We start from the raw sequence: 144,179 nt of genomic DNA, 5'->3' as shown, positions 1-144,179 counted from the left end.
AGGAGGCATATAGATGACATGATAATATATTAGATTCAAGAAGGACCCAGATATCAAATACCACTAAATAGTAACATACAATAAAATATGCATTCATACTCTTACTTAACAAATAGGTTTTGATTGTATACTATGCACCAGGCATTGCACTCAGTTATGGGAACAGATAGGGGGAAAGCAGACACTGCTCTTATCCTGTGGAATTTATAATCCACAAAGGAAGACAAATAAGGCAACTAAATTCAGAATATGAAGGAAATATTCAGATACTGGGATTGATATTAATTAGTTGTGAAGTAAGAGAGAGGGAAACTCAAGGATGGCTCTCAGTTTCCTAAATTTCTGAGCATGTGGTACTGTCATTACTGAGACAGGAACACAGAACAAGGGCAGGTTGGAAGAGAGGCAGAGGGAGATTGTGAGTTTATTTTAGAACATGCTAACTGAGGGTAAAACAAATTATTTGCAGAAAGAAAATAAAAATTTAAATATTTTGGAAAATTACTTGTAAACCTTTTTAAGAAGGCATTTAAAACCTATTTTGAAGAACAAACCAGCTCCAAAACCAATAGAAGGAAGAATAGAATTAAAATTAGAGTCAAAATCATTGAAGTTGAGAATAAAACAAAAATACAGAGGATCAATGAAAGGGAGTGTTGGGTCTTTGAAAAGATAAGCAAGATTAATAAACCCTTAGCCAAACTAACCAAATAAGAAGAGCCAAATTAATAAAATTCGAGATGAAAAAGGAGAAATCATCACGTTACAAAAATCCAGAGAATTATTAGGAAGTATTTTGAAAACTTATGCTCCAATAAATTGGAAAAACTATAAGAAATGGATACTTTTCTAGAGGCATATGATCTGCTAAAATTGAATCAAAAATATTATGTTGCCAGGCACAATGGGACTCACCTGTAACTCCAGCAGCTCAGGAGGCTGAGGCAGGAGGATCACGTGAAATCCTGTCTCTAAATAAAGTCTAAAAAAAAAGGCCTGGGGATATGGCTTAGTGGTTGAGAGCTCCTGGTTTTAATCCCCAGTACCAATGGGAAAAATAAAAGAAAAAAAGGAAGGAAGGAAGGAAGAAAGGAAGGAAGGAAGGAAGGAAGGAAGGAAGGAAGGAAGGAAGAAAACATATGTTAAGCTAAATAACTCAAACTCAAAGTTAAGAGTCATATGTTTTCTCTCATATGTGGAAGCTAGAGAGGAAAAAGGAAAAGAAATGTGGTGGTGGGGATCTCATGAAAATCAGTACAGTAGAGGAAAGGGATCAGGGCAAGGGAGAAGGGGAAGGAAAGGGGAAATACTGGAGAATGATATTGGCCAAATTATATTGTTGTCTCGTGTGAATGTGTAAATATGCCATGACAAATCCCACCATTATGTACAACTATAATGTACCAAAAATAGACAGAAACCTTTATTTTGAAATAATTTTAGATCTTCAAAATGTTCCAAATAGAGACACACACCTGTTCTCCCTGTCTCGATATGTGATACCCTGTCTTGCTTCAGGATTCTGCCAGCAAGAAAGCCTTTACCAGAAGGTGCTCTTTGACCTTGTACCAGAACTGCATGCCAAAATAAACCTCCTTTCTTTGTAAGTACCCAATCTCTGTATTGTGTGATTAGCAATTGAAAATGAACTGAGGCAAGTACTAATTTGAGAACTTTGTAAGTCATAAGAAAAAAAAACAAATTGTAAGGAGGGAAAGTTGCAAATATAGAGTTCCTGTTTAGCCTTTACCTAACTTCCTCTAATGGAAACATCCTCTATAACCATTGTATAATTATAAAAAAAAATAAGTTAATATTACATTATAATTTATCAATTAGCCTACAGACTGTTTTGTAATTTCCCTAGTTTACAAATAATGTCTTTTTTTCTGTTCAAGAATCTAATTCAGGATACCATATTGTATTAGTGCCTAGTTTCCTAAAATTTCCATAATCTAAGATAGATTAGTTCTTTATTAGTCTTTACTTGACTTTTAAAAAAAATTTTAAATTTTTTGTACTTAGGATAGAACCCACAGGTGCTTAACCACTGAGCCATGTCCCTAGCTGCCCTTCCTTCCTTCCTTCCTTCCTCCCTACCTTTCTTCTTTCTCCTTCTTCTCCTCCTTCTTCTTCTTCCTCCTCTTCTTCTTCTTCTTCTTCTTCTTCTTCTTCTTCTTCTTCTTCTTCTTCTTCTTCTTCTTCTTCTTCTTCTTCTTCTTCTTCTCTTCTTCTCTCTCTCTCTCTCTCTCTCACTGGAGACTGTACCTAGGGCACTTTACCACTGAGTGATATCCTCAGTCCTTTTTATTTTTTATTTCGAGACAGTCTCACTAAGTTGCTGTAGCTGGACTTGAACTCGAGATCCTCCTGCCACAGCCTCCCAAGTCACTGGGATTACAGGTGTGTACCACTATGCCTGACCTTGACAGTTTTGAATGTCTCTCACTTGGGTTTGTTTGATGTCCTCTCATGATTAAAATTGTGGATTTGGGGGTGAGAATGCCACAAAGTGCTCTGCCTTTCTCACAACAGCCTGTCGATAGCTACACATGATAGAAATATATTAGATTCCTGGGGTTGTTAACCTTATCACCTGGCTAAGATGGTGTCTGCCAGGTATCCTCGAAGCAAAGTAACTATTTTTCCTCCTCCCATGTTCTGTTTGTTTGAAGAGAGTTACTAAGTCTAGTCCACTTTCAAGAGGGGAATTCAGCTCTATCTCCTTGGAGGAGTATCGAAGAACTTAACAGTAGGTTCTCCAACAGTGAGAATCCTAGTTCATTGGCTACAACATATTTACTCATTTGTTCTACCCTAGTGTACGTGTAGTTTTGAAATTGATAACCCACACCCTGTACTTAACTAATTTACCACAGTCAGACATTGTGTGCAATTATTTTTGTCTCTAGCCTTACGTTATCTAATCAAATTATTTTTACAGCTATTTAGAACAGCTCCTTACTTCCCTATCCCCTTTAGTAAGGTTATGTCATACATTTGGATTTCCTTGTCATTGCCTACATTCCATCATGAGTTCCCCCCCTGCTTAGTCGTAGTCGAACTTTTTATATTTAATATAGTACAATTAACACTTTGTGGTGTAGGTATGCATTCTATGGGTTTTGACAAATTCATAGTCATGGATCCACTACCACTGTACCATAAAGAACAGTTCCAAGTCTTTTTAAATTTAACTTTCAAACTAAAAATTTATTTTATCTGAATTATGTGAAGAATTCTTAACTTGGCTGATTTTCTTCATGAGACTTATTGATCCTTTAGCAGAATAGAAAAATACTGAAAATATAAGAGAATTGAAAGCAAAATCAATATATATTTGCTTCTTTTAATCTTTGCAAGATAAAACTCCAATAAAGGTTACCTTTGAGTCTTTCTGCCAGTTCAAAGTTGAGATGTTCAAAGTTGACATATCTTTTGAAGCTTTTTGACATTAGTCAGGAATCAAATTAATCATATTAGTCTGACAGTAAGCATACAAGAGAAATGCAACACATTAATTAAAATACATTTGCTTTTAAAAATGTTATTTTTACAAAAGGAATTTCCATAAGCCACTCTGGATTATAGGCATGCACCACTATGCCTACCCTTAACACTTTTTTTTTTAATGACATCTGTTCAATTGGCTCTTTTTTTTATATATACCTTTGTTTATTTAATTTTATGTGGTGCTGAGGATCAAATTCAGTGCCTCACATGTGCTAGGCAAGCACTCTACCACTGAACCACAACCCCAACCAGCCCTTGATGCTTTTGAACATGTGAAGCCCAGCCACTTCATCTACTCTTACATAACAGTTCTCCAACTAGGCTTGGCTCCTGATGAAGTGGTAGACAGTGGCAGTGCGGAGGCAAAAGAGCAGTAAGATGACAGTGAGAAAGGGAGGAAGGACAGAAGCTTCCATAGCCTCAAGAGAAAAAGAGCTAAGTGAAGTGAGTGGTAGTATAACCTTCTCTGGGATATGAATACCAGTCTCCCCAAGGGAGCATAGGGACTAGAGATGGAGTGGATTCAGGAGATGGAGCCTTTATTCAGGCACACAAAATTATTCCTGTCCTAAACCTATATCTACAGGATGACAATGACTCACCACACACAAGGCTACTATTAATTTAATTTAAAAAAATAACAACAAAATGCACATTCTGACCTCAAGAATAAGCCTGATACCATTCTAATTGATCAAACTCTTGATTAACAATGTTGTACTGACGATAAAAACAAGAAGACATTTGAGAAGCTACTTTACAAAACTTTGACAATGAATAAAAAAGGATTACTGCACTGAATCTACTAAAATTATACTACTAAATACACTCACCCTGTAAGTCTCAGCATTAATGGTGACTGGAGCTCACACTGCTTTCATAGAAGGCTTTCACATGACAAATGCCTCAAGTATTTTTTATTACTATTACCTTAGGGATTTATTTTACACTTCCTTAAAGACTCAATATTTTCAAACACTGTTTATCATTTATGATGTATGCGAGTCTACATTTTTCATTATGAGGTTTCATTGAGCAACCTTCTTAAGCATGTATTTCCTCCTCTAAGTAATACTATAGAGTAAATCAGCAGGATCCTGGGCAATTTTATTGACTAATAAAACCCAAGGGCAAGATGGAGATCTGAGCAACATATGGAATGATATCATCCTGATCAGTCAGTTGAAAAGTTGACTATGTGTCACTTGTGATTTCTTCCTTATTCCTATGGAATTATGTTTTTGTTTCTTTCTTTTATTTACTATAATATGATACAAATATACATTTGGAATTCATCTTTAGAACCCTGAATATTGTGATTATTGTGGTTGGATGAGGAATGACAAATTCCTTATAGCTAGGCATTGATGGCACATGCCTGTAATCCCAGGAGCTCGGGAGGCTGAGGCTCCAGGAGAATCACAATTTCAAAATCAACCTCAGCAATTTAGTGAGGCCCTAAGCAACTTAGCAAGATCTGGTCTCAAAGTAAAAAAATTGAAAGGGCTGGGAATGTGGCTCAGTGGTTATGCGCCCCTGGGTATAATCCACACTACCAAAAAATATCATAAGTTGCTTTCATACCTATAAATTATAAAATCATATTATGTCCCATTCACTTCACATTGATATTCACTTCGATATCTCTGAAGGAGGCTCCAAAGGTCACCTCAATCATACCAGTTTTACTACTCCCAATAACTTTTTCATTCTACATTAGTTTCCCTCTGGACTAAGCAGTCTTCTCTAACCAGAGGAACATATAATATTAACTTCTAATTTACAATGAGAATAATTGAACAATTGATATTTACATTTGGATCCTGGGAAAATAGTTCTCATTGATTTGTTAGTAACATTTTTCTCAAACATAGTAAAAGGAATTTTATTTCTCTGCACACATGAATTGATGGCAAGAACTAGCTGAAGATATTCTTGTTGGCAGGGCAAATACGCTGGAATTTAAATTTTTCTACAAATAACCACAGTAGTCAAAATTCATGTTACAGCTATTAGGTACTATGCCTAAACTTGACTCTATTATAACTTCTAATATTTTTTCAAGATCGTATACCTATGCCATCTCAAATATCTCATTCCTAGAGACTATGGTACAGAAATCTTGTACTTTTCAGCATTAATGGCCCTTGTGATTCATTCTCTTACACTTTTAAGCATGTGCATTATTAGAAACAGCACAACTAAAGGTCATGATATTGTCTCTAATGTATAGCTATGAGGTATATTCTGTGACTCAGCTCAGCGAGACAAAGTACAGAAATATTCCTCTGAAGTCTTGGGAGAGTCATGAATTACTCTACTGATGTATTGTTTGATTACCACTCTTCATGACCTTTATTCCTCCATATATCCCCTCTCTACCTTCCCCTTCAAAAAAGTATAACTTTGGCTTTGTAAAGCATCAGTGGCCTTGACACAAATCTAAGATTCTGAACCAAATGTTGTTTCTTACTATAGTTTGGGATAAAATATAGAAGTGGGTTTTACTCATGTTTATAATGGAATTTTTAGAAAATATTCTCAACAACTTGTATAAATACTATCTGTGTGTGTGTACACACACACACACACACACACACACACATACTTTAAAAGTTTCATAGGAGAGTTAGCTTTGATCTGTAATTAAAATTTTTACTAATTATAAGATAGATATGTGAAACAATGAAGATAATAAAAGAAGTAGAGGTGCTTTCTGTTTATTCTTCAAACATGCAAAATATTTGGAAATACTTATTTAATAATATACCTACCTTGAAATATCTGAAAGCACACATAAATATAGTCAAAAGTTATTTGAAGAAGATCTTTATATTTGGGGAAATAGTAAGACCCTGTAATTACAAAGAGAAACAAAAGAAAAGCCACTGGTTCTATTATTATTTAATTGTTTAGTATTTGTTAGTATTCAGTTTCCAATAGATTACTAAACTGTGACTTTACAGAGTTGTAACAAAATTGATCGTGTCCTTCTGATATGAATTTATGAATCATCATGTCAATACCCAAGGGCACATAGACTATTTCTTTGTTTTTGCATTGTATAATATTTAAAGAAGTGTTTGGCTGATGGATGATTGTCAGGGTCCTCTCTGCCCATAGAGGAGGAAAGGGTTGACTGCTGGAGGAGGATGTTGGTGGTTTTTCTATTACCCAAAAAACCTATCTACTCAATAAACACATGAGAGCCAATATTCTTTTTATGAGAGAGGGTGTGATGGGTCTGGCCATATAAGCTCTGGCCTCTTTACAACAACCAAGTCACCCAACTCTCCTTTATTTATAATATGCAGTTAAAAGGGGGCAAGGACCAGAGCTGCTTTGTGATGGACAGGATAGTGTGGAGTTAGGGGAGCCATCCTCTTAGGGGGAAAGTTCCAGAAGGAGACAGGGAACCACTCCCATGCAACGCAACATACTTCCCGGCAGTTCCTAGAAGCCAGGCCTCTGCCACATGGCTCAACCTAGTCTGACTCTGCTAAATAAGGACAGCTTCCCACAGATGATGGGCATATATACTTTGCAAATTATAACACTTACGTGGAATTGGAGATAAACTTGCCCATGTGGCTTCTAGAATTAACTCCTAAAAAGTCATTATTAAATAAAAATATATTAGTTAGTGTAAGCTAAAATATGGACTGGCAATAAACCCACAGAATCTCAGTGACTTAAAACAACAATGGCTTATTTCTCACTCACATAGTTGGTCTTGCAGCTTTCCTTTTGACTTTCTTCCAGGTGGTAACTCAGAGATTCAAAATCCTACTTTGTGACTTTGCCATCTAGAACTTGTGGCCTTAGAGGTCATCACAAAAGCAAGAGGAAAAAACACAGACAGTCATGCATGAACTTTTATGGTCAGACCTGGAAGTCCATCCTTTTTGCCCACTACCTCTGGACAGAATCCAATCCCATGGCTACAGCCTAACTTCAAGGAAGGCCAAGGACTGTTCTACCCAGGAAGAAGAAATACTTGGTGTCAATCTAGCTAGCTTCTACCACAAAACCTCTGTGACATGATTTTGTGCAAATATCTATTGCTAGTTTTGAAGTAGCCCTACAGAAGATGTGTAGCACTTGTTTGCCTCTGAATTTCAGCAATAATCATGACTTCTTTAAATGAACTGTAAAATATAATTTTTTTCAAACAGATAAGTACTAATAACTGTGAGTCTGAGATCATATTCCCAGACAATATGTAAAATGTACTATGTTACATTGCATGCTAAATGCTGAATTGTATGTTTTATTTATTTATTTATTTATTTATTTATTCATTCATTCATTTATTAGGTATGGGGGCTACAACCCAGGGGTGCTTTACAACAGAGCTACATCCCCAACCCTTTTTATTTATTTCTTGCTAAGTTGCTTAGGGTCTCACTGAGTTGCTAAGATGGGCCTTGAACTTGTGATTCTCCTGCCCTAGACTCCCGAATTGCTGGGATTACAGATGTGCACCACCACCACACCCAGATCCCTTTCCACTTTTAAGGATATTACTGGGCTGGGGAGACAGCTCAGGTGGTAGAGTGCTTGCCTTGCAAACCCAAGGCCCTGGGTTCAATTCCCAGCACTGCAAGAAACAAAAAAACAGAGTATTAGACTAAACGTTATTAAAAAAAAAAAAAAAAGATATTACTGAGCCCACTGTGATGCTGGACACCTATAGTCCCAGTAACTGAGGAGGTGGAGACAGGAGGATCACAAGTTTGAGGCCAGCCTGGGCAATTTAAGAACTTGTCTCAAAATAAAAAAGTAAAAAAGGGCTGGGGATGTAGCTCAGTGGTAAAGTGACTCTGGGTGCATTTCCCAGTACCAAAAAATAAAAATAAAAAAGACCCCTGTGATTACCTTGAACCCACTCAGACAAAGCAGGATATTTCCCATTTTAAGGTCCATTGACTTTACTACCAAATTCCATCTACTACCTTAATTTTCCCTTTGCCATATAACAAATGTAATATATTTGCAAGTTCTTAGAATTGAGATATGAAGATATTTTTAATCTATTATTCCACCTGCTACAATGATCAGTATCAATGTATTAAAAAGATATTTTATATATTTTTTTCATGTTGTCTCTATATTTTACATATAGCACATGTTAACTCAGAAGAGCCACATTTCAAGTGTTCAGTAGTTACATGTAGCCAGTAGCTACATATTTTACAGCATATTGCCAAAAAATAAAACTAATAATTATAAGCAGTTTATGAACAGTGCTGCCCAGTACAACTTTTTTAAATTGTGAAGTGTTCTATAGTTGTGCTGCCCATGTCGTTGTTTAAAAGTGTTATTTGAAATCAAATAAAATTTAAAATTGTGTTCTTCAAACTAGCCACAATTCAGTCTCATTAGCCCCATGTTAATATTTAAGTCTAAAGATATGTTAACCAAATGCTCATATCCATCTTCCTTGTTATTTCATTTCATTTTATATGAATATTAAAGTATCTAACTTGAGCAAAACAACTTTGTAGCACAATTGCCAGGATGAGAAGAAATGTACAATACACCTAAGTAACTTGACTCTACATGTTTAAGCCTATGAAAAGTGGAAGCTAGTGTTTATAATGAGCTTTACAGTTTACAAAACGTTTCACATAGATTAGAGATAAAAAGTCTGAATTTCCTGTTTGCTCAAGGAGAACAAATAGGAAACAGTGTGAGGAGATACAAATTGACAAAGGCCCATTTTTGCCAGTTTATGGGATGCCTGCTCATGCTGGGCTATCCCACTCTGAAGAGGACAGCAATCCAAGAACAACCAACACTAAAACAAGTCACAATTTTTTTTTGCATATTTCAAATTGCCAATCCCTCTTCTAAAACTTCATTTGCTACTGTAGGGGAGCATAGTAACAGTAGAGGGAGTGGCACTGGGACTACCTTTGAAGTTTGAAGGTAAAAGCAACATGTTCTCTTGGATTGCCAATTTAACTGTGTGACTTGGGGATCTTTTTTTGATCACACTATTCATCAGCAAAATAAGCATAATCTCAACATCCCTTGTGGTGCTGAGGCTCACATCTGTAATCCCAGCAATTTGGGAGTCCGAGACAGGAAGAACGTGAGTTCAAAGCTACCCTCAGCAACTTAGCAACTTCGTGAAACCCTGTCTCAAAATATAAACAAACAGGCTAGGTATGTGACTCAGTGGTTGAAAGCCTCTGGGTTCAATCCCCCTACCAAAACAAATCCTATATCTGTATAATCTTAAAATATCAAAGAGCAGAAAAATTGTATCTACAGGGATGATTAGAAAAAGTTGATCCTTTTATGGTATTAGGGACCCCAATGGTGATGATGCCCCACTCACATAAAAATGAGGACAGTGCACTTCAGTGGAGGGTGATTATACTAATGTTTCATTGCTGCAGTAGGTGAATTGGAATATTCCAGTTATTCTTCTGAAAAGAGAATTTGCCACCTTATGAACCAAGGTTTCTTCACATCTGGGGTGGGGTTACTGGAGATTGAACCTAGGGGTGCTTTACCATTGAGCTGTATCCCCAGTCCTTTTATTTTTTATTTTAAGACCAGATCTTGCCAAGGTGTTGAGGCTGGCCTCAAACTTATGACCCTCCTGCTTCAGACTCCTGAATTGCTAGGATTACAGGTGTGCACCACGGCACCTGGCAAGTTTCTTTACTTTTGATTACAAGAGAAACCATTGTTTACTATAAATCTGATGAACTACCAATAGTAATCATGTGCATTATACATTTTGTTAACTAAATGGCTAACACTGAGGGGTGTCATCTATGGAAATCCACCATCAGTTGCAGGGTACAAAATTTCCTTTACAGCAAAGAATTACCTGTATTCTTAGAGAAGTTTCACAATGCAGGAGTTAATACAGCATTATCCCTACAGTGTATGTTTATTGGGGTGATTCATTAGCTAAGTGTGTAGGAAACTGACAATTTCAATGACTTAACACAGTAAAAGCGTATTCCTTGTTCACACTGCAGCTTGGTGTGAAATGAGCTGGAAGCAGCTAACTTGTGGCTAAAAACATCTGGAGTATGACCCAAGGTTACACCTCAGTGCTATTAAAGACCAGGATTGGAAGTGGTTTAGATTCTTTTTGTCAGAAATAAGTACACGGCTCCACCTAATTGTAGGTAGGAGAAGAGGGGGGACATTCCCTTTCTCGTCTGTCAAGGAATAATGATGACACAACTTTGCCTCTGACACAGAGGTAGACATTCTCAGACTGCAAAGTTCCCCAACACAGACGAGGACCTGTGGGTGCTATCCAGAGTGTAAAGTTCTGGGACTTTCTTTACCATTTTCAGTGGAGCTTTATATTGATTTTTTTAAAAAACAATCTGGCCCCCACTGTCACCTGACTATAGTTCTAATGTGTACTAATTTTTCATTCTTATTTTCAATAGAAGATATAAATCAGGTGATAAAATACATTTAAACCTATGAAAACAAGGAACATACTTAGGGAAATAAACTGAAATCATAAAGTTTTGTGGACAGATACAGTGATATTCCCTTAGTTGCTCATCTAATAAAGGGCTATCAAACAAAAAAGTTAATCTGTATTAGTCAGGGTTCCCAGAGAAACAAAACCAATAGAAACACACACACACACACAGAGTTATTATAAACAATTGGCTCATGCAATTATGAATGCTGAGAAGTCTCAAGATTTACAGTTGGCAAGCTAGAGATTCAGGAAAGCTGGTGTGTGTTTCCAGCTGGAGTCAGAAGGCCTAAGAAGCAGCCAATGGTATAACTCTAGTCCAAAAGCCAACAGGTTGGAGAACCAAGAAGGGCTGATATTTCAATTCTAGTCCGAAGACCAGAAATATCTAAGGTCCCAGTTCAAAGCAGTCAGACAGGAGTTCCTTCAGTCCTTTGGTTCTAGTCAGACCTTCAACTGACTAAATGAGGGGCAACCACATTAAAGAGACATCTACTTTATTCAGTCTACTGATTCAGATGTTTATCTCATTGAAAAAACATTTTTACACTAGGGCTGGGTGGCTGGGCACAGTGGCACACATCTGTAATTCCAGCAATTCAGGTGGCTGAGGCAGGAGGGTTACAGGTTCAAAAACAGCCTTGACAACTTAGTAGCAAGTTAGTGAGACCTTGTCTCTAAATAAAATATAAAAAGGGTTCGGGTTTGTATTTCAGTGTAGAATGCCCCTGGATTCGATCATTAGCACTGCAAAAACAATAAATAAATAAAAATTAAAAACAGCATTCTCACAGACATTCCCAGAATAGTATTTGAGCAACTATCTAGGCAACCCATGGCCCAGTTAGGTTGGCACATAAAAAGTGAACCATTATAATCCAAAGAGCAGAGACGGACTAGGATACTTATTTAAAATTCAGATTTTTATTACCATGCAAATGCAAATGAACACCTTAAACTCTTTTGTGATTAAAATTTTAAAAGTGGCATGCCTTCAATCCCAGAGACTTAGAGGTCAAGGTGAGAGGATCACAAGTTCAAGGTCAGCCTCCACAACCTAACAAGATCCTGTATCCAAATTTAGAAATAAATAAATAAATAAACAAATAATAAATTTCAGAAAAAACATAAGAGAACTCTTGTACTTTTCTTTCCTGACACATATCCAAATGAATAGAAGAAAATGCCATCGTTTTTAACATTAAAAAATAAATAAATAAAGCCCACATGTCAAATCTAAAAGAGTATTAGACCCATACATGGTGGTTTGCACCTAATTTTTCAAAGGATGTCAGGAGTTAACAATAAAACCAATTTAATGATTGAGGTTAAACTATTTCAAGAAATAACTGGAAGAAACTTAGAAGGACCCTATTAATATCACCAGATTGGAAGGGATGTGTGCTGAAGACATAAGCAGAACACAAGAAGGTCAAGAAATCTTTTCAGAACTTGACAATGGCAGCTCTAGAAATTTTATAGAAAAGGCTGGGCACCACAGTCTGTTTGGAAGGAGATGGGGAATGTCTTGAAATTATGTTTTATAGGAATTATGTTTTTATATAGTTCAAATGTTTATTTGATTGGCAGATAGAGTTTACAAGGAGGATAAAGTCTCCTGAGACACCTCTTGGCACCCTGCTGGCATCTCTTCACCTTTAAATCCACAAATGAGGCAGTTCTAAAAGATAACACATTTTACCAGCCACAGTGTTGCACTCCTATAAGCCCAGTGGCTCAAAAGGCTGAGGCAGCAGGATCGCAAGTTCAAAGTTAGCCTCAGCAACTTAGCGAGGCCCTAAGCAACTTAATGACCCTGTCTCAAAATTAAAAATTAAAAAGAAGTGGGGCTGGAGATGTGGCTCAGTGGTTAAGCACCCCTGGGTTCAATTCTGATACCAAAAGACAAAACAAAACAAAACAAACAAAATAAAACAGAGATATACCATTTGGCTAAGCAAGAACTTTTAAATGTTTTACTTGTTATTACAAAAATTTTGAAACATACACAAAAATATATAAATACTATGGATAGAATGGCATTATGAGCTTCATGTAGCCATCATTTTAGCTTTACCAGTGACTAGTATTGTGTCATTGTTTCACCTATTTCCTCCAAACTGTTTTTTGAGATGGCTAAATTTTAAAGCAAATCTCAAATGTCATGTAATTTTGCCCATATACCTTTAGATCACAACACTATCAAATAACAAATTTTAAAAAACATAATAGCATTAATACATCTAAAATTTTTCATAATTCCTTAATATCTTCTAATACTGACACCATTTATAATTTTTCACAAATGTCTCAAAAATATCCAAATATTTTGGACTGGGGTTGTGGCTCAGTGGTAGTGTGCTTGTTTGGCATGTATGAGGCCCTAGGTTCCATCCTCAGCACCACATATGAATAAATTAATTAAATAAAGGTCCATTGACAACTAAAAAAATATTTAAAAAGTATTGAAATATTTAATGTTGGTTTGTTTGACCAGTATTAAAACAAGTTCCACATATTAAATTTGGTTGATATATCTCTTCAGTCTTTTTCAGTACATAATAGTTCCCTCCTCCCCTCTTTTTTTTTTTTTTTTCCTCAATGTCATTTATTTGTTGAAGAAACCAGGCCATTTGTCTTACTGAATTTGCCACATTTTGGTTTTGACTGATTTCATCCGTGTTTTGTCATTTAATATTTTCTACCCTTCAACCTTATTCTCTATAAACTGAGAGTTAACTCTATTAGATTCAGATTTCAAAGGCTTTTTTTTTTTTTTGTACTGGGAATTGAACTCAGGTATGCTTTACCACTGAGCTACAATCCCAGTGCTTTTTATTTTTTGAGACAGGGTTTTGCTAAGTTAATGAGACTGGCCTCAAACTGTGATCCTCCTGTTTGTCTAGATTCAACTTTGGGGACAATATATGATGCTGGCTACTTCCTGTTGCATCACATTTGAAAGCACATGGTATTTGGTTCTAAACATTCCCCCACCCCAATTTGTACACACACACAATACACTTTGGCCAGTATTACTCCCCAGCACTTCCCCCCACACATACCTCCTTCCCTTGGATCCCTTTCCTCTACTGATCTCCCTTTGATTTTTATGAGATTCACTCCCACCTTTCTTTTCCTTTTTCCTCTCTAGTTTGGCATGAGAGAAACCAAATGATCCTTAATCTTCTGAGTTTGGCTTATTTCACTTAATATAATGGTCTCTAGTTCCATTCATTTTCCTGCAAATGACATAATTTTATTTTTATTTGTGGCTGAGTAAAACTTCATTGTGTATTCATTGTGTCTTCTTTATCCATTCCTTTCAGGTGTTGATGGACACCTAGGCTGGTGATTGAAATGTGCTGCCATAAACATGCATATGCGTGTGTCACTGTAGTAAGATGACTTTAATCCTTCAGAATAAATACCAAGGAGTGGTTCCGCTGGGTCATGTGGTGGTTTTGCGCCTAGTCTTTTGAGGAACTTCCATACTGGTTTCCATAGTGGTTGTATTAATTTACAATTGCTGTTGGTGAGGATGTGGGGAAAAAGGTACACTCATACATTGCTGGTGGGGTTGCAAATTAGTGCAGCCACTCTGGAAAGCAGTGTGGAGATTCCTCAGAAAGCTTGGAATGGAAACACCATTTGACCCAGCTATCCCACTCCTTGGTCTATACTCAAAGGACTTAAAATCAGCATACTACAGAGATACAGCCCCATCAAAGTTCATTGCTGCTCAATTCACCATAGCCAGATTGTGGAACCAACCTAGATGCCCTTCAGTTGATGAATAGATAAAGAAACTGTGGCATATATATACAATGGAATATTACTCCGCCATGAAGAATGATAAAATTATGGCATTTGCAGGCAAATGGATGAAATTGGAGAATATCATGCTAAGTGAGATAAGCCAATCTCAAAAAACTAAAAGACAAATGACCTTGCTGATAAGCGGATGAGGACATATAATGGGGGGTGGAAGGGATTAGCGTTAGGGTTAGGGTTAGGTTTAGGGTTAGGGATAAGGATGGTTGTAAGAATGGAGGAAGGAAGGACTGTATAGAGGGAAAAGAGGGGTGGGAGGGGTGGGGGGAAGGGAAAAAAATAACAGAATGAATCAAACAACATTGCCCTATGTAAATTTATGATTACACAAATGGTATGCCTTTACTCCATGTACAAATAGAGAAACAACATGTATCCCATTTGTTTACAATAATAAAAAAAACAGAAAAAAATAAATAAAATAAAATAAAATAAAATAAAAAGAAAAGAAACTGTGGTATATATATACAATGGAATATTACTCTGCCATGAAGAATGATAAAATTATGGCATTTGCAGGCAAATGGATGAAATTGGAGAATATCATGCTTTAAGTGAGATAAGCCAATCTCAAAAAACCAAAGGACGACTGATCTCGCTGATGAACAGATGATGACACATAATGGAGGGTGGGAGGGGGCAAGAATGGAGGAAGGAGGGACTGTATAGAGGGAAAAGAGGGGTAGGAGGGGTGGGGGGGGAATAACAGAATGAATCAAACACTATTACCCTATGTAAATGTATGATTACATAAATGGTATGCCTTTACTTCATGTACAACAGAGAAACAGCATGTATCCCATTTGTTTACAATAAAAATAGATTTAAAAAAACCAAAAAAAAAAAATTTACAATTGCACCAAGAGTGTAAAAGTGTTTCTTTTTCTCTATATCCGCTCTAGAATATTACTTGTATTCTTCATAACTGCCAGTCTCACTGGTGCAAGATGAAATCTCAATGTAGCTTTGATTTTCATTTCCCTAAATTGCTAAAGATGTTGAACATTTTGTCATGTATTTGTTGGTCATCTTATATTTTTTCTTTTGAGAAGTGTTTGTTTAATTAATTTCTCCATTTATTAATTGGGTCATTTGATTTTTTTGGTGTAAAGTTTTTTGAATTCTTTACATTTTCTAGATATTAAGCCTGTGTCAGAAGAGTAGCTAGCAAAGATTTTTCTCCCAATCTGTAGGTTCTCTCTTCACATTCCTAATTGTTTCCTTTGCTGTGCAGACGCTTTCTAATTTGATGCTGTCCCATTTATTAACTCTTGGCATTATTTCTTGAGCTTTAAGTGTGACTGAGAAAGTCATTGCCTGCGTGCATCTAAAAGCTGGAGTGTTGACCCCAAGTTTTTTTCTAGGAGTTGCATAGTTTCTTGTCTAATTCCTAGGTCTTTGATCCATTTGGAGTTGATTTTTGTACAGGGTTAGAGATAAGGGTCTAGTTTCATTCTACACATGAATAATCAGTTTTCCCAGCACTCTTTGTTTAAAAGGCTGTCTTTCCTCTAATGTTGTTTTTGGCGTCTTTGTCAAGGTTCAGATGACTGTAGCTGTGCAGGTTTGCCTCTGTGTCTTCTATTCCATACCATTGGTCTATGTGTCTGTTTTTTTGACAGGGTCATGCAGTTTTGTTACTATAGCTCTAGTATAATTTGAAGTCAGGTACTTTAAATCCTACAGCTTTTGACTTAAAATTGCTTTGGTTTTTCTGGGTCTTATATTTTCCAAATGAATTTTAGGACTATTTTTTCTGGTTATGTGAAGAATGTCATAAGTATTTGATGGGGTGGTTCCAAACTTTTTTTTTTTTCCTTTTTTTTTTATTATTGTACACAAATGGGATACATGTTGTTTCTCTATTTGTACATGGCGTAAAGGCATACCATTTGTGTAATCATAAATTTACATAGGGTAATGTTTGATTCATTCTGTTATTTTTTCCCTTCCCCCCCACCCCTCCCACCCCTCCGGTTCCAAACTTTAAAAAAAATTTTTTTAGTTGAGGTGGACATACTATCTTTATTTTTATGTGGTGCTGAGGATCGAACCCAGTGCTTTAGACATGCTAAGCAAGCATTCTACCACTGACACATGACTCCAGCCCAGTTCTAAACTTTTAGTGGTGTTAAGATTGATCATTGAGTTTATGTGTTGTCAAACTAATCAGTTCATTATGAAGTTCTTCATCAAACTACTACCGAAGGTTTAAACAATCAATATATGGTTTCTACCTAAATTTATTCATTTGGAGTTCCAGAATAGTGTATTTTTCATATCATCATTCCTTGCACTTTAACCACATCTATTTCTTCTGCTAATAAGAATTTTTTCCTCATGTATTATTTGGTTACTCTGAAGCATAGCTCTCATGGGAATAGTAGGGTATGTAATTATTTTATTTTTCAATTTTTAGAATGAGTTACATTCCAGAAGCCCCTAAAGGTGACTTTTGGACTAGGGATAAAGCTCAGTGGTAGAACACTTGCATGTGCAAGACCTTGGATTTGATCCCCAACACAGTAAAAGAAAAAAGAGTGACCTTTTTAAAGAACACCTTAATATGTGTGTGTGTACATGTATATATACATACATACATATGTAATACCGACTGAGCTATCTCCCCAGCCCTGAAGGTGATTTTTAAGTTATGGAACTGGACTGAATTGTTAAGAGAGCATGATAACAAAGATTTAACATATTTTTGGTAACAGTTTCAAGAGGAAAAATTGTATATTATTGAAATTAGACTTTGCTATAGTCTGAATATTGTATCCCTCTAAAACTTGAGTTAGAATCCTAATCCAAAGGTGATGGTATTTGAAGGTGGGGTCATTAGGAGGATTAGTTCCCTTATAAAAGTGACCCAGGGGAGACTCCTTACCTCATCTACCATGTGGGGACACAAAGAGAAAGAAATATGTATGAGGAAGCAGGCCCTCAGCAAACACTAAATCTTATTTACTTCTTGAACTTCCTAGCCTCCAGAACTCAGAAAAAAATTTCTGTTGTTTATAGGTTACTCTGTTTATTGTATTTTATAATAGCAGCCTGAATGGATAGACTTACTATTTGAATCAGTCAAACATGTTATGGGGCCAGGTGGGGGTGGTACATACTTCTTATCCCAGTGGGTCAGGAGGTGGAGGCCAGTCTTGGCGATTTAGCAGCAAGTTAGCAAGACCCTGTCCTCAAAAAAAAAAAAGTTTGAGGATGTAGCTCAGTGGTAGAACATCCCTGAATTTAATCCCCTACAAAACAAAAAACGAAAAGAAAACATGTTTAAGCCAGGTGTGTGGCACATGCCTATAAACCCAGAGACTCAGGAGGCTGAGTAAGGAGAATTGCAAGTTCAAAGCCAGCATCAGCAACTTGGAGAGACCTTGTCTCAAACAAGAACAAAAAAAAAAACAAAAACAAAACAAACAACAAAATGGGCTGGGGATATAGTTCAGTGGTTAAGTGCTCCTGGATTCAATTCCTGGTATTAAAAGGAAAAAAAAGGAGAATAAAAGAAAACATGTTAAAGGCCCAAACATAAAAAGGAAATTCTCTAATCTTCTGGTAAATAGACTTATAAGGTTTCTTTAACTATGATCCAATCAACCATGTCTGAGAAAAACAGTGTCACAGGGTCTAAACTACAGATGAAAGGAAAACAGGAGCTTCCTGCAAACTGGAAAGACATTTAAAATTTTTCTATATATGACAGCCTTTGAGGGACAGCAATATAAGATGGCAGCCACCACAGGCTCAATTTATGAAAACTGAATATACAGCCTTAAAATAAAGTGGATCTAAATACTCCAAAGCACCTCCCTGTAGAGAATTTGTAACAAAAATTAATATGATGACGTTAATAGTTCTAATGGAGTGGTGGACCCAAGAACCATATCAGTGCTAGCAAAATGGCAGAATTCATATATCAACAAATTGTTCTGCAAGAGCTGCAGTACTTAATGATGTCTAAAAAAAATATGAAACTCCCTCAAATTGCCAGAAGGATGTATTACAGCAATTAAAAAGAAGTTGGGTATAGTGGTGCACGGCTATAATTCCAGCAACTTGGAAGGATGAGACAGGAGTTTGTAAGTTCAAGGTAGCCTCAGCACTTAATGAGGCCTAAGCAAACTTTGCAAGATGGTCTCAAAATAGAAAATAAAAAGGGCTGGGGATGTAGCTCATGACAAAGTGCCCCTCGGTTCATCCCCAGTACCAAGAAAGAAAAAAAAACACAGTCCCTCCCTCATTCGATTTAAGCAGTCATTTTTCACAGTACTAAATTTTCTAGATACATCTTGTAGACCTCAAAGTACTGGAAAGGAAACTCCCAAAGGCAATTTATTCTCTTTTTTTTTTTGATACCGGGGTTGAACCATTAGGCCATATCCCCAGCCCTTTTTTGTATTTTATTTACAGACAGCATCTTACTAAGTTGCTTAGGGGCCTTGCTAAATTGCTAAGGGGTTCAATTTCTGGTACGAAAAGAGAAAAAAAGGGCTGGGGTTGTGGCTTAGTGGTAGAACATTTGCCTAGTATGCATGAGGCACTGGGTTCAAGACTCAACACCACATAAAAAAACTAAATAAACAAAATAAAGGTATTGTGTCCATCTATGTCTAAAAATATATTAAAAATATATTAAAAAAAGTCCATACAATCACAGCCAAAATTATAACTTTTTTTTTAGATGCGGCAAAATTATAACTTTTTTTTTAGATAATAGTTCAAAGACTATTATCACTCATACAGCACAAAATTCCGCAGGTTTTTTTCCCCCCTTTTGGGATCAAACCCAGCAGCACTTAACCACTCAGCCATATCCCTAATCCTTATTTATTTTGGTACTAGGGATCTAAGGGGCACTTTGCCACATCCCCAGCCCTTTTTATTTTTTGAGACAGGGTCTCACTAAGTTGCTTAGGTCCTTACTAAGTTGCTGAGACTGGCTTTGAATTTGTGACCCTTCTGCCTCAGTCTCCTGAGCCACTAGGATTGCATGTGTGCACTATCCTGCCTGGCTGCAGCTCTTAAAATAGTAGGGATATGTGGATGAGGATTGAGCTCTGTAGAAAGCTTGCCTACTGTGTATGAGGTCCTGGGTTTGATTCCAAACATTATCAAAAGGGGGAAAAAAAATAAAAGAGTGAGTGCAAGAAATAGTTGTTATGCAAAGATGTATTTAGCATACTGAATACGGCAAAGGTAGTATAATTCTATGTTTGTTAAAATTTTGTTGTGAATATATATGTATGCAAGTGTGATACATTGTGTGTTGAAGTATACAAATATATAACGTTGGGGAACATGAATGACATGAATAAACTAGAAATTTATCAGAAGAAATTATTCAGAATTCAGGATGAAGAAGGAGAGATGTGATAGATTCAAAGATACTGAAGAAGCTGGGTGCATGGCAAACACCTGTAGTCCCAAGGGAGACATCAAACAACTCAAATATCACATCTCAAAAAGGAATAAAAATGAGATCCAGAAAAAATCCCTTTGGAGAAATAAGCTTTTCACACATGGTGATGGTAGAAGTAATAGTGTGGATTACTGGATCAAGGCAAGAAGCAGCCATGGCCACAGCACTTTCCAGTCTAACTTAAAAAATCAGGCAATTCATATACGCCATGAGAAATGTAGCACACGTGTTTATCAAAAGACATGAATAAGTGGCTGGGGAGATAGCTCAGTCGGTAAAGTGCTTGCCTTGCAAGCACAAGGCTGTGGGTTCGATTCCCAGCACCACCAAAAAAAAAAAAAAAAAAAAAAAAAAAAAAAAGACATGAATAAGAAAGAAGTACTATTCATACTGAACTCAAAATTGTATAGAACAAAAACAATTTGCCATCAACTGTAGGATGGATGCATAAATTATATTCAGAATGAATAACAATAAAACAATAAAAATGTAAACGATTAAAAAACAATCAGTTCTAGGCCACAGAACTAATGAGTTTCATAAAACCCCATGTTGAACATATATGTCTACTTTAATAAAACAGGCAATAGCCATTATTATTTCTAATATACTATGATAATGAATTATAAAACTCAGTATTTTAGAGGTCAACTCCCAAATTCGCCTACAGATTCAAAGTAATTCCAAACAAGTCCAACAATTTTTTTATTTTTATTTTTGTGGTTAGTCGAAGACCATTTTTATGTGAAAATATAGACAGGTAAGAACCACCAGGATAATAAAGGAAAACAAGGTGAAAGACTGTTCCACCTGATATTAAGACTTAATAAGTTAAAAAAAAAAAGACTTAAGAAGATATGGTATAAGGAGAGTGGTTTTGACTCAAGGATGGATCAGTGGAATAGAACAGAGCCTACAAAAAGAACCATGCAGATAGAGGTTTAATTTAGGAGAAAGGTAGTATGGCAGAGCAGTGCAGAAGGGACACTTTTCAATGACTGATGCTGAGTAATTTGACATTCATATGGAAAAAAGAAATGAGACTTAAACTACCAACGCACACCATAGCAAAAATCAATTCCAGGAAAATCAAGTTACATGTGAAAAGCAGGTAATAAAACTTCTAAAGATAAATAGAAGACTACCTTCTTAAACCTGAAATAGAGACATTTTAATATTTACAGTAGTGGGAGACATACAGGACAGATAAAGCATAACCATAAAGGCACGAAGAGTGATAACATTTAAATAGAAACACTAATCTTAAATACCATTTAAAGGTGAAGAGGCCAAACTACAGAGTGGGAAGGGATAACTGCAATACAAATACTCACAAAGGACTAAGTTCCAGAATATAAAGGACTCTTATAATGAGTAAAGCAAAAAAAAAAAAAAAAAAAAAAAAAAAAAATCAGCAAGACAAAAATTCTCCAACACGATTCCAAAGAAAAAATATATTTGGAGGATCTGGGGGTGTAGTTTATTGGTAGAACACATGCCCAGCACGTGCAAGGTCCTGGGTTCAGTCCCAGAACTAAAAAAAAAAAAAGGAAATATAATTTGGGATTTGTATTTGGTTTTCAAGTTTTATTAAAAGGGACCCAAGTGTGATTTTGTTTTTGTTTATCTTATAGCCTTTTAGGGTATTTCTTCATTTGTAGAAAATCCTCAGTCATTACTCATTGACTATCACCTCTCTGAATTATTGTTCTCCCTTGTTCATACTGCTACAGTCACAATGATTCCTAGTGGTAAAACCTCAAGACTCAGGGCTTCTGCCTTTATTTCTTGACTTGTAATCTTCTAGATAACCAAATGGCCTACTCTTTTACCTACTTCAGACCTCTAAAGGTCACCTCAGTGAGGTGATCCCTGATCATCCTGTTTAAAACTGCAAACCTTCCTACTTTCTCTCTACAGCATTTAACACTCAATTGCCTCCTACATAGGAAGGTAAAGCCTCTGAGGGCAACTTTTCTTGTTCACTGTTGTAAATCAATAAATAGAGCCAGGCACCGTGACATAAGCCTGTAATCCCAGCGGCCTGGATAGCAGGAGGATAGTGAGTTCAAAGCCAGCCTCAGCAAAAGCGAGATGCTAAGCAACTCAGGGAGCCCATCTCTAAATAAAATACATAACAGGGCTGGGGATGTGGCTCAGTAGTCAAGTGCTCCCGAGTTCAATCCCCGGTACCAAAATAAACAAACAAACAGTGCCTGGCATAGTGTATGCTCAAAAACTATTGAATAAATAGTTCAAATTAACTTCTTCCAGGTTAATTTATCTACAAACTTTTGCTGATAATTATCACGTAATTTGCGTAAGAACAGCATGTTTTATTCTAACACAAAGGTAGGCAGGCTTGAACAGTGTTCTGTGAATGTGTACCCATAAGAGAGGCACACACAAAAGGCTGTAAGAACATACAGGCCCAAAAAACACTGAACAGAAGCAAACTTGCATGTTCTGGCCCACAACTATTTCACTTTGGAGGACCTTAGAATGTTGAAATTCCACAATGAAAGGTCATTCTTTCTATTCAAGGTATAGGCTGCTGGTCAAAATGCAAACTTTTGGAATGATGAGGATGTTCTGATCTAGAGTACAAGACACAATAAATGGCATGTCTTAATACAAAAAACTGGAGGGGAAGGGTGTAGATTTGAAGGAGTACCTGGATAAAAAGGGGGTCTGATGGTACCAATCAAGTCTCATAACTTAAATCAGTAAGAAACAAGAACTTTTTTTTTTTTCTTTCACTTTAATTTGACAGAGCTCCTGGTTTTGATCTGTATCCACCCACATTCATTCCTTCTCACAAATATTTACTAGGTGTGTGTGTGTGTGTGTTGTTTTTTGGCATGGTGCTGGGGATCAAATCCAGGGCATATTGCATGTCAGGTAAGGGCTATACAATTAAGCTTGTTTAAGACTCTGGTTACCCTTTAGTTACACAGCATTAAAAGAAGTCAAAATGTTGTCTCCATAATTTGGAATAAAAATGAGAACTTATGGACTTAGCTAATTGTTTCGAACACATTTGGATGTGCTGGAGACAGGCAAGAACTAAAAAGTAGGAAATAGAGAACAAATAATACAATCCATGTCAAGGACCTGTCATAAATTAAGTCTTGGTAACTTTGAATGCCTGTTACATACAAAGTCCTATTTTAGGTATTTGAAAGAAAGCTCCATAGTGGCAAGCATCCCTGCTAACTTGGGGCTTGCATTCTACAGACAATAAAGTATAATTGGACAACATAGTGTTAAACTTAAAATAAAAAAATTCAATAGGGAAATCATTGAGGGGAAGCAGATGTAACCATTTCTGCATCATCCTTTAAAGGTTCATTTAGGGGCTGGGGAGATAGCTCAGTCGGTAGAGTGCTTTCCTTGCAAGCACAAGGCCCTGGGTTCGATCCCCAGCACCCAAAAAAAAAAAAAAAAAGTTCATTTAAAAATTCTGATACCTAAGGTATATTTTTACCAACTTGCAGACTCTGTCACTGACATTTTAAGTGTGAGGGGGAGGCCAACCACGAAGATGGCTAACATGTTTTCTGCATTAAGTGTTTTGATGGCAACTTAAAAAGGAGAAACAGCTAAGACTTCATCAGTCTGAATTCACAAATAAAAAACAACTTCATGCTTAAGTACTTTAGCGTCAAAATATCATACTATGTTATTCTAACAGCACCGGCCCATGTCACTACTTCCAAATATATGTTGACATTGCTTCAGTGTGTTTTACTTAAACTAAATTGATTAGTTATCAGAGTAGAATACTGTATAAGGACCCTAGATTGGAAATATAGCTATATTAATTTTGATGGTTGTCCAAACCTTGGAATCTGAGTGTTTCCCTAAACAGTCCCTCAGATGTCTTTGCTAATTAACAGCTCCAAACTCATTCAGTCCTTTGTAGCCCTATCCTCCTTTTGGTTCCTAAACTTACATAAACACTAACTTGTGATATACAACAGGAGGACCCCTCTGTCTTTTCCCAAGAAAATTGTGATTACTTTTATAGAAATCTTAGTGAGTAAATAATTCCTGGTTCTCTGAATGTAAACTCCACAAATTAACTGCTATGGATGATGCATTAATTGGGAACATCAAAACATCTTCTAATTTAAAAAGCTAAACCTTTCAATTTAAAAATGCTTACCAGTTAAATGTTAATAAAACGGCAGCTAAAATTCTATATACAATTAGAACTTGAATAATAACTGGAAATAACTCCCTCTTTCCCCACAAGTATTCAACTACCATTACTACCAACCCCCAACAATTTAAAGCCAAAATTAGCACAAGAAAACTGCTCACATTTTCCAGGTAAGTGGCAGCCTTAGCAACTTACTGAGACCCTGTCTATAAATTTAAAATATATATATTAAAAGAGCTGGGGCCGGGTACAGTGGTTCCCACCTGTTACCCCAGTGGCCCAGGAGGCCAAGGGTGGAGGATCCAGAGTTCAAATCCAGCCTCAGCAAAAGTAAGGCACCCGTCTCTAAATAAAATACAAAATAGGGCTGGGGGATGTGGCTCTGGTTAAGTGTTCCTGGCTTCAATCCCTGGTACTGAAAATCAACATAACAACAACACAAAAAAAAAAAAAAAAAAAAAAAAAAAAGGAAGAAAGGAAGCCTGGAGTGGTAGCTCAGTGGTAGTGTTTATGTTTAGCAATGTGCTGGGTTCCTAGCACCACACACAAAAAGAGTGAGTGAACAAAGCTTACTTTGCACTTTTTTCTTGGTGGCATGGAGGACTGAATCCAGGGACTCATGCTAGACAAGCACTCTACTACTGGACTTACACCCTGAATCCTATACAAAGGATCTTTACACATACAAAGAGTCAAATAAGGTTTTTCCCCTCTCAAACCAAGTTAAATTTATAGCCATCCCATTCATTTTTCACCACCCTGTTCCCTGTTGTGGCACACAGAAAAAAACATTTAGCTGCAGAGTACTACAAACTGTGGAAGAAGCTACTCTTGGTGGAAACGGTTCAGGGATATAGGTTCTGCAGTTTGAGTTTTGTTCATGTACTATTTTAATAATTATTCCAAGAAAAGAACATTTGAAGAATTCTTTTAACGTGTTTGCTTATACTTATGAGTTTTATAGATACAAAAGCTAACTGGAAATGCTTGTTCACATTTTCACTATAACCATTCCTTCTCAAGAGAAGGCATATTGAATAATCGAAGTCGAGCCTAAAGCTATGTTAACAACTCAAAAAAAGTCATTTGCAATTTACTTTCTCTTATAAAGCATCAAGAAGTTAATACAAGTACTAGTCTTAAGCAGTCACACAAGTCTAAGCCACATTTATTTGCACATGTATAGTAATGGGCAACAGATACTCAAGTTCATACAAATTTATAAAACAACAAAGTTAATAATCACTTGGTACACTTGTGTGCTATTTTGCTTACATATTCAAGTCTAGATGAACTTCCTTCATTTTGTAAACTTTCATACAACATGTCCTTAAACAAAAATTCTTGAAAACACACATCGGCATGTTTCAGTTAGAGCCAACACAAAAGTTAAGACAAGACCACAAACTCAAAAACCAAGTTTAGAAGATACTTCTATCTCCCTCCCCTAGAAAGAAGTCATTGTTTTAACAGATTGTATATGCTGTTATCACACAAATAACCATGAAGACAAAAGAATGATGCTCCCATAATCAGGAAGAAAATGACAACCAAATCATACTGTTTTAAGTTATCTACCAACTATATGGTTTAAAATGAGAAACACGACAATGCTTAGATTAAAACAAGGGAGATTAGAAAATAGTAAATGATTTTAGAGAGAACTATTCCCCCTCAAAGTTGCAAAGATCTGACTCTTGAGAACTCAAATAATTGTCTAAGCAAATAAAAGTGATGAGACCTTCAAAACATTCTAACCATGTCATATCTAGTTATAAAGCTGAAAATGACACCAAGAGGATATTTATTATACAAGTGTCAACAAGGACATCCCAAAAATAATGAAAGAAATGCACATTTATTTCTACAAAAGCAATGTATGATACAGATTAGAAGGGAACAGACTTAAGATTTACCTATTAAAATATACAGATTCTTACTGAAGAGTATAGGATATTTAAAAAAGATGACAAGGGATGTTAATCTTTTTTATTATTATTATTTTACATATTTTGGAACCTCACATAATTTTGATAAATAACTCTTACAAATTATGCAAAAGTACAAGAATGTCTGGTAAACAAACAGTCTGTATTTTCCAAAAAGATTTTTTACAACATGCAATTTTTAAGGCAGCATCCTCCTTACAAGGAAAGGTAATCCTTTACTCATCAAGAAATCTTCTGCTGCAAAGAATAGGCTAAGAAAGCCTGGCTTCTTCCATTAACGCCTTTTGTCTTTCCTGTCTGATTTTCGGTCTCTTTCACTTCTTGAAGATCTTTTGCCTGATCGACTACTCTCTGATATAGACCTCTTTCTGTCGGACCGGGAATTCTTATCCTTTGATCCTTTTGCATCTCTACTACTACCACCTTTGAAGATTGTGACTTCTCTCTAGTCCTGAAGTATCCCTTCGCTTCCGATCCACGCTCCTTCTGTGCTTTCTATCTCTATTATGCCCCCGGCCCCTACTTCGACTTCTACTCTCACTACTACTAGTAGTGCTGCTGCTGCTATCTCTGCTGCTGCTACCACTTGTACTGGAGCTACTACTGGAACTGCTTCGACTACTGCTACTGCCACTGCTGGAACTGCTTCCACTGCTGCTACTGGTTGAAACTGCTACTAGTACTACTACTGCTGCTGCTTCGACTTCTACTCTTGCTTGTTTTATTTCTAGCTCGACCTCTACTTCTGCTTCTAGTTTTGGTTTTGCTTTGCTTTCTGAATGTGCTGTCAAGATTGGCTCTACTGGAACCTCAGTGAGTTTGACAGTCTCTAAAGAAAACTCCTTCCGCTCAGGTAGTAAATTCCCTTGCTCCTGAATAACCTGAGGTGGTGGCTGTAAACAGCTAATGGCAAAGTCCTCAGGCTGAGAGAGAGGCTGGGGTTGAAGTACTGGTTGGGACTGAGGTTGAGGTTGAGGTTGAGGTTGAGGTTGGGGTTGGGGTTGGGGTGGGGGTGGGTTGGGACTGGGGCTGGAGCTGGGCTGGGGTTGAGGCTGGGGCTGGGGCTGAGGCTGAGGTTGAGACTGGGATTGGGGCTGGGGTTGGAGTTGGGACTGGGGCTGGGGCTGAGATTGAGGTTGAGCCACAGGCTCAGGTTGGGGCTCAGATTCTTTTTCTTCTTTTTCCTCAGATTCCTTTTCCATTTCTAGAGCACTAACATTCTCTTTTCCAGGAGACAGAGATTACATTCTTTATCTGGCTCAACGTCAAATTCCATCTCTGGCTCCAATTCTTTGCTAGTTTCATTTTCTGAAGGCTCTATACTTTCAACTTGATTAGTTTCCATTACTTCCTGCTCAGCAATTACATTTTTGACATTCTCAACCATCTCTAGCACATCCATAACTTCTTCAGGCTGACTATCTTGCTGCTTCTCGCTTTCCCTTACCTCAGTTTCCTCCTCCATTTTAACCTCCATTTCCTGTTTTTGTTCCTCTTCCTCCTGCTCTTTCTCTGCATCGCTATGAACTATACCTACTTCCTTTTCCTCTTCCTCTCCTGCTTCCTCTATTTCTACATCATTGTGCTGATTACCTGTCTCCTCCAACTCTTCCTCTCGCTGAGCCACCTTACCCTCTTCTTGTTCCGCCTTCTGTTCTTCATTACGCACCACCTGATGCTCTTTTTCCTTCATTGATTGTCTTCTAGGCCTAGCCTCCATTTTATTTATTTGTTCTGCAAATTCGATGCGTCTACCTTCAAATAAAGCTAAAAATACAAATTTACACATGTAAAATTTATTATAATCAAGAAAATTCAGTCACAATTTTATACCTGGTCATAAACTGTCAGCTTCTTCTAAATGTCTTTTTGTAAAGAGATAATGACAAAATATTGACTATGGAAATAAGCACAAACTGACATAATTCAAAGACCCACTGGAACCTATATACTAAGAATTAGTAGCAGGCAAAACTGAACCACACCTGATGAGAAAGGTCACTCTTGCAACTTAACTTAATGCTAGATGAATATTAACAAAACTTCCTTAAAGCAGAACCAGTTTTATAGTATATCATGCATTAATTTTCCTGATCTGAAGGAAAAGTAAATCATCATCTTCATAGTATCTGTACCTCCATATGTACACCCTCTATGAACTTAGCCTCAGCATTTTTATATGGTTACTAAGACTATCAAGCAAAAAAGTTGTCTTCAGAAATACACATGCATAAGCATTGCCTACAAAATGAGTTTCAAGTTAAATCCATCATGAAATACTCCTTTAGTTCAACTTCATCTGCATCTCAGGAAATCTTAAGAAACAAAACTGCTCCCAAAACTGACTATTAAAGCATGATCATTTTAGGAAACAAATATTTTTGTGTGAATATCTTATCTTACCCGCTGAGAAAATTTCAAAGGGCTTTTTCATGTACTTACCATTCATTTTTCTCTGTGATTCTTCTACTTAGTTTTTGGGTAGCTGGACACATTCTTCCAGGTATATAGAATAAATGGGGCTTTGTCTTAGTTCTTATGTATTTAATTATCTTGGCATTATGCTCATTCCACTCTTCTTGCTAAAGAAAGGGTCAAAGGTCAGTGCTTTTGTAAACACAAAGGATTACCAATCTAAGGATTCTGAAACATTACTCACCAGCTGCGCAAGCTCAACCTTCTGTTCCAAAAGTCGCAATTCTGTCTGTTTAGCACGTCTCTCTTCAAATAGTTCTCTTCTCTCATTTTCAACTTGCTTTCTCTCTTCTTTCTTCGGCTTGAACTTCAAGTTTTTGTTCAATTTCCTGACGTCTTTTTTGCTAAAAATAAGTAAACTGCTTTAATATTTATGTACAGATAAAATCAAATCAAGGAGCATCTGGATTTAGTTCAATTATAGAAAAACTTATACAACCTGATGACATGAAATGTTAAAATTTTATTATAGAAACTGTATATTTCATAATTTCAATTTAGGATACCAGAACTGATCATTTAGAATTTGAGACTAATTGCAATTTTGTCTATCAGGAAATAGAAACTGAGGCTTTGTCACATAAATATCTACATTTCAAAGCCACCAGTCATAAAATGATCAATGTTCCACTCCATCCTAAAGTTTAAGTAAGGTTCTTCCTTAAAAGTTAACCTAAAAGAATGGTGCTGTCCTCACAGGTTAGCTTCATTTGTTATTTTCTCCGAACAATGTGACAGGAGTCCTAACTAACAAAGTAACCACACCTCTGCGGTTTCTTCTCTGCCTACTTCAAAACACTACCAACTTTATTCTTCAAACATTAACATGCTTTTGAGCTTTTTACAGTCTCAAAAATAAATGTAAAAGCTGAAATAATTCATTAATCTCCCATAATTGAATTGTTATCTCTCTTTCAACTGTAGTTCTTTTAGACGCAATAACCTAAGATTAAATTCCATAGATACAATTTTGTAGTTTTAGAAAAGAAAAATTTTAGAAAGGTGGCAGTTGGAAGGCAGATTATGATTTTCCTCCCAGAGGGCTAAATACTGCCTTTGAGAATGTGTGTATGTTTTTAAATATTAAAATCACTTGGTGGTATGAGGCAAACACTATTACCCCCATGTACATGTATGATTACACGAATTGTATGGTGTGGACTCTACATCGTGTGCAACCAGAGAAATGAAAAGTTTCACCCCATTTGTGTACAATGAATCAAATGATTCTGCTGTCATGTATAACTAGAACAAATAATAAAAAAAATTGTGATCCACTGGACTAGTTGCAAGATCAAACTTCTTTGTTTGAAAGAAAGCACTGAGATCTAGAGAAATGAAGGGGCTTGTCTAAGACTACACAATGAGGTTGTTAAAGAGCTTAGACTAGAATCTAGGTTCTCAACCACAAACAGAAGTTCATTCAATCGACAGCACCCCAACCCTGCCAGCTGAAAATACAACAATCTTAGAAAGTTTAATAAATTTTAGTTTATTTGAGGCTTGCATTAAGTCTTAAAGAGTTTTTAAGTTTTGTTTTGTTTTAAAAACATGAATCCTCTACTCTGGTAATTTAAATAAATAAACCAAACAAAATATTGCATAAATACCCTTTCAGTAGCAACAGTGGACTCTTGTTTAAATTTTTGAAGGGTGCCCATCAACAAGCCAAATATTCGTCGGTTCCTAAAAAACAGAAGAAACCAATTCAATAGGCTTCATTTCATTAAAATTGTCATTTACCAAGAGAAAAATATAAGCATTTGATAAATCCCAAAATTTTTTCTTAAAACTGCATTATTTAACAGATTTTCCACTAGAAGCATTCTACAGATACCTTTGCTTCCCTTTTCATCCATATTTTGATCCTGGATAAGGTCTCGACGCGTGCGCTCTTTGGAGGTAGCTACAACCGAAGACTGCAGCGCTGGCTACAAAAAAATAAATAAATAAATAAATAAAATCTCAGAATTTAGCTAGCATAGGGGTGGTATACTTTAAACGTAGTACAGTCAAAGTACTATATTAATTCTCTATATGTTCTTTAATCTCAGTACCTTTTTAACATCATCATCCTCTGGGTCACTTTCTTGGCGTGATTCTCTTCTTGTCCGTCGCTCCCGCCCAGCCTGTACAGGAAAAATCATTTAAATGATCACTATAGAATCTGAGATAGGTGCACACCAAAGGCAAATGCCTACTTTTTTCTAGGACTCATCTCCAGATGCCTCATTCTGTCAATATCTGTTCCATTTACTCTTTAGAGATAGCAGTAAAAGAATAAAGTATGGCAACTAATGTCCCAACCAATCTTGGCTATCTTATAAACATCATCCTTTGTTTTGAATAAGATTTGAGTTATCACTGGAGTGAATAATTGAGTTATTCACTTATTTATTGGTACTAGGGATTGAACCACTGAGCCATATCCCCAGCTCCTTTTAGTATTTTACTTAGAGACAGGTCCCACCAAGTTGCCCAGGGCCTTGTCAAGGCTGGCCCTGAACTCAAGATCCTACTGCCTCAGCCTCCCAAGCTGCTGGAATTATAGACATGTGCCACTGTGCCCTGAATAACTGAGTTTTGAAAGTTGCTGGTTGTCTTGGTTTGGTCCCAAAGGACATCAGTGGAAGTGGTATGCTACTAATTCTAATATAATTCAATTTAATAATGTCTATTAAATGTTATATTTGTGTACCACTTCAGAAAGTAGAGCACGCATACTAGGATGTTTTCAGGAATTTTTTTTTTTTTGTGGTACTAAGGATTAAACCTGGGGTGCTCTAGCACTGAGCTACATTCTAGCCCTGTTTAAATTTTTAAAAAAATATTTTAGTTGTAACCTTTAATTTTATTTATTTTCTCAGTACTGGGGACTGAACCTAAGGACATGTAAAAGCTGCAATAATTCATTAATCTCCCCATAATTGAATTGTATCTCTCTTTCACTGTAGTTCTTTAGAAGTAATAACCTAAGATTAAATTCCATAGATACAATTTTGTAGTTTTAGAAAAATTCTAGAAAGGTGGCAGTTGGAAGTCAGATTATGATTTTCCTCCCAGAGGGCTAAATACTGCCTTTGAGAATGTGTGTATGTTTTAAATATTAACATCACTGAGATACATCACCATCCTTCTTATTTTGATACATGGTCTCACTAGTTGCCCAGACTAGCCTTGAACTTTACATCCTCCTGTGTTAGCCTTCCTAGCTTCTAAGATTTTAGGCATGTCCCCTCCTCCCTCCAGAGTAACCTTTTTTTAAACATACCTACTGACTGCCCCTTCAAGGTCTCTCTGTTTGGCTGGGGGTCCTCCTCCACTATCTGAGAATCCACGCCTGCAATTGAAAGTGTCCAACATAAAACACTTGAGATACAAAGACAGAATGGGTATTTCCACTTGGCAAGAGAATTTGTGGAATTAAAGAAAAGACAAAGTCTTCCCACCAACGGAGCCTTAAATGTGCATTCATTCCACAAAGCTCCCCACCTTCCTTTAGTGCTGGGGTATTTGAATCCTGTGCTTAGTGCATGCTAGGTAAGACTTTATCACCATGCAATACCCACCCCTCCAAATCTTACAGTATTTTTTTTTTTTTTTTTTTTTTTGGGTGCTGGGGGTCAAACCCCGGGCCTTGTGCTTACAAGGCAAGCACTCTACCAACTGAGCTATCTCCCCAGCCCCATCTTTACAGTATTTTAAAAAATTAATTAAGTTTATATAGAACGGATAACTATATTCTTTAATCTCTAGCTGTACACACAAATGAAGTTGCAGGATAACTACACAATAAAACTAGCAGATCACAGAATTAACAAATAAAGATAACACAAACGTTGTTATTCTAATATCAGCATGAATTAGGTTCAAATACGTTAATACAGGAAGTACCAACAGTTATAGCACGAATTTAAATACTTAAGGAAATCTTACCTCAGCAATAAACTACCACGTCCTCTACCTCCACCAGGACCAGAAAGGGCCAGCAATCTGGCTTGGATGGGCCTATAAAAGATTACAAACAACACGAAAATCATATGCAGACACATCTAGGGAACAAAATACTTTCATAGATGTGGTACACCACAGGGAAAAAACAATAGTTCTAAAATGACGGTTTAATACCCACCTGCTAAAACAGATCAGAAAATGTCACCTTCATTAAATTTCCTTATTTTTCCAAGACCGCTAGCTCAAAAATGTCATTTACTCGATGCCACTACACATTAATAAACCTAAATCTGGCCCTACTCCGCCATCCCCAGGGAAGAGGCACCTAGGCCACAGCCTGTGGACGAGGCAGCCGAGCGTGGCCCGGGAGGGTGTCCGAGTCAGCCCTGGTCGGGTGGCCGCAAAAGCACGAAAAGGCTTTGTGCTGCAGTTCCGGGCCTGCAGCGCCGAGGGCGGGAATCGGCAATCGGGGCCTCCTCATGGGTCGGGAAGCCATCCCGGCGCGACCAGGACTCTCTCTCCTTCCTTAAGTACCGGAGCCCCGCGCCCTAAAGTGGGAGTCGGCTGGGGGCTCCCACCCCGCCAAATACAGGGTTCTACCGCCGCCCCGGGAACAGGCCTGGATGTTCCAGCTCTCTCACAGCCGGCCGCCCTCCCCGTCCTCAATTCACCTCGACCTGAGGGCAGCCTCTCCGAGATCGCAGCTCCCCTCCGGCCCTTACCTCACGTCATTCGGATCTCTCCCGGTGAGCTTGCGAATATTCTCATCCACATTCTTTAGGCTCTCTTTGGCCTTTTCTAGCTGTTCCTGCAAAGTTCTCACTGCGACCGCCATCTTCTCCCTGCAGCAGGCTTCGACGCTACTCTATAGGCCGCGCCGAGCTGTGCCGCGCCGCGAGACGCGAAACGACTGACAGCCGGGCTCAGCCAATGATGATAGACGTTGTTTTTCGGCCTCAACCACTCAGCGACCGGAAGGGGGAGAAGCTTCCAGCCTTTGTGGTTCTGGGCCAATGAAAGGTCAGCTAGGCAGTCAGCTCCCACCCCTGTTAGCTGCGGGTGGCTAGGCTCGGCTTCTAGCGCAGAGCCTGGGCGGGCTTGGGAGGCCCTGATTTTCCGAAACGTGAGCACGCGGTGCCGCAGTTCTGGCAAAGAGAGCGCGGAGCTTTTTACCCCTTTTAACTTGTTGTGTGACGTGCATTATATTGTTTTAACCACATAATTATACAGAGTGGAGCGGAAGTGAGTCTATTTTCCCTCCTTCCCCTCACCTCAATGATTTAATTAGGAAAGGGCGCGGCCATTATGTTGGTGCGCATGCCCAGAGAGGAGTTGAGCGCACGCTTCCCTTGATTAAAGTGAGCGGTGAGAAGCACAGAAGGAATAGGAAGTCATTAATGGTAATAGCTAACATTTGGTGTAGGCTAGTTTTGTTTTGTGCGCTCAGTGAAAGACTTTACGTACCTTCTTCCGCACAAATTAAAACCCTGGATACAATGCTTGTCATTATTAATTAGGAAATTGAGATTGGAGTATGTAAATTCCCCTACATTATGCCAGTTGAGAATCACTGTCGGATCAGAACTTATGCAAGGCTGTACTAGAGGGAAAAAGCGTTGGTGAGACCAGTCATGGATGGTTGACTGGCCTTTACCTAGCCTAGAGCTGGTTGGTTTAATACCTGATCTGGGGGAGCAGTCCTATTTGTAAAATAACCGTCTTCCAGCTTCTGGTTCTGCTCTACCTGCACTGCCAGTGTGGGAACTCGTTTGTTCCAGATATATACGTACAAATTGTTGCTGAGAAAATGTTTTCCTGGACTCTGGTGTAGCTGAGTGGTAGAACCCGTGCATAGATGCGCTATACCTCAGTTCCATTGCCAGCGCCCCAGGAAGAAAAAAATGAAGTAGCTTTGTGGGGTGGAAAAGTGTGAAGTCAGACAATAAACAAATTACATAACATGTTAGCAAGAAGGGTTACAGAAAAAAGTAGAGCTGGCTCTGGTTTAGGGGTATGATGTTGACAATTATTTAATTGTAAACATGGCCATGTCATTATTAGCATCCTGTTTACAACCTCGGGCAGTACCCAAGGCTAAGAGTGTAGTAATAGATCCTAACAACCAACTGTAACAATTTCGCCACAGGAAAATGCTCGTAGACTTAACCAAAAACATATGGTTCATATTCCTGCTTCCGCAGGATCTATTTCTAGGATCCTGGGCGATTTATCAGTCTGTTTTATAGAGATGATCAGTACTATGCTGTGTTCAATATTTAGTAAGTCCTCAGTACATATTAACTTACTTTATTTTCCAACAGATTTTTTCTTTTCTTTTGGTACTGGGAATTGAACCCAGGGTGCTTTATCACTGAGCTACATCCCCTGCACTTTTAATTTTTATTTTGAGACAGGGTCTTGCTAAATTTCTTAAGGCCTCACTGTGTTGCTGAGTTGGTCTTGAACTTGGGATCCTCCTGCCTTAGTCTCCCAAATCACTGGGATTACAGGTGTGTGCCACCACTTCTCCAAAAGATTCTAAAATATCATGTTATTGTTGTATGGAAAAATCAACCTTAATAAATTGGTCAGTTTCTTACTTTTAGATCTCTGTGGTGGGCTTGGTTCCTTGATGGTGATGAAAATTATCTGAACATAAAGGATCTGATTTCACAAATGGAAAATTTTAATGCGGAAAACATTTGAGATTATGGTGGCAAAATATTCTTCAAATTACACGGTTTTTCTTAGTTTAATGAAAAAAGCTTAGGTGGAAATTTTATGCTTGATTTATGTGATGAGTGTATAACGAATGCAATATAAGAAGAGACGGGTAAAAAGACAATTACAATTAAGGAACATCATCTTAATTCCTATGAAAGAGTTTGAAGAGGTAGGAGGTCACCTGGTAACACTTAGAAAAAAAATTGTATGTTATTTGGGGGAAGCAGTGAATATGCTTCAAAGAAAATTCATTTATGATTAGGAAGAAAAGAACTAATCACAGGCCAAACAATATGTTAAGCCACAGTTTGCCAAATTTTAAAATGTAGATATTGGGGCTGTGTTGCAGTTCAGTAGTAGACACTGGCCTATATGTGTAAGGCTCTGAGTTCAATCCCTAGCACTACAAAGTGAATAAAAAGGATATTATGTAGTATGTTATTTGGAGTTAAGTCTCACATCTGTCCATAGATTCTTAGGAGCTCCATCTCAGTGACACTTTTCCAAATATTTAGCACTTTCTCATTTACCTAAATTCTCTATTAGTTAATATTTTCTTGTTCAAGTATATCTTGTCTTTTGCTTATATCCTCACCTCTTCTTGTCCTCTTCCTTTGCACCTACAACCAGTAAAGTTTCTGGTGACCAACAATGGCTTTTAAATCTTGCATCCCTGGGCTTATTCTAATGTGAATTGGGGTAACTTTTCAATGAATCAACATTTGCAGCCTGAAAACTGATTTATTCACTCTTTATAACCTTTCATATTAAGAACATATGGCAGGAAATGGAAGAGTTGATGAAGTCAATAAAAATTCTTGTCAAATTGTATTTTATAGCAAATTACTACTTTTTCTTTCTTTTTTTTCTTTGTTTTTTTTTTTTTTTTTTTTTTTTTTTTTTTTTTTGCTTTTCGCGGTACTGGGGTCTTAACCCAGGTTTAGCTCACGGAGCTCCTTAAATCTTACTTTACCTCCACCCTTACCGGCCCAACACCGCTCTGTAACGGGGAGGAACCTTCTCCCATTTGGGCGCCGCAGTTTCACCCGGGGCCTGGGAAAGGAACTCCGTGATCATAGAGTTGGCGGAATGCCGGGGTAGAGGTGACCGGAAGTGGGTTCTTTGCCCCCTGTCCTGGACGGGATCGGGTCTCCGCGGTTTTGGTTTGGTTCGCGCTGTGGTCTGATTCTCTCGCTCGACCCTAGTGCTTGGGCTTCGGGGTGGGCTCTCCTAGGTACTCAGCTTCCTCCAGTATCAACCTTGGGAAGCTAGTGCACTCCCCGGTCTCCTAGCAACGCGGACCGAGCCTGACGGAGCGCGGCGCAGACCAACTTGTTCAGGCGCTAGCTGGAACCCCTGGTACCGGCCAAATCGGAGCAGAAACCCGGCGCTCGGAAGAATAAGCAGGAATGGCGGACGAGGCATTGTTTTTGCTTCTCCATAACGAGATGGTGTCAGGAGTGTACAAGTCCGCGGAGCAGGGGGGAGGTGGTGAGTGCTGCCTCACGCCCTTGAGGTCCTTGCAGTGACACTTCCTTGTTTCCCCTCAGTGCTTTTCTTAACCCCCGTCCCATCTCCACCCACGCCTCCCGAGTGTAGACAAAACGAGCCCCCACCTCCACGTGTCCCAAACCCTAGAACCCGTAGGGCTGTCTCCTTTGGTACTTGATCGTTTCTCTCCCTTTTTCTTTTGTATCTTCTATTGATTTTTGTGTCTCCGAACTATTCATGTGGGCCACAAATTTTCTTTCATTGTCGTTCCTATTAGGATTTACAGTAGGATACCGTAGAGCTGATTTTGGCATCCTGCTTAATTTTGCTGGCGTTTACAGCACGTAACAAGCCATCCACCGAACAGCCCAGTCCCTTGGTTGAGAATCCTCTACCTCTTTCCCCATCGGTAATCTTCAGTACCACTCTATGCAGCTTGAGGACGGAAGGCTAATAAGGTTTGAAGTCAAAACAAAGTTTGCAGATGTGAACAGTAATTAGGAAACCATTTTAATAAATTCAAAAAATATTTATTTTTTCCCCATTATTTTGGAGTTGGTTTTAGGGCCTGGGGATGTAATAGTGAATGAAATAATGCTCCCGTCCTTGTGGCGGTTACTTATAATGTGTGAGAATTCTCATTTGCTCATTGATAATTTCGGAAACATTTAGTGTCTGGCTTTGTGGGCCAGATACTGCTAGATAAATAAGATAGAAACCTCTGCCTCACAGTCCTTGAGGAATAGGGAATTTAATGTATAATTAATTAATCATTGGATGGTAATTAGGTGTAGAATCGCGAAGTTGTAACGTATTTTAGAAATGAGATTCCAAAGTCATGTTCAAGTTGGTAGTCCCTCCTTTCTTCTCTCTCTCTCTCTTTTTTTTTTTTGATGCTGAGTCCCGGAACCCCAGGGCTCATCCATGGTAGACAAGTGCTCTACCACTACACCCCTAGCACGGGAACCCTTTGTTTAATGCTTTTGATAAGGGGTGGCGTAGGAAAAGCATTCTAGGCATGGCTAGATTAAATTGGGTGGCAAGTGAAGGAGAGCTTAAGTTAGAGCCTTGTGTGATTTAAGAATTTTGATTTCACTGTAAGATTTTGGGTAGGGAATGATGTTGTCCATTTACATTTTAGGAGGATAATCTGGTATTTGGGCCAGAGAAGGAAAATCCTTGTAGTGAGAAAATAGATGATTGCAGGAGGTTAAGATCTGAATTAAGACAGGAATGGGAGAGAAGAGGTTTGCAAGACAGGAGATAAGAGTCTGTAGGCCTTGGTTAAGTATGAGAATGGAAATTGAAAATTTTGCCTTGTTTTTTAGCCTGAGAAGCTGGATGGTTATTCTGTTAACTAGGAAAGGGAAGACAGGGGAAGTGATAAGCAGGTGAAAATAATAAATTATACCCCCTCCCCCCATGATATTGGAGATTGAACCCAGGACTTTTATATATGCTGGGCAAGTCACTCTACTGCTGAGCTACTGTTTAAATTTGAGACAGTGTCCTAATTGCCCAGGCTGGCCTGGAACTTGAAATCCTCCTTCCTTGAAGCCTTCTGAGTTGCTGGAATTACAGGTGTGCCACCACCTCGTTAGGCTAGGTTTTAATTTTTGAGGTACTTGTAGAACTTTTTTTTTTTTAATACTTGTAGAACTTCTAAGAAAAGGTGCTGCCAGTTTGTAAAATTACAAGAATGGGCAAGATAGATTTAAAAGTATCATTAGGAAGACATATTAAGGAGGAGTATTGAAAATGAAGCAAATTCTATTCTTATTCAGACCTATCTTTCATTTTTCCAAGTTACAGATTTTTCTCTTGATCATCAATGCATCACTGTTTGCTGTTTTACCCTTTCCCTTAAAGAACAAGTAGAAATACATTCCTTTTCTCTCTCTCTTATTTATTTTATTTTTTTGGTACGGGGATTGAACTCAGGGGCACTCAACCACTGAGCCACATCCCCAGCCCTATTTTGTATTTTATTTAGAGACAGGGTCTCACTGAGTTGTTTAGTGCCTTGCTTTTGCTGAGGCTTGCTTTGAACTCACTATCATCCTGCCTCAGCCTTGCAAGCCGCTGGGATTACAGGTGTGTGCCACCATGCCTGGCGACTCCTTTTCTTTTATCATAAAAATTTCCCTCCTTTCTTCTCCTCTCCTTATCTTCCCTCTTCCAAGTCTTGCTCAAGCAAATCTTTTTTAGTCCTCTTTTTTTTTCTATTCAGTTAGGCCAAAATAAAGTGAACAAGGTGTTCTGTTCCTGAGTGGTCATTGTAAGAGATATGCTTATAGGAATGGGATATAGCCGAGTGGTAGAGTGCCTGCCCAGCATGCATGAGACCCTGGGTTCAGTCCTCAGTACTGCAAAAACAACAAAACAAAAAACAACAACAACAACAACGGTGTGTTTATCTTTAAAGAGAAAGGAAATCTATAAGTTTTGAGTCATTAAAAATAATTTTTCTTTTCCTATTGTAATATGTTTATGGTAGGGGAACATGAACGAACAAATAGCAAAAATGATTTAAAAACAGGTATACAGGGGCTGCCAGGGCCTGGGGCTCAGTGGCAGAGTGCTTGCCTAGCATGTGTGAGGCACTGGGTTCCATCCTTAGCATCGCATACAAATATAAACAAATAAAATAAAGGCATGCTTTCCATCTACAACTACAAAACAATCTTTTAAAAAACAGGCATATGACAATCTCGATAATTAGATTCCATATTGGAATCTGGGTATATGAAGGTTCATTGTATCAATGTCTCTACTTTGAGTATGCTGAAATTTTTTTGTTAAAAAAAATGTAAAATAAAAGTATCCAGAAATGATATTTTATAATTTTTTAGAATAAACCATTTCTGAATAACAGAATTATGTTTTTTATATTTTTTATTATAAAAAAGTTAAGTGACATGAAGTTTCATCTTTCAGGAAAGTGAAGTAAGCTTTCATTAAGTTCAGAACCAGTGTTCTTAACTCTCCAAAGTCAAGATTTTTAAACAATGTTTAATGAGGAATTAAATCTCTAAAAGTTGAATAATTGGTTATGTCCAAATTTATGTAGAATGAATTAAGAAGGTTGCTAAAATATTCTGAGGTTTAATTTTCTTACATATTGGGTGCCTACTGGTGAACCTTCTTGGGGCTGTAATTGTAGCAGAGGGGGATAAGGTGACTTGGGCAGTGGAGGCCAGCGTCAGCAATGCCCTGTCTCAAATTAAAAAGGACTAAGATGTAACTCAGTGGTAGTGTCCCTTGTCTCAATCCCCAGCACATAAAATTGAAAATAAAATAAAGTATGTAAACGGTGGAAGAAGTTCTGTGGAGACAAATTAAGTACTTAGTTTAATTTGTTCTTGGTAGGTACTGTCACTGAGCTGTATCTACCCAGTTGCTGAGTATCTGAGGCCCTGAGTTCAATCCCAGTGCCACAAACCAAAACAAAACCACAAATTACTGTCAGCACACTAGATTTCCATTGAGGGTGTGACTAATGAATTCACATTTTAAGTTTCTATATGGGTGATGATGTTGGTTAGGGAACACATTGAAAATCACTGATGGAAAGTTGCTGAAAGGGGATGAGTTTAATTTTAAAGAAGATGTTAAAATGGGACCATATTGTCCGAGCAAGACCTGTAGAATGAGAGTTGCTCATGTGATATATGGAGGGAAGAGTCGCCCATGCAAAAGCCCCAGCATGTAACTAGACTTAGTTTGAAGAAGAGTAGTAAAACCAAAGAGGTAGATGACACCTGCTTTGTATAAAAGACTTGTGGGGTCTCTGGAAGTGTTCAGCATAGAGGTAGTATTTAAAACCTGAAGTTCAGACAAGACTGTCAAAGGAAAAACAAAGGGCAATTGCATGTTTCAAGTCATAGGATGTCATCTACTGAAACACACTGAGAAATAGAAACCTGGAAAACTGAAGGAAATATTTTGAAGCAAGGCACAATAGATAGCACAAGGGAATGACTGATGAGAAAAAAGTCAAAGGTGATACCATGTTTTATAACTTTCGCAAGCAGAAAAAAACAAAAAACTTCTAGGGAAGGGTTTTTGGCATGTCTGAAAAGTATTATCATAGTTCCCTGTTTATCTTATGCCTATTAAAAAACAGTGCTACAAAAATGTAAGGATTTTACCTGGTGTAGTGGTGAGCCACTTTACTCCCAGTGATTTGGGAGACTGAGAGGAGGAATCAAAAGTATGAGTCACCTCAGCAATTTAGTAAGATCGTCTCAAAAAATAAAAAGTGGTGCTGGAGTTGTAACTTAGTGAAAAGCACCCTGGGATCAATTCCTAGTACTAAAAAAAGAAAAGTAAAGTATTAACATTTAGTCAATATTTTATTTTTTTACTTGAAAGGGGATTTTTTTCTTTTTCTTTCTTTTTTGTTTGTTTGTTTGAGATGGGGTCTTACTTTGTTGCCCAGATTGCCTCGCACCTTCTGGGCTCAAGTAATTCTCCTACTCAGACTTCTGAGAGTAACTGAGATTACAGGCACACACTACCATGCCCTGCATGAAAGCACATTTTAATAGATCTTGGCAATACACAAAAAAGACAGTAACATTTGATAGTATATAACTGTTGAAACCATAATATATTTGTAAGAAATATATTGACCTTTGTTTTTAGAAAAATGCTTATTGCTTTTAATCACATAATCAACATACTGAAAATAAAAACAGTGGGATTACATTTAGCTATAGCAGGAAACACCCTAAATCTTCCTGATATGAGGTAGTTGCCTGATTTGAAAGAACTGAGTAAGAGCAGTCACTGCAAAATGTAGTAGAGGAAACAAGTTCTTTGTAGTTTACTACTTCATTGTAGCTTATCATTGCGGAGTTAGGAGCATAGTCATTACCAGAATGAACAAAAAATGCTTACTATACAAGTGAGATCTTATAAGAATATGTTCTAGAGTAGAGGGGAGTCGGAGTATCAGCTAATATTCCACCATAACAATCTGAACTAGTTCTTAAATTAGCTTTGCAAGAAGATACAAACTGGTATTTCTTTCTTAGAAGGGTGCAATAGATAAAATCAGTAAATGATAACTGGTACCTGCTATGTAAGACTAGTAGGAAAGTCACAACAAATACCAAAGGCCCCTTATACAATTACAAAACTATATAAAAATAAAACTTCCTTGCCTACTGAGAAATACGTTTATATAGTCTGTTCCTGTTGCTAATAACACATTACCACAGAATGGGTAAGTTTATTTATTTTTTTAAGAAAGGGTAATTTTAACTCATGGTTCTGGCCCAGGACCATAGGGTTGCATCTGATGATGGTGTTTTACTTTTAAGAGTTCCATGGTAGCACAGGGTGTCATACAATGAGAGAAGAACACCTGTGTATCTTCGGTGTCATCCTCTCTTCCTTTTGTTATAGGGCTGGGGCTTTCTGGGAAACTGAGGCAGTATGAAGACAATACCCCCTGCCCCTTTAAAATCCCAATTCTTGTGATCAAGTCAGAAAGATTTTAGACATGTCACTCAGAGTGACAGGCTTGAGTTTATTAGAACAGATAGAAAAGGGGGAAAAAGAACATTCTGGTAGTCCCAGAGAAGTTTCCAGAGTCCCACCCAGGTCCACCTCTCAACTTTGATAGCAAAATGATATCAGACTTTCAAGCCCCATTGCCATGACAACTCTAGGTCACTTTGTCCCATGCTGACTGGTTCTAATTGGAACCTGTTCTTACAGATTTTATGGTGAGGGGGAATTATCCTTATCTTCCTGAGTTCTGGGAGCTGGTCTGTGGAAGCGTCACAGAAGTCCCCACCTTCAGGGTAATTTGTGTTCTTCTTACCAGCTTTTTGGGCCTGCATTTCTCCTGCAGATAACAGGTAGTTTGCTGAGGAATGTAACATTCTGTCAATCTGAACCAGGCAGACTTGCAGGTTAATTGCTTCTTAGAAAAGAAAGCATGTATGGGTCAGCACAGTGGGCCCATTTTGTAGAATTATTCCCTTTACCTCCTGTTCCCACTACTCATCTCTCTGTGTCCCTTACTATATGAAGCTACTAGTATTCAGTCATGGGAACTCTAACCTTATGACTTTAATCCTAATTGTTAACCTCTGTACACCATAGTTGCATTAAGTTTCTGCCCTGGGGGTAGAGGGTCTCACTGTGTTGCATAGCCTGACCTTGAATTCTTGAAACACCTGCCTTAGCCTCTGGAAATACCTGGGATAACATTTTGTTTTTTTTTCAGTGATAAGGATTGATCCCAAGGCCTTGCACATGCTAAGCAAGTACCTTGTCACGGAACCATACTGCCAGCCATTACTTTGTTAATATCTCAAAATGGGAATTAAATTTCAACACAGGAACCTTCAGGGGACACATTTAAGCCATATCCAAACAATAACACACTTCAGTTCACACGTGATCCAATAGACTTCAAAATGGAAAGAGAAAATTTTTCAATATAGCAAAAAAAAAATACTATTGTGAACTAGAGCTTAAAAATTACTTATAGAGTTATTGCACCTCAGTTTTGCCTCCCAGTACTGGGGATTGAACCCAGGGATGCTAAGTTGTTGGGGGAGGGGTTGAACTTGTGATCCTCCTGCTTCAGCCTTCTGAGTCAGTGGAATTACAGGTGTGCACCACTGCACCTGGCTAAATTTACTACTTTTGTAACATTCTTTCCATGCTGTGAATTTTCTGGGGCATACACATGAATTACTTTGCATCAAACTTTTCCATATTACTTACATTTTTATAGTATTCAGTGGGAATTTTCAAATAGTTAAATGTTGAAATTAAAAAACTCCTGCATTTTTGTATTTGTAGGATTTCTATGAATCTACATTATCATGTTTTAGTAATTTTTAAAATTTTGAATACAAACATCTTGGTATTCTAAAAGTATTCGTAGCTGGGCGTGGTGGCGCTTTCATGTAATCTCAGCTGTTTGGGAGACCAAGGCAAGAGGATCAAAAATTTAAAACCAGCCTCAGCAAGTTACCAAGGCCCCTGTCTCATAATTAAAAAGAACTGGGAATGTGACTCTGGTTAAGTGCCCCTGGGTTAAATCCCTGGTACCAAACAAGCAAACAAACAAAAAAAACTAAAAGTGTTCATAACTGTTGTTTTCAAAACAGGAAAATGGACGTTGTATTACTAGCTGGAAAACATGGGGTTTCGAGTGGGACAAGGATTGATAGAAAGGTGAGCAGTATGGATTTGAAATTTTCTTTCAGGAAGGTTATGAATATGAATAGTCCATTTCAAAAGATTGCATAAAACTTGAGATATTTACTTTTTCTCTGTTCTTTAATTCAAAGATTATTTTCCTTTTTAAGGAGCTGAGGTAGTAGTAGAGAACGTGCTAAGCATGTACAAGTCGTTGATTCAATCCCCAGCACCAAAGCAAAATTCTTACAAGGTCCAGTGCTAGATTAACTTGGTTATTCAAATTTTAAGTCTTAATAATTCAAGAAACATTTTAACTGTTTTTAGCTGTCAGTGGACCTTTACTTTATTTGTTTATATGTGGTGCTGAGAATTGAATCCCAGTGCCTCACACACGCGAGGCAGCACTGTCCCCACTGAGTTACATCCCCAGCCTCTCAAGAAACATTTCACATTAAATATTTTCCTGAAATACTGGTAGTTTGAAAATAACTGCTTAAAATCTCATTACATTTTTTACCTAACGTCTAGTAGGGCTTTTTTTTTTTTTTTTGAATCTGAATGGAATTTTGTTTAAATGTTAGGCATGGAAATGCCTTGAGGTCTTTGTTTATACCTGTAATATCTTCCAATTTATAGATTTTTTTTTTAAGTCTCGTATCAGCATAGTTGAATTTTTTCTTTTCTTTTAAAATAGTATTGGAGGTTAAACCCAGTGGAGTTCTACCACTGAGTTACACATCAAACCCTTTTTATTTTTTTATTTTGAGACAGGATCTTGCTAAGTTTCCACATTGGCCTCAAACTTGTTATCCTTCTGCCTCCACCTGGGATTATAGGCATGTGTCACCATTCATTCCCTGCAGATAGTTTGAACTCTGATTATATCTTATATAACAATGCTATTATTATGCCCAGTCCTTTTTTGTTGTATTGTTGTTTAATGCTAGGCCGATTGTACTTATTTTGGCTGTACTATTAGACTAATAACTAATACTACTGTCAGGCCCCATAATTATATACAGATGTGAATCCTTTATGATTGATCTATTTACTTGGTGTTTAACACTTTATGGACTTCAATAAATGTTCATTGCTGTTGTTGCATTTGGAATTTAGGTTCATAGTTTGCCCCTTTGGGAAAAAGTGAGAAAAAATATGTTTTGGTCCCCTTCACTTTGTTTGGAAGAAAAAATATGTATTACGTCTAGTTGATCTTTTTAGGTTTACGAAAGATACTGCAAGGTTCAAGGATGAGTTAGACATCATGAAGTTCATTTGTAAAGATTTTTGGACCACCGTGTTCAGAAACAGATCGACAATCTAAGGACAAATCATCAGGTATTTAGATAACTAAGGGCTATTTTAAGTTTTTTAATATAAATGCCCTTGTGTATCAATTCTGCTTATTTAAAAAATAATTTCTTATCAATTTTGGAATGTTCTCTGATGTTATTGTAATAAGTCATTAATAAGATATGTGCAGTTATCAGTAACTGTAGGTATCCCCCACCATTACATAAGTTATGTTAATTTAAAATGTAGCATATGTCAGAATGATACTGGTTTTAGAATTTGTTTCCTTAGTTTATTACCAAGTGATAATATGCAAAACCAAGAATTAATGTCACATTTATTCTTTAATTTCTATTGATTTTTAGAGCACATTTAACTCTTCAATACTCTTGCATTGTTCATTGCTGCTGTCCTTTTTTTTCCTGTTTTGAAAGATTTTGTTACTACACAAGTATTAGAGTAAATGCAAAACCATGCATTTAAATGCATTGATTTTGGAGGCTAGGGATGTAGCTCCATGGTAGAGTACTTGTATAGCATGCATGAGGCCCTGTTGAGCCCCAGTACTACAAAACAAAAACAAACAAAAAATCTCAGACAACAAGACAGTTTTATTTTAAAAAACTTCACAGGCATATTTAGGGTGGATTTAGCATTTTGACTAAGTGTAAAAAATGGAAAACAGTTTATTTAATACTACTAGATAATTCTTGTTTTCATACAGTCTCAAGCTTAGTTTGGAATTGAAGTGCCAACAAGAAGTGACTCCATTATTGGACTTTCTAGATGTGCTTTGCCAACATATAATAATTTTGTATGGATGAGTACTAGTGACTATGTAAGACTCTTAAGTTCTTTTTTCTTCGTGTATTGGGGGACCAGAACCAGGACTTCACATGTGATATGCAAGTGCTTTACCACTTAGTCACATTCCCAGCCCAACTCTGAATTATTAGGGACTATGTCTCTCACATCTTTGTATTTTCAGCATATTGATATATTTAGTAAGTAGTAGTGCTGTAACTACTGAACTCAATCTCTTAAGCTTGAACATTATGAAATTTCTTTATTTGAAGAAAATATGACCATGAAAAGGGGAATTTAATAACTCAAATTATTAGTATTATTATTTTAACTAATACTTTATTTTTTATTTAGTTTGTATGTGATGCTAAGGATCAAACCCAGTGCCTCACATGTGCTAGGCAAGTGCTCTACCACTGAACCACAAGTCCCAGCCTTAAAATATTCTTAAAGTTGTTTTATAGGGATAAGATTAGGTTTTAAGGACTCTGAAACTAAACTGACTTGAATCTTTTTTGTATTTTTGAAATAGGGCATCTATGTACTTCAGGACAACAAATTTCGTCTGCTTACCGATGATTCTGCAGGAAAACAGTACTTAGAGCATGCGTCTAAGGTATTTAATGCAATAGAATAGTTGGACTTTCTACTAAAAAAAAAAAAGTAGATTTACTGGAAAAATTACAGTGCAAATCACAACAACTCTTTAATTTAAAATGGTAATTTGAAAATTGTACTTGGTTTTTTTGGCACTGAGGATTGAACCCAGGGCCGGCGGGTGGCGGGGGAGAGAGTTTCTGCCACTGATCTACATCCCCAACCCGTTTTTATTTGAGATAGGTCTTGCTAAGTTGCTTAGGGCTCCACTAGGTTGCCGAGGCTGGCTTCAAAACTTGCTTCAGCCTCCTGAATTGCTGGGAATAAAGGGTGTGCCACTGTACCTGGCAAGTTGTCCTTTTTTCCTAAAGCCACTTTTATGAAATAGAAGACATATTTTCATCATGAATACCTTACATGTACTAGTAGCTGTAGCTAAATAGATCTATAGTGACCAATTAAAGAAACACTACCACTAAATGCCAGTGAATATAGATTTATGATACTTTGAAAAAGCATAGGCACATCAATACAGAGATTTCAGACTTACAAAACAGACATTACTGTGCAAAATTATTCACCTGAGAGTATATTTATGATCTCCTCTAGTAGATTAAAACATGTAATAGACCTGGGGTTGGGGTTGTGGCTCAGTGGTAGAGTGCTTGTCTAGCAAGTGTGAGGCACTGGTTTGATCCTCAGCACCACATTTTAAAAAAGAAAAAAAAAAAAAAAAAAGAAAAAGAAAAAAAAGAAAGTTATAAAAAAAACATATAATAAACATTTGTTTCTAGGACTGCATGTTTTATGTTAAGTATATCTGTATTCTGGGTTTTGTGTAGATTTTGTTTTTTAATCTTATGTAGGAATCAGTGAATAAGTAAATGTGTTAAAGAAAGCCAATGAATTTTAGTATAGGGTTCCTTTGAAGTGATTAAAATATCTAGACAAGTATAGGCTGCTGTTTATTTGCAAAAATTTGTCTGGACCTACATTATTGAACAGAAAGGCAGTATAGTTATAGTGGAAAGATCATGGTCTTGGGATCAAACAATTTAGATTTTAAACTAAGCAACATAACTTATAGATTGTGATATTGACTAAGTTATATAACTCCCCAGGATCTTAGTTTCCTCATTAATAAAATGAGTATAAGCATAACTATGATTGTCTTGAATAGTTAGATGTATTTAAGTACTTAACGTGAGACTGAGTGTAGCCACACACAACTGTTGACACACAACTGCAACAATTTGGGAGACTGAGGCAGGAGGATTACTTTTGCTCAGGAATTCAGTGCCAGCCTGTGCAACATAGCAAGACTTTATCTCAGAAAAAAAAATGGTATTTATTATGGTGCTTGCACATGATATACTTAGTAAATCATAATTATTATTATAGCTGTGCAATGTCAACAGAGTAGGCGAAGATACAGATGTGATTCTTGTTTTTCATAATTTTATTTCATTGATTTAAGTTGTTCATTGTCTATATTTTTGAGGTCACTTAGGCTCTCATGACATTTTTTGTGGTAAATGTTTTCATTTTTTTTATTATTATTATCTCTGGTTCTCACTTAATTTTGGGGGATCTTTTAAAAAAAAATTTTTTAGATGTTGATAGACCTTTATTTTATTCATTTATTATATATGGTGCTGAAAGGTAATCTTAGTACCTCACACATTCTAGGCAAGCGCTCTACCACCACTCTACCACTGAGCTACAATCCCAGCCCCAACTTTCGGGGATCTTAATTTCTTTAATTGTAAAAGAGTAAACTGGCTCAGCGACTTTTTTTTTTTTTCCTGTGGTGGTAGGGATTGAACCCCAGGACTTACACATATTAGGTTAGTATTCTACTACTGAGTACATCCACCAACCTCTTTATTTTTATTTTAAGACAGGGTCTCACTAAGTTCCAGGCTGGCCTCAAACTTATGATTCTCCTGCCTTAGCCTCCTGAATAGCTGTATAGTTCAGTGATTTTTAAATATTTTGATTCTATGGCCTTTTTTTTCTTTTTTTTTTTAATGGTACTGGGGATTCCACCCAGAGGTTTGTACATGCCAAGCAAGTGCTCTGCCAATGAACTACATCTCCATTCCTTTTTTAAAAAAAATTTTGAGACAGGGTCCCTTTAAGTTGCCCAGTCCTGCTTTGAACTAGCAATCTTCTTGTTTTAGCCTCATATTAACTGGGATTAATAAGCATGTATCCCCACCACACTAGACCTGTGCTTTCTTTTTTCTTTTTTTTTGGGGGGGGGGGGGGGTGGTGCTGGTATCTGAATTCAGACCTGGCACATAGTAGGCAAGCACTGGTTATTGGGACCACTTTTCCCAGTAAATATATATGTATGAATGATTTTAATTTTTCTGATCCTCATAGATTTCTGGTTAAGAACTCTAGGGATAAATAATCTCTCTCTCTCTCTCTCTCTCTCTCTCTCTCTCTCGTGCGTGTATGTGGATATGTGTGTGTGTGCACATGTGCATGTGGTATTGGAAATTGAACCAGACATCCTGCACCACTGAACTGTATCTCCAGCCCTTTTTATTTTTAATTTGGGACAGAGTTTTGCTAAGTTGCTGAGGGCTGGCCTCAATTTGAAATTTTCCTGCATCAACCTCCTGAGTTGCTGGGATTAGAGGCATGTGCCACCACTACCAATGAGAAGCAATATAAGGTCTTTTCCAGTTCAGAATTTGTTGACTCACATTTAATTACTTAGTAATACCTATTTGTGTGCATTAATTATAACATTTATTATTATTAGTAGATACATAGTATTGAATATCACGTAGTACAAAAAATGGAGATAATAAAAAACTCCTTAGATTATTAATTTTTCAGTCTCCATTCCTGTCATGACTTTCCCTTCTGTAGACCAGCTCCATTCCTTTTTTGTTTCTTTATAACAGGGTTTTTTGACATCTGCATTATTGATATTTTGAAGATGATCATTTTTGTCTTGACAGGCTATAATGTATTCTTTTTTCCTCTCTCTCTCTCTTTTTGGTACTAGGAATTGAACTAAGGGGTATGTAACCACTGAATCACATCCCCAGTCCATTTATTTTTATTTTATTTTATTTTATTTTATTTATTTTATTTTTTATTTTATTTTTTATTTTATTTTATTTTTTTATTTTATTTATTTTATTTTATTTTATGTTATTTATTTTATTTTATTTATTTTATTATTTTATTTTTTATTTTATTATTTTATTTATTTATTTTATTTTATTTTATTATTTTATTTTTTTAATTTATTTTATTTTATTTATTTATATATTTTATTTTATAGAATATAAATATTCTTCATTTATACATTCTCCATAGTCTCATATTACTTGAAAAACTAGTTACCAACCAAAATCTAAATTTGAAGCTCATTGACACATTCTAGATACCAAGTCAAAACTGGAGACAATTTAGAAAACTGAATATTTTGTAATATTCATTTTATTTGTGTATGAAAAACAATTTGGTTAAAATACAAATGGTATAAACTAATTATTCAAACTTAATCAAAATATATTATGAAATTTGCCTCAGTTAAGGTCTGCCTTAGTATAAAAAAACTGTGAGGTCTAAAAGCTCAATGTGTAAAACAAGCAACAATTCATTAGAAGAGGGATGCAGAGGAGGCAGATTCCTAGAGAGCCTACCACTGTATTTGATATCCTTATTTCTAAAATTGTCCTTAAGACAAATTAGTTTGGCACTTTAAACCCTTTAAAATCACTGTTGAAAACAAAATAAGTGGCTGAAGTGTTTCTAATATTGGCACATGAATTTCATGGATATTAATCCAAAGGTCTATTGGAGAAAAAAGAAGTACATGAGTATTTTTGTTAGGTGTGTGTTTCAAAGGTGTTGAAACAAAACCAGAATAAAACGTTTCAGAAATTATAGTAACAAAATTTGATTGAACCTTTCCTTTTTTTTCATAGACCATTATTACAGTGATGAAGTCAAGCAAATAGAGGAAAAGTAGCACTTCATACCTAGAAGTGGCCATGTACTTGACTGTGGGCCGGTCCAAGACAAAAATGTTACAGAATTGATGTTGCCGTTCTCCCATTTCATCACCAGGGCTTGCTGTTCACATATCCATTAGTTTTATTCTCTGGTTCACATTTAAGTTATTATTTCAGAGGTGCAAGGCCCAGAGAGGGGTCCTGTCATTCTTTGAATCCTGGATGACTTGAGACTGAAAGCCAAAATACTGGCTGCTTTTTCCTTGCCCTTTCATTTTTTTTGCATTGTTCACCATATTTTTGAGTTTAAAACACCAGGGCAAGACAGTTCATGGAACAGCTCCTCTGGTTCCGTCTGAGGCAAACTCACACCACCACCAAATTTCTTCAGCAGTCTGCTCTCAATAAACTCACCATTCATCTTTTATTCTCATCATGGAAGTGGGAGTCACTTGAAGGCCAAGCCTGATCAAGAAAGCTGGAGCAAGGGCTGTTCTCAGGTCCCATCTAGAGTGCCAAATTTATTGCCAAAAGCTCAGTCCTTATTCCAGATGCCATTCTAATATTGAGGATACAGTTTTGAGCAAAAGGAAAAAAGATGATTTATTGCTTTGCTAGCAGGGAGAAACAGAGGACTCCTGTTCTAAAGTCTGTGATTCCCCATTTTATTTTTTGTTTTGAGGTAGGGTCTTGCTAAGTTGTTGAGGCTAGCTTTGAACTTATGATCCTCTTGTCTCAGTTTCCTGAGCAACCGGGATTACAGGCATGCACCACTCTGCCTGGTCCCAGCCCTTTTTATATTATTCTGAGACAAAGTCTTGCTAAGTTGCAGATGTTGGCCTTAACTTTTCAATCTTTCTGCTTTAGCCCCCTGAGTTGCTGGGATAACAGGCATGTGCCATGGTGCCCAGCAGGCAATAGTCTTGAACAAGTTCAGATTCTTATTTGTAGATTATAGAAAACAATTCTGATTAATTGAAATATTGTTTTTATGGAGTAATTAGGAGGGCTCAGAAAACAGGCAAGAAACAAGTTAAAGCAGTCAGAAAAGGACCCAAATCACTATGACTGGGAGTGCCTACTTAGAATCCTGTGGGCAGCTAGACAGTAGACAGAAATCACCTTCTCTGTCCCCAGAAGGAAATATAACATGTTTCATATCATTTTTACCTTATTGTAGATTGGGGTCCTGAACTGGAGCACCTAATTGGCCAAACTTAAGTCATATGTTCATACACTTTAATTGCCAGGGAGCTAGGGCATCTTATAACAATAAGATTTTTTAGTAACTTAAACAGTTTTTCTACAACCTTGGGTGTTTGTGTGTGTGTTTTGTTTTGTTTTCTTAGACAGGATCTTACTGTGTTGCTGAGGATGGCTTAAATTCCTGTGCTCAAGTGATCTTTCCACCTTAGTCTCCTGAGTAGCTTAGACTACAGGCATGCACCAAGCTGCCTGGCTGTTGACAACCTTCTTATTTTAAATATCAATGATTTATTGGTAGCATGACTTAACTAATGTCATATTTTAGTAACTTTAGTGTTGCAGTAAATTCTTACTTTTTTTTTTTTTTTTCCAATTTTTCCTTTTAGTATCTAGCATTTACTTGTGGCTTAATCAGAGGTGGCTTATCAAACTTGGGGATAAAAAGTATTGTAACAGCTGAAGTGTCTTCAATGCCTGCGTGTAAGTTGAATTTACATTTCTTATAAATGTTTTCAGATCTTTTTTTTTTTTTCAGGGATTTTTTTTTAATTTTTGAAAATGTACAGGATATTAAAACTGCTGACACATTTTCATTTTAGTGTTATCCACTTATGTTTAATATGGTAGTATGTAGTATACTATATTCATGTTCAGTGATTTTTGAATTATAATAGTGATTTAAGAAAATTTGCTTAAAACTTCTAAATTTTAAGACAATTTAAGGAACATTTCTTAACTTTTAAAGGATTTTTCTGCAGTGTTTTTCGTTTGGTCTTTTAGAAGGGCTGGGCATCTAATCCAGGGCCTTACTAAACATGCTAAGCAAGTGCTGTATCACTGAGGGCCCCCTGCGTAGGCCTCTGTGGTGTTTTTATTTTTTAATTTTTTGATACTGAGGCACTTTACCATTGAACTACATCCCCAGCCCTTTTAATTTTTATTTCAAGACAGGGCCTTCCTAAGTTGCTGAAGCTGATCTCAAATCCTCCTGCCTCAGGCTTCCCAAGTTTCGGGGATACAGCCATGTGCCACTATGCCTGACTGTAGTGTTCTTTTAAAGAGCAGTTTTCCCTATAGCATTGAAAATATCATTTAAATAGTTGTTTAGAATATTATATAAAGTAAAATCAACTAGTCTTCTTGTTTAAACTCCTCCTAAAGATTTTATAATCAAAGCTACCAGCCAAGAATAAAATTCACTTGAACTTCATTGTATTACCTTTATTCACAGTGGTAATTAGCAATGAAATTACAAAAAGAACAAAAATACCCATTCCTGAACCAGATAATCATCTAATAAAAATGGAATTTTGAATATTATGAGAAATGTGAGAGACGTTTGACACAGCAAGTTTCTTGATTAAAACTACTTCCTAAATAAAAAAAAATTTATGTATATATAGGCTTGTTTTCCTTGTACTTAAAATCAAAGAATTATTTCTATGTTTTTCTTTTTTAGGCAAATTTCAGGTGATGATACAGAAGCTGTAGAACATACTGAAATGCAAAGCTTCCACAGTGTAAAGAGATAAATTATCATGTATAAAGTATTTGAGTAATATGATTTAAATACATTGTTGGATATTTGTATAGGAGGATCTGTTTCATCTGTTCACAGACTAAGACAAGTGGTCATTCTATTATGATACAAACTTTTTATTGAAACGATTCAAAATGAAAACCTGACTTCAGATAACTAGACATGAACCTATAGGACTCTTCAAACATTTTTGTTTACTTAGAGATATGTTTTTAACCACAGGTGGAAAAGCAAAACTCAGGGTTTGTTGAACTAGCATGAAGAAAAGTGTGCATCAATCAGAATCATTTGTGTAAGAATGACAAACTTTGATAAAGTGTGAATTTTAGTTATTTTTAAACAACAAACACTAAAGCTTAATTTTTATTTTATTGCTTATAATTTATTTCTATTGAGAATTTTATGCATGATTTCATATATACATTGTGTATATGGGTGTGTGTGTGTGTGTGTGTGTGTATATATATATATATAGATATATAAATACATATGACTGTCTAAATAGCTTGAAAGCTTAATTTCACTTAAATGAATTTTAGTCCTTGCTAGCTCTATTAATGTAGTCAAAGTGAATAAGATTAGTTTAAATGTGAATTTGGTGACTCTGAAACCAAAGAATATTAGGTATGTTGGGAGAAAATTTTTATACATATTCCTATTAAAGTCTGACTTTCTATAGGAGCAGAGGGGAGGATAATTAGTTATACCAACATTCATTGATCACATCTTCTCTGTGGGTGAGGTCAGTGCTCATCTAACCTATCTCTTTGCACCCCTGCTGATTACTTTATTGTACTTAAATTACCTATCTTAAGCAGATATCTCTTAAGCTTTTGTTAGAACTCTGAATATTGGGTTATCTGCACTTGATTTTTAAAACTGTATTTTGTTTACTGTTTCATTATTACTGTGTGTGTGTGTGAGAGAGAGAGAGAGTGTGTGGGTGCGCGCGTGCATGGCGCGCATTGCTGGGGATTGAACCAAGGACCTTGTGCATGTGAGGCAAGCACTCTAACCAACTGAGCTATATCCCCAGCCCTTGTGCATATATTTGAGGGAACTCTGCAGGAGAGTGAGTGACTCGCCAAACAGAATGTTCACTGTGTAAAATTGGCAGATTAAAGAAGTGTGACTCCTATAATAAAATGAACCAAATATTTATATTAGAAGAATGAAATAGAAAATTCAGTTAAGTTAGAGGTATACCATTTTCCTTTCATAGAAGGGTACAATATTATAAAGAAAAATGTTTAACTCTTCCCCTGCCTGCCCACACCACCCCCCCACCGCCATTGGTACTAGGGATTGAATCCAGAGGTGCTTTACCATTGAGCTACATTCTCAGCCCTTTTTATTTTAATTTTGAGATAGGTTCTTGATAGTTGCTGAAGCTGCCTCAAACGTTAAATCCTCTGCTTCAGGCTCCTGAGTGACCGGGATTATAGGTGTGTGCCATTGCACCTGACTAATTCAGTTTATTAAAGTAATTCTCAGTGCTTCCCTTGCAAGCACAAGGCCCTGGGTTCGATCCCCAGCACCCCCAAAAAAAAAAAAAAAGTACTTCTCAGTCTCAGATAATTTAGAAAGAACAGAATATTTTTCAGATTTTTAAAAAATACATAAATTCAGGAAACCACTGCCAAATATAAAAATGTGAAGCTTAGCAGTAATAAAGGAGTAGCAAGTGGCAAAGATCTTTTAAAACATGACTATAGCAAGTGACATCGAAGTAGATCAAAATGGAACAAAAGAGAGAACTTTAAAATAGAACATGTGGAGTATGTGTATGAGAATGGTGAAAATCATTGGGCTTATTAGACATTCTCATTAGCTTATCCATTAATTATTTCCTTTTCTAGAGCTCCCTTGCTGACAATCCCCGTTTTTTGTTTGATGTTAATTCTAGATGGTTGCTTTGTGCTGTAGAAGATACTGCTTGCTTCCCTAGTCCCAGAGAGGTGTGTTGATTAGATTTTAACCAAATATAGTGATTGGCTTATCTTGATTATTTATCAAAGTCCTGGCTAATGAAACAAAGAGGGAAGTATTAAGGACTTTTGAGAAATGTTACTTTTAAAAGTAGTTATAAGGTACTGCTTGCCTAGCACGTAGGAGGCCTTGGGTTCCATCCCCAGCACTGGAGCCTGAGGGTTTGAGGATATAGAATAAGGATTTTCCCCCACCCCCACCCTGTATCCTTTTCTGCTTCTCAGTGAAGGTATGTGTTGAAGGCTTTTGGAGTTAAGCAAACAGCCTTTTGCTGACCATGAAATGACAAGTATGAGGATGAAAGCCATCACACTGAAGATAGCAGGATGCAGATATTTTATTGAATTTCAGTGCTTCTTAATTCTGAAACTGTTCTACCTATTAACTTTTTGTTAGGTGAGATGTCAGATTCCTTATGATGTTCAATCCACTTTTGGTTGTGTATCTTATTATTTATAGCCCAAAAGAACCTCTCAGTAGAAACAAGGAAGAGTTAGGTTATTCAAGAAATAGTATAGGACAATTAAATGTGCTTTTTTTGGGGGGGGGTGGGGGGCTTAAGATTGACATGAAAAAACAGTAAAATCCTAAAGTGCTAAAGAAAATATGCGATCACTTTTATGATCTTGTGAAGACTTTTCCAAAACACAAATGTAGAAAATCATAAAGGAAAATGTCAAATTAAAACTAACATCTCTTCAACAAACATTGGAAAAAATTGAATGTCCACAAGTAAAAGAATGAAATTGGATCATTGCCTTAACACTATACATAGAAATCAGTTTAAAGTGGATTGAGGACATAAACATAAAATCTGAAATTTTCTGAAAGAAAACATAGGGGGGAAAGCTCTATAACATTTGTTTTGGCAATAATTTATTGCATATCACACCCTCAGCAAGATAACAAAAGCAGGATGACAAATGGAACTATATCAAACTGAAAAGATGCACAGCAAAGAAAGCAACAGCAAAAAAGCAACTTATGAAAGAACATATTTGGAAATCAAATCTAATAAGGGGTAATATACAGAGTGCATTAGAAATTCATGCACCTCAGTGCATGATTCCTTGATTGAGAAGTAGGCAAAGAAGTGAATAAACATTTGTCCAAAGAAGGCATATAAATGGCTAACAGGTATATGCATAGATGTTCAACATAACTAGTTAGGAAAATGACAATCAAAACCAAGAGATACCACCTCATAGCTCTTAGAATGGCCATTATTGAAAAAGAAAAAGAAAAAAAAGTAACAGTGAGTCAAAGTGGGGTGCACTTGTAATTCCAGATACTTGGAAGGCTGAGGCAGAAGGATTTTGAGTTTGAGCCCAGTCTGGGTGACGTAGAGTCCTATCTTAAAAAAAAAAAAAAAAAAAAAAAAAAAAAAAGTGTAGAAAAATAAATTGGTACAGCTGCTATGGAAAACAGCACAGGGGCTCCTAAAATTTTTAAAATACAACTACCCATATAACCCCAAAATCACACTTGTATGCAGGGTCTCCCAGTTTCTCCCTACATACTGATAAAAGGTATTAGATATTGATCAAAACATGGAAACTATTCCTGCCCTGAGTCAACTCCGATATAATCTTCCCCCTTTTTGAGACATACTAGGTAGAACATCTCAACTGTCCCCTCAGTGATACAATGCAGCCTCTCTGTACAGTTTCCTTAATAAATGCAGTTGGACTGATCACCCTGATGTTTAGTGCTGCTTTTTTGGAATCCCATCCAGCCCCACCTTTGGATGGATGGATTGGTGCCATCTGTTGGAGGAACTTCCTAACTGCTAGGATGAAACAGGGTATTTATCCAAGAATTGAAATCAGGGTCTGAAGAGATCACTTCCATGTCACTGCAACATTGTTTGTTTGTTTAATATCAGGTATTGAATCTGGGGGTGCTTAACTACTGAGTCATGTCCCCAGCCCTTTTTTTTTTAATTAAATATTTAGAGATGGGGGTCGTGCTAAGTTGCTCAGAGCCTTGCTATAATTGCTTGAGGCTGGTTTTGAACTCATGATCTTGTATCAGCCTCCCCAGCTGCCACCTTGCCCACTGCAACATTATTGTTAATAGCCAAGAGGTGACAACAATCTAAGCATCTAGGGATAGATGATAAAGAATATATGTTGTGTGTGTGTATATATATATATATATATATAGTATATCCATATATGTGTATATATTATTATTATATACATATATGTGTATATATATATACACATACACACACACACAGTGGAATATTAGTGTTTAAAAAGGAAGGAAATCTTGTCATGCTTCAACGTGGATGAACCTTGGGTACATCATGTTAAATAGAATAAACCAATCATAGAAGGACAAATACTACATGATTTCACTTATATGAGATGTCTAAAGTAGTCAATTCATAGAGCAGAAAGTAGAATGATGGTTGCCAGGACTGGGATGCGAAATAAATGGGAGTTTTAAACAGGGTTAAGAACAGAGGTTTTTGTCATGTGGTTGAAGAAGTTCAGAGATTGGCTATACATAATGTATTAGGAAAGTAGACTTCTTAGCTTTTTTACCACATAGAAAAATATGAAGTCTGCATGGCATAAGCTACATGAGAATGTTAAAAGAAAATATAGTGTATACCATAGATAAAAGTGAATATTTGCATTTAAAGAGCATTTATAAATTTAAAACACATCCTTTAACTCAGCAATTCCATTACTACTGCATTTCTTTTTTTAAAATTGAACCCCACTTTGGGAAAATTCTGGTGCAAATGAAAAGAAGGTTGAAAGGAAAAAAAATTATATGTGAAAATACCACTGTCAGCTTTTTCATACTAGATTAATACTGAAACATTTTTATATCAGGTAATGAGAGAACACTTAAGTACTATGGTAAATAAGTACTTGGACTATTAGGTTGCCATGTAAAAATGAGCTTTATAGCTGGATGTGGTGGCTCATCCTGTAATTCCACATACTTAGGAGGCTGAGGCAGAAGGATCAACAATCCTGGGCAATTTAGCAAGAACTTGTCTCAAAACATACTTTAAAAAAGGAGGAGCTGGGGATGTAGCTCAATAATAAGAGTGCTTGCTTTGGGGCTGGGGTTTGTGGCTCAGTGGTAGAGTGCTTGCTTAGCATTGTGAAGCCCTGGGTCTGATACTCAGCACCACATAAAATAAAGGTATTGTGTCTACCTACAACTAAAAAATTTTTTTAAAAAGAGTGCTTGCCTAGCATGTGCCAGGCCCTGTGTTCAATTCCCAGTACTCTTCCCACCCACCACGCTCCCTTCACCCCAATAACTGAGGACTACAGTAGAAAATATCCAGACAAAATATCATCAGCTTTAGGGCTGGGATTGTGGCTTAGTGGTAGAGTACTTTCCTTGCACATCTGAGGTACTGGGTTCGAACCTCAGCATCACAAAATAAATAAAAGTATTGTGTCCATCTATAACTAAAAAATTTTTTTAAAAATCAGCTTTAATTAAACTAGAGGCAAGCTGTCAGTTGCCTGAATAATGTTTATTCCCAATATTTATTACCTTTTCCACTTACCTCTGGGTGTCATGTAGTCACTTATGACCAATAGGGAACACAAATCTGATGGAAATTTCTGGGAAAGGTTTTCTATTTTCTTTTGGTATTGGGAATTGAACCCAGAGGTGCTTTACCATGGAGCTACATCCCAGCCCTTTTATCTTTATGTTGTGACAGGTTCTTCCTAAATTACTAAGACTGGCTGCCTCAAACTTGGGATCCTCCTGCCTCAGCCTCCTGAGTGCTAGACCCAGGCTTTTTTTTTTTTTTTTTTTTTGGAGAAAGGGAGGATCTCACCAAGTTGCTGAGGCTGGTCTCAGACTTGTGACATTCCAGCATCAGTTTCCCAAATTGCTACAATTACAGGTATGTACCATTGGTCTGGTGAGATTTTTCTTATTAGAAAAGTATCAGACATGGAAGGCTGTGCCTCCTCCTCTTTTTCTGTCCTTGAATAGAGACACATTGCTTTAAATTGCAACAGCAATCTTGTTGCCATTAAGGGAAGGCTAAAGGAATCTGAGACCTTGATATTGTTGAGTCACTGAACCAAGGCCAGTGGCCAGTTCCTCTATATTTCTTGTTCTGTGAGGAAAACAAACTCCTATTTGAACAACCATTGCCACTTAAACCTTCTGTTACTCAAAGTAGAAAGCATTCCTACTTGATACAAAAATAGATAAATTAAGTGATACAAACAAGACTTGTCTGAAAAATTAAACACTCAATCTCTTAGGGTATCATTGAAAATTATGTGTTAGAAAAAGTTGTTTATGCCATAAAGCATTTAAAATAAACTTATTGAGCTTAAAGGGAAAACATTTGATTCTGTTGGTGACTCACATTTGCTATTTAATCTAGATTATTTTCTAATTCTAACATACTGTCTTTTTTCAAGAGTAAAACAAATTTTGGTAAAACACATTTTCAACAAACTTTATATGAAGACATGTAAACAAACAATGAAGTAGCACCAGGACCTTTATAAAATTTCATCACACAGTTTCTATACAGGCTTCTTCACCAATAATTGGCATTCAATTTATTTTAAATCATGTGACCGCAGAAAACTATTCAAATTGTTCATCAAATACCAAGTGGGATTTTCCAAAGATATTTCAGACAAATCAATCAGTCTATATTCTGTATATCAACTTGAGTTGCACAGGTTAGGATGAAGACCTTTCACATAGTGTTGGGAGAAGTGATGCAGTCTGTACTTGAATTGGCTTTATACTTCGTCAGATTTAGGGCTGCCTTCAGCAGAAATAGCTTCTGTCTCTGAGAAATCAGCTACATCAAGATGGCTCATCAGCTAAATCACGTTGGTCAAAATACCTAAAAAGGAATATAATGTATGCACAAGTATATTATAGCACTGCCTGTAGTAGCAAAAGACCATAAATAACCAAATGTTAACTGATAAGGGAAATAATACTACAGTACATATACATAACTGAAAACTATGTAACTATACAAAAGAATACCTATACAGCTACAGAGTGATTTCCAGGAGTAAGTGAGAAAACAAAAAAACAAGGTGCAGAACAGATTGTTCAGTATGCTTCAATCTGTGTAGGCATGTAAGTTTATTTATACATATTTGCTTATACTTTTGAGAAAACGAAGGATAGATGAAAAATTAATATAATGATAATTTATATGAGAAAGAAAATTTAGGATAAAAGTAGATGCTTAAATATTCCAAATATATCTTGATTTCTGGAATGTTGTAAATATTTTATGTAATTAAAAACAAGTGAGGTGCAGTGATGCATGCCTGTAATCCCAGTGGCTCAGGAGGATAAGGTAGTATTGAAACTTCAAAAGCCTCAGCAACTTAGTGAGACCCTCGTCAAAGTTTAAAAAAAGAAAAAGAAAAAAGAAATGAGACTTCTTATCTGTGAAATTGTGAAGAACAAAAAAATTCATGGTAATTCTGGTGTGGCACCTCAAGCTGCAAATGTTACAGCCACAGAGCGTAAGTGTTTAGTTAAGATGGTAAAGGTCTTAAATTACAGTGTTTGGGTAGAGTGCTTGTCTGGCATGTGTGAGGTCCTGGGTTCAATACTCAGCACCGCATATAAAAAATAAAATAAAAGATCCATTGACAACTAAAAAAAATATTTAAAAAAATTACAGGGTTTGGTACTATTTATGGTTTCAGGAATTTACTGTGGGTCTTAGAATAGGATCGACTACTATATAACATTAAAGGAAAATCAAGTACTCTTAAATTAGGGCCGAAATATCCATTTGAACTCAGGATTCTTTTTCTAAGAAAGTGCATATTTCCTAGCTCAGTTGACTGACAAGGCCTAAAGGCAATGACCAACTTAATAACCAGTCTCTAGCTTCCAAACTGTGGTTTCTAAGTACCATTTCCTATTTTTTAATAAAGGAACCAGAACTCCATTATAAAACACTGATTTTCATTCTGGAGCCAGAGATATTCAAGATATTCAAATCATCTTGGCATACCAGAAAGGAAGGGCTGTGTCAAAAGGAATTGGGGGCCCAGGGCAGTGATATACAACTGTAATCCCAGGAGCTCAGGAGTCTGAGGCAGGACAATTGGAAATTTGAGGGTAGCTTCAGCAATTTAGGCCCTAAGCAACTTAGTGAGACCCTGTCTTAAAAAATAAAAAGGGCTGGGGATGTTGCTCAGCGGTTAAGTGCCTCTGGGTTTCAATCCCTGACATTCTTGCCAAAAAACAAAAAAGGAAGTCAGGGCTGGGAATGTAAATCAGTGGTAGAATGCTTGCCTAACATGGTAAGGCCCTGGATTCAATCCCTAGCACTTGTGTGGGGGGGAGTGGAAAATAGGAACTGACTTCATGGACTTCAAGTGCTCTCATTGGTCAAAGATGGAACAGTTTGAGCATAAAAATATTACTACAATGAATTAGCAAATGTTAAAGTTCCTCAATTCAAAATGATAATCCAAAACCAGAAACAACCTTATTGGTTGTATTTGGAAAATGCTAGGCTACCTCTCTTTATTTAAAAATTATCATAGAAGGAAAGAATCTAGTAATATATTCTGTTTTTTGTTATTGTTAGAAATTATACTTCAGAATAACCAAATTGTGAAGTGTTTTATTTTTAATTTTAACAGAAAAAAAAGTTCTAGCTACTACATGAATAGGCTAATACATGAATAGGCTAATACTTGGTCCTGGGAATTGAACACAGCGGCGTTCTACTATTGGCCAATATCTCCAGCCTTTTAATTTTATATTTTGAAACGAGTCTTTCTAACTTTCCCAAACTGGTCTCGAACTTGCTATCTCCCCAACCCCACAGTCCAGCCTCCCAAGTGGCTAGGATTACAAGCATGCAATACCATACCTGGGAGAAACTAGATGTTGAATATATTTTCTAAAAAAGTGTCTTATTTGGAGAGGGATGAATGGATATGGATTATTCATCCCAATACTTAAATGTATATACAGCTTTATAAAAGTACTGACATTGGAATAAAAACAAAGATCAATGAAATAAAAATACATATAGGAAAAGACCTAAATAAAATGTGTGTTTATTTAGAATGTAGAATTTTAAAAATTTTACAAATAAATTCCAGGTGGAACTTCAATACAGAAATTAAATTATAGCAAGTAAAAAATGCCTCACCTGAAAGTGAATAGGATCTAGGTAGTAAAAATACAAATGTAACAAAATTAAACATGTTCTGCCTTATTAATGAACAAATAAACCAAAGTCAAGGATTATTTCACTATACCTGCTAACCAAGCAGATTAATAAATTCAAAGCAGGAACTCTTTCATCATCTTACTGTCCTAAAAGAAAGACAATATTAAATATAGTCTATTTCCCTAATATTTTTGAAATTTCTATTTAACATGAAAGCATGAAAATTTTATTAAAATTTTTTTTAGATAGTAATTATCACATGGAAATAGGAACCCTCCAACAAAAAGGATAAAACTGAGGAGTTAATGATTCCTTGAGAATATTTAAAGTCATATTTTAAATAAAGATTCTTGTTCAGAAGGATTAATGCTGTCTTGTAGGAGTTTCCAGCTGTCATGAGGACTAGATTAAATACTATGACAGGGTGCTGTGATAGTGAGCTTGGCACTTCCCCTCTTAAACATGTGACTTGCTGCACTCACACATGCTCCTATGTAATGACATCTGCCACAGTGTGATGTAGCCAAATGCTGAATAGATGAAAAACACCGATATTAGACTTTCAACCTCTAAATCTCTCAGCTAAATAGCTTCCTTACTTTATTAAAGAATCCAGCCAGGCTAGGGTTGTGGCTCAGTAGTAGAGCACTCACCTAGTATTTCTGAGGCACTGGGTTCAATTCTCAGCACGCATATAATTAATAAAATAAAGGTCCATTCACCACTAAAAAAAATTTTAAATAAAAAAAATAATAAAGTGCCCAGCCTCAGGTATTTTGTTACAGCAATGCAATATAGACTAAGACAAAGATGAAAGCCACAAATGGCAGAACCCGAAGACCTAGTCATCTTGGATATTATTTGTCTACCTTCAGATTTCCTTTATCTGAGAAAAACATCTTTATTTAATTAGAACTAATATTATTTGGGGGCCTCTTTGTTCTGTGGGATAATCTAATTCTAACTAATAAAATATTCCACATTTTTCCTATTTTATTGAAAACCTCCTTATTGCCATATAAATTGACAGATACTTTCAATAATAAATAACAAGTTATAACTTACCACTAGGAGTCTTACTTCAGAGCACCTTCTTGCAAGCTGCCGAATAAGTGAATGAGCCTCAGGTAATAAAGGTTTTTCAAGGCAAGCCAACAAGGCATAAAGCCATCTTCCCTAAAGAGAATTTAAAAAAATACTAAATTGACAAAATTTTTGTTTTTTTGTACCAGGGATTTAATCCAGGGGTGCTTAATCACTGAGCTACATCCCCAGCCCTTTTATTTTTTATTTTGAGACAGGGTCTGGCTAAGTTGCTGAGGTTGGCTTTGAATTTGCAATCTTCCTCAGCCTCCCGAGCTGCTGGGATTACAGGAGTGCTCCACCATGCCTGGCTAGACAAATATTGACCCATAAATATACTTATTTTCTAAATGTCCAATGTTGTGCCTGGCTATCTGCTATGAGTAATTCATAGAACATTTGACTGTATTATATTTGGCTATGGATGAAGGATCATCTGGAGAGTTGACACATGACACTTCAAAATATTCTGATGCCCAGAGTCTTCATTTCATTGATTCTTACCACAGAAGAAAACTAAATGTATATGAATCCTTGAAAAAATTAAGATCCACTCTTCTCTGTCTACTATAAACATATATACAAATCATTGTATACTTTGTGCCTGGGTCTATATAAAGAACTATACTGAAAATAGTATACTGGGACTTCTACAAATAGAAGCTAAATTTAGTCCCACTCCCCTTTAAAATGGGCTTTTCCCCCCAATTACAAAAGTTATAATACTCAATTAGAAACAAAATAAAACAAAAAAACAGTATTCTTGCTATCCAGATAAAACTTCTAGTTTTTAAAATGTCTCTTTTCCTATGTGTATGTACAACTTTTTTCAATAAATTCCATCATTATCATTTTGTAGCTGTCTTTATAATACATAACAAACATACCCCATGTTGTTAAACAGTATTAATGAAGGAACGTCATTGGATAGTCTCAACATGGCATGAAACAATCCCATTTAATAACTAATAACATGGAAATGTTTATTATTATACATACAAATAAAATGATGGTGTCAAAGGGTATGTAGTTCATTAAACTTTTTGAGATATAATCATCATACCTAAGAATGGTTATACCAATTATAGTTTCACTAGTAAATTATGTATTCCAACAGTATGCATAATTTAATTCTGAGCAATTATCACTTTGGGGGACCCTAAAAAATATTAGAACAAAGTTTCTTTTTGTTGTTTAGAACAAAGCTTAAATGGTGATTTATACAACAACTAATAAGTTAGTTCCTCAAGTAGCCCTAAATCAACAATAAGACTTTTTCTTTCAACAAAAATATTCACATCCTGGTTTGTATTACAAGCAGTGGAATTTTCTTCTGTTAAAAAAAATAAATTAAAATGACTAATTTTCAGGGATAGATTTACTATATAAAGCTAGTATCCAGTATTCAAATATCCTCTACATTGGGAAGTTGCTCCAAACCTATACTGATTGCCTGAAACATTTATGCTGAGAGGTTCCTTTTTTTAATGTCACTGTGATAATACTAGAAAACAAAAACCCCCAAATGAAAACAAAACCCCAAACCAAAAAGCTGAAAACTTTTCTTAATAGCTTCACATTTGGATGATAAAATAAGACTATATTTCTCAAAAACATTAGACAAGTAATTCTAAAAAAAGAAAAATTAGAAGATCCCTTTTTTCTTTCTATCGGTTATAATAAGCAAATTTCTTATGATATATTTTTAATTTAAACACTGATATCCTCAGTATTATCATTCTGACAGTATAGTTACTTGGATAAATGAATTAGATATCTTTGATTTCTAAGATATAATACTCAAAATTATATTTAAAGGGTTAATGTTAAAATTCAGAGTCAGCTGTCAGTGGTATGAAAACACTTCAACGATTCCTCTGGTAAATACAGCTATACTTTTTAGTAATATGCTTTCATTAAGTATTAGGAAAGTCTGAATTTACCATCTTTTTGAGTAGATAATATTTATTTATTTTGTACTACTGAGGACTGAACCCAGGAACTCAAGCACACTAAGGCAAGCACTCTACCACTGATCTACAACCCCAATCCTTTTTATTTCACTTTGTGATATGGTCTTGCCAAGTTGCCCAAGCTTGGCCTTGATCTTGCAAATCTTCCTGCTTCAGCCTTTCAAGTAGCTGGGATGATAGGCATGTATGTGCTCACATGCCTGCCTTGAGTGGATAATCTTTAGAAGTTAAAAAAAAAAAAAAATAGGGCTGGGGTTATGGCTCAGTGGTAGAATGCTTGCCTAGCATGCATGAGGCACTGGGTTCGATACTCAGAACCACATTAAAAAACCAAATAAACAAAATAAAGGTATTGTGTCCATCTACAAATAAAAATATATAAAAAAACCAAAATATCTTAAAGCAAAGAGTTAAACAAACAAAGAGTTTAGGCCAAATAATGTAAGAGGTTACTATCAAACATAAAGAAATGATATAAAATTTTAAATTCAGTATCGAGATTCCAGTAAACAAACAGCCTAAGAACACAAAATTATCTATGAAAGTACAGTTAGGGGCTGGGGAGATAGCTCAGTTGGTAGAGTGCTTGCCTTGTAAGCACAAGACCCTGGGTTCGATCCCCAGCACCCAAAAAAAAAAAAAAAAGAAAGTACAGTTAATTATACCAACCTATGGGATAAATACGTTTCACTGATATTGAAAGAAATGAAAACTACATTTAATTTGAAGTAAATCTGCCTAGTTTGAAACAAACTTCAAAAAAATTTGGATTCAATTATTCAGAATTGCTGATAATCAAATATTCTTAAGTTATAAAAAGAAAATTCATATGGTTCAACTTGAATGGGATTGCAGAGAATAATAAATTTGAGGATGCACTGCTGCTGATATTATAAACTAGTTCATTTCTTCAGGAGAGCAATCTGGTAAAATGTAACAAAGGCTTATAGAAATTTGATCCAATAATTCTAAATTAGAAATATCCAGAGAAATTAGTGTGAATGTTTATAATTTAGTCATGACTGCAAAACATAAGAAAGAACACAAATGGTCAATAATTTAAGAATCAAAAATAAAAGACATTAAGGCAGTGGTGATTATGTGAATTATAATATCATATGGAAATATGTATATGATGAAATATGAGCTAAACATATGACAGCTATGTAACACGTGTGACCACTGTAAAAAAATCAATTGTTGATTTTAAACATATGAATGTTTTACATATAAAAAAATACATGATAGGGTCTGGAGATATAGCTCAGTTGGTAGAGTGCTTGCCTTGCATGCACAAGGCCCTGGGTTCAATCCCCAGCACCAAACCAAACAAAACAAAACAAAAAAAAACATGATAAAGGGGTGAGTATGGCAGTGAATGCACATCTGTAACCCAAAATTTGGGAGGCTGAAGCAGAAGGATTTCAAGATTGAAGGCAATGTGAGCAACTTCGTGAGACCCTTTGTCATAGTAAAAAATAAAAAGGGCTGGGGATGTAGCTCAATGGTAGAGTACCACTGGGTTCAGTTCCCATAGTGGGAGGAGAAAACCAAACACCCGCAAGTACATGGTATAGTAAAGATTTTAAAGAATGAAAAAAATGTAAAATAAAAACATGATATTAATGGTCACTGGGGTTGGGGGTACAGCTCTGTGGTAGAGAGCTTACCTAGTATATCTGAGGTCCTGGTTTAATACCCAGTACAACAATAACATATATACTTTTTTTTTTCATTATATTTATGGAAGTGACTTTTCTAAGCCACTTTGCTGAGGTAGTCTGGGAAGCTTAATATTGTAATGCAATGTTGCTTTATTTGTCTTTCCCAAGAGACTTATAAACTTCCAGAGGGCAAAGACTGTATCTTATGCTTTGATAAGGAGCTTTGAACCCTTGGATATACTCTAGTGAATATCCTCAAATGTGAAAAATCTTTGTAAAAATTAAATCTAGGGCTGGGATTGTAGCTCAGTGGTAGAGCACTTGCCTCTCCTGGGTTCGATTCTCAGCAATGCATATAAATCAATAAAATAAAGGCCCATTGACAACCAAATATATATAAAAAATTAAATCTACTTCAAAGGATGATGATAACTTTTTTTTTTGGTTCTGGAATTGAACTCAGGGGCACTTAACCACTGAGCCATATCCCTAGCCCTTTTAAAAATATTTTGGGGCTGGGGAGATAGGTCAGTCAGTAGAGTGCTTGCCTTGTAAGCACAAGGCCCTGGGTTCGATCCCCAGCACCCCAAAAAAAAAAAAAATATATATATATTTTTATTTAGAGACAGGGTCTCTATTTTATACAAAGTTCTTAGAACAATGCCTGGCATGTAATGCCTGCTATTATTATTATTATTATTATTATTTTATTAAAAGGAATATTTTCCTTTTTTCAAAATATATTTTTAGTTGTAGATGGACACAATACCTTCATTTTGCTTATTTAGTTTTATGTGGTGCTGGGGATCGAACTCAGTGCCTCACAACATGCTAGGCAAGTGTTCTACCACTAAGCTACAACCCCAGCCCCCAATACCTTTGTTTTATTTATTCATTTATTTTTATGTGGTGCTGAGGATCAAATCCAGTGCCTTACATATGCTAGGCAAGCACTCTACCACTGAGCTACAACCCCAGCCCCTATTATTTTTTATATGCTTTTGTGGTCTGGATTTCAAGGCCATTTTAGAAAATGCATTTCAAACTTCTTCAAGCCAGTGCTACTCCAAGTATAGCCTGCAAATTGATTAAGTCTGTAATCTAATTGTTACTGATCTGCAATGAGATAAACAGCTTGCATAAGTATATAAATCATTTCTTTAGTTGATTTGTTTCCCCCAAAGCAAAGCTTTCTCAATGAAGGAAACAGCATATTGATTTATAATCTAGTGTAAGCTCTGAATTTCACTATAGTCACATTTTGTAGTATGTATATGATATACATATATGTAAATTTACACATTTAATATAAACACTATAGAGCGACATCTTACATATAAGTATATATACCTTGCCTGCATTATGAAATAAAAGATGCAATACTACCAATTCTGGAGTAAAATCTCTTTCTCCAAACCAATTACTCAGATATTCCAAGACACTAGTTACTGTTGCCTAAAAAAAAAAAAAAGAGATGGAATAGGGAAGAGTTGTATTAATAATAAAATATTTACAGTTCAATGGGAATTCCATTAAGTTTAGTTAGAAAGCAACTCTGATGTTTAGACCTTCAAAGAAAACTGACTCTAGTATAATTTGCTTAGATGTCTCATCTGGTGAGGAAAGGCTTTTAAGACAAATGTTTTCATTCTGTTTATTTTTTTTTTGTATGGCTGAGACTGAACCAAGGACTTCTCACATGCTAGGCAAGCACCCTACCACTTAGCTATGATCCCAGCCCAAGACAAATATTCCTACATTCTCAAGTATCAACTAAGGTTTTAGTTTCAATCTTAGGATTTAGTTTGTAACTATTTGAAAAAAAATTCATCTGCTCTTAAAAACAATTCTTTGCATAAATATCTTCCATTTATTTCCCAACTCAAATTAAATCAAAAGGTCAAAACTAAAAATTAACTAGAGAAAGATCTGTTTTAAAAGTATACAGATTAGGACTGGGGATGTAGCTCAGTTGGTAGAGTGCTTGCCTTGCAAGCATAAAGCCCTGGGTTCAATCCCAGTACTGCAAAAAAAAAAAAAAAAAAGAAGTATACAGATTAAATCATTAAACTAATTGAAAATTGTTTCTGCAAACAAGTTCATGTTATATATATATATATATATAGTGTACATATACATGGGCACTTACAAAAAAAATCATGCTGATGAAACAGTGTGACCACTACAGAATCTAAATGTGAATGATCAACTTAGTGAAACTACCATCTACTATATGATTTCCAATTAAAAAAAAATTTTTTTTTTTTTACCTTCCAAGGGTATTTAATGCTATGTAAAAGCAAAATGAAGTGTCTGCCTTTTAAATGGATAACTGAGTTCCTGCTCCTAAAAGACTGAAGAACCAAATTCTGTATTTCTCCCCTTTTAATCCCAATCTTATGTAATGTGTCAAGATCTAGACCTAGAAATGTTAACTTAACCTTAATATTTCATTCAAACTTCAATCTAAGACTTATAGCTGAAATGTACATAATGAATACTGTGGCACCATATTAAGAGCATGAGCTCTGGAGTTAGTGCTATCTTTTACTTGCTGAAAAACCACCAGCAAGTAATGTTTTTTTTTAGTACTGGGTAATGAAACCAGGGATGCTTTACCACTGAACTACATCCTTAGCCCTTTTTATTGTTAATTTTGAGACAAGGTTTTGCTAAATTGCCAAGGCTGGTCTTGAACTTATACTCTTCCTGCCTCAGCCTCCAGAGTTGCTGGGATTACAGGCTTGCACAGCCACACCTGGCTACCTGCAAGTTACTTACCCTCAAATTTTGTTTCCTCATTTATAAAAAAATTATATTAATAATAACTTCCCACAAAGGGATGTAATATGGATTAAAAAGAACCACTGAAGAGCATATGACAAGGTCTTGCATACTATAAATATTAAGTAAATGTATTTGAATACTTCTATGTATATTGCAAACAAAAGAATGTATATAATATCATTATTAGATGAATTTTTACCTGATTCATTCTGCTAACAATACTAAGCAATGGAGGAAAACCAATCTGAAAGAAAAAATGAAACTGGAATTACTAATGATATAAGAAAGATCTTCATTTTTTTCAAACAAGTTAATTTCTTGCCACACAGTTGTTTAGAAAAACAGATAAAAGAAAATTTCTTTGCTGCCAATTATAATGAGATGTTCTAAAAACTACTGTTTATAAGGCCCAACAAAATAATGTTTCAAAATGTGAATATATAAATTTAAAAATGATTTTCATAACCAAAATGTCATTAAGTATGAAATTTTAAAAATGACACTACTTGAAAAAGTTAACTTCTTATGGTCAATAAAATTATAACATACTGATATATTAATATACTACATACAGCATTTAAAAATCTTCAGTGAAAGCTAATTTTCAGCAATTAAGGGCACTTGAATTAAAATGATATTTTTTAAACCTAATCTGACTCAAGTTTTACAAAGTATACTGCTAGGTACAGTGGGATTACAGAATCCCAGGTATTTGGGAAGCTAAGACAGGAAGATTACAAATTTGAGGCCAGCCTGGCCCATTTAGTGAGGCCCTGTCTTAAAAACTGAAAAATCTGGTGATGTGTAACTCAGTGGTAGAGCATACCTAAGTTTAAGCACTAGAAACTCAAAAAAAAAAAAGAAAAGAAAAAAAGAAATCAACTAACCAATCACTATGGATTTTTAAAAAACTTACACATTAAACTTTGTGTTCTTAAATGGTCTTTCTAACATGGTATGTTTTTACTTTTCTATATTTTGTTAAAAAGTTAAATACTAATTCTTTATGAAATTAAAACATCCTTAAATGTAATACACATTAAGTATATTATCTAAAAGAACAACAGGTTGTCTAAGAAAGAGTGTCTAATTACCTTCCCTAAAGATCTGAGTCTATTTATACTCCCACACTTGTGAGAAGAGTGCCTGTTTTCCCAGGCTTTGTCAACACAATATATCAAACTCTCTTTGCCAATATGTTGACCTGCAAAATTGTAGATCAGCATAGGTATAAAGTTATAGTACTATTGCAAGTGAGGTTGGGAATATTCTAAGAAAAATTTGTATTTCCTTTCTGTAAGATGTCTATTTATATCTTTTGCCTATTTTTTGTTTTGTTTTGGGAGGGGGGAGTTCGATTTTTGGAACTCTTTTATATTTTGGAGATATATTTATTTTGTTTTGTTTTATTTGTGGTATTGGGAATTGAACCCAGTGGTGCTCTACCACTGAACCAAGTCCTCAGCCCCTTTTATTATTTTCAAACACGGTCTTGCTTGGTTGCCCAGGTCAGCCTCAAACTTTTGATCCTACAGCCTCAAACTAGGATTATAGGTATGAGCCACTATGCCTGGCTTGGAAATAAATAAGTTTTAAACAGGAAAAAATCAATATGGTACCATATCTGTTGAATAGAACAATATAACATAGGAAGTAGTAATGCAGATGTATGCAGTGGGTTCTATAGCAACATCTGCAAACCTAGGGGCAGGTGAATCCTGAAGGACAAGGAGCTGGCCACATAATTTATGATTAAAGTCATACCCCCAACATTTCATCTCTAGAATATGCAATTTACTGGAAGATCTTTCTAACAGTGTCATGTTTTTTTTTGTTTCCCTTACTTATAACCTATAATGTGACCTGTGCCTAATCATTAAAAAGAACCAAATACTATCTAACTCAAAATTATTACATAGCTAAAACATAAGAAATAAGAAGTCAACCTAAATTAAGCCAGAGTAAATAATTTCAGAAACTTGGCTGTCACTTTGTAAGTTACAGAATCTATAAACTAAGTCAGGGGTTGGCAAACATTTTCTGTAAATAGCCAGATGGTAAATATTTTAGACTTTGTAGGTCACATATAATTTCAGTCACAGTTTATTTTTTTGCTTCTTTTTTTTACAATCCTTTTAAAACACAGAAAACATTTTAAGCTTATAAAGTGTATAAAAACAGGTTGTGGTCTGTATTTGATCCATGTTGTAGTTTGTTGACCCCCTTATACTAAGTGATATACCAAAATCAATACTTTTTGTTTGTTTATCCACATATTACCTACTTGTACATAATCAATTCCAGGACTTTCATTTGCAGCTGGTCCAATAGCCCCTTCAGCACATAACCTTTCACCCAGACAAAATTTTTTCCAGCCTTCTTCATCTTCAGATTTTGGCTGAAAGATGAAAAAAATTAACTTATTTTCAGGTATTTATTTTTATACCAAACACTAAAAATAGAAGTAAGGATCTCCCATATTCCCTATACTTCAATACAAATATGCAGTACCAGTTATGGGCAAAACTATGTCCCCCAAATTAATATGTTGAAGCGCCAACCTCCAGTACCTTAGGCTGTGACTGTATTTGCAGATAAGACCTTAAAGGAATGATTAAATGAAAGCCCCATGGTAAGCTCTAATTCAATCTGACTGGGAAATATGAATACTCCAGGAGTATATTTTTTCCCTCCTCTGAAGATAAATAGCTTTCATTAGATTCTTGGAAGCAATATGTGATTCCCTAAAGGTTAAAAATAAGTGCCCAGAACAATGTATCCATTTCTTCCCCAAATCCTATTTTAATTTGGCAGAGTTCTGAAGAGGTTCTGAAGAGCTTAAAATTGTACATAAGCTGATAAAATGTAGAAAATACTACTTTCCAATATGCATGATGGGTTTCACTATTATGTTATCATTACAATAAAGTTGAGATGATACTCTGTAAACATGTGAATTTACAACATGGCACCATGATCCTACTAGGAAAACCCAGTAAGCCTTTATTTAGTCTTTTAAAATACTGAAAATATATTGATTTCCTAAAAAGTAACTGTTCAGCCAAGCACAGTGGCACATGCCTGTAATCCCAGTTACTAGGGAGACTGAGGTAGGAGGACAGCAAGTTCAAGGCCAGTTTGTGATTGTGAGACCCTATCTCAAAAACAAAAACAAAAACAAAAGGTACTATTTAGAAGAACTCTTAAAAACTAGAGAGGTCAAATAATGCCTATTTGTCAACTTAAATAAAAACTTAAATCAGAGATAATTCAACAAATAATGATATTTATTTGGGAATAACTATTACAATGGGAACATGTGTGCCATCGTTAATTGTGGGCATATTAAAAGAGGTTGAAGCAAGGGGAAGTTTTAACAATAAGAATGAGGGTTATGTCAGAGATTTTAAAATAATAATATTTGGGAACAATGATTAAAAACAAAACTGGAGTCACTCTGAAGTTTAATAGACAACTGTCTGGCAGATGTCCCTGTAGAAGTTCTTCTGATAAGTTTGCAGTGACCTTATTCCAAGGTTGTAGGTTGGCAAAATCTTTTATGATGGATACCATTTGACAACCATGCATAAGAATGCTTCATTACTTCCTGGCTTTATTTACCTTTTATTGTTAGCGTTGATAGAAGTAATTCCATTTTGATTATGACAACTTTTACATTTCTTTCACACATCCAAAGTCTCCCAAGATATAGTGGATCAACTTGTACTACTGGCTATTTTTCAGGCTACTAATGTAATGGCATCATTACCACTACATAATGGTATGTGAAAGAGAATTAAAATAATGTAGACTAGGGCTGGGGATATAGCTCAGTTGGTAGAGTGCTTGCCTCGAATGCACAAGGCCCTGGGTTCAATCCCCAGCACTACATACACACACACAAACAAAATAAATAATAATAATGTAGACTAAGCAAATGAATCCTTGAAGACTAGAAATAAATATGGATATTTCAAACAGGTATACATTATAGAACTTAAACTGAGAAGCTTACATACCATAGTCACATTACTATCCAACTGTTGTGATTTCCAGTGACTTCTATGTTTGTTCACACTCTAAAGGAAGAAAAGTTGGACAGTGATCTTCACAAGATGAGTAAATCAAATCACTTTCCACACAAAATTCTAACTATCCTAAAACTTGGAAAATAAGTTACAAACTGTAATGTATTGAATGATAATCATTTAAAAGTTGATTCATAAATATTCTATATGCTTTAAAATCACATATCTTAGTTTTCCAATTATAGCCTAAGAACAGCAATAAATCTGAAGGGGGTTTAATTTTATTACATTTGATGCTTACCTGTCGAACAGTTGAAAATTGTGCTACTTGTTGCTGCTGCCACTGAAGTGTTGGGGAATAACCTTCAGGGGCAGGTTGGCATCCTGAAAGCTAGAGATCAGTTCATAAATGTTAGCATCAACCTCTTATACCTCTACAAAGTAAAAGCAAGATGAAAAGTATATAAAACAGTGAATTATTAAGACTACAAAAGAAAAAAGGGGCTATGCTCAGTGGTACAGTGCTTCCTGAGCATGCACAATGCCCTGGGTTCAATTCCCAGGAAAACACCCCAACCCCCAACCCCTACCCCCCCACCCCCACCCCCACCAAACAAACAAACAAATCCCAAAATCAAAACAAATCTAAGCCAGGTTTGTAGGCACACATGTGTAATCTCAGTTTCTCAGAAAGCTGAAGCAGGAATATCTCAAGTTCTGAAGTCAACCTGGGCAACCTAGCAAGACCCTTTCTCAGAATGAAACAAAATAAAAGGGGTTGGGAATATATGTGGCTCCGTATGTGCAAGGCCCTAGGTTCAATCCATGGCATTGACAAAAAAGGAAAAAAAAAAAAAGGTACTTTTTACAGGTGCAAAAAGTAGGTGTTTCACTTTAAGATTTCTATCTCAGTTAAAAATATTAGGACAGGAACTTGGGAGGCTAAGGTAGGATGATTGCAAGTTTGAAGCCACCTCAGTCACTTAGAGAGGTCCTAAGCAACTCAGTGAGACCTGCCTCAAAATAAAAAATAAAAAAGGACTGGGGATGTAGCTCAGTGGCAAAACATCTCTAATTTTAATCTGCAGTACCTCTTTCCCCCCAAAAGTTAGGAAAAGATCCTCAGTCACTTTAATAATAAAATCTGGAATGGGGCTGAGGATGTAGTACAGTGGTAGAGCACTTGCCTAGTATGCATGAGGTCCTGGATTCAATTCTCAGCAGTTATAAAAAAAAAAATCTGGAATGGTTATTGTTGGCATTTCTAAGAAATCTAAATGATAAATGTAAACCCTGAATATATAATCCACTGTATACTTCAAATACAGAATTTTGGCATGGGCAAAAATGTACTTAAATAACTTAGATACTTGACTTTAAAAAGTTTGTTTTCTAAGGCTGGGGAGATAGCTCAGTTGGTAGAGTGCTTGCCTTATAAGCACAAGGCCCTGGGTTCAATCCCCAGCACTGCAAAAAAAAAAAAAAAAAAAAGTTTGTTTTCTAAAACAGTGCATAATTCAGAACTGATCACATATAACCTTGTAATAAAGTTTAGTGGGGTCAGTTTTTAAATATTAGTTATATAAAATACCATGTTCCATGAATCAAAAACTTCTGAAAAGTTATATGAAACATTATAGTGTCTGAATTAAAATTTCCTTATTGTAAGTATCAGATAAAGGAACTACTTAGAACATATAAAGAAAATTATCAAATTTTTTAAATGCCACTTTCCTTTGACTTGATTAAATACAACATCCTCAATGAGATATTCTATGACTATTTAAGTAGTCCCCTTTTATATACTGATCATTGTTTATTTTCTTCATAAGAAATTAAATATGTCATTATTTAATTTGCTTGTTTGCTTTCTGTCTTCCCTAGGAGAGTACAAACTCTACAAGGGTAAGAACTTTTTCTTTCTTTCTTTCTTTCTTTCTTTTTTTTTTTGGTGGTGGTAGGGATTGAATGAAGGGGTGCTCCATCACTGAGCTACATCCCTAGCTCCTTTTTATTATTTTGAGACAGGATCTCCCTAAATTGCTCGAGGATGTTTCAATTCTCTTGCTTTTGCTTCCCAAGTCTCCAGTGTTACAGATGTGCACCACCATGCCTAGCAGGTAGGACCTTTTCTATTTTATCCGCTGTTGTAGTCTAGTGCCTGGCACAACCTAGTTGCCCACTAAAAAGTGTGCTGGATAAATAAGTGAATGAAAATGTCCACATTTGCAAGTACCTAGAAAGGTTTAAGACATTTGGGTTTTTACTCTTAAAAAGTGATACCAGGGCAAAATCAGAATGTGCAAAATTACATTAGATAAGAAACACCAGTTCAATAATAATGATCAATACAGAGCCAGAAAAAATTTCCTTTAAAAAAGAAAAAAAGGTAGCATAAGTAACCAAGACTCCTTTAGGACACGATTATGTCCTTAAAATAAGATGATCGAGTCACTACAAATATCAGTGTTACTGAAAAGTCTCTTTGGAGAAAGTCAACCGTCCTTCTGGAGGAAAAAACACAAGACAAAGTCTCTCTTTGTAGGGAGTACTGAAATCTTACCTACACCATAACATACATATTGTAGTAAGAGCCTTAGGTTTGTGTGTGTGTGTGTGTGTGTGTGTGTGTGTGTGAGAGAGAGAGAGAGAGAGAGACAGACAAACGGACAGACAGAAATCCCCCAGATGGTTAAAACTCACAGAAACATTCACACTTTGCTTTCTTTTCAATTTCTTTGGGTCAATTTGAGCTACCACAACATCTGGACATTGAGCAGCTTCAATCCTACGAATAAGTAATAAACGCAAGAAATTTCATTACTATTGTGCTTTACTCATGTAGTAAGACAAGCGATTCATTTTAGTTCATTATGAAATCAGAAAAATATAGACTTCCCACAGATGTACTAAACAACATTATGTCTGAAATCATTTGCTTAAAAGCAAGGAAATCCAAAAGCACGTTTTATGGGTGCAGTCAAGTTCAAAGGGAACCTGCCCACGTCAGAATGTAATCCCGGGATTTTGAGCAGTCCCTATTTCGCGAGAGATTGGGACTAGAACAGAGGCGGGGCTTTGTCGCGCAGGGCTGCAGAGGGGCAATAGGCGCTGAGCCCTGGAGCTGGGCGGATAACCAGCCCCCGCGCTCAGGGCAAAATCACTCACTGGACACGCCTCAGGTATTCCTGAGGCGTCCTCGGAGGTACCGAGGGGTCGAAACCTTCTGCCAAGTCGCAGGGCTCCACCGGCAACAGCCGGGGCATCAACTCTTCCACTGCAGACTCCACTGGTACCCACGCCATTGCTTTGGATGAGGCCCGTCCCGAGCAGCGCATGCGCCTAGCACAGGTCATGGCGCAGACGCACAAGCAGGCATCTTTGGCGCGGAGTTGAGCAAGAGCCCGGGTGGAGTAACTGCTCATGCGCAGGCTTGCTGCTCGCGCCAAGGTTTAGTTAGGTTTGGGTGCTGTGTAGCTGGCTGAGTTTAATTAGATTCCTGAGTTGTTTCTGGTCTTTTAGTCTGTTCTCTCTTCTGCAGCTAAAGACTGGGTGAGCTTTTATGCATCCCTAACAGTGTTTTTAAAATAATGAGGGCTGGGGAGATAGCTCAGCTGGTAGAGTGCTTGCCTCGCAAACACAAGGCCCTGAGTTTGATCCCCAGTACCGCAAAATAAATAAATGAATAAAATTAATGAACAGAATTACTGTAATTATCATTTATGGAGCTCTAAATTCTTCAACCCTGGGTCGGCAATTTACATTACACATTTAATTCTTAACAGCCATTCTATGGAGAGGGTGTATTTTTCCGGTTTCGAGGGGGAAGAAACTGACCTAAAAAGTGGTTAAGTGAAATTGTGACTTTTTCTCAAAGAGGAAGAGACAAGTCCAAGGTTTATTCGCTGCCAAATGAATGAAAAATTAATTTTTTTGCTGGAATTTCTCCTGCTTGGCCACTTCAAAGATCGCTTTATATTTATTTAAAATGATTATTACTCCTGCAGTAGCTATCTCCTCTCTCTTTTCCACCCTCTTAAAAGAAAAAAAAAAAATCTAATGCCAACACGTATACATCATTATTGTTATTAGGCCAACCTTATGAGTTAGGTACTATTATCTTCAACTTACAGATAGGAAACAACGCAGGAATGGATTAAGTAGCTTGTGCTGGGTCACAAAGTGCAAGAAACAATGGAAATATTACATCTGATTCTAGACATGACATGAATTCAGTTAATTTACAAACGGATTTTTAACACTTTTTATAGAAAAAGCCCTGCCTTTAGCTTGCAAAGAAATGACTGCAAACCTAATGTAACTCCTAATTGAAGATAAAATGAGGACAGTCCTTAGGCTAAGAGCTAAGGAATCAGTGCTTACAATTTTAACTACACAGTTGTGGGACAGAAAAACACTGCCTGGCTGCAGTCAAACTAGAAAGTTATTTGTTTAAACAACATGTATCCCATTTGTTTACAATAAAAAAAAATACAAGTCTAAAAACAATAAAAAAAAAAAAGTTATTTGTTTAAATATTTTTCACTGATTTTGTAGAAACAGACTTAGAAGAAATATAGAAAAATAATCCTATTCCCCAACATTTTAGTGACAATAACAAATTTGAAAAAGTAAGCAGTGATGAAGCCAGAATTAAAGACAGGCAGTTAGTATAGGTAAGTGCTCAGGTTGGATCAAGAACATGAAAGCTAATTTGGGTCCAGAAAGTTGGAGACCACCCCTGGAAGGTTGGAATGTGCTTATCTCCAGAACCCTTTGATTACAAAGACTACCTGCCTATATTACCCCTCCCAAAAGGTGGTTAATGAAGCAACTCCTGAACAGACCAGGAGCAGTTAATTAATGCCCCCTGGGCTGCTTCTTCCTCCCTGCCCAGCACTCCACCTTGGCCCTTCCAGCCCAACTGTCCTCACTTTCTGGCCCCCACCAGCATCTCCCAGTCAGGTATACAGTTTGGGGGGAAATGAACAAGAAAAGGGAGAAAAATGCCAGCGAATAAAGGAAACTTTAGAATAAAAGGGACAAAACTTTCTCATCCCACAGATTTCGCCTTTGGGTCCCTTTCTTCCTCCCTGCAGAAGTCTGTTTTAATATTCTTTAAATAAAGCTTCTTACTTTCTACTCTGCTTGTCTCGAAAACAGAACTCGTCAAGGTAACTGGTGGTATCAGTGACTTCATGTCTGAATTTCCTTACAAATATATTTTTGAAATGTGAATTGTTAGCAGTTTCACCCTACTTTTCTGGAGAAAAGAACAGGTGATAATGCAGCCAACCACCAAAGGAACAAAGCTTAAACACTGGACTCTGCATACATATGTGGTGTCAGCACTATATATCAATCAAGAAAGAAAGGAGAGTAATAGCAGGAACAAGGCGGTCTTAGGAAATTATTTTTCAAAAGAAGAGGTGACTAATAAATGTACTAATGATTCTGTAATGAGTATTGAGGAGATAGGAAAGTAAAGTTTCTAAGGGTAGCTTTCTGTTATTTCAAATGCAGTCCGACTTAAAATAATTAGGTAATGAACTTTGGAAAAGAATTTTAATATAGTTAAAAACTTGAATTTGTGCTAAGTATCTTTTAATGTTTCTGAGAGATAGGAGACATGTAAGAATAAGCTATATTTGGTCGATGAAGTTATTCTGAAAAAAATGCTTAAATTTTGGAAAGCTGAACTTCTGTAATTGTCATCTAATCTCTTCTTAGGAAGACTTCCTGAGGTACCAAATTTCTTCTGGTTTCAGTTTTTAGAGATTTCCAGTTTTCAGCTTTCAATGGAAAGATTTTTGCAGTTAAGTATTTTTGACATGGATGTTTGGTGTTGAAGTTACATGAGGATTGTGAGAACAAAGTACTCCATTGAGTGTTCATTGATGTGGCTCTTTCGGATGATGATGACATGTAAGTCAAACCTAACGAAGTTAAATGCAAAGGTTGGCTCTGTGTTTTCTATCCTTTTGAAAGGCCCCAGCTCCATGCCTCAAACCCTGAGTCGAGGCTGAGCCCCGCTCCCGTCCTTGGCGGATAAGGTTTCCAGGCTACCGCACATTCCTCAGACAAATATCCCTCTTAAGCACAGGGGCCCAACAGTCCTGTTTGTCCTTGAGACAGTTAGCAGCACAGTTACATTGATAAGCAGGAACCATGAAAAAAAAAATAACCTTACCCTTAGATGGCCAATAAGAAACCTGTTACTTACCCCGCGCGAAACCTGCCCCTTCACCCTATAAAAACCCTGTACCCCAAAGCCGGGGTGCCACTTCACCGAAGCTCCGGCTGAGGTTTTGCTGCGCACCCGCAGGCGCCTGTGTACCTAATAAATAGCCTCTTGCTTTTGCAGCCAGTGTTCGCGTGATTTTCCTTGGACAGGGGAACGGAGGGTCTTTCACTTTTATGCAACTCTGTTAGTGTCAAGTGTTAGTGTGTGTAAGAATCATCAGAAATAAATTATATAAAGCTTAGTTCATACATTCTATCCTTTCTCTGTTTTTTTTTCCCCCAGTACTGGGAATGAAACCCAGGGGAGCTCTACTTCTGACCCACCTCTCCAGCCCTTCTTATTTTATTTTATTTTATTTTTTTAAATTTTGAGATAGGATCTGGTTAATTGCTTAGGGCATTGCTAAATTGATGAGGCTGGCCTGGAACTGGTGATCTCCTACCTAAATCTCCCATTTCTGGGATTACAAGTGTGCATCATCACTCTTTTTTTTAAGATTTTAATACGATTTTAAGATTTTAAAAGCACATTTTTGTCTTATATTTTCTCATTTCTCTTTTATCACCCCTTGGCCACAATCTAAAAGTTCACTTGTATTAAAATTTGATTAATTTAATCATCCAGTTAATATTTACTTGTTTCCAACTGCATACCTGCACTGTGGTAGGCATGGGAAGTTACAGTGGGGAGCTGCTTCTCTTCTTGTGCTTAGATTCTAGTGGACAGGGAGGCATTTAATTTTTCTAGTGGACAGGGAGACATTTAATTTTAATTTTTGGTACCAGGGATTGAACTCAGGGGACTTACCACTAAGCCACATTCCCAGCACCCCCCATTTTAAAAAAAATGATGTAATTGTCTTTTTAAAAATATTTTGTTTTTATTTGTTGATGGACCTTTATTTTATTCATCTATTTGTATGTGGTGCTGAGAATCAAACCCAATGCCTCACACATGCTAGGCAAGCGCACTACCACTGAGCCACAACCCCCAACCCGCGTCCTTTTTATTTTATTCATTTTTGTGGTGCTGGGGATTGAATCCAGGGCCTTGTACATCTGAGGCAAGCACTCTACCAACTGAGTTATATCCCCAGACCTCCTTTTTGTATTTTGTTTAGAGACAGGGTCTTGCTAAGTTGTTGAGGTTGGCTTTGAACTTGTGATCCTCCTGCTTCAGCTTTCGGAAACCACTGGGATTACAGGCATGTGTCACTGCGCCTGGCTAGGGAGATATTTTAAACATTAACTGGGGAAAGCACTACTAAGGAAAGGTTCAAGAAGGTCTTTTGCATGGAAATGAATGAAGACCATATAAGAACCAAGACTATTCAGAGCTTTCTATAAGGAGTCAGCCACTACTACCATGTACATTTTGGTAGAAATCAAAAGCAGGCAGGGGAATGAGAAAGATTTGTCGCAGAAAAAGGGGAATTTCATGGGAAGCTGCAGGTTGGTGCCATGGTTTGAATGTGCACCCTGACATGTGTTGGAAACCATCCCCAAAGTCATGTTAATGGTATTTGGAGGTGGGGCCCCCATAGTGATATTAATGTCTGTATAAGAAGAGAGGTGTTTTAGTCAGGCTTTTTTGCTTCTGTGACTAAAGGACCCAACAAGCACGATTGTAGAGGAGGAAAAGTTTATTTGAGGGCTCACAGTTTCAGAGGTCTCCATTCATAGAAGTCTGGCACCATATCTCAGGGCTCCATGTGAGGCTGAATATCACAGCAGAAGAGTGTGACAGAGGGAAGTAGCTCACATGCTGATCAGAAAATAGACTCCCCTCACCAGATACAAAACATATACCCCATAGCCACACCCCCAATGAACCACTTCCTCCAGCTACACCCAATCTGCCTCAGTTAATCCCATCAGGGATTAATTCACTGAATAGGTTAAGACTATAACTCAATCGTTTCTCTTCCAAAACTTCTTGCATTGTGTCACACGTGAGCTTTTGGGGGACACCACCTCTAAACCATAAGCCCGAGCTAACATGATTGCTCAAACTTCCCATGTGATGCCCTCTGCTGTTTTATAAAGCAGAAAGAAGACCCTCACGAGAAACTGAACTGATGATAGCACCATGGTCTTGGATTTCCCAGTGTCCATGGACCAAATAAATTTCTATTATTTATAAATTACACAGTCTGTGATATTTCGTTATGGTAACAGACAATAGATTAGTACAGCAGGATAACTTGAGACAGGACATCCTGTGTGATCAGTTAAGGGTGCATTTTTTTATTTTCTCTGGTTGATCCTAAATTGAAATTGTGGACAAAATTAGGAAAAGGAAAACTATCAAATATTAATTAAGTCCTAGACATTTTGTATTGATTATTATAGTGGTTATTGTTTGACTTCCTGGGTGTTGCTAGAGTTATCACTCTGACTTACTATAGTCTATCTCACAGCAGGCTGTTTTCCCAGATTGGTTATTGGAGATGACAGATTGGTGTTATGATCTGGATATGAAGTATCCTCCAAAGACTCTTGTGCTGAAAGCTTTGTCTCCAACTCAGCAATGTTCAGAGGGAGAACCTTTGGGAAGTGATTGGAGCATGAGGACTTTAATCTCATTGATGCCATTGATGGATTCACATCTAAATTGACTATTGGGAGGTGGTGGAAACTGTAGGGGGTGGAACCTATGATACTGCTGGTTACTGGTGACGAGGAGTTCTCTTTCCCCAGATGTTGGGAGTTTGAACACCAGAGAAATGGGAGAAACACGGAGGCAAGCATAGAAAGCAAGTTTTATTTAAAGAATAGAAACAGACTTCTCCCGGGAGGATGAAGGGGGCCATAGCTGGTATCCAAAGAAGTGGAAGTGACTTGCCCCTTTTATACATTGGAGATTTTCTTCGTTCTCATGCCCTCCTTCCCCTTTATCTCTTCCCATCCTGCCTGCATGACCCGTATCCAGGTTGAGTCCAAAGGTGAGGGCCAAATGGGAAAGGAAAAGGCCAAACAGTGGAGTGATCCAGGCTGTAAGGTAACAGCCAGGAGGTATCAATTAACCACTCTTACAATTCTTGCAGGAAGGAACAATTCCTAGGGCAGGTTACCTAGCTACAGGTTGGAGCAGGAGCAGTAGCAGGGGGAAGGGCTATGGAAGGGGGAGGGGAAAAGGACATCTTTTGATTTTCTTTCCAACCAGCCCCCACCTTCCTGATTGGACCCAATTATTTATTATCTATATTGACTGTCTTTTTGTCGTTCCCTCCCCCCCCCACACACCCTGCCAGCTTCCTCTAGTTTAAGGGAATAAGTCCTGGACTGTGCTTTTGGGGACTGTATCTTTTTGTCCCTTTTGCTCTTGCTGTCTGCTTCTGGCCACCATGAATTAAGCAGCTTTGTTCTGCCATGCTTTTCTGCCATGATCTGTCTCACCATAGGTTCATCTATAGCAATGGAGCCTGCTGGTCATGAACTGAAACCTATGAAATTTCGAGCCAAAATAAACCTTTCTTTCCTTAAGTTGATTTTCCCAGGTATTTTGTTATAGCAAATCCCCAAGACAGCAAAATCCAGGGAAATTTCTGTGAGCTTTAATGACCCACTGGTAAAAAATTAGAGCTAGTCAATGAAGCTAGATGTAAAGAGATCTGGTTTGCTTCCTAGAACACATGCCCTCTGGGTATGATCAGTCAGTCTTATTCTTGCTGAGAGTGCTGTCCTCTGGGGTACAGATCCAAAAAGGGCTAGAAAGCTGACTTGATGTCTGAAAATCAAGGTAACATCTAGTTTAATCATGGAACCCCAAACAAAAACTTTACTTCTCTTTCAAAGTAAAACTACAAGTCTATTTTTTTTCTTTAAAGTGAGATTTCTTTCCTTTGTTGAATAGCTTTTATAAATTCTGGTTTTTGCCAGCACAGTGGCACATGCCTGTAATCCCCGTGACTTGAAAAGTTGAGGCAGAATTGAAAGTTCAAGGCCAGCCTCAGCAACTTAGTGAGGCCCTAAACAATTTAAGGAGACCCTGTCTCAAAATAAAAAATAAAAAAGGTGGGGATGGCTGAGGATGTAACTCAGTGGTTAAGTGTTCCTAGGTTAAATCCATAGTATGGAAAAACAAAACAAAACAAAACAAAAAACCTCTGCCAGTAGATAACCATGTTTCGTTTCTTTGGGATACTGTAAATGGTTTAAGAGATTAAATGAACTCTTACTTACTAATAATTCAAGAATTAGTCAGTGTGGCAGAACAAAGAGTCATTGGAGTATTGGACACTCTGGAATAAAAACAATTACTATTTGAGAATTAGTTTTTTTGGGGGGAAGTACTGGGGATTTAACTCAAGGGCACTTTATCACTGAGCTACAGTCCCAGACCCACAGCCCTTTTTTTTGTAAGCAAAAGTAACCAAAACAGTTTCAGCACCATAATGAAAGTATAAATAACCGCATGGAAGCAGAGTTTATGGATCAGCACTGTCTTTTATTCACAGCGGAGCCAGGCATCGGATGGGCTCACTTTCTGGATAGAAAATGGGCCCAAGGGCTGGGGAGATAGTTCAGTCGGTAGAGTGCTTGCCTTGCAAGTACAAGACCCTGGGTTCGATCCCCAACACCACAAAAAAAAAAAAAAAAAAAAAAAAAGGAAAAGAAAATGGGCCCGATTACAGGGGAACAGGGGAGGTATGAATTTATATGGGTTACATTGTGGGGTGTCTTAGTCCTTGAAGACATATAACAGGATATGAACAAAAGGTTGCAAACCTCTGGAACTTGTTCCTTCTGGGCATGATTTTTAATTAAGCAGTGTTTTTACAGGGCAGTGATGGAGGGTTTGGGGTTCAGAGTCCAGTGCTCATATGACTCCAGATGTTATTGTATTGCCACAGGGACAAGATCAATGTATAGTTTCACTAAGAAGCGATTTACAGGAAGGATCAAAACTTTCACTTCCTTCTCCCTCCCTACTCCCAGGTCACACACTGTCTTGGAGGGTTTATCAATTTCATATCCTTCATTTTTTTTTTTTTTTTAATTTTGAGACAGGGTCTCACTAAGATGCTCAGGGCCTAGCTAAATCGCCAAGGCTGTCCTCAATCTTTCAGTCCTCATGTGTCAGCCTCCCAAGTTGCTGCTACTACAGGTGTGCGCCACTGCACTCTGCCTGAGAGGTAGAAATTTAATGCCTAGTCATTTTAGTATTTAAAGAGGAAAAGAATGCATGTATTCCATTTAGTTTTTCTTCATTTAGAACATAGATGACAAGACTACATGATCATTTAGGTCTATGTGAGTTTAGAATTCTGTAATTTTCATGTGGGACTTACAAATTAGCCTTATTTTTTATATCTAATAGATTTTAGGCATTATGAGTGTGGATCACTTTTTTCTAGTGAATACTTGAGAAATAATTAACCAGTGCCTTGTTCTGTTCCCATGTGAACAAATGGAAAAGAATCCATGTTAGAAAAACACTTTAAGTGCTTCAGTAAACCAAAAAGTAGAGATGAAAGCTCCATCTGGTGGTTAACACATAAAATTCCAAGAATTCACATTATCAGACTTCACTTAACTGAGTAGTACTGGAATTTTAAGTTCATAAAAAAAACTGTGTGTTCTCAAGTAGAAAGGAAACTACCAGCTGTTATATATTAACTAACATTTAGGGTAATTAATGGAGGAAGACAAAGTTTTTCATAGGGTGTTTAGAATACTTAGCTCAAGATAATCCCTGCAATGAAGTTTGAAGGTCAAATATTTTTGGGAAATATACTTAAATCCCTTTCTTGAAGACTCATAGGTATTAACATATTAAAATCTTGGACAAGTCAAGAGACCTATTTTACATAATTTAACTTGGTGTTTCCTGACTTTATTTGACCAAAGAATCTCTTTTTAATCTCTGTAATTTTGAGAAATGCTAGTTTGAGAATGTAATGATCTTAAGGGCATTTGCTTTATAAAAAAAACTTTTTGAAAAAAGAGGGAACTTGTGTCAGACTTTATATTTTTATAATCGGTTCCTTAATACATAACAATCATGATAATAGTGATGATGATGATTATGATGATAAACTTTAAATTTTCATGTCACTCATGAATATTTAGGGACTAATCATTGTACGGCAGGATTTACACAAAGTGTTATAACTGAAAGCAAATAATTATAATCAGTTGTGTGCTGGCAAATGTTTAACAAACATCCTTCAGATTCACAGATTGGTCTCAAATGCCCTGGTCAAAGTTTGTCTATAGATTAATTTGGAAAACCAGAGAAGATTGTTTTTGGAGATTCCTCCCTTTCTGCAATTTCCAATTTGACTTTCCTTTCTCAGTAGCTTAAAAAGTTTTTCTTCTCTCTCTCCTAGATCAAAACCTCTTAACTCTTTGTTTTTTTGTTTTTTTGTTTTTTTTTTCATACCAGGGTTTGAACCCAGGGGTACTTAACCACTGAGCCACATCCCCATCCCCAAACTTGTTAACTCTTAGTATAACCAGAAAAAATAGTCTTCACCATTTACCACCTGGGTCCAAAGAACAGTTTTTAATCTTTACTTTTTTTTTTTGCCTTACTGATGATCAAATCCATGATAGGCAAGTGCTGTACCACTGAGCTACACCCTCAACCCACCTTTTTTTTCTATTACTTTAAAAAAGTTTCCAGAAAGTGTCTCACTAAGTTGTCAGGGCTGGCCTTAAACTAGTAATCATCACCTGTACTAGTAATACTCAGCTTCCTGAGTATCTGGGGTCACAGGCTTGCATCATCATACCCAGTTTGAAGAATTTTTTTTAAACTTTGAGAGCTTATACTTTTTAAAAAAAAACAATCTTTAGATGTTGATAGACCTTTATTTTATTCATTTATTCATATGTGGTGCTTAGGATCGAACCCAGTGCCTCACACGTGCTAGGCAAGCGCTCTACCACTGAGCCAGAACCCTAGCCCCGAGAGCTCAGACTTTTGTTGAAAAGAGTATAACCATCTTCTTTGCTCCCTAAATGAAAAATATTCCCATTTTTAGTTTTATAAATGATCAGTTCAAGTGATTTTTAATTTCTAGATTATCTATTTCCTTCTATTCATCTTTTTATATACAACTGCCATTAGCATTTGTTCACTTCAGAACCAAGTCAATTTATGCTAAAAACATCATAAAAGAAATAAAATTTTATAAAACATTTTTTTTTTGTAGTTGTAGATGGACAGCATGCCTTTATTTTATTTTATGTGGTGCTGAGGATTGAACCTAGTGCCTCACACCTGACAGGTAAGCAAGCGCTCTGCCACTGAGCTATAGCCCCAGTCCAAGATAACAGAATTTTGAAACTTGTGCTCTTAGCAGAATGAGATTTTCCAGATTCTTGTAAATTATTGTATGATGAAGTCATTCCTATTGAATAATTGGACAAGAATACCATATTTCCTTTTTTGTATTTAGAAATATTATTGTTCACTCATTGATTTTTGAGTTTGAAAAACTCATCTAGGCCAGGATCATCTAAGGACTCATAGATTACCTATCATCCATCATTAGGGTCAAGACTGCTGCTCTCTGACTCTTAGCTTTCATTTTCTAAATTCTCAACTATGTTTACTGAGAGCTGAAATCACAGTACAATAGATGTGGAATAATGCTGCAGTACTTTCAGCACTGAAAAAGAAAACCAAAGGAAGGTTGCTACCTATTTCTCGCCATGTGATGCCTGTACTGCCTTAGATCTCTGCCGGCAAAAGGGTCATCACCAGATGTGGACCCTCCATCTTGAACCTCTAGAACTGCTAGCCAGAACAAACCTTTCTTTATGGATGTAATTGACCTTAAAGTTAAAAAAAATTGATGAAGATCATACGGAAAGAATAACACACCTTTTAAGGAATGACTCCTTTGCACTCTCCTTTACTACTTAAAGTCATATCTTCTTCCTTTTGAGAACATAAATCTTATTTTATCCTCTTTGGCAATTCCATCATTTTTCATTTTTCTTTATATTTTAGTCTTTTTTAAATGCATAGTTTGGAGTAATTGATGAGTAATGATGAAATAATTCTAAAGATGATGAAGCAGCAGAGTATTCAAGTTATAGGGAAAATAATATCACAAAAATCCCATCTATCCTAGGTTTATGCATCTAATGTACATGTATGGTAATTACAAATAAAATGAGTTTAGTATTTTTTTAAAGAATAAACTTTTTCTTTTTTCTTTGGAAGACTTCTAAGGAGTAATAAAATTAATGAAATATCAATCCTTATGAATAAAACTGAAAATAAAAGAAAAAAGAAAAAACCTGAAAAACTAAGGTTGGGTCCAACAGATTCTGATTGGTATATTGGAAGGCTAAACGTATTTAAAAAATACATAGAGGTGATTTTGTTTTCCATCTTAACATGTCTATCATTTAAAAAATTTGTAATTTTAAAATTTTAGTTATACATGACATGATATATCATACATACATCGAGTATAACTTCCAATTTTTGTGGTTGTGCATGATGAGAAGTTACACTGGTCATGCAGTCATATATAAATGAAGGAAAGTTATGTCTGATTCATTCTACTGTCTTTTCCATTCTCATCCCCGCCCACTCCAATCCCGGGAACCTCCTCTCCTTCCTCCCCCTGACCTAATGTGAGTCAGCATTCACATATCACAGAGAACATTTGACCTTTGGTTTTTTGGGGGATTGGCTTATTTCACTTAGCATGATAGTTTCCAGTTCCATCCATTTATCAGCAAATGCCATAATTTTATTCTTCTTTAAGACTGAGCAGTGCTAGGGTTCTGTCTAAGTGGTAGAGTGCTTGCCTAGCATGTGTGAGGTACTGGGTTTGATTCTCAGCACCACATGTAAATAAATAAATAAATAAAAATAAAGGTTCATAGACAACTAAAATTTTTTTTAAAAAGACTAATAGTCCATTGTGTATATATACCACAATTTCTTTTTTCTATTTTATTTATTTTAAATTGTTTCATATGTGTATATAGGGTAATAATGTCTGTCTCATTCTACCATCCTTATTCCCACTGCCCTACCCGTCCCCTCACTTCTCTCTGCATAATCCAAAGTTCCTTTATTCTTTCCTACCCACCCCCTCACTATGGATCAGCATCTGCTTATCAGAGAAAATATTCAACTTTTGGTTTTTGGTATTGGTTTATCTCACTTAGAATGATATTCTCTAGTTCCATTCATTTACCTATGAATGCCAAAATTTCATTCTTCTTCAAGGTTGAGTAATAGTCCATTGTGTACATATACCATATTTTCCTTATCCATTCATCTGTTGAAGGGCATCTAGGTTGGGAAACAAAGACTTTATTCAACTGAAAATAAAGGAATTATCATGACTTCTTAGATTTCATTGAATGGTACTATGGTTTGAATAAGCAATCCCCACAGCCTCATGTGTTAAAGACTTAGTCCTTAGCCCATGCATGGCACTGTAGGGAGGAGGCAGAACCTTAAAAAAAGGTGGAATTTAATGGGAGAAAGTTAGATCACTGAGGGTATGCCCTCAAAATGGAGTATGGAGCCTTGCTTTCTTGTTCTCTTTTTCTTCCTGGTCATCATGACATAAACAACTTTGTTCTACCATGTGGTTCCTTGCCATAATATACTGCCTCACCACAGGTCCAAAAACAATGGGACCAACTGACCGCTGAAACTATGAGCCAAAATAAACCTTTTCTCTTTTTAATCAGTTTTCTCAGCTATTTTGTTGTAGTGATGGAAAGATAACATAAGCTGGATGGTAAAGATGCCTTTCTGAGGACCATGAAATGAGTGAAGTTATCACAGGTGCTATACTTACATTCCTACCATGGATCTTATCTGTGTTGCTATGGTTTGAATATTTGTGTCCTCCTAGAATTCATACATTGAAATTCTACCCTCCAAGGTGATGGTGTTAAGAAGGTAGGGCCTTGGGCCAGTGTAAGTCCACATCATGTTCAACCACAAAAATGGGAAGTTATGTTCCATGTATGTACGATATGTCAAAATACATTCTACTGTCATGTATAACTAAAAAGAACAAATAAAAAATTAAAAAATAATAATGTACACGTGTATTAAAATATCACGTTACCCCATTAATACATATAATTTCAAGCATAAATTTAATAAGTTTAATTAAAAAAAAGAAGGTAGGGCCTTTGGAAGATAATTAGATCATGAGCAGGAATGGGATTACTGCCCTTATAAAAGAGACCTCAGAGAGCTAGCTTGCCCCTTCCATCATGTGAAGACACAGCTAGAAGGCCCTCACCACATACCTCATCATCTTGTATCTTGATCTTGGATTTCTAAACCTTCAGAACTGTGAGAAATTTCTGTTGTTTATAAAGTGCCCTGTTGATGATTTTTGATATAACAGACTGAATAGCCCAAGATATATATCTATTTACCTTATTCATTCTTGGATCTTATATCTTTTTTGTGAATGTCCTTATTTCACCCTTATGACATTGTCCACTGTTGTTTACATGGTTGTATTCAGTCAAGAATCATTCTTGTTACCCTGAATCTGCTCTATTTGAGGGTTATACTGAATTTTGGCTTTTTTTTTTTTTTTTTTTTTTTTTTTTTTTTTTTTGGTCCTGGGGATTGAACTCAGGGGTGCTCAACCACTAAGCCACATCCCCAACCCTTTTTAAATGTTTTATTTAGAGACAGGTCTCACTGAGCTGCTAAGTGCCTTGATAAGTTGCTGAGGCAGGCTTAGAACTCGCACTTCTCCTGCCTCCGCCTCCCAAGCCGCTGGAATTACAGTCATGCGCCACCGCTCCCAGCATGAATTTTGGCTTTTGATTTAATTCTCTCCTTAGGCTTGTATTAAAATTTGTTAAGCAAATGTATTCTTCTCCATCTTCTAACACACTCTTAGCATATACATTATATTTGGTTCTATCCTCCCACCCTGTTACTAGGGATTAACCCAGGGCTTCACATTTGCTAGGCAAACACTCTTCTACTAAGCTATATCCCCAGCTGTGTTTGATGTTATTTCTCATGAACATAAGCGTTTAAGAACTTTGATTTATATTTTTCTAGTCCATAAACTACTGATAGGTCTAAGCTTTGTAAGATTTTAGTGTAATCATATCTGGAGCTAATTTCATGAGTAACCCCTCACTGAAAGATGAGGTGTGCCTGAGACCACCAAAACTGAATGTTTTCCCAACCCGTTACTGTCCCATTTTTGCTTAGCAATTTTCTTGGAAAGAAAAACAGCAAACTTATCAAGAATAATCAGATTGTACTGTGTGTGTGTGTGTCTGTGTTGAGTTTATGGGGTAGGTAGGAAGAAAAGAGATACATAGTGTGTACATTTTGCCAGATCAGGGACTTAGGCTTATTTTGCCTACATCATATTATCAGCATCTCAGCTGGTGCCTGGCACATAGGTATTCAGTAAACATTCGTTGCATTAAGTGAAAAAAGGAACTTCTCACTTTGTTTTTTCAGATGTGTGGTTTGTGATTTTGAGAATCGCTAAGGCCCTAGAGGAGAGGATGTTGTACAGGACGCCTTTAATCTGTCGCCGAGCTGCCCTGAGTGCCCATTACAGTTATTCCCCGCGGCTCCGGGGAGAGGGCAAGGGCGCGTCACTCGCCCGCCCCACGTCCTTGCTCCCTTGTCTGGGTCGTTCTGGTCGTCCTGCCCCTGGGGCTCCGTTCCCTCCCCTCTACCATTCATCCCATCTCGTCCGGTTCCCAGCCGCGCCCAAGTCGGGCATTTTAACCTTTAGCTCCGGGTCGGAGTCACACCGGTCCCTTCAGCCGGGTAGGGACTCACTGCCGCCCGTTAGCCCCGCCCTCCGCCCGCCCTCCGCTCCGCCCGCCCCGCCCCTCGTTGGCTGGCTCCGCCCCCTTGACGTGGCAGAGGCGGCACCAGCCATGTTGGCCCCGCCGAGGTCCTAGAGGAGGAGGTCGGGGGCGGGGCGGGGCCGGCCTCGGTCGTACTGCCACGGCTGGTCCTGCTGGGTGGAGGGGACTGACTTTGCGAGGACGTGGCTGCGACTGGCGCGGATTCCTAGGAGGGGCAGTGTGGTAAGGACCGACTTCAAGGCCGCCTCCCCTCCGGTCCCCGGGGACCCGCGGGCGCTCAGCGGGAAGCGGGGCGGGGCGGGGCGCTGGCGGCAGGCCTGCGGGCAGGGGTCTCGGGGTGGTCCCGGCTCTGCTGTCTGGGTGTCCCGCATCGGGCGAGGCGCGCCGGAGGCTGCGGCCCAGTGCGGTTGGGGGAGCGCTAAGCCCTGAACCTGTCACCATCTCACCCGCCGCTCCCTGCTTCGCTCTCCTGGGGCCTGGCGGCCCGGCCCGCTCACCCAGCTTCCCTGGATTAGGTGCAAAGATAGGAGCCGAGTGAAGGGTGGCAATTCGAGTATCTGGCCCAGCACCCACCCCCATTTCCTGGGCGACCCACCTTCCCTATCCCAGCGCAACGCTCGCTGGCACTGGGGCCCCTGGGTTCATTCCTGGCTGATCTGATGTGCCCTAGACTTTGAACCGAGGTGACTTTATCTCCTGCAAATCGGTCTTGTTGTTAAATAGATTAAGGAGAAAAGTGCCAGTAAAGCTAATGCCTTGGGCCTTGATTACTAATAGAGTTCAGTTTTCAGACCGGACCATCCTATACCTTTGGGCTTCCACGCTGCCAGTTTTGTCTTCCCGTTTGAGTGGGAAAGGAAAAGTCACTGTAAGAAGTCTTAGTGTATCTACAAGTAATCATTCATGTTCTCTCAACTTTAACACCTACCCACCCTGTCCCCAAAGCCATGGATAATTAGCTAAATTAACTTGGTTAAAGAAGTTTTACATTTAAATATAGATGTAAACCTAAATGTTTAAGCTTTCTGTTTTTCTCCAATAGTATAATTAACATCATTTCAGAAGTTTGTCCATTTTTAGTCAATTATGTTAATATTATGGGATGGAGTGCTTGACACATAATGCCATTTTGTGGAAAGCTAATTTGTAAAAGGACCTTTGTGCTTAAATTAGTGCTTTTAAAATTGAGCAATTCCTCCTTTTCAAGGGTGAGAAAGTCAGGGAGGTGTTGTGGATGGCCATGTAATTGGACTAATCAAGAAAAAACAGGTGGGACTTCAAACTTTGCTGTGAGATGAGAATCTAAGAAATATGATGGATGTGATTTAGCAAAGTAGGAATCTTAGAGTAGAGAGATCGAAAGAAAAAACATGTGAGAAAGAGGAGGGAAGATGATATTTAATATGTCATAATAAAAAGTAATCTGTGGAGTTATAATTCAGCCTCTTTTCTGTTATAGAAACTTAAACCTGCTTGTAACCTGTATGTGAATGTCTGTTAAAATTCTTTCTAAGTGATGTTTCATAGTATTCTTAAGACAGTGGCGCTCAGAACCCTTTTGTACTCTTAAACTTTATTGAGGATCCAAAGAAAAAAACTGAATTAAAGGCAGGTAGGTTTTCATATCTACTTCTGCATTCTGTTGAGATATATTGTTTTGGTTGAGTTATATGAAGGAAATTTAGCTTCATATAGGTAGTTATAAGAAGAGATGCCCTAATAATGTTTTCAGATAATTATGTGTATTCCTCTTTGAGAATACATAAAAACCCAGTAGTTTTTTTTTTTTTTTCTTGTGGTGCCGGGGATGGAACCCAGGGCCTTGTGCTTGCAAGGCAAGCACTCTACCGACTGAGCTATCTCCCTAGCCCAAAACCCAGTAGTTTTAATTAAGAAATTAAAGGTTAATTCCAGTGTAGAATCTGAAACCTTAGAAATGATGTTTTTTTTTCTCTTAAAATCCATTGGTTTAACCTTCACTTTGAATGTCTCATCTACCGTGTACAATATTGTAACATCACGAGTTGACCATTTAGGAAAACTGACCATTGGAAGTAATGTATATCTTCCAAATGTTGACATGTTTTATTATACAATGTCAAAGAAAATTACTTTTATTATGATCACCGATCTCATCAGAATTTTTTCCACATATTAGGAAGCTCTCAAGTTCCTGTTATGGATACATGTTTTGAAAAATTTTAACATTTGCTTGCAAACTCGTTTTATCATTGGTAAAAAATATTGTCATATGTTCCATGAAATAAAGCTTTTTTTTTTTTTTTTAATACTATGGATTGAACACAAGACTTTGTGCATGCTATGCAAGTGCTCTACCACTGAGCTACATCCCCATCCCTTTTTAAAATTTTAATTTTGATCCAGGATCTCACTATGTTGCCCAGGTTGGCCTTGAACTTGTGATCCTCCTCCCTCAACCTTCCTAGTAGGAAGAATTGCAGACAAGCATATGCCACCATGCCCTGCTCGTTTACATTTTTAAGGAAATGTCTGAAGTACTAGTTATGTACTATCCTTGAGAGAATTGTGAAAATAGTCACTCAAAGCAGTTTTTGGGGGCTGGAGGCATAGCTCAGTGGGAGAGCACTTATCTAGAATATATGAAGGCCTGGTTTCAATTCCCAGTACCAACAAAACCTATTTTTTTGTGTTTTGTGTTTCAGAGAAATGACCATGATTGGTCTGGTGTGTTTTAATTATTTTAATGCTTTTTGGAGATTTGTTTTAAATTATAGGCACAATTAAGTAATAAATAAAATATCATTTGCTTTATGTTTTATAGAAAAAATGGGAGGATTGGGTGGTCCTAGAATGCAAATTAATAATGTGAATACATTTGTAACATGGAAGACGTTACTGAAACTAGATTTCTCCTGGAGGAGGTTGTTTTTCCTCTTATTGTTGCTTATTAGAAGCATCTTGTGTTTGCCTTCTCACTATGCCAGATCTTTATCATTATCTTTCAACAGCCATTTTTTCTTGAAAACTCAAACCATCCTCTCAATACTGTCTCCTGTATTTATTTTCAAGATAGTTTAATCATATTTTAGGATTATTCTTTACTCTTTATACTTGTTTGAAAATCCACATCTCTTTTGATTAGCATAATATTCTCTAGTTGTCTCCCAACATTTGGGCACGATAGGAGGAAATACAGTTTTTCTTTAATTTTTATTTTATTCTTTACTTGTGTGTGTGTGTGTGTGTGTGAGAGAGAGAGAGAGAGAGAGAGAGAGAGAGAGAGTGTGTCTGGGGATTGTACCATTGAGATGTATCCCAACCCTTTTTATTTTTTACTTTCAGAGTCTTGCTAAGTTCACCAGCCTGTCCTTGAATTTACAGTCCTCTCACCTCAGCCTTGTAAGTCATGGGGATTACAGGCATTTGCCTCTGTGCTTGACTTATTTTCTTTCTTTCTTTTTTTTTGGTGGTGCTGAGGATTGAACCCAGGGCACTGTACATGCTAAGCAAGCACTTAACCAACTGAGCGATATACCCAGCCCTTGACTTATTTTATTTCTTTTTAAGAAAAAAAGAAAGTTCGTAACTGCTTGAAACACTTTTTAAGCTTCATTTTCTATAATTTGTATTTTATCAAAGTTTATTTGAAAGTTTTTCCAAAATTAATGTTATAGCTAATATATATGCATTTAAATTATATTTCTTTCACTTATTTTAGAATAAATTTCTTGTCCCACCACCTTTCTTAGCAACCTTTACATCCATATTGGTTCTTCTGATACCCTAGGATCATAATTCTTCAGTTCTTTTAACTTGTCTTCATCTCTGCCAACAGCATGGTATCTTATATTTGCACAATAAAAAATCATCTAATTCAGAAATACCTAGTTTTATGTGTTAGTTTATTATGTTCTATTAAACATTCTCTTCTATAAAGTTTAGTAGGAAGTTGTCATTTTTTGGATGGAAAACTTTAAGTTTTAGAATTTTATGATTTTGATATCCTTTTGTTGTGATAGTATATAATTTACAAAACTGACATAAAAACCATAGCATCTTGATTTAGCAACCCCCCAACTTCTGCCTTTCTTTTCTATATGTCCTTAAATAGTAGTAAAGGTGCTTGCTTTTTTTTTTTTTTTTTTAAAAAAGGATGAATTAAAAAAAGGACAAAATACCTCTTGCTGGGCCTAATGGACACTGGAGTCTGTGTTACAAGTAGTTCTTGTGCTTGTTAATTCTTTTCTGAGATAAATATTTTTATGTGGTCATGATTTGTAATATGTCAATATTGCTGAATGTAGGAAAAACGTACTTATTTTGAATCTTCATAAAAGGGTAAAAATTTTAAATTTTGTTACAGAAATAAGAACCAAGCTTTACAATGACAACATATTTGGAATTCATTCAACAAAATGAAGAGCGTGATGGAGTTCGATTTAGTTGGAATGTTTGGCCATCAAGTCGACTGGAAGCTACAAGAATGGTTGTTCCAGTTGCAGCCCTCTTTACACCATTGAAGGAAAGGCCTGATTTACCGCCCATTCAATATGAACCTGTTCTGTGTAGTAGGACTACTTGCCGTGCAGTTTTGAATCCTTTATGGTAATATATTGACAGAACTAATACAGTAGTACAATTTGAACATGGAGTTTCTTTATGTTCATTTATATAAAAATGTCTGTTCTGTTCATATTTTTTCAAACTAGAGTAGTCAAAGAAATCCACAGAACTGTGAAGTTTTAGGATCATTCTAGTTGTAGTGAGTTGATCATATAAAGATATAAGATATAAAAGAATTACTATAAAAACTCTTAGAACCTATCAGTGTTTTCTAAATACTGATGCTGACTGTGTATCAAGCCATCTTTTGCCATTAGAAAAGTCATAATTGAATAGTGTGGCATTTAAAAAAGTTATGATTTCTTTTAGATTAAGCTAAAATCTCAGGAATTCTTTTTACTCTATCTCCTGCATCCTTTCCTAGTAAATGTGTTCTGTTTTACTCGATACCTGCTAGAACACTCTACTTAAAAATGCCTCCTTTTTTTTTTCTGGTCCCGGGATTTAACTCAGGGGTGCTTTCCCACTGAGCTATATCTATATCCCCAACCCTTTTAATTTTTTATTTTGAGACAGGATCTTGCTAATTTGCCCAGCTGATCTTGAACTTGCAATCCTCCTACCTCAGCCTACCTAGTCACTGGTATTACAGGCATGTACCACTATACCAGACATGCCATCATTTTTTCTCTTGGGCAACTTTAGTATCCTAACTGGTCACCCTGTTTTTATTCTTAGCTTTTATCATTTTATTGTCCATGCAGATGCTGGAGTTCTATTATTGGAAATCAGATTATTAAAATCTTATACTCCTGGGCTGGGGATATAGCTCAGTTGGTAGAGTGCTTGCCTTGCAAGCAAAAGACCCTGGGTTCAATCCCCAGCACCGCAAAAAAAAAAAAAAATCTTATACTCCTTATCCTTGGAATGAAAAATCCAAGTTCCTTATCAAGACCTGTAAAATCCTCTGTGATTTAGCCTCTATATATTGCTGCCATCATCTTGTGTAACTCATCTTCTTTTTTCTCATCTACATAATATTTTAACCTTTTTGCTGTCTTTCTGATCCTTGAATATACCAAATTTTTTCCTACCTTTGGATTTGTGGATTGCTCTGCCTTCAGATTTTTTAGTTTGGTTCCTTTTCATTCAGGTTATGCTTCATTTGTCCTTTAGAGTAGCTATCCCAAACACATTCTCATGTCCTGCTTTGTTTTCTTTTTTCTTTTTATTAAATTTTTTATGGTTCTGGGAATTAAACCCAGGGCCTTGAATATGCTAGACAAGCACTCTGGCACTGAGCTGTGTACCCAGTCCTTCTTTAATCTTTATTATCATTGTCTAAAACTATTTTCTGTGTTTATGTATCTGCTTGTGTTTTTTTTTTTTTCTAAAATGTAAACTACATGAGAGCAGGAACCTTTTCTTTCTTAGTTACTACATTATTGCCAGAGACTGATATAATGACTGGGACATATTAGGCATTCAGTAATTGTTATTAATTTTTGAGACAGGGTCCTGCTATGTTGTCCACTCGGGTCTCAAACTCCTGTGTTAAAGTGATCCTGTCATCCAGCCTCTGGAGTAGCTAGGATTATAGGCATGTACTACTGCACCTGGCTTACACATATTTTTGACCTGAATAAATATTTTCTAGACCTGAGTATATATGTTACTAAAGTCATTTAAAGGAAAAGGTAGAATTGTCCTAATTTTATTGTTGATATTTGCTACATATTAAAAGTTATTTATTGGGCTGGGGTTGTGGCTCAGTGATAAAACGCTTGCCTAACTTGTGTCACCACATATAGATAAATGAATGAAGTAAAGGTCTATTGACATCTTAAAAATATTTTAAAAAAGTCATATATTTACTATTTCAGTGAATTTGTATGTTAAAAGTATGAATTAGATATTGGTAACATCCAAAAATACATAGTTTTTTAAAAAAATATTTTTAGTTGTTGATAAATATAATACCTTTATTTTGTTTATTTTTATGTGGTGATGAGGATCGAACCCAGTGCCTCACACATGCTAGGCAAGTGCTCTACCATTGAGCTACAACCCCAGCTCCAAAGTACATAGCTTTTAAAGATCATTTTGACTATTGGTTTGAATGCATTCATGTTCTAGAAAGAAATTAATTTTATTGAAATTAGGATCCTTATATAATTAAACTGAAACATGAACTATTGTATCTTTTCTTAAAACAGTCAAGTGGATTATCGAGCAAAACTCTGGGCTTGCAACTTTTGTTATCAAAGGAATCAGGTAAGAAAATCCCCATTATAGATGTTAATGCTATAATACTAGTCATATAGAAAAATGCATATTTAGAAAGAAAGATAATTATCTTTCGTGTAATGAAGATATTTTTCTTAATAACGAAATGATTATGAAAAAATTGTTTTCAGTTTAAAATTTTATTGATTTTTATGGCAAATAATTTATTAAACATTTTTATGTATTTCTGTCTATAGTTTCCACCTACTTATGCTGGGATATCTGAACTGAATCAGCCTGCTGAACTTTTACCTCAGTTTTCTAGCATTGAATATGTAGTTCTGGTAAGAACATAAGAACAAATATTTAAGAAAGTTTTAAATATCCAGTGTTTTATATTAGGATAATTATAAAATTGAGACAACTTAAAAGGGATCATCACACATTAAGTTGATGAAACATTTCAATGGTAAGAGCTGTCAAAGTTAATTTGAGCTAAGTAATTTATCACAGTTATTTGTTGGGTGGCCAAATACTGGGTAGGGTGGTGTAATTTGCTATACTGAATAAACCAATAAACAATAAATATCAGTCTTGTTTTGTAATTGGAAGATCAGTTTATAAATAATTGGTCAATATAATGCTGAAATCTGCTGATTAATTAATGAAAATATTCTTATAGTGGAAAATCATTTTTATTCCCTTTCTGGACTATTTCACATAGTTGTTTATAAGTTTAAGTGTGGAAATAATGAATATTGTAGAGAAAAGAATTATGGTTCACTTGAGCCAGTCAGTAATTTGTTCAGCCTGACTCATTTCTGGTTCTCTGAAAATTCACTTCAAGTTTGGATGATTATTTTTAAAAAGTCACCTCACTTTACTTTTAAACTATATATTTGTTATTTTATTCTTTTAAAAATAATAAATAATTATTATAAGTGAAATAAGCTAGACTTAAAAAATCAAGGTTGAGCTGGGTGTGGTGGACATAGTATAATTTGGTAGATTTCATTCCCAGTACTTCCCTATATCCTCCCCTCCTCTTTCTCAACCCCCTTTCTCTATTGGTCTCCCTTATGTTTTCACAAGATCCCTTTCTTATTCCTCCCCCCACCACCACCTTTATTTTCTACATATGAGAGAAATATTCAACCTTGACAGAGATTGAACTCAGGGGTGCTTTACCACTAAGCTACATGGAAGCCCATTTTGTCATTTTGAGACAGGGTCTCCCTAAGTTGCTTTAGGGCCTCACTGAATTGCTAAGTCTGACCTTGAACTTGCAGTCAGAAGGATCTTAGTCTCCCAAGTTGTTGAGATTAAAGGCGTGTGCCACCATGCTTAGCTGAATCCCACTGTTATTTATAATTATAAGTCACTGATTAAAATAATAATAGTAATAGTGATAGAAGGAAGATCAGTAGAGTAGAGCAAGTAGACTGGGGAGAGAAGAGGGGAGGGTAAGGAAAAGTACCAGGAAATGAGATTGATCGAATTATGTGCATGTATGAATATAACATAATGAATCCCATTATTATGTACAATTATAATGTACCAATTAAAAAGTAGTATAGAAAGCCAAAAACAAGAGAAATGAAACCTCATGATACTGTATTTTGGATGTCTCTTCATGACAATGCATATAACCTGTTTTATTTCTATAATGGCTTTAATAGTATTCCATTGTATGCATGTATTAGGATTCTATTGTGTTCATTATTTAATTAGTTTCTGAATGATTATCTTAAATATTGTGCCCAAGTGTTAATGCCTTTAAAAAAAACTTATTTCTCTTACTATTGCAAAATTTTTTTAAAAGCGTGGTCCTCAGATGCCTTTGATATTCCTCTATGTGGTTGATACTTGCATGGAAGATGAAGATTTACAAGCCTTGAAAGAATCCATGCAGATGTCATTAAGTCTCTTACCACCTACAGCTTTGGTTGGACTTATTACTTTTGGGAGGATGGTGCAGGTTCATGAACTTGGTTGTGAAGGCATTTCAAAAAGCTATGTCTTCAGGGGCACAAAAGATCTGTCTGCCAAACAACTGCAGGTAAGTAAGGGTGGTAGTTTTCAATCTGTCTGTGAGTATTACTTCATATAAGTAATATATATACCTTTTGGATATGTTTCTAAAAAATAAAGAAAAATTATGAATGACTAATATAAATGTGTTACAACAAATGCTTAGTGTTGACATCATTCTTTCGTGTGCCTTAAATTGCTGTTATGCAGATTAAAGACCTTTTACTTTTAACTGTATTTATTTTTTTAAATCCCATGGGTGTTGGGGATCAAACTGAGAGACTTACACATACTAAGCAAACATTTTACCTTTGAGACACTTCCCCAGCCCCTAACTATATCTTTAAAATTTAAAGTGAAATGAAAGATATTTTAATAGAGATTTGAAGGGCATATAGAGGAAATATGCTGAAGGCTAGGAGAGAGCAACCACACAATATTAGCTGTTTTTCTTCTTTTTTTTTTTTTTTTTAAACAATATTAGCAGTCTGGGTTATGGCTTGTGTTAGAGTGCTTGCCTAGCATGTGTGAGGCACTGGGTTCAATTCTCAGCACCACGTTAAAAAAAAAAAAAGTTCGTCCACAATTAAAAAAAAAAATATATATATATATATATAAAACAATATTAGCTTTTGGTTCTAGACATTTCACTTAGAGATTTTGATAGCCCATAAAAAAGTAAGTGAATGTGTGTATTGGGAGATGACTGGGAGGGCAGGATTGTTCATTTAGTTACCTTAAAAATAATTTCTAAGTGATTCTGGTACAACTCCAGTTGAAAACATTTACCCTAGAAGATGACAGATAAACCAGACATAAAGTCAACACACGTGAAGTCAAATTTTGGGGGCATCCAGGTTAACTCAAAATGAAAAAGAAAGGAAGTAAAGATTTTTGAGGATGACTCTAATTTGAAGCTTGACAGATTGGCATAATGGTACTATAGTTAGAGAGAGAAAACATTCTTGAGGAGCTTGCAGTTTTGGATGGGGAGGATAATGAGTAGTAAATAAATCGGATTTGAGAAAATAAAGTCTGTTCTTTTCTTTTTTTGGTTGAGGGGAATACACTACAGTGAGTGCTCTACTGTTGTACTACATCCCAGCCCATTTTTTTCTTTTTAATTTTGAGACTGGGTTTCATTAAGTTACTGGGACTGGCCATGAACTTGCCATCCTCCTGCCACAAGCTGTCTGAATTTCAGAGATTACAGGTGTGTGCCACCAATACGCTAAGTTTGTTTTAAGAGGTTTCTCGTTGAAGATAAGGAAGGAGACATTGTGGGAATTTGAGCAAGAACCAAATCAAAGATAATTGCTTTAGGAGGAGCAACACTACAGAAGGGAAAGACTTGGAAGAGAGTGAATGCAAGCAAGAAAGAGATGAGCAGAGTGAGGTTTCAACGACATGGCGGGAATTCTTTAGGGAGCAGAATGCCTTGGAAAGGGGGATCATCTGTTTCCATGAGACAGCAGAGAAAGTGGTCAAGTTTTAACCCCTCTGTGCTTTTCATCTATAAAATGGAAATGTAGGTTGAGTTCCTGTATCCAAAATTCTTGGTACCAATGAAGTAGTAAAAATGTATAACAGGCAATCAGAAAGTCTGAAAATCTGATGATTGAATTAATTCCTTTCTCTTTCCAGATTTTAATTTCTTTCTTTTTTTTTTTTTTTTTTTTTTTTTTTTTTTTTTTTTTTGCGGTGCTGGGGATCGAACCGAGGGCCCTGTGCTTGCAAGGCAAGCACTTTACCAACTGAGCTATCTCCCCAGCCCCAGATTTTAATTTCTAAGAAGGCAGGGACTATTTATTTTTTCACCATTTTATTCCTGGTACATAGCAGGTATTTAAGATACAGTTGCGCTGAAAGGGATGAATGAATATGTTATTTATTTTGACTATTAATTAGAAATAAAGTATTTGAGTTAATATCCTTTCATTTGCTCCTATAAAACCTTGTCCTTTGTTTCCTCATGATTATTTCACTGGACTGTTAATGTTTTTCTGAAACTTTCTTCAACTGGACTCTGCCCTCTGAGAAAAGAGACCTTGCTTGTGTCCTTTATTTTTTGTGTACCCACTTTCTAGCATAGCATCGTGCATATTGTAAATAGTTGACAAATCTTTGTAGAAGTAATTAGGTGCATGTTACTCAAATATTTTTACAGGAGATGCTGGGACTCTCTAAAGTACCAGTTACTCAAGCAACACGTGGTCCTCAGGTACAGCAGCCACCTCCTTCCAACAGGTAATAATCAAATATGACAATTAGAATTTTGCAACTTATGTAGCTATTTTAAGCATCTCATACCCTTGAGCCTTTTTTTATTTTTAAAAATTTTTTTATTGTGGTACTAAGGATTGAATCCAAGGCCTCATGCTTGGGTGCTAGGCAAGCACTGTACCACTGAGCCACTTTTCCAACCCAGCTCATACCCTTAACTAGAACATAGATGTATTCAGTGATACTATATTGTTAAATATTTTTAGGAATATAAATGGATTGCATTAGACTACTTTTAATTTTATTTATTATTTTATTTTGATACAGAATCTTGCTACATTGCTTAGGGACTTTCTAAGTTGGTGAGGCTGGCCTTAAACTTGTGATCCTCCTGTGTAAACCTCCCAAGTTACTGGGATCACAGGTGTGCACCACCATGCCTGACATGAGTGTACTTTTTAAAGATTTGAGGTAGAATCATATCACTGAAATCTTTTTTTTAAAATTATCATGATGTTAGGAGTTCAGTTTTGATATTTTGCTGATTTTTTATTTCTAAGTTCATATATATATATATATATATTTTTTTTTTTTTTTTTTTTTTTTTTTTTTTGCAGTGCTAGGGATTGAACCCAGGGCCTTGTGCATGCAAGGCAAACACTCTACCAACTGATCTATATCTCCAGCCCCCATAAATATTTAATTTTTGTGGTTTGAGGGCAATCCAGCAAAAATAAGACCTCAAAAAAAATAGGACCCTTTTGTTTTGTTTTTTTCAACCTTAGAGGTAGCTTTTTCTCCTTAACTTTATAATTGGAGGTGATATTACTAAAATTGGGTTGATGTACCTTTTCATAATTATTTCAGTAACTTAAAACTTACTAGATGAATAAATGAAAAATGAAGTCTTGATGAAGTACTTGGTTTGAGTGTTTTGTTAATAGCATCTTTAGTATACTGGACCAGTAACATCAGTAGCACCAGGAACTTGTTTGAAATGTGGATTTTTGGCCAACCTCTGCTTCCTACTGAAACAAACTCTAGAACTGGGGCTCAGCAATCTCTTTTAAAACAAATTTCTGATGCCTGTGAAAATTTGAAAACCTTTGGTTTGCTATGTATTCAAAGTAATTTTCTCTGTTTTTAGGAAAGTTTCTTAAACCCTCAATAACAATTAGAAATGACTTAATTATTTTTGCAGATTTTTACAGCCAGTACAGAAAATAGACATGAATCTCACAGATCTTCTGGGAGAACTGCAGCGAGATCCTTGGCCTGTACCACAGGGAAAGAGGCCTTTGCGTTCCTCAGGAGTGGCACTTTCCATAGCTGTAGGACTACTTGAGGTAGTGATGATGGATTTTTGGGGGAATGTAAATGTGTGTGTATATTCGAGTATGGAATTGCAAGGATATAGGGAAAAAACAAAAACAAAGTGCTTTTCCTTATTCTTTTACTCAGTAATCAACAGAGAATACTTCTGTTACCTCAAGTGTTTTAAACTACATACCAATCAAGCAGTCCTACAATGGACACCAGCTAGATGTTTTTTAATCCAATTTAATTCTGACACTATCTACCTAGAGGTAGCATTACATCTGATGGATTAAGGACTCAATTTCACAAGATCACCACCCCCATTTCAAAATCCTTTCTTTATTTTGAATATTAGGCATTTTCATTATAATGTGCGTTGGTGTGGATCTATTGTGATTTTGTGCATTTGGTGTTCTGTAAGCCTCTTTAATTGATTTTCCATTTCATTCTTCAGGTTTGGGAAATTTTCTCTGATATTATTTCATTGAATAAGTTGTTCATTCCTTTGGTTTGTATCTCTGTGCCTTCCTCAATCCCAATAATTCTTAAATTTGGTCTTTTCATGATGTCCCATAGTTCTTGGAGATTCTGTTCATGATTTCTTACCATCTTCTCTGTTTGGGCCACTTTATTTTCAAGATTAAATATGTCTTCATTGTCTGAGGTTCTGTCTTCCAAGTGGTCTAGTCTTTTGGTGATGCTTTCCATTGAGTTTTTTTATTTGGTTATTGTTTCCTTCATTTCAAGCATTTCTATTTGGTTTTCTTTTGAGAATCTCTATCTCTTTGTTGAAATGATCTTTTGCTTCCTGCAGTTGCGCTTTCTTTTTTTTTTTTATTGTAAACAAATGGGATATATGTTGTTTCTCTTGTTTGTACATGGCGTAAAGGCATACCATTTGTGTAATCATAAATTTACATAGGGTAATGTTGATTCATTCTGTTATTTTTCCCCTTCCCCCCACCCCCTGCAGTTGCGCTTTCAACTGATTATTGGTATGATCATTCATTGCCTGTATTTGCTCTCTTATCTCATCCTTTGCTTCACTAATCATCTTAATCATGTATAATCTGAAGTCCTTTTCTGACATTTCTTCTAACATACTGTCATTGGATTCTATTAATATAGAACCTAGATTTGTTTGGATCATCTTCTTCCCTTGTTTTTTCATGTTGTTCATGTATCTTCCCCTCTAGCAGTGCAGGTCTGGGGTATTGCAGATTTCCCCCTATAGGCTTATAGTGGCCCTATAGGTTTCCTAAGCCTTTTCTTTAAGGGGAGATCAATTTTAACAGTGCCCAATTCAGACAGGATGCAATCCTAGACCAAATAGCCCCTATGAGGACAATAACAATATTGACATAATAAACAGAATGAGTTCAAATATTATCTTCAGTAAAACAAACAGATTTGCAATAAGGTCTGCAGTTTCTAATGGAGGACAAAGAGGATGCAGTGGGATGTAGGATGTAGCTGCTAATGGGATAAGAAAAGAATATACAGAAGTTCTAGATAATAGGGTGAGAGTATAATCAAAAGAAATTGGATGTTAGCATGTAAAAAGGGAGAAAAAGACTCTGAGGGAACAGGTAAACAAAAGGAAAAGAGAGCAAGAAAAGTAAAGAAATAAAAACTTAAAAATTTTCAGTAAGGAGAAAAAAGAAAATCTACACCATAACAGTCATATAGTATTCAAACCTTCCAGTCTTCAGTTGCCTGAATGCATGAGAGGTACCTGACATTGAGCTTCAAGTCTCCAGCAGGAGTCTCAGGATGGGATTTGCCCCACCTAAAGATGGGAGGTACAACTTCCAAGATTATCCAAGATTATCCAAGATGGCCGCTCTGGCTTCCAAATGTGTTGGCAAATGGGGAGCTGCAACTTAGTGTGTGGACCTCGTCGGCTGGAGGTCCTGGAGGCGGGGTGTGGTTGGTCAGGCAGGGGTCCTGGAGGTGAAGTGCAGTCAGTTGGTCTGGGGTCCTGGTAATAGGGTGCAGTCAGTCGGTCTGGGGGTCCTGGCAGCAGGGAGCAGTCAGTCGATGTGAGGGCCCCAGAGGCAGGGAGTGATCTATCGGGCTGAGGGATCCTGGAGACGGGGCTCAGTCAGTCTGGCCAGGGGTCCTATGGGGCCTGGCTGTTGTCTCAAAATGGCAGCAACCACGTTTAACCAAACCTGCAGGTAGTGTGACAGTGAACTTCCAGGCAACAGCAGGCAGCTAGTGCTCCACTGGTGGTCTGTGGTCAGTCTGCTGGACCTCTGGTGGTGAGTGATGGGTAGGTGAAAGGCAGGTGATGGACAGGCAAGAGGCAGGTAAATGGCGGATGTAGGCACCAGTCAGTGAACCATCTGCACAAAAAGTAGTCTGTATGCTGGCAGACTGCAGGTGATCGCAGTAGACAAATGGGGTAAGCAGCAGCAAAGACTGCCTCACAGAGAAACAGCCTCTGGTTGAAACCAGAGTTATGGAGCAACAAGGAATGCAGCCTCCCTCTCCATTTCAGCATTTTTATCTTTTTATTTCTTTTTCTTTGTTTCTTTGTTTCTTTCTTTCTTTCTTTTTTTTTTTTTTTAGTACCAGGAATTTAACCCAGGGTTGCTTAATACCTGGGCCACATCCCCAGCCCTTTTTATTTTTAATTTCGAGACAGGGTCTTGCTAAGTTACTGAGGCTGGCTTCAAACTTGTGCTCCTCCTGCCTCTGCCTCCTGAGTTGCTGGGATTATGGGTGTGTACTGCTGCGTTTGGCTTTAGTTTTTATTTTGAGACAAGGTTTTGCTAAGTTCATTAGGTCATGGCTAAATTGAACTTGTGATCCTCCTCTGTCAACCTTCCAAGCCACTGGGATTACAGGCATGTGCCACCACCATGCCTGGCTTATCTTTTTACTTCTTTATTTCATTTTCATTCTCTTGGTTATCTTCTGGTTTTTCTTTAATATTTCTTATTAAGTTTTTATTTGAATCTGGCTGTCATTCAAGGCTTGTTGGTTTCTTTCTTTTTTCTTCCCTTTTGTACCCATTTAATCACCTTTCTTTGTTCTTTGTGAATACTGCAGTGAAAGGATGGGATGGTCAGGAAATTTATTGCCTTTTCTTTAACTTATAGGAATTTTAAAGTTTGGGTGTTATTTGTGCTTTAGTTTTATAAAAGTGTGTGTGTGTACTTTCATTTGTTCTTGCTCTTCCTTTTTTTATTTTTACATGACTGCTCTTATTTCAGATAACCAAAATGAAAAGTGTTTTTGTTTATTAAACTAGTTTTGAGAAAGTTATGGAAGTAATAAACATGATTTCATCCAAACAATATGTAAGAATGCATAAAAATGAAAAGTAAAAAGTAGTTTTAGCTACATCCCCACCCATTTTCTCTTGTTTTCTGTGGGGTAGGGGTTTAACTCTATGGTAGTGCACTTGCTTAGCATGTGCAAGGCCCTGGGTTTGATCCCCTGCACTGGGCTGAAAAAAAAAAAAAAAGGAACAATAAAATAACAAAGACGAAAGCGTATGCGAGGATGCCTTCTATTTTTCTTTCTACTCCTTTGGCACTAGTTAAGCAGGTGAGATGTCTGTGTTCGTAGGCACTAGAGTTGTAGATTATTTTAAAATTAGTGGGATGGGGAGATAGCTCAGCTGGTAGAGTGCTTGCCTTGCGAGCACAAGGCCCTGAGTTCAATCCCCAGTACCGCAAAAAAAAAAAAAAAAAGAAAGAAAATTAGTAATACACTACTGTTTAGAAGAGAATTTCAAAAGAAACTTCAAACACCTGGTTTTAATTTCATTTTAAACATTTAATTATGTTATTTCTTAGAAAATACATGCTTTCGGCTTTTCTTGAAATAGCGTATCAGAATTCGTATATCCATATGTTTCTTATTTTCCTTTAAACTCTTTTGATGAGTTTCTTTTTTCCAATAGTGTACTTTCCCCAACACTGGTGCTCGTATCATGATGTTCATTGGTGGTCCTGCTACTCAGGGACCTGGAATGGTTGTTGGAGACGAATTGAAGACACCTATAAGATCATGGCATGATATTGAAAAAGACAATGCCAAATATGTTAAAAAGGGAACCAAGGTAATTTTTGTTTTTAAGGCTTATTACCTTACTAGAAAACAGGTATTGTTTTGATGTGAGAGGAAGAATAATGTTTTTCTATAGAAATCTGGTGTCGTGGGACTGGGGTTATAGCTCAGTGATACAGTACCTAGCACATGTGAGGCACTGGGTTTGATTCTCAGCACCACATAAAAATAAATAAATAAAGGTATTGTGTCCATCTACAACTAAAAAAAAAAAAAAATAGAAATCTGGTGTCATGAAGCCTGATACTATAACTGCTGTTTAGAACCTGAGAAATAGTCTTTGTTTTTTCCTTGAAAGTTGTAATTATTCTTCTGGTTTGCAATATTTAAAATTTAATTGTAGTCAGGCACGGGTGCATACCTGTAAACCTAGCAACTTGGGAGGCTGAGACAGGAGGATCACAAGTTTGAGGCCACATTGGGCAACTTAGTGAGAACCTGTGTAAAAATTAAAAAAAATATATTTTAAAATTTTCAGACAGGGTCTTGCTCAATTGTTTAGGACCTTGCTAAGTTTCTGAGGCTGACCTCGAACTAGGAATACTCCTGCCTCAGACTCCTAAGTCTGGGATTATAGGCATGTGCCACCACGTCCTACCCTAATGTTTCCTCTTGATAAGTACATTGTTTGTAGTTTGAATGGTTCATCATTTTCTTGTGAGTTGTTTCCTGTTCATCTAACTTCATTTTTTTTTCAAGTTTATGCAAATATATGATGATGCTTGATTCTGATATGGGTTTGCTTGTTAATGTATGTCCCTGGTAAGTTTTTTTTTTTTTTTTTTTTTTAAATTCTCCAGCATTCACAGTTTTAATTTAGTTGGGTTGTATTATATCATCCTTTTTTGGGTATTCATTGTTAAATTTTTAAAAGTAATTAATGACATAATTTTTGTCACTCTTAATAGGTTCTTTTTTTTTTTTTCCCCTAATAACTAATTTCCTTTTTTCTTCTTCTGGTACTGGGGATTGAATCCAGGGGCACTTTACCACTGAGCTACATTCCAGGCGTTTTTATTATTTTATTTTATATATATTTTTTGAGACAGGATCTTGTGAAGTTGTCTAGGCTGGTGTCAAACCTATGATCCTCCTGTGTTAGCCTCTTAAGTAGCTGGGATTACAGGTGTATGCCACTGTACCCAGCCAGATTTCCCTTTAGAACTTCCAGGTTTTCTTGGTTAGAGCTACAAAAAAATGTTTTAGATTTATTTATCTTTTTGCTTTTGGTATTATTTGTTTTTGTTACTTATGTGTGAACTTAACCAAGAAAAAGAATTAAAGAATTCTGTCTTGTTCTACTTTGTCGACAGATGAATAGAAAGATGTTTGGTATGCCTTTAAATTTTGCTTCATTTATGGGTTTATTTAGAACTAGTGGCTTTTAAATAAAATAATGTGAAAGTGTCAGACTTCTAGAAGTTATATCATTTTTATGAGACATTCTAGAAATTTAAGAATAAGTCATACTTAAATTATGTATTATTCTTTTAATCTTAAAATCATTTTGATTTGACAACAGAAAAATATTTATAGAATGATTGTTTGTATATTAGATTTAATTAAAAAAATCTTTTATAGCATTTTGAAGCATTGGCTAATCGAGCTGCTACGACTGGTCATGTTATTGATATCTATGCATGTGCATTAGATCAGACGGGTCTTCTGGAGATGAAATGCTGTCCTAACCTTACTGGGTATGTATTTAAATTTTTATAACTTGAAATTATAAATTCATGATGACAGTGTACAATACAAACCAATAATGACAGTTTAGGAAAATAAAAGAATCATTGTCTTACCACTTGAGGGCAACGGCAACTTCTATTAATGGTTTGATGTTTCTTCTGTAAAACTCACTTTACATTTTTGTTTAAAATATAATGTTAGTATACACAGTAGTTCTGTCTGTTGAAAGGGCCTATATGCAATGATAGTACAGTAATAATGAGAACACCCAGTGCCCAGATTTTGGTTACTAAAAGTAATCAAGGGTTCTGGGAGAATTCGCTGATTCTAGGCCTGGAGCAGGGAAGACACAGATGAGCCTGAAGTTATGGATTAGTGTTGGTTTCTCACTTGTCACAGTATACCACAATAATGTGAATTGTTAACAGCAGAGGATATTAGGTACAAGATATGCAGAACTCTATGAACTATTTTGCAACTTTTCAGTAAATACAAAATTATTCTAACATAAATTTGTATTTTAGAAACTGTAAATAAGTAGGCCAACTCAAATGAATTTTCACCATTGAAAACATAAGTAATAAATCTTTTTTTTTTTTTTTTTTTTTGGGTGCTGGGGATCGAACCCAGGGCCTTGTGCTTGTAAGGCAAGCACTCTACCGACTGAGCTATCTCCCCAGCCCCAGTAATAAATCTTTTAGAATAATAAACATGTATTTAATATTATTTACAATTAAATAATATATAAAATAAGAAATACATACAATTATGCTGTATTACATATAATTAAAATATACAACAATAGTAGCATTAAAAGAGGGGTAAAGGAATTAGGATATTTAAAAATCCTTGCATTATCTGGGAAATTGTAAAAATGTTCACTTATATTAAATTTTCATGAATCAGGAAAAGTAATTTTAAAAAATATCATGTTGTAAAGCTGCAAGTTCTGTTTAAAAAGCTCATTTTGATATCCTAAAATTATTGTTTTATTTTAACAGTTTTTAGACATAATTCACATACCATAAAACTTACCAATTAAAAATGTATAGTGTGATTTTTTTAAAATGTATTTACACATTGCACAACCATTGCATAAATTAATTTTAGAACATTTGCATTACCTTAGAGATACTACCCATTAGAGATCCTCCATTCCTTCCAACCTACCCTCTGAGCCCTAGGCAACCATGAATTGCCTATTCTGTATAATTCATATAAATGGAATACTATAATTTGTGGTCTTTCACTTAGCATGTTTTCAAGTTTAATTCATATTTATGGCATAACAGCATTTTTTTTTTTTTTTTGGTAGTACTGGGGTTTTAACCAAGTACTTCACATATGCCTGGCAAGTACTCTTCCAAAGAGCTACCATCTCTAATCCTTTTTCTAAATTTTATTTTGGTTTTGAGGCAAGGTCTTGTTGAGTTCCCTAGGCTGTCTTCAAATTTGAGATCCTTCTTCCTCAGCTTCCCTGGCAGCTGGATTTTAGACTTGTATCACCACACTCAGCTTTATTTCTTTTTATTGTGGAAGAAAAAGGGAAGAAGGGGTCCAACTTCATTTACTAATACGCTATTGTATGGATATACCACATTTTATCAATCTGTCATGAACGTTTCATTGCCATTTTTTGGTTATTATGGATCATGCTAGTTTGAACATTGTGTGCAAGTTTTTGGGTTAACATTGAGCTTTTGTTTCTCTTAGACACATATGTAGAAGTGAAGTTGATTTTGTTGTTAAGCTTATGGAGTTCTTGGTACATTCTGGATACTAACCCCTTGTCAGAGGACTAACTGGCAAAGAATTTCTTCCATTCTTCAGGCTTTGTCTTCATGCTCTTAATTGTTTACTTTGCTGTGCAGAAGCTTTTTAATTTGATGTCATCCCACTTATTGATTCCTGGTTTTATTTCTTGAGCTTTAGGAATCTTGTTAAGGTCCAGTTTGTCTGCACCTATATGATGGGGTGCTGACCCTGTGTTTTCTTCTAGCAGTCTGATTCCTAAGTCTTTGTTCCACTTTAATTAGACATTGTACAGTGTAAGAGACAGGGATCTAGTTTCATTCTTCTATATATACATATCCAGTTTTCCCAGAACCATTTATTGAAAAGGCTGTCTTTTCTCCAACATATATTTTTGTCAAACATCAGATGGCTGTAAGTATGGGCGTTCATCTCTGTGTCTTACATTCTGTTCCATTGGTCTTCATGTCTATTTGGATGCTGTTTTTGTTCCTATAGCTCTGTAGTGTAATTTGTGATGCCTCCTGTATCACTCTTCTTGCTCAGGATTGCTTTGGCTATTTTGGGTCTTTTATTTTTCCAAATGAATTTAAGAACTGTATTTTTTTTTTTTTTTTCTAGTTCTGTGAAGAATGTCATTCGTATTTTGATGGGGATGCTTTGAATGTGTATATTACTTTTAGTAGTATGGCCATTTTGACAGTATTACTTCTGCTTCTCCCAAGAGCTTGAGAGGTCTTTTCATCTTCTAAAATCTTCTTCAATTTCTTTCTTCAGTGTTCTATAATTTTAGTTGCAGAGATCTTTCACCTCCTTGGTTAGATTAATTCCCAAGTTTTTTTTTTTCTTTTTTTGAGATTATTGTGAATGGGATGATTTTTCCTGATTTTACAGAATCACTGTTGGAGTATAGGAAAGTTATTGATTTATGAGTATTGATCTTGTATCCTGCTATTTTGCTGAATTCATTTATCAGCTGGTAGAGTTTTTTGGGTCTTCTAGATACAGGATTTTGTCATTAGCAAACAGATAATTTAACTTCTTTTCCTATTTGTATCCCTTTAATTTTTTTGAGAGTGTTGTTATCTTAAGTATTGTTGTGTCTGTGAACATGGTATGCCTTTCTTTTTATTAAGATCTCTTAAAATGTCTTTGAAGTGTTTTCTAGGTTTCAGTGAACCAGTTTTATACTTTTGTTAAATTTATATTCCTAAGTATTTTATTATTAATGCTATTACAAATGGAATAGTTTCCTTAATTCTCTTTTTGTGTTGTTAGTGTTAGGAACACAGTTCTTATACATTGATCTTGTATATGACAGCCTTGCTGAGCTTGTGTATTAGTTTCAATTTTTTTTGTGAACTTTTTAGGAATTTCTATATATAAGACCATGTTACTTCTTCCTTTCATCTTGATGCCTAATATTTCTGGATAGAACATGCAACACAATGTTGAATTAAAAAGGCGTTAGTGGACATCCTGTGTTGTTTTTAATCTTAGAGGGAAATCAGTTAATCTTCCCCCCTCCTCCTTCTCCTCCACACCACCACCACCACCATCATCATCATCATCAAATCCAGGGCCTTGGACATAGTAGGCAAGCACTTTACTACTGAGCTATAACCTCAACCCCTGATTTTTGTTTTTAAGTCTACCTTACATTTCTGGGTTAAATCTCATATGCTCATGGTCATATAACCCTTTTTATAGTCAGATTCAATTTGTTAGTATTTTCTTGAGAATTCTTGCATCTATCTTCACAGGGCATATTAAGCTATAGATTTCTTATGATGTCTTGCTTGGTGTTAGCTTCATGGGATAAATCGGGAAGTGTTTCCTCTTCTTCCATTAGTAGTTATGACTTTTGAGATAATTTTGTTAGGTTTTAAGAAACTCAGGTATGTCAATTCATTTCTCAGGTTTATTTAGTTAGTTCATTTAATAAATATTAATGAGCACCAACTATGTAGCAACAGTCTTATTTTTTTTCTTTGCAGTGCTGGGGGATTGAACTTGGGACTTTGTATATATGCTAGGCAAGTGCTCCACTGAGCTCTATCCTGGCAAACTGTTCAAGGGACTAGAAATACAGCAACGAACCAAACATAAAACATCTGCCCTCATGGAACTTATCTTCTGTGCACGTCTCTTCAGTATAATTTTCTAATGTATACTCTGTACTCTGTGCTGCCAAAGTGAGCCTGAAAAAATTTTAAACAATGCATAAATGTATAAAGAGAAAAGGTTCCCTCTATTCTCATTCCCTGGGTATGACACTGGAAAGTTCAATGTGACACACACACACCACATAAACTTACACATTTGTTTTTAGGAATGAGAATGCCCTGGGCATGGTGGTGCATGTCTGTAATCCCAGCAATTTGGGAGACTGAGGCAGGAGGATCACAAGTTCAAGGACAGCCTGGGCAATTTAGCAAGAACCTGGTTCAAAATAAAACAAAAAAAGGGTTGTGGGTATAGCTTCTTGGTAGAGAACTACTGGGTTCTATTCCCAGTACTGCCCCCCCAAAAAAAAAAAAAAAAAAATGAAAATATATGCTGTAAAATGTCAGGTATCTTTGCCAATATGCAGAACTGGGAGGCAGGGGTGAGAGAAACACATTTGTCACTGTATAGCATTTTGTGCCTTTTTGCATTTTTAATATGTGAATGTGTTGTTATGTAAAGCAAAATTTAAAAAAATCGCTGAGGACAGATTGCAAGTATTAGGGGCATTCAGATACACTCAGAATTAAGATTATTTGTAGAGTGAGGATATTCTCATATATAGTTGAGTCTTAAACATTTTGGGAAATATCTTTAAAATTTATTGGTACTCTTGAGAGGTAATTTATTTTCTGGTAACACATGATCCATTTTACTGTGGCTCATACATTGTTTTGTTCTTTCCATGTAGTGGATACATGGTAATGGGTGATTCTTTCAACACTTCCTTATTCAAACAAACTTTTCAAAGAGTCTTTACCAAAGATATGCATGGACAGTTTAAAATGGGCTTCGGTGGTACATTAGAAATAAAGGTAAGAACCAAAACTTGCCATGTGTGATATGTTTATCAAGAGAGAAATTGTAGTCTTGATCATAATTTTAAAATCTCATTAATCAAATTCAGTAGGCTTTAAAAAAATAGTGGTTATTTTATATTGAAATCTTTTTGTTTTGTTTTTGTGGTGCTGGGGATAGAACCCAGGGCCTCATACATGCTAGTCAAGTGCTCTGCTACTGAATTACATCCCCAGCCTCTTATTTGAAACTTGAGTTAGAGATTTTGTTCACTTGAAAAACAGGTACCATTAAAAATACAATGAGATCAAGCATTTCTGAACAATTGTTAGAAAGTAGAATTATATGAGTAAAATTTCTTTTACCTTTCTATTGTTTCTTTATATTGGGTTTAACTTTTTAAGTGTGTTTGATCTTTTTAGTGCTAGTTTTTTTTTTTTTAATGGAGCAATTATCTAACTTAAGATAAACTATTCTGTGTCATTTAAGATTTGATAATAATTTTGTGGTTAGTCAGTTGTTATAAAATTCTTTTATTCACTTTCAAATTTGCATTCAAAAACCTAAAGGGTTTGTGTTAGTTACATGTATATTATAAGCACTGATTTTTAATATTCATTAAGTATTTATTAATCTTGTTAATTGTATTGAATGCTTGCTATATATCCAGCATAATGCTAAGAAATTATAGAGATGTCAAGAAATGGGTCTGGGTATTTAGCTCAGTGACAGAGCCCTTACCTAACATGTGCAAGGTGAGTTTGTTCTTTGGCTCTGGAAAAAAAAAATTGAGATGTCAAGAGATATCTAAGGTATAGTCTTGTCATAGGATAGAAAGAAAAGACTAACTGATGTGATAGATTGAATAACAGATTATAAAAGTCTAGGGAAGAAAAATGAATGCATGTAGGGTACAATTTATCTTAGGGGACTATCTTACAGTTTTTGAAAGATGGGAGGAAAATGCATTTTTTTTAGGAACCAGTGTAGGGAGAGGCAGAGAGGTGAGAATCAATATGAAATGTTTGACAAAAATGTCCAGTGAAAGTGTATAGTTTTTATTGGAATATAAGAGAAATAGTTTTAATTATGTAGGTTGGTTGTACTTTGGAGATGCATCTGTCTGCAGAAATCATTGTAGTATAGTGAATACTGTCTTCGGTAAGATTTGTCTGTTCAGGATAAGTTATGAAAAAGAAGCTCATACAAGAAAATAAATAGGCTTTCTACATTTTTTTTAGATAGAAGGTAATGTGATAGGTTAAATTTTGGTGACAGTAGAGACTGGAGAGACCAATCTGGACAAGGTTTTTATTTGGGAGGAAAACCAAAAGATGATGTATATGATTTTGGATTAATGCATATGAATTTTGGGTATGGTGTAAGTTTGAATCCAGGGTGAGATTTCCAGAGGGAGACCTCTATAGACTGATGGAAATGGAGAAGTAAAATTAAATTTAAAATGTATTTTAAATTTGGGAGTTATCAATAGAGAAGTGGTCAGTGAGGAATTATTTTCAATGTTAGTATATTTTCATTGGTTTTTCAGTTTTAAATATGGAAGAATATCTTACATTCTTAAATACTTTGAAATGAACATATGATCTTATCTTTGAAGAAACCAGATTGTATTTGTTTTTCAGACTTCAAGGGAAATAAAGATTTCAGGAGCAATTGGACCCTGTGTATCTCTCAATTCCAAAGGACCCTGTGTGTCTGAAAATGTAAGTCACTTTTATTCTTTAAAAAAAAAAAAAAAAACCAAGAAAAAAAAACAGTTAATTCTTAGGACAGCACCAACAGAGATTTGGAGTGGCATTCTTTTTTGAAATTGTTGTAGGACCTGTTGTGGTTTGTTTTTTTGCTGATATGCATCTGTTTATGGTTGCTCTTTTCACATACCCTTTCCCATCCATTCTTAAGTTAAAACTTTTTACTGTTACCAGTTTTATATCTTTAATGTCCAAGTTGTTCCTGGACCAGTGTGCCTTAAAAACATGCAAACGAACAAACAAAAATCCTGAAAAAACTCGTGATTTGAAAGTCAAACTTGATCACAAATAGATTTTTGTTAAACCAGAATTTCCAACGAAGTAACCAGATTAACCAGATTTAAGTTTCACTTACTTTCTTTGTCTTTATCCCATCTAGTAGTGGTATAATGCACTAAAAAGTTCTAGCTGATGGGATAAACAAACATAAAGTGGGTAATCAGCATTAAAAATGACAGTTACAAAATTAAGTTACAAGTTACAAAATTATAAGCAGTTTGCATGTTGAAGATCTATATCTCAGTTTTCTTGGAATTCAGACATAATTCTAATCAAGAGGATTTTTTTATATGCATGTATTATGTGTTAAAATTTATATCTCTACACAGATCAAATAGTGGAAACAAAAATAATATTGGTTACTTACTTTATTAAATGGCATATGCTTTTAAGAAAGACCTTGTATCAATACTTTTTAAATTTTGTGACTAATATCTTTATTGCCTTGTAGTTTTATTACTATAAAAATTGCTTAATTTTATTTCATGATATATTCGTGATATGGTTTTCAAAAACTCTTAAGTTTATTTATTTTTTTGGTACAGGGGATTAAACCCATGGCACTTTACCACTGAGCTATATCCCCAACCCTTTTTTATTATTTTTAAACTTTTGAGACAGGATCTCACTAAATTGTTTATGGCCTTGCTAAGTAGCTATCCTTGAATTTGTGATCCTCCTGTCAGCTTCCTGAGTTGCTAGGATTACAGGCCCTGAAACTCTTAAGCTTTTAACATGCAATGAGTTAGTTTGAAACTTGAAATGTTTTTTCTTACTGGAAATTTTTGTCCTTAATTTATACTAATAAATTATGTTCTCTGGCTTTCAAGCATATCGTATTTCGTTTTTACAGGAGATAGGAACGGGTGGCACTTGTCAATGGAAGATATGTGGACTCAGTCCCACTACAACCTTAGCTATATACTTTGAAGTTGTTAATCAGGTATGACTTTCTATATTTGAATATTGAACATATTTAATTTAGGTCATGGATATTTCATATGAATTTTAGGATTATTTTTTCTGGTTCTGTGAAGAATGTCATAGGTATTTTGTAGGAATAGCAGTGAATCTGAGATAACCTTGGGTAGCATGGACATTTTAATGATATTCTTCTAGTCCATGAACAGTTATCTTTCCATTTGTTTTAGCTTGCTTAATTTCTTTCATCAACATTTTATAGTTTTCATTGTAAAAATCTTTCAACTCTTTGATCACATTTATTCATAGATATTTCATTTTCTTTGTAGCAATTATTATAAATGGGACTGCTTTCTATTTCTTTTTCTTTTTCTTTTTTTGTGTTGCTGGGGATTGAACCCAGGGCCTTTTGCATGCTAGGCAAGCACGCTACCACTGAGCTACATCCCCAGCCCTTGATTTCTATTTCAGATAAACTGCCATTTGTGTATAGCAATGTTGCTGATTTTTGTATGTTTATTTTGTATCCAACTTTGCTGAATTTATTTATTAGTTCTAATAGTTTTTTTGTGTAGTATTTAGGATTTTCTGCACTTGAGAAAGATGGTGTTGTTTGCACTTTGACTTCTTCATTTTCAGTTTGAATGCCCTTGATTTCCTTCTCTTGCCTGATTGCTCTAGGCATACTTCGAATATTGTGTTGAATAAAAATGTGAAAGTGGGCATCCTTATCTCATCTAGATCTTAGAAAGCTTTCACCTTTCTGCCTTTCAGTATGATGTTAACTAAGGGGTTGTTAATATGCCTTCATGTTGAGGTTTGTTCCTTCTGTACCTAATTTGTTCAGTGTCTTTACTATAAAGGGATTTTGAATTTTATCACATTGCTTTTTCTTCATCTATTGAGGTGATCATATAGTTTTTATCCTTCATTCTCTTGATGACATTTATTTATTTGTTTATGTTGAGCCAGTTCATGTATTCCTGAGAAGAATCCCTCTTTTTAATTTGCTCTTTTTTTTTTTTTTTTTGTACTGGGGGTTGAACCTGGGGGCACTCAACCACTGAGCCACATCTGTAGCCCTTTTTCACATTTTATTTAGGGATGGGGTCTCACTGAATTGTTTAGAGCCTCATTTAAGTTGTAGAGGTTGACTTTGAACTTGTGATCCTCCTGCTGTGGCCTCCTGAGCTGCTGGGATTACAGGTGTGTACTACCATGCCTGGCTTTAATTTGCTCTTTAATTTGGTTTGCTATTATTTTGTTTAGAATTTTTGCATCATTGTTCATTAGGGACATTGACCTGTAATTATCAGTTTTTGTTGCATCCTTTTTGATTTTGGTTTCAGGGCAATACTGGTCTTCATTTGGAAGAATTCTTTCCCCTTCAGTTTTTTGGAATATTTTGAAAAGAATTGGTATTAGTTCTTCTTTAGATGTTTGTTAGAATTGAGCAGTGAAGCTCTCTGGTCCTGGCTTTTGCTTGACAGGAGACTTTTTAAAATTTTTGAATCAATTTTATTACTACTAGAGAATAGGTAGTCTATGGTAGTAACATAGTCAATTTTGTTTTGTTTTTACTCATTTATTTTTACACAGCATAATGCTCCAATTCCTCAAGGAGGACGGGGTGCAATCCAGTTTGTGACCCAGTATCAGCATTCAAGTGGGCAGAGACGCATCCGAGTGACCACCATCGCTAGGAAGTAAGTTGTATTTTTTTTGTGGTGGTGTTAGGATCAAACCTAGGTATGCTAAGTAAGCACTCTACCACTGAGCTGTATTCCCATCCTATACATTTTATTTCTTAAAGACTTAATTTGCATATCAAAACTATTTAGGTCATGATTCCAAGTTGAATTTCTGTGGGATTCAAGTGGGAGACACTTATGAGTAGAATGTGAACATTTACAATAAACAGCATTTTATTTCTTTCAAAACCATTTTATTTGTTAGACTATTAATTGATGAGAACTGTAAGAGCAATTTTAAAAGAGTACTCCTGAGACATACTCTTCAAAATAGTTTTTATTTACCTCATACCCATGAGACAGGATAGGGAAAATCAAACATTTTCCTTTAATAGGCAGTAATATCTACATCTATATATCTAAATCTGTATCTATCTCTGTATATAAATCAATGCATACACATATGAAAATATATGTACTTAATAATGTAATGCAGAGATTAATAGCATTATTTTTCAATGGATGATAAAATTCTTAACTATTAGTTATTTAATTCATTTTTCATGTCTTTATCTAGCTTCTGTTTTGTGGTACTGTTAGAGGAGAGTGAATGCAAGAGACTTGAACAGACTTGGTCTTTATATGATGGTGTAGGCTCACCATCATATAGGCTCATCTTCAAATGGTCTATGCTAAAAGGCCAGTGTTTTTTTTTTTTTCCTTTCAATCCTTTGGGAACAAATACTTTTAGTAAATACAATAAAAGTGAATTACTAGGAAAATGAGATTTTAAAAAGTCATTCAAAACAGTTTCTATTTTTTATTAGTAGATTTCATTAGATATGAAATTATTTTGTTGATTTGCTCAAAATTTTCTGAAAGTCTTAGTTTGTATTCTTATCTCATGGGAAATGAGACCTGGTTCATACATTCCACTTTGATCAGCACCTTTTAAGAGCACACAAGGTTAAGTGTCTAGTATTTAAGATTATAAGGTAGTGTTTTGTGTAACATGGTCTTGTCCGAATTTATTGATATAGGCAGAATCTTCAGAGGGGAATAGTTAGACATAACAGATAATTTTTTTATTATCTGTATAATAGATTCTCTGAATAAGGCATATATTTGGTCATATGTTCTTTACTCAGTATTTGCCAAGATGACAAATTGAACTGAATTTAGTTCCTCTTTGTATTAAGAATTAATTATTTCTTATCTATTTTAATATCTTTCTGTATATAACTATTTGTGAAACATAAAAAATAAATAGACACTAATCATGGAATGAAGTTAGCCAGGAAAAGATTTCTTGGATGAAGGTGAATCTAGGAGTAAATAGGCTTTTACTCTCCATTTCTGTTTGTCTTGAACTTGATTGCCTAAATGGAGAAAGTATTGACTGAATTAAATTTATCCAATTTAGGCATGGCCTAGAAAATGAACAGCAAAGGCATTAGTAGCTCTTTATTTTATTAAATATTATTATAATTAATAATTAATTAATTAATTTTTTGGTACCAGGGATTGAACCCAGGGGCACTTAACCACTGAGCCACATCCCCAGTCCTTTTTATACCTTATTTAGACACAGGGTCTTGCTGGATTGCTCAGGGCCTTGCTAAATTGCTGAGGCTGGCTCTAAACTTGTGATCCTCCTGCCTCAGCAGGAAACTAATAGATATGCTATTAGACAAACTATTAGAGCCCCTGGGATTACAGGCGTGTGCCACTGTGCTTGGCAACTAAATTATTTTTAAACTTCAGCTTTGTTCTTGAAATCCTGAGCCCAGTGTCTGAACTGAATGTTGGTTGTATTGGATGATCTATTACTTAGCGTAGGATTATACATAGATTGTTTCCTGCTGTTACATTGCTTTGTTTTGAAATTCATTATTAATTTGAAGAAAAGTATGAACTGAGCATTCCCTTTGATTTGTTCAGATTTCAAACTAGAAACTTATAAGTACTGATTCTTGGCACACCTGTCAATTTGTTTATGACGCCTTAATGCATGCGTGTATACACATGCATATGTACGTTAAATTGGACATTCAAAACATTTGCTTAAGGAAAAACTAGACTTAGCAAATTGAGGAATATTTTGCAAAGCTACTGGTTAACACTCTTTAAAAATGTCTTAGAACACAAGTATGAGTAACTGGTTCAGATTAGAGTATACTGAAGAGATATTATAACTAAAGCCAGCATGTGATCCTGGATAAGATCCTATGTAGGAGAAAAACTTACGGTAGAGAACATCATTGAGTCAGTTGGAGAAATTTGAATATGGTTTATATGTGGGATTATGGCATTGTTTTAGTGTTAAATTTCGTGAATGTGATCATTGACTTGGGTTATAATATAATTTTCTTGTTCTTAAGAAATAAACACTAAAGTATTTAGGGAAGGGGAATAAATCTCCAACTTAAGTTTCAAAAGTTCTATAAAAGAAAAAATTTTCATATAAAGAGAAAAATGATAAAGCAAATGTGTTAAAATGATAACAACTGATAGATCTAGGTGATGGGTATAGAGGAGTTTATTCTACTGCTGTTACAGCTTTTATGCTTGAATTTTTTTTTTTTTTTTTTTTTTTTTTTTTTTTTTTGTGGTGCTGGGGATTGAACCCAGGGCCTTGTGCATGCGAGGCAGGCACTCTACCAACTGAGCTATATCCCCAGCCCTGATATATTTTTAAAATGAAAAATTTAAAAAAATTAGGTTAGTCTTTCAAAATAAAGGGAGTTTTTTTTTTTTTCTAAAGAAATTTCATGGGTTTATTTCAACTTGTTGGCACAATATTAGTAGAGATATTATGTACTGTGTCGCCTTTCTATAGCATTGTGTTGCACCAAAGTCTCCTTTTCAGGTTAACTTATCTTGACTATTTTCAATAGTAAGGGTTTATTATTTTCTTCATTTACTACAAACATGACTTTAGGGGCCTCGACAAGTATTTTTGTTAAGTGAATAAACCATGTAGAATTAAAACTCATCCTCCTGAGAAAATAGTTACCCTATTTTTCATATAGAAAATAACTTTGATCTAGAAAGTTTGACTTGAAACTAGTAAGAATTATAGTAAAAGATTATTGGTAATACAGAAGACAAATTTTATAGTGTCAGAAAATTTGGGCTTTCTGGATCAAACTTTGTTATAACTAACAAGTTATAATTTGCACATTTTCATGTGTTTACTTGATAATGTATTTCTAATATTGAACCATTATATTTTTATAAGAAAGAATGTCACCTTTATGGCTCTAAGTTAGGAAAGTCCTGATTTAAACAATTTTGTTTTAAATTCTTTGATTATTTGAAAATAAATATTAAATTATTAATACTTAAGCTAACTATTCATGTAGTCACTGTATTTAAATTGCATTATAATAATTTTCAAAATTATCAATGTCTTTTTTTATACATTCTCATTCTTAGAAAACTATCAGTAGAAGAAGAAGGGAGAAGAACTTTAAAGATTTTACTGCCTGAATTCCCTTGGGATTGCTCTTATCTGTAAAATTGGTTTAACATTTATTTTCAGGAAATTCATAAATATTGTCAATCTTGCTCAAAGTAAGGTACTTTAGAACTAGGATCATCTGAAGTATTATAAAACTGCAGCTTTGAAATATCAAATAAACAAATATAGGCCCAGCACTAGTTTTACTGAATTGGATTTATAGAACATGTGAATTTAATAAAATTACTGCTATTTTATGCATAATATCAAGTTAATCCTTCAGGCTGAAATTCTCACCTTTTTTTTTTTTTTTTTTTTCTGGGTGCCAGGGATTGAACTCAGGAGCCCTTAACCACTGAGCCACATCTCCAGTCCAATTTTTTGTATTTTGTTTAGGGACAGGATCTCAAGTTGCTTAGCAGTGCCTTGCTTTTCCTGAGGCTGGCTTTGAACTCTCCATCCTCCTGCCTCAGCCTCCTGAGCTGCTGGGATTATAGGTGTGTGCCATCGTACCCAGGCTCACTTAACTTTTAGTTTTAGTAATTATACTGAAGTGGACAGAGAAGACTAATGAGAAAAAAATTCTATTGTTTTATTTTCCAGTTTCATAAATTACTTAGCGTTTCTTTTTATATTTCTGTTTTTCTGCTTTATGTGGTGGTACTTGGCTTTGAACCAAGGCCTCACACATGCTGTGCAAGTAAGTGCTCTACCACTGAGCTATATCCTGAGCCTCTTTTCTACTTTTATAAAATTGAAGAAATGAAGTTCTAAAGTCTGATATAGAGACATGTTTATCTCTGTTTGTGTATACACAAGCACACACACACACATATATACTATTACGTTAACTTGTAAAAATCTTGATGTTTTTAGGATTATGGAGGAGATGTACCTTTATAGTTTACTTTAGAGAATTTTTTTAGGTTTGGTTATATATCTCTGAAAACAATGCTATAGTAAAACAACTATTAGTGATTTCTTTTTTGAAAACATGCTAGGTCTGGCGATGTAGCTCAGTGGTTGTGTGCTTGCTTAGCATGTATGAGGTCCTGGATTCAATCCTCAGTACCACCAAAACAAAACAGTCCAAACAAACAACCAGAAAAAGCTTCCACCCCCTCTCCCAAAAGCTTGTTTGTCTAGCTTGAAATATTGAAGTAGTTTTGTGCATTTTTCAAATTTAAATCTGTGCGGTGTCCAACCATGATAATGCAAATATAATTCAGTAACATTTCTGTACTCTCTCATTTCTTTAGCTGGGCAGATGCTCAAACTCAAATTCAGAACATTGCTGCATCTTTTGACCAGGAGGCAGCTGCCATTCTTATGGCCCGGCTAGCAATATATAGAGCAGAAACAGAGGAAGGGCCAGATGTGCTCAGATGGCTGGACAGACAGCTCATTCGTCTGGTAAATAAACATTGTGTTTTCTAAGTCTGTATATTTTCATTTGTAATATGCTTGTTGTATTTCCTTCAAAGTACTTAACAGTGACCTGAAGTACTGTATGAGGGACTCCTATTCAAATTACTGAGACAATAGCATAGTAATGAAAGTAGAATTCAGTAGTAACTTCTAGTAAACGTGACTGCCTTTTTCTCCTTAACATGAAAGAATGGCAAGTAAGTAACCTATTATTTTTCTATTTATTTTAGTTGGTACGAAATTAGTTTGAAATTTAATTATGCATTACTATAACTGTTCTTACTGCTTTTGTATATTCATTACTCTGGTGTCTTGTTTTATATTGAATGAAACTTTATATTGTATATACATCTTTTAAAAGTAATTGGGGTATGTATAAATTATACAGAGTAACATATAGAAATATAGACATGTATCTATATGGTATCTAGATTACCAAATATATGTTAGTAAAATGATTGGTGATGTTGATTTACTTGATTTTGTGTGTGTGTGTGTGTGTGTGTGTGTGTGTGTGTATGGTGCTGGGAAATGAACCCAGGGCCTCATGCTTTCCAGGCAAGCACTCTGCCACTGAACTGCATCCCCAGACTGATTTACTTGATTTTGTAAACATACCAGGAGAACCCATTTCTCACATTATGACCTAGAAGACTTTATTAATGCTCCATTTTTACTTCTCTGGTCTGTCATTTCCTTGCAAGTACTTCTTCATTCACTCTTCAGCTGGAATATCCTGTTGAGAGCTCTGTTAAGGTATTGAGTGCAAGACAGAGCTAACTCGCTTTTAAGCTATCGAATAGGTCATTCTTTGTTTCATGTAGTTTTAAAAATAGTCTTGAGTGAACTAGCCTTTGTTTAGTAAAGTTAGCCGTTTTTGTTTTTTGGGGGATAGAACTAGGATCTTGCACATGCTAGGCAAGTGCTCTACCACTGAGCTCCATCCCAGCCCTTTTTTATTTTTTATTTTGATAGAGTCTCAGTAGATTGCCCAGGCTGGCCTTGTCTTCTTCCCTCAGCCTCCCGAGTAACCGGGTTTATAGGTGTGTGCCACCACACCCAGCATTATCTACTTTAGCATTTTTTTAAACTTTGATCTTCATTTATAGAACATGTAAATTTAATAAATTATTTTATGCAAAATATCAAATTAATCCCTCAGACTGAAATTCTCACTTAACTTTTGGCTTTAGTTAGTATATTAATGCAGAGAGAAAAGAATATGAAGTAATTTTAATTATGTAATTTTTAATTCACTAAGGTTGAATTAAAATCCAAGAAGAGAAAAATTCTGTGAAGCACCTCTCTGTGAAGAAAGCAGTATTGTGACAGTATTAGTGTATCTTTTATTAACAAGAGAGATTTGACCTCTCAGACTCAGCCATTGATGAGCACTGTCAGTACAAATGCCAGCATAGTTGCTCAGAGGTGGACCTTTTGATCCAGATAGGAAGAAAAATCATTAAATATATTTTGACCTTTTCTTGTTTTGGGCAACAGAAAAGATTATCTATGCAGTGCAAAATTTTCTGGAATTTACTATCTTTTAAAAATCTGACATGACATTGGTGAAACCTGTGAACTCCTCATTCTGAACAGAGAAATCATTATTTTTTAGCTCATTACACAGAGCTCTTTAGCATTATGTGAAATGTCATCAATTCTTTGACTGATACTGTTTTATAATGAAACCTGTGTGTTTGGGTGCTAGATATTGAACCCAAGGCCTGTGCATGCTAAGCACCAGTTCTACCACTGAGCTACTCTTCTAACCCTCTACAATGAAACTTTTTGATTTCCCAGATTGAATTTTGTGCTAATGTTTTACTTAACTGTACTTTTACATGTTGACTTTGCTAGGTTCTCACCAGTTCTTTTAAGAAGAGAAAAACAGGATAATTGCTAGAGTTGCCCTATACTCAGGGAAATGGACAACTTCATAGTTTGTAGTTTTGGTATATAAATCTGTGTAGCCTTTATAAACATCTCTATAACCATGTATATGTCAAGGAAGTTGTTGACTACATCAGAAACTTAAAAACTATCTTTTATTTAGAAATATCTAAGAATATATTCTAAAAATACAATAGGATAAATATAGATGCCAATAATGAGGAATTGGTTAAGATAGTTGTGGTATATGTCAGTATTGCAATGCTAGTCAGGCATTGAAATTGAAGTAATAATAGAATACTTAATGACATGAAAGAAATGTTCACAATAATAGCTGAAATTTTTGTCATAAGTATTAGATACTTCCAACTCGGGGATTTTTTTTTTTTTTTTTTTTTTTTTTTTTTTTTTGTACTGGGGATTGAACTCAGGGGTGTTCTGCCACTGAGCTATAGTCCCAGACCTTCTTTTTTATTTTGAGACAGAGTCTTGCTAAATTGCTGAGGCTGGCCCTTACCCTTGTAATCCTCCTGCCTTGGCCTCCTGAGTATCGGGGATTACTGCAGCACTGCCCAGCTTAATAATCCTTTGTTTCCCTCATTATTATAACATCAGGTTTGCCTAATGCATTATTTTAGCAGAATTTTGGACACAATTTGACAGGTGTATGGTTAATGTATGGTTAATATAATGTGGCTGATAGTTCTGAATAATACCCAACATACTGACTTTTTCATAAAAATCTTTTCAATGTATTATGTATTTTAGATCTTTGTAAGTATATATGATATTCTAGATCATCACTACCCAGAAATTTCTGCAGTGTTATAAATGCAGTGTCACAGAACTGGTACCCACACATGGCTATTGAACACTTGAAACGTGGCTAGTGCAATTGAAGATCTGACTTTCTAATTTTTTTTTTTTTTTTGGTTGGTGGGGATCGAACCCAGGGCCTTGTGCTTACAAGGCAAGCACTCTACCGACTGAGCTATCTCCCCAGCCCCCTCTAATTTTTATTTGATTTTAATTAATTTAAATTGCCACATGTAGCTAGTGGCTATCATTGGGCAATGATGATTTTATTAATTTGCCAGTGAAGCATTATCAGAGAACATTGAAGATAAGATCTGAGATGTGGTTTTTTGAGGATTAAATCTATTATTATAGCTTCCTTCTTTCCTGCCTGCCTGTCTGCCAGGGATTGAACCCAGGGCCTCTGTACCTGATAGGCAAGTAGCTGGGTGTGGTGTTGCATGCCTGTAAGGTGACTCAGGATGCTAAGGCAGGAAGAACACATATTTGAGACCAGCCTCAGCAATTTAGCAAGACCCTCAGCAACTTAGACCCTCTCAAAATAAAAAAGGACTGGGGATGTACCTCAGTGGTAAAGGACCCCTGGGTTTAATCCCTGATACCAAAACAAAGCAAAATAAAAACATGATAGGCAAATGCTCTATCACTGAGCCATCTATGACTTTTCTATCCTTGGATAACTCTGATTCTGAAATGATTTTTCCTGGAAGCTAAAATTAGATAAAGCCAAATATGCCTTCTACTTTCTCAGTAAGGCACAAATAAATGCATAAATGATGGAGTTGAACATTCAAAAGCCACGCACAACTCTTAGCAGTGAACCTTTTGTTACTTTTTGCTCATTATTATTTTGCCTGTTATTTTTGCCCTTAGCTCATATGCAACTACTATGGTAAACATTGCCAGAAGATAGACCAGTTACATAAGTTTTATAAAAACTCTTCAGGGAAAAGTTATAAGTTATCATTTATTGAGTGCTTCAGTCATTGTGCTAGGCTTGTTTTTCTTATAATCTCACTTTATTCCTTAGGTGCCTTTTGTCATGTTATTATAGCCTACTTCTCTGTTGCCAATGTATGTCTCTCTCTCTCTCTATCTTCTTATTTCTGCCTTTTTTTAAATGTATTTTTTAGTTGAATGGGCCTTTATTTATTATTATGTGGTGCTTAGGATTGAACCCAGTGCCTCAAACATACTAGGCAAGTGTTCTACCAAGGAGCCACAACCCCAGCCCTGCCTTTTTTCTTTATTAGATTGCCTGTTGGTCTTTCTGATTTTCTTTTCCTCATTTCTTCTTTATGGTATTTCTGATACACCAAATTTTGTACCAGCAAGTTACTTTTATAGCTACTCTGATATTTGGATAGACATCTTTCCTTTAGTTGGTTAATACCTTTTTTGGTAAAGTGTTAGGGAATTTTTTTGGTCAGTATTTAGGAGTTCTTTATTTATTAACAGAGATACTTAATTAAACAAACAAATTCAAACATTTTAGGGTGAGTTGGCACCATAATTGTTTTTGAAATTCAAATGTTTTCTTTTTGTTGTAATCGTCTCTTGTTAAATGTACATGTAATATTCCAATTTTATCCTACATCAAATGTCTACTTACTTAAAAGTAGTAACTTTTTATAAATAGATCATATACAGGCAACAGTTTTGGCTCTGATAGCAGGAATACATTACTAACAGTTTTTTTTTTTTTTTTTAAGTGTCAGAAATTTGGAGAGTATCACAAAGATGATCCAAGTTCTTTCAGATTTTCAGAAACTTTCTCTCTTTATCCACAGGTAAGTAGATAAAAATTCTTATGTTGTCAGTAGCATTTGGTCTCGCCTTTTTTTTTTTTTTTTAAATGTAATATCAGGGATCGAATCCACAGGTGCTTAATAACTGAGCCACATCCCCAGCCCATTTTAAATTTTTTTATTTTGAGACAGGGTCTTGCTAAGTTGCTTAGGGCCTTGCCAAGTTTCTTAGGCTGGCTTTGAATTTGCAATCCTCCTATCTCAGCCTCCTGAGCTACTAGGATTACAGCTTGTGTCACCATGCCTGACTGTTATTATCTTTTATTACCCATCTTATTAGACCTATTTTTATTGAGTTATTCTTTTGATTAGGTAACTTTTGGGATAGCTAAATACTTAATATTGTGCTGTGAGTAGTCAATGAAAAGTATATAGTGTTTTTGTATTTTGGTCTTACAAATAGTCATTTATTTGTGGTAAACAGATTTACAATGAAACCCCACTGTTGGTACAATTAGGTGAAAGGTTGATTAACCTTTCATCTGATATAAGGGGTTCAAAATGCAGTGATATCACAAGAACTTTTTGTGAGGTAATTTTACCACGCTAGTCTTACAGCATGTTATCATCACCTGAGAACTGTTTTATGGGGTCATACCAGGCAAAGAAATTAATTTACCTTATCAACCTTTTCCACTGGGAACAGTGGAATCTGTTCCCCTATCAATAAACTATAGATTGTTTATATAATAAATAACAGAACATTTATTCAATTGAGTACTATATTGATGATGCCTGGATCCCACTTGAAGGAACTTTAGTTTCAAGGTGAAAAACTGACGTACACCCAAACAACACAGAAGAAAAAATGAGAAATGCTATGACAGGCATACAGAATTTAAAGGAAACTTAAAGAAATTCTTTCAAATGAATGATATGATACATCTTTATAGAGCTGGTGGCATTTCAGCTCAACCTAGAGGAATGATTGGTATTGAGATATGGAAATTCAAGTTTTTGCCCTTAAAAACTTTGTGTAGCCAGGCATGGTGGTGCACGCCTATAATTTCAGCAGCTAGGGAGGCTGAGGCAGATGGATCGAGAGTTCAAAGCCAGTCTCAGCAAAAAAAAGTGAAGTGCTAGGCAACTCAGTGAGACCCTATCTCTAAATAAAATGAAAAATAGGACTGGGGATGTGGCTCAGTGGTTAAGTGCCCCTGAGTTCAATCCCTGGTACTGAAAACAGAAAACAAAACAAAAAAACAAAACATAAAAAACAAAGTAAACAAACATTTGTGTAAAAGTTGTCTTTTTATAGTTAATTTTACTATTTTAAGATCCTTTATTGATTTGTGATCCAGAAACTCCCCTTTTTTTTTTAAACAAAGGGAGACTTTTCTAAACTAATGAGGTTTTAAAGAACCAGGAAAAGGCGTGGTCTGCTTGTCCTAAGGCATGAAAAATCCTTTCTCCTTTGGGAATTTTGAGACCTTACTTTTGTAATAAAAAATAATAGCAAAAAGAATGAGGGTGTTAGACTGAGTTTTCCAATTTCCTTTCTTCTTTTCCTGTTCCTACTCTTAAGACTTCTCTTTAGAATTTTAGATCTTCAGAGAGATCTCACCAATTGCTTCTTTTCCCCTGTGCTGGAAATAGGAAGCAGAAAACCCAGAAATATTTTTTCCTTGGTTTTTTCAAAACCTGATGATCTTCTATAAAGGTGTCAGAGGCAGGTGCGTAGGCACACGCTGGTAATCCAGGTCCTCAGTAGCCTTAGGCAGAAGGATTGTAAATTCCAGGCCAGTCTCAGCAATTTAGTGAGATCCTGTCTCGAAGTAAAAATTCAAAAGGAATTAGGATGTAGCTCAGTGAAGTGCCCCTAGGTTCAATCCCCTGTACCAGGAAAAAATAAATAATTAAAAAGAAGTAGCACTCATTAAATTTAAGTGAAGTCTTGATCCCAATTTTTTTGAGATGTATGCCAAAAATAAAAAATCTATTAATCTACCTTTGTGTTCTTTTTAGAGCCTTTTGATATGGTAATGAATAGTAATAAAAAAGTCCAGAGTTGAGGTGGTTAGAGGGATGAGGGAAGAAACAATGCTGAAGGACTGGGGATATAAGTCAGTTGGTAGAGTGCCTGCCTTGCATGCACAAGGCCCTGGGTTCAATCCCCAGCACCACAAAAAACCAAACCAAAACAAAACAAAAAAAACCCCAGAATGTTGATAAATCACTACCTGGCATCAGCCTCTGAAGAATGAATTTGAGAAAGGAGTTTTGTCCCTATTATACTTTGGAGTCACCTCTCTTATTTAATTTTTTTCTTTTCAAGTAGCTGATAAATAGCATGAGTTTCTGAGGAATATTATTTAGCATGTTCTCAATATAAATTGTTTATTGTTAATAGTTGTCATCAAATGCTTTTCTTGATAGTAAACTCATTGCAATATTAAAATCAGTAAAACTATCTCATATTTTATTTTACAGTTTATGTTTCATTTAAGAAGATCTCCTTTCTTGCAAGTTTTTAACAATAGTCCTGATGAAAGTTCGTATTATCGTCATCATTTTATGCGTCAAGATCTGACCCAGTCTCTAATCATGATTCAGCCTATTCTGTACGCGTATTCTTTTAGTGGACCACCAGAGGTAAGAGGAACACAAAAAAATGTTCATTGGTCTTACTACTGTGATGTTTGGCATTAAAACATTTTTTTTTTTTTTTTTTTTTTTTGCGGTATTGGGGATTGAACCCAGGGTCTTGTGCTTGCAAGGCAAGTACTCTACTAACTGATCTATATCCCCAGCCCTAGAACAGATGATTTTAAAAAATATATAATTATAACATATAAGAATTAAATACATATATTCACTTAAAAATATGAGTGCTTCTTTTATATTAGGTATTTTGGTAGGTTATAATGGGAAATCATTAAAAATAACATAAAAACATTGTAGAAGAGACTTTTAGATCATTTTGTCTGGTTGATCAAATCCTGTAGCACCTATGATCTTTTTTTTTTTTTTTTATGGTATCAGGGATTGAACCAAAGGATATTTAACCACTGAGCCACATTTATTTGAGACAGGGGTTTGCTAAGTTTTTTAGGGCCTCACTAAGTTGCTGAGACTGGCTTTAAACTTGTGATCCTCTTGCCTCAGCCTTATGAGGTACTGGGATTTAGGCATGTGCCACCATGTCAGACCTATGATTATTCTTTGTATCTATAATAATGTTCAGATGTGCTTGTGATTATGTAGTATGTAGCTTATTTCAAAATTTGTGTCAGATAGTTATAATATTCTGTCTAAACAGTCTCTTATTTTAACAGTCTCATTTTCTTCTTGTCCTTTGAGAACGTATGATACGATTGACATATCTAAGACATATACATAGAAGAATGATGGCTTAACTTTCTTAGCAAACTGTCCCATTTACTTTAACATGTCATCAATGAACAGTTTTTCTATTCTGTATTCTGAATTGTCTGTTTTACCACTTATAAGAATATGTAATAAATTTATTTGAAAATAATACTCGAAGGGTTAATATGTAGAGAATATTTGTGATATCTGTTGGTAAGTGATCCCTCATGATACTTCATGTCTTGTAAAGTAGTGGAAAAATGTTTTATTTTGTTATGGTAATTTTTAAATAATTTGTCAAATAGTTTCTACTAGGAAAATATATATTGGTTTGACTGTGTATTTTAATTTTGTAACTCTTTGAATCAAGAAAATAAGTTTTATAAGTAACTTTTTCTTATTTCAGAGTAATGTATATAAACTATAGACACTGGGAAAATGTAGAATAGTGTTTAGAAGAAACTGGAATCCTACCACCCCTGGTACCTGCGTGTATCAAATTCCAGCCATTCCATTTAATACGTGAATCCCATCAACCTTATTTTCCTAAGGCTTTGCTTTTGAAATTATTTCTTTCTCTCCTGCATCACCACTTTGTGTCCATCTGGATCATTTTCCTTACCCAGAAACTTAACCAGCACTCATGTTAAAAAAGAAAACTGTCAAAACCCTTGTCTTCTCAACATTTTCTCTAATTATCATCCCATTTCTCTGATCACAGTTAAATTCAAAAAAGTTATTTGTTGTCTACACTTACTGGACATTCTCATCACATAAAATACAGGTTGAGCATGTCATGCATTCTGAATCAGTTTTTGTCCCTAACATTATATGAAAATGGCTTTTATCAAGTCCCGCCATTGTTCCACATCTTGCCTCAACAAGCATTTGCTAGTACGGACTCTCTTCTCAAAAACCTTATGCTCTAGTCTTTTTGAACTCCTAGTATTCTCACCTGGTTTTCTCTTACTCATGAAGGCTTCCTTTTTAGACTTGTAAATATTGGCGTACTTACAGGCTCAATCTTGTGGTTTTCCTTATCTTCACCCTTCTCTAGATGATACAGTCAAATCCCTAGTTTTAATTGCTGTCTTTGTGCATATGATACCCAAATTTATGTCATCAATCTGGTCCACTCCTTTTTATTTCATATATGGAAATTTGCTCTATCCCAAGCCTTTCCCATTTCATTTATTGCTGCCACTATTAAGCTTAAAAGTCATCTTTGATTTCTTCTTGACTCTGTTTTTTTAAATTGTTACCTCAATTTATAAATATTTTTCAGACAATTCAAATACACTGTGAGGATTTTTAACAGCAAGATATTTCAAGTAATAAAATTTCAGAATCAAAAAATACCTTGAAACTGGGTGTAGTGGTACATGCCTATAATGCCAGCAACTTGGGGCTGAGGTAGGAAAATAGCAAGTTTGAGACCAGCTTGGGCAACTTAGTGAGACCCTGCCTCAAACAAAAATTTAGGTGTAGATCAGTGCTAGAATGCCCCTGGATTAAACTTCCAGTTCTACAATTTAAAAAAATATCTTGGTAAGATTCATTTTAATCTTTAAGTAGTTAATTTTTTCTTACCTCTTATTGTTTTCTTCATGCTAGCCGGTTCTTCTTGATAGCAGCAGCATTCTTGCAGATCGTATTCTTCTCATGGACACATTCTTCCAGATTTTGATTTATCATGGTGAGGTAAGATTCTGTAGCCATTGAAGGCTATGCATGCAAAGTCTTTTTACTCAAGGAAGGTTTTTAGCCCCTGTGTTAATATAGTTAGTGTTCATCTCTGATAATTAACTTTGGTTTCCCTCTTTATAAAATACAGGTTGAGCCACCCCAATCCAAAAATCCAAATCTGAAGTATTCCAAAATCTGATTTTTTGCACACTGACATGACACAAGTAGAAAAGTCTACACCATGGAACTTTGTGTCATACTCAAAGCTGTTAAAAATATTATGAAAAATTACCTTCAGATTATATCTATAAGGACTATTATAATGAATTTTTGTTTAGATTGGGGTTCCAACTGGAAGATATTTCATTATGTATATGTATATATTCCAAAATCTGAAAAAAATCTGAAATCCCTAACACTTCTGGTTCCAAGCATCTCAAATAGAAATGTTCAACCTGTGTGTATGTAATGTGATTCTTCCTAATGTAGGTTTTTAGGTTTCAGTCACAATTGACCCTCTTATGTTTATGTTTTTGTTTTTGTTCATTTGTCTATACATGATTGTATAAATAGATTTTATACAAATCAAGGATTGTGAATGTAAAAACATTGATGTGTGCATAGACATACCAGACTTTTAGGTTTTACCTAAAGACATTGAGGGGGGAGAAGTCAGCCTTTGTCAGTGGGCAAGCTTTTCTTTTCATTATTTCATGTGATCATTATAAGTTATTTTTAAAAGTGTTCCACATGATCTTGAAAACTTCATTTAAGGTATAAATGAATTAAAATTTATAACTTAATTGGAATGGTAAATGATTGAAAAAGCAGAATATTTGAGTAGCCATTAAGCTTTAATCCAGGTATTTAGCAGAGCTCTAATCTTACTGAATTTATTCAGCCAATATTTAAGTACATCTTCTGTATATAAAAGTACCATACTTTGGATGCTTTGGAAGAGATTGATTTTTCACAGACCTGCACTCAAGATTGTAGTCTAGTATTTTAGTAATTTATACAGATTTATTTTTTCATTTCTTTAATTTTAAATTATTTTAGATTTGCATTGGAATAGTAAAGGTGTTATTCAAAATATCCTTTTAAGTAATACTATCTAGGACTTTAAAAAAGTTTATTCATTATTATTATTTGATTATTTTTAATTGATTCCAGTTTCCAATTCCCCCTACTTTTTAAGAACAATAATTGGGATACTGATAGGGTTTTTTGCTTTTTTTTTTTTTTTTTTTTTTTAATGGTAATTTCTCCTTCTTCAAATTGCTTATTGTTAATGTTAGCTATCAGAAGTACAGGTGACCATCTGTTAAAATACAAAGACATGAAGTTATACAGAATATATATTTACTGATTCAGGTAATTTAGAAACAAAGCCTGGTTGAAATTTTGAATGATTTAATTATAAGGTTTTTGTGCCATTTACCTTAGTGAAAGACTTGATTTAGTTGTTTTACAGGTATATTTTAAAAAATGTTTTTGCTATTGTTAGAAGTTATTGTTATTAAAGTTTGTATATTTATGTCTTACCAGAATGTAAAGCTACTGGTAAAAACTCCTTAATAGTAGGTCATTCATTTTTAAGTTTCTGAGAGATCTGTAACAGAAATCCTCCTCACATCTCCTAAGCTTATATTTTACTTTTCTTCTAAAGGAGAAAAATCTCCCAATTTTGTATTTGTTTACTTAAGAATATTTTATCTACTGAAATTAATATTTTTAACTTTAAAAAACTGAGATAAATGGAATACTTTTCTATTGCTTTTTGAATATTACTTCCTTTTTTTAAGAAAAACCTTAAGATTTTTAGATGGGCAAGAAATTTACCTTCAATTGTTTTAAAACTAGACCATAGCACAGTGGCGGAAGTCAGGATACCAGGACATGCCAGAATACGAAAATTTCCGTCATCTTCTGCAAGCCCCGGTAGATGATGCACAGGAGATCCTTCACTCTAGATTTCCAATGCCAAGATATATTGACACTGAACATGGGGGCAGCCAGGTAAGTAGTGTAATTTTTTTGGGTGTGTGGTTGTTGATAGGCTTGCAATTAGGTGTACCTACTTGTCTTCTGACTTTAAAAAAAAAAAATTTTTTTTTTTTTTTTAGTTATCAGTGGACCTTTATTTTATTTATTTATACATTGTGCTGAGAATCGAACCCAGTGCCTCACACACGTGAGGCAAGTGTTCTACCACTGAGCTACAATCCCAGCTCCCTTCTAACTTTAATTTGAATAGATTGCTTCACAAGACAGAAAGGGAAGAAGACAGGAGTGCTTTTGCAACTTAGACCCTATCTCAAAATAAAATAAATTAAAAAGGACTGAGAATGTAGCCCTGTGGTAAAGCACTCTAAATTCAATCTCCAGTACTAAAGAAGAGTTAGAAGAGTTATGATAAATTAATTTTAAGTTATTGTAAGTTTGTTTCACTTATCTTTAAAGGCAGGGACTATGCTTTGTTTAATTCTGTAACCCTAGCATCTAGCAAGTGTTACAAAATAGGTAGCAGATATCAGTAACAATTATTATTCAGAAATTATAACAATTATTGTTAGGGTTTTACTGTACTTATAGTAGAAATTATTAGGTATTGAGAATTTGCAAAGCACTTTACACTCCTTATTTGATCTTCATGAGAATTCTATTGTAATCTCCATTTTTATAGGTAATAAAACTGAGACTTAGGTTACTTGTGGTCAAGGAAATGGTAAAGGGAGGATCTGGGGTTTTGGAGTTCTGAGCCCGGGACCAGTGCTCTTGACTGTAATGTGAATACTTAGAGAATAGAAAAAGATTTTTATAGTAAATTTGAAAAGATATGACTGCCCGTGTTCTAGTCTTATTGATATCTCACTATGCATGTTACTGTTTTTCTGTTTGTTCTGATTATTTTCATAATGTAAACCATAGTGGGCAGATAGGTAAAACATTGGGTAAGTTGTCTCATGGAATCTACCTGTGGTTTAAGAAAGTTTGAGAAACATTTTTTTAAAGAATACAAGATTTTCTTGTTTTTTAATTTGTGTTATTATTTGGGATTTTGAATTTCTGAAGCTGTTTCAGACAAAGCATTTAGTGCTTTTACACAAACCTTGTCATAAATGTTGTACACACAATTTTTATGTGCTGAGTTTTAGACTGAACAATTTGTTATGGAGATTATAAATGTATGATTTAGAGAAGTGGGTGTATTTATTATTTATTTATAACAGTGGCCTATACATTTCAAAATTAAATAAAAAATAATCTTTTTAAATGTTACATTTTAATAAAATTAATTTTACCAACATATTAAATAAAATTGGTTTTAAATGGCATGATGTATTTATTCAGCTTATATTTTCTAAAGCTATTTCTTTTTTTTTTTTTTCCTGTGATCCTGGGAATCGAACCCAGGGTCTTGTGCTTGCAAGGCAAGCAGTCTACCGACTGAGCTATCTCCCCAGCCCTCTAAAGCTATTTCTGATGGATAATGTTCTTTGCTTTTAAGGCTCGTTTCCTGCTTTCAAAAGTCAACCCTTCACAGACTCATAATAATATGTATGCCTGGGGGCAGGTAAGTATAAATGGCAGTCTTGGAAATTATTTCTTTGTATATTTATAGTTTGTTATTTCAGTTTCATGAAATCTACATTTTTTTCCCTCTATGCATTTAGTGATGATTTCTGTTAAAAAAGTAATGAAAAAAAAGTAGAAATAGAATTAACATTTGGTTGCACAATAGAAAATAAATAAATGATCCTATCTAATAGGCAGAACCCCTTCATATTCCAAGTTCAGTATCACACCCACAATCCAAAAAGCAGTAAGATACTTAAGCAAGGAAGTAATGATTGAAGCTTAATGTGAGGCCATGAACCACAAAAGGCAACCATAAGCCAGGAGAGGCCAGGGATTATACTTATGCAGGAGGCAGGAAGCCTAGAAACCATTATTGACATATTTTAACTTTGTAGAAGTCCAGCCTCTTTACATAACATGTCAATATTTAACGGGTGTCCAATATGTGCAGGACTCTGTATTGGCACTTCAGGATACATGATTGTTATCCCTGCCTGCCTTTGAGGAGCTTTTGTAGTCTGGTATTAGCAATAAGACACATGCCTAAGTAAAAGTACAGGCAGAATATGGTAAATGTGCCTTTAGAAAAATATAATGTAGTACAGTGGTTAGAAGTCATGTGGTGGCAGCAGTAAAGGGTGTGTGATCAGAAAACAACTCAGGAAAAAGGAGTGTTTAATTTAGAGAATGATTATAATTTCAATAGGTAGAAACTGCAAGGAAGGGAATTCTATATAAGATAATAGAGTATGTGTAGAGATGAATAGTAAATATAAAACTGGAAATGCGTTGTGTGAACAAATTGTGGAGGATTTTGAATGCCAGGTTGAAGACCTTTTTTGGTAAGCAGTGGAAAGTTGTTGAAGGTTTTTGGACAAAGGGGCAAATTTGAGTCTTAGTATGATTGAAACTTAAAATGGGAGCAGTCTGTCAGTTGCAACTATTCATTGAAGTAATTCAAGTGATGGGGAATAAAAAGGAGATGGTGTAACCATTGAGCCACATCCCCAGCCCTTTTTATTTTTATTTTGAGCTAGAGTCTCTCTAAGTTGCTTGGGGCCTTGCTAAGTTGCTGAGGCTGGCTTTGAACTCATGATCCCTGCGTGAAATCCTGAGTTGCTTGGATTACAGGCGTATACTGCCATCCCTGGCTGTTTTGGTAGTCTTTTAGTAAAGGAAAGAACTTGTCCAATTGGTAAACATGGAGAAGCATCATTCTGAGATGGTAATGAGAATGCAGATTCTGCCTAAGTTTTCTTTGCCTTTACTTTCTTGCCGACAGAGTTTTAATAATAGCACTTGCTTGCTATGGTTAGTAATACTCTAAATATTAGCTATTAATTTTCATTTATAGTCATTGGGGAAAAAAGTCTTTTCCTAAGATATTTAACATAGGAAAGAAAGCCTAATTTCAACTTTTAAGTTTAATTAATGCTGTCTGAAAGTAGGGCATTAGAGGCATCAACAAGACCTTCAATGAAGTCTTCCTTGACCTATAATTTTTATGGGAAATTGTATTTTAATAGCTAATCATCATAGTAAGTCAAATCAGTAGTATGTTTTTGTCACAATACTTTAGATTTTTATCTCCTTTACCCTTCTTTAATTATGAAAAAACTTTTCAGAAGAGGGAATTGAAATATCTTAGTTTTCTTTTTGCCAGAAAATCAAGACCTAGTGATTAGTATTACCTGTGAATGGCCGGAAGAGGGCACCACTGCAATAATGCTTCTGTGGTGACCAGGTCCTCTGTTGGTGTAGTGCTTCATTTGCTAAATGTTGTAAAGCTTGGACCTTTCTGTAATTTTAAAGAGAAAAAAAAGTGCTGATGATATAGCCTATCTCATAGGGCACTTAATCCCCAGCACCTTGGGGTGGATAAAAAAAAAAAAAAAAAAACAGATAAAGAGGGAAAAAAAGACCGATTTGAAAAATTAATATAAGCTAACTACTAATTTTTGCTAAAATTTGAGTTGAGCCTTAGTTTTTATAATTTCAAATAGGATCTCTGCAGTTTGTAAATTAGACAATCAGTATCTTTTATCTTGAATGGAAGACAGATCTGGGATTGGGTGAATTGAGGTGGAAAACATTTAAAATGAAAAAAAAAAATCAGGCATAGTTATAGGAAGAAAAAAAGCAAGAGCCACCAGGTTATTATTGGTTTGGGTCACATTTTCGAGGTTCTATGATAACTCTGAATGTAGAATAAGGAATAGTATTTTTGTGTTACCAAGTAATAGCTTTTTCAAAAGTAATGGTGAAAATAGCTAAAACATGTGTGCCTACTGTGTGGCACAGATTCTTCTGTTTGCTTTATACCACTTCACTCACTGAATCATTTCAAGAGCTGTTTGAGATAGGCCCTGTTTTCCTTACTTGATAGATGTGGAAACTAAGACAGAGGTCAAATAATTTCCTCAGAGTCACAGGAGTAGTATGTGGCAGAACCAGAATTTGAACCCAGGCATCCTTCATTTTAATCCCTCCCTTCATTGCCAAGTTTCTCAAGTTCTTATGAATTAACATGACTTATTCAGAAGAGGTAATAGCAGGTCTGGCTTTGCCAGTTTAGACCCACACGAGCTGTAAATTCATATTTCACATTTGCCACTAACTTGCTGATCTCTGAAAATTACTTAATTTCTGTTTTTGACCTTTTACATTTACTAATAAATAGAATTTGAGTATGAGAAGAAAATTTATAAAAATTCAGATATAAAATCCAATCCACAAATACTTTCTCTTCCTACAGTAAAATTTCATTGCTAATGGATTAAATTATCAAGGTCAATTTTGTCAGTATAGTTTTTATTAAAATAGACACTAGGAATTTCTGTAATTCTGTTTAATTTCTTGAAACTTACAGAAATCAATTCAATGACTTGAAAACTTGGTAAGCTGTAGATGTTCTGAGACGGGTTTGCTGAGGGTGAGGATGACGATGCCTACCCTTACCCAGCTTACCCAGGCATCAGAGATCGAGCACCGAAGGCACGGATCTAATTTTATTTAGGGTTGCACAGGACATATATAGACACATTATCCAATCAGGTTAACATGCTTGTTAAAGTATAACAGAGTCAGCCTATAGGGTCCAGGTAGTGTAAACAAACCAAGCATGCCTGAGCAATTCTGCCCAGCAACAGGTCTGAGACAAAGGACTGGGGGACTGGCAAGCTCCAGCACACAGCATGAGGCAAGGCAGTGCTGGCGAACTCACATCACAGCTTTCTGTGATGCATGTCAGAACGAGGCCTCCCCTCAGCTCAAACTCAGCCTCAGCAACTGAAAAGACCTTCATTCCATGGCGAGTCTTTACATGACCTCAGTTTCTCTGTTCAGACTGTTTGGCTTACTTAGACCATGGTGTCAGTGACTGCTGTCAGATAAGCTTGAGGAATGTTCCCTACAGTAAGCATAGTTTATTTTTTAAATGACACTATAAATTTGCTTTCTTCTAACTGGTGTTTCTGTTAAAATGCCAGTGAGAAGGGGTCTGGAGGTCAGGCTGTTTAAAAGCCCAAATCCTCTAGTCACATCTTTTGGTCTTTTTGGTAACCGGCTCCATCCTGAGACTTCTCATTGTCTAGCATAAACTCAAAAGACAATTCTGTTGCTTAGGAAATTTTGAGATATAGGTAAGAGTTCCCCTCTCAGAAACCAGGAGCATAGGCATTCTTCTGCTTAAAATGATTCCTTTGTCTATTTAAAACATTTCCTTATACATTTCAAGGTATCAGCCTTTGTTTTAATCATAGCAAATATTATCTCTTTTCCTCTAGGAGTCTGGAGCACCTATCCTCACAGATGATGTTAGTTTACAAGTGTTTATGGATCACTTGAAGAAACTTGCTGTGTCAAGTGCTGCTTGACATGCTAAACATGTTAAAGACACTTAAAAAGATGAAATATTTCAGTTTCATTTTTTTCCCTTTTTTCAGTTTGTCTGTGGAAACCAACAAATCTCTAGACTTTTTTTTGTATCAGTATGGTTTGAGAAAACATAAAAATGTTCACGTTTGTAGATAAAGCTGGAATATAATGAGAGCATTGAGAACAAATTTGTTTTGCTTGCCACAGTATTATAACTGGTTTCAGAATTTCAAAGTCTTTATAACTTAATTATGTTTAAGAGTAAAAATAGTCTGCCTTGTACAACAGATATAACTTATTTGTATATTGCAGACAAATACAAAGTGGCTCTGAATGTCCTCGCTGACCTTTTAAAAACTTATTTAATTTTAGCCAGAAAGGAACAAATGATAAATGTGAACATTTTTGCTTATTTCTTGAATTTTTTGTTTTTGTTTTGGTGATTTTCAGCACTTACATGTACAATTTTTCCTGTACTTACCCTGTTAAGGTGGGTTTATTTTATGATTTGCTTAGAAATGATCTGACTTTATAATGGTAATTTTCATGAAGATAATTTAATGTTTTTGATTATTTGGAAAAATTATTTAGAGATGAAAAATTTTGGTGGGGGTAACATTCCCACAACTGACAATAAATGTGAAATTCCCACAAAGTACCTAACTTATGTGACTAACCACAATAACTTCTTTTTGAAAAGAAGACAGAAAATAAAGCATTTGGTTAGAGTGCATAAAGAAAGCCTTTGCAGTAAAATGACTGTTATAACTACTAAACCAAATTTGGTTTTCACAATATCATTTTGTTGTTTCCCCTTCTTTTTCTGTGGTAAATTTTACATTATATCCTTCAGTATTTAACACTATTTTGAGAGTTTACACTTATTTCTGCTTCCTTTGTGTGAACTTTATTAAGTTGTGGTTCTTATTGAAACAGTATTATATAATGTTTAATTATGTCATGTGATGGTAGTTCTGTTTTGATTTATTCATTAGTAACATTCGCTTTTACCTTTTAAAGTTTACTTATAGTATGTTTACATTGCTAAAGCCGGATATGTTTCGACAATGAAATTTACATATCAAGTACTGCAAATGAAAGGTGGTGCTCTGATATATGCTTAGAAAGACAGTTTTGATGATTGTTACTTGCATGAACACAATCATATGATGGTAAAACAGAAACTTATAATTGTTATATTCACTTTGCTTATGTAAGTTCCATTTTATTTGAATTGAACTATGCTAGACCAAAATGCCAATAAAATACACTTTTCTCTGTGTTTCTCGTTATCTTGAAATCTAGTAAAGCCTAAGAAGCCTAATGTAACATTAGAGTACTTGAAGCATTTTCGATTCACACATAGTAATTGTATGTATTTATGGGGTATGGTGTGATAATTTGATACATGAGTACAATATATAATAATCAAATTAAGGTAATTAGCATTTTTATTATTTGTGTTGGGACACTTTGAACTCCTCTCTTTTAGTTCTTAATAAAATATGTAGTAAATGGTTGTAAACTATAGTTACCCATCTGTGCTGTGGAACACTAGAACGTATTCCTCTTACTTAACTGCATTTTGATGACTATTATCCAACCTCCCTCCATCCCCTCTTCCTAGCCTTTAGTGACTACTGTTCTACTCAACTTCCATGAAATCAGCTCTTTTAAGTTTCCATGTGATTGATAATGTGTGGTATTCGTACATCTTGCCTGATTTATTTTGCTTAAAATAATGTCCTCCAATTCTGTTCATGTTTCTATAAATGACAGGACTTCATTCTTTTTTATGACTCAATAATATTTCACCACACACACAAAAAAACCCAAAATTAGAACATTTAAAATCTGCTTAGTGGAGTAAAATAATACTCATTTAAAAAATAACTTTGTTGAGATATATTTCACATATACAATTCACTCTTTGAATTGTACAATTCAATAATTTTGAATATTTCAGTGGAGTTCTGTAACCACTAACAATCAATTCTAGGGCATTTTCATCATGCCAAAAATAGTTGTTAATTTCTTAATGTAGGGCAAGTGTGCTTCAGTTTGTTTTAGACTGAGGAAAGATGTTGTGATAAAAACACCTGTTTATTTTGCTTTCCCCTTAAATTATATCCTTTAAGAATGCTGTTTTTTCTGGTCTTAGTGATAAGATGGTACTTGAGCCCTAAATTGTTCTTTATGTCTGATCAAGTACAGCTTAAGTGCTAAAGTTCCTCTATATATAAGAATAAATGAGGAACAAATATATCATCATACCCTTTAACTTGCAATTTAAAAGAAATCATTTTTGTGTGTATTTAAGCTATTAATAAATTGCTGGCTATTCAAATGGTTGAAAAAATGTTTAATCCTTTGTCTTTGGTTGGGCTACTTTAATAAAATGCAGTAGACTCTA

General features: G+C 35.8%; 4 protein-coding genes across 11 annotated transcripts; 2 read left to right on the top strand and 2 right to left on the bottom strand.

Moving 5' to 3' along the window:
• Positions 1-25,563: 25,563 nt before the first annotated feature.
• On the bottom strand, positions 25,564-33,687 carry Pnn (pinin, desmosome associated protein). The gene is given in 15 exon segments (XM_047542207.1): positions 25,564-26,791; positions 26,793-27,028; positions 27,030-27,130; positions 27,133-27,603; positions 27,606-28,127; positions 28,803-28,830; positions 28,832-28,942; positions 29,020-29,130; positions 29,132-29,179; positions 30,446-30,523; positions 30,674-30,766; positions 30,893-30,964; positions 32,103-32,175; positions 32,772-32,843; positions 33,512-33,687. Coding segments are annotated over 15 exon segments (2,286 nt in total). The 5' UTR covers positions 33,625-33,687; the 3' UTR covers positions 25,564-26,634.
• A 2,924-nt stretch (positions 33,688-36,611) lies between these two features.
• Trappc6b (trafficking protein particle complex subunit 6B) lies at positions 36,612-54,004 on the top strand. The gene is given in 7 exon segments (XM_047540126.1): positions 36,612-37,004; positions 44,141-44,207; positions 45,396-45,475; positions 45,478-45,512; positions 46,804-46,887; positions 52,444-52,537; positions 53,517-54,004. Coding segments are annotated over 6 exon segments (360 nt in total). The 5' UTR covers positions 36,612-37,004; positions 44,141-44,172; the 3' UTR covers positions 53,549-54,004.
• A 4,717-nt stretch (positions 54,005-58,721) lies between these two features.
• Gemin2 (gem nuclear organelle associated protein 2) lies at positions 58,722-77,618 on the bottom strand. Of its 4 annotated transcripts, XM_047540136.1 has the most exons (10): positions 77,473-77,618; positions 77,008-77,092; positions 74,606-74,695; positions 74,296-74,355; positions 72,561-72,674; positions 70,476-70,520; positions 68,876-68,944; positions 63,835-63,945; positions 62,858-62,915; positions 58,727-60,450 (listed from the first exon to the last, which is right to left on the bottom strand). In XM_047540136.1, the coding sequence occupies exons 1-9, from the start codon at positions 77,607-77,609 to the stop codon at positions 62,883-62,885; spliced, it is 744 nt and encodes a 247-aa protein (XP_047396092.1). In that variant the 5' UTR covers positions 77,610-77,618; the 3' UTR covers positions 58,727-60,450; positions 62,858-62,882. The 4 variants fall into 4 exon arrangements, with proteins under 4 accessions (XP_047396096.1, XP_047396095.1, XP_047396093.1 ...); XM_047540139.1 differs by lacking the exon at positions 68,876-68,944 and having other exon boundaries at positions 58,723-60,450; XM_047540137.1 differs by lacking the exon at positions 70,476-70,520 and having other exon boundaries at positions 58,723-60,450.
• A 14,804-nt stretch (positions 77,619-92,422) lies between these two features.
• Positions 92,423-143,666, top strand: Sec23a (SEC23 homolog A, COPII coat complex component). Of its 5 annotated transcripts, XM_047541134.1 has the most exons (22): positions 92,423-92,574; positions 93,812-93,964; positions 95,677-95,733; positions 96,698-96,939; positions 99,114-99,171; positions 99,381-99,467; positions 100,946-101,182; positions 103,322-103,401; positions 104,579-104,723; positions 108,611-108,769; positions 110,359-110,474; positions 115,136-115,259; positions 116,886-116,966; positions 118,147-118,236; positions 119,814-119,920; positions 124,628-124,781; positions 129,218-129,295; positions 131,744-131,905; positions 134,237-134,323; positions 136,172-136,327; positions 137,820-137,885; positions 141,676-143,666. In XM_047541134.1, exons 4-22 carry the CDS (start codon positions 96,719-96,721, stop codon positions 141,763-141,765), a joined length of 2,298 nt encoding a protein of 765 aa, XP_047397090.1. In that variant the 5' UTR covers positions 92,423-92,574; positions 93,812-93,964; positions 95,677-95,733; positions 96,698-96,718; the 3' UTR covers positions 141,766-143,666. The 5 variants fall into 5 exon arrangements, with proteins under 5 accessions (XP_047397090.1, XP_047397089.1, XP_047397091.1 ...); XM_047541133.1 differs by lacking the exon at positions 93,812-93,964; XM_047541135.1 differs by lacking the exon at positions 93,812-93,964 and having other exon boundaries at positions 95,673-95,733.
• The last annotated feature ends 513 nt before the right edge of the window (positions 143,667-144,179 follow it).

Source organism: Sciurus carolinensis, chromosome 2 (genome assembly GCF_902686445.1).
Source record: "Sciurus carolinensis chromosome 2, mSciCar1.2, whole genome shotgun sequence".
NCBI lineage: Eukaryota > Metazoa > Chordata > Mammalia > Rodentia > Sciuridae > Sciurus > Sciurus carolinensis.
Note: the sequence above shows the minus strand (reverse complement) of the source record. Positions and strands in the feature narration are given on the sequence as shown.

What these genes read in the sequence shown, in the direction of transcription:
- Gemin2 (XM_047540136.1), bottom strand. Translation starts at nt 77,609, where the DNA reads ATGGCGTGGGTACCAGTGGAGTCTGCAGTGGAAGAGTTGATGCCCCGG. An exon ending in AATTTTCAACTGTTCGACAG is followed by an intron (nt 74,356 to 74,605) that starts GTAAGCATCAAA and finishes TTCTTCCTTTAG; the next exon opens with AGTGTGAACAAACATAGAAG. An exon ending in CTGAAGTAAGACTCCTAGTG is followed by an intron (nt 62,916 to 63,834) that starts GTAAGTTATAAC and finishes TCTTTCTTTTAG; the next exon opens with GACAGTAAGATGATGAAAGA.
- Sec23a (XM_047541137.1), top strand. Translation starts at nt 96,719, where the DNA reads ATGACAACATATTTGGAATTCATTCAACAAAATGAAGAGCGTGATGGA. An exon ending in TTTGTTATCAAAGGAATCAG is followed by an intron (nt 99,172 to 99,380) that starts GTAAGAAAATCC and finishes TTCTGTCTATAG; the next exon opens with TTTCCACCTACTTATGCTGG. An exon ending in GTGGTACATTAGAAATAAAG is followed by an intron (nt 115,260 to 116,885) that starts GTAAGAACCAAA and finishes TTTGTTTTTCAG; the next exon opens with ACTTCAAGGGAAATAAAGAT.